This window comes from Muntiacus reevesi, chromosome 1, assembly GCF_963930625.1.
Source record: "Muntiacus reevesi chromosome 1, mMunRee1.1, whole genome shotgun sequence".
Taxonomy (NCBI): domain Eukaryota; kingdom Metazoa; phylum Chordata; class Mammalia; order Artiodactyla; family Cervidae; genus Muntiacus; species Muntiacus reevesi.
This window is the reverse complement of record NC_089249.1, coordinates 87,787,651-87,931,829: the sequence shown is the minus strand read 5'-3', so window position 1 is coordinate 87,931,829 and position 144,179 is coordinate 87,787,651.

Below are 144,179 nucleotides of genomic sequence, written 5' to 3'. Positions count from 1 at the left end.
TTGGTAGAATTCAGTTCCCTGCAGGGAGCTGGACTTAGGGCTGTCGAGGGGCAGGTGAGAACCAGGAGAGTGATGTCCCAGGAGTCAACGAGAGCAGGGGGTAGTGGTTGGCAGCATCAGAGGTTGGCATGGATTAGAGAATAGACATAGCACATCCTGGTGACTGCAGAGGCAGGTGCAGAGACAAAAGGGGGACAAAGCGCTATTGTTGGGGGCCGAAGAGTAAATGGAAGGTGAGGACCACTAGGTGCAGGTGTTTTATTTACAGAAAAGGCAGCGAGGCTTAAGGAGGCAAGAGCCGGGGCTTGGAGTGCTGACCCCACAGCTCACCAGCTGGGTGGTCTCTAGGCAAGCTACAACCTCTCTGAGCCCCATTCCTTCATGGCTACCCAGGCCCAGAGTAACAGGAGTAATAGCAGCCATCTCATAAGGATGTCATGAGACTTAGGTGAACTGTTGCAAGTAACAGCATGTTGAGAAGGAGCTCAGAACCTAACTTTCTGTTTCTGCTTCCTGGTCCTGTCAGTCTGTTCCCCCCAAATCATCTTTATCTTGTGGGACTTCCCCGGTGGTCCTGTGGCTAACACTGTGCATTCCCAATGGGGGCAGGTGTTTTCTTGGCTGTGCTGGGTCTTCATTGCAGCGCTTGAGTTTCTCATTGTGATGGCTTCTCTTGTTGCAAAGCCTGGACTCTAGAGTGTGGGCTCAGTAGCTGTGGCACACGGGCTTGGCTGGCATGTGGGATCTTCCCACACCAGTGGATTGAACCCAGGTCCACTGCATTGGCAGGCAGATTCCTACTGAATCACCAGGGAAGTCTGGGGACCCAGGTTTGATCCCTGGTCAGGGAACTAGATCCCACGTGTCACAGCTGAGAGTTCACATGCGGTAACCAAAGATCTCAAGTACCACAACTGAGGCTCAGTGCAGTGAAACAAAGAAATACTTCCTAAATAAAAACAAATAAAACAAAACTATCTTGTTCCCCAGCTCCAGTGCTCTCCCTGGAAAGCCCCATGCAGGTGGCTTCTTTTTATCTCCCCATCCCCAGTGAGCATTTCTCACACCCTGGAACATGCAAAGTTCCTTCAAACCTCAGGGCCTGTCTATGAGGAGTCTTCCCTGCTTGGAACTCTCTTCCCACCCACCCAGCCACCACCCAGCTGTCTCCTTCCCATCCACTCTTCAGGTAAGTGATGGCTTATCTACTCTCACCCTTTGGGGCTGTCCTGCCTCAAAAGACAGGGTTGTGCATTCATGCCTTCATCCTGAGGTCAGAAGCAGGGCTAAGAGGGGCGCATAACATCAATGACTCCCCAGGTGCACAGCTATTTGCATCTCCACAGTCTAAGGGGCTAAGAAAAACTAGGTCTCACCACTAGAAACTTGGTGGCATGCAGGTGCAGCTTTCAGGAGGACCGGAGAGTGGTGACGTGTGTGGATGGTACAGGCGCACGACACCTCAACGGGCTCACCCGGGAGCTCCAAACAGGCTCCCTTTAACCCCATGGCGGTTCTGGGCAGGAGTGTTTATAGATGACGCAGCTGTAGACATGCAAAGAGACTTGCCCCCAGGCTTGCAGCTGTGATGGGCAGGTGTGGGCTCAGCTCGCCTCCCCCACCCCACGCCCACAGGCCCTAATTCCACATTCATGCTCTCTGCCGCCCCCACCAGTCTGTCTGCTGCCGTTGATACGGGGCTTTGGCCGCTGGGGGCTTCCCCTGCGGGCTGTGGCGTGCCTGCGTGCTCACTCAGTCCTCTCCGACTGTAGGCGGCCCCATGGACTGTAGCCCCCCAGGCTCTTCTGTCCCTGGGATTTCTCAGGCAAGAATACTGGAGTGGGTTGCCTCCCTCAATCACGGTCTTCTGGTCTCCATGGCCTGTGCCGAGAGGGGTTGGAAAGATGGTGAGTTGCTGCAGGTCTCGGCTCAGCGCTCTTCTGGGAGGGGACAGAGGTCCCTGGAAGAAATCAGCCATGAGTCAGAGGACAGAGACAAACAGGTCCCTTCTGCAGTACTGGCTGCCTGGGCGTCAAAGTGATCCTGTGGTGACTAATTCTCGAAAGCTGACAACCTAAAATCTGAAGTCTTTTTGAAATGTAATGCCCAGCTAACAGTTTCATTAACCAAGGACACACTTCGCCCCCCACTCCCCACCCTACACACACGTGCATGGACTGTGGGACTGGCGTGTGCAGGGAAGCCTTATTGGTCCATGTTTCCCATACCACCTTGATGTCAAGGATCACCTGAAGGACTTGTTTCCACGACAAATTCCAACTTGGATCCCAGGCCAAACCACCAGCATCAAAATCCCTGAGGGAGAAGTTGGGGAAGCCGGATGTTTTATACAAGGTTTCCAAGACTTTTTTTTTTTTTAATCACCTGGAGATTTTGGAAACAACCTGGACCAATCCCTTCATTGAATAAGCCAAGATCTAGCCATTTAGAGAGGCCCCATGGCTGCCCATAGTCATTCAGCAAATTTTGAGCAGGGTGAACTGTGAATCCTTGGCACCAGGTCCTGCCAATAGACAGGAGGAAGGCTGGGAGGGGATCGCAGTTCTGAGTACCCGTGAGGGATTGAGGTCTGCACCAGACAATTCTGTGCTAAGAGTGAAGCAGGCCCCTGGTGCTGGGTTCTGTGCTGGGCGCTCTGTGTGGGCTGGCGTTCTGTCCTGACAGCAGTGCTCTGCTGGGACCTGCGACCTCCTCCTCTAAGGGACGAGGAAGCAGGCACACGGGCAGAGTGTTCCCTAGGGACCCATAGTTAGAAAGAAAGAGGCAGGGTCAAATTCCTGGGTCTGGGAAAACTCAGCACTGTATTAGCCCTCAGAGTCACTTGATCAGTCTTATTTCATCGAATTCTAACCAAAACCTTGTGACGTAAGCAGTTTCTCTTTGAAAGGTGAAGTCAGAGGTCCAGATGGTCAGGTGACCTGCTTGAGATCAGTCAGTAGTAAACCATGATGATGTCAGGATCCAGCCCAGTTGTCTTACAGCAAAGCTCACACTCTTCTCAGCACATGTAGCGTTTCGGAGGCTGCTCCTGGGGCTCTGACCTCCTCTCCTGACAGTCTCCCACCCTCACTGCCCCCGCTGCACCTTCACCCTCTCCCTGGAGGAGATCTCTATGTCACTGGGCCCTCTTTCACCCCTGTGCTGCCTGTTACTCCAAGTCTTCTGGTCCCTGCATCCTCTTCTGACCCTCATCTGCTCTGTGGTCCTAGAGCAAGGCTTGGCACACTTTCTGCAGAGGGCTGGATAGTGAACAGTCGGGTCATTGCCTACACTGTTAAAGCAACTTGACTCTGCCAACGTGGGGCGGAAGGAGCTACAGACAGTATGTGAATGGATGGATGAAGATCCGTACAAGTCTACGCTGTGGGCTGGAGTTTGCCCTCAAGAGTGCTGGGGCTGGGTGTCGTGGCAGATTCACATTTCTTTCTGCTCGATATGGAGCTAAAATATGTTTGCCTGAAAACAGCCCCCAAGTATCTGGCCATGGAGAGCCTCATGCCTGAAAAGTGATGAGAGTACCCAGGCCTCAAGGTTGTTGCTCACTCAATCATTCATTCACTCCCTCATTCATGGAATATTTTTTTTAACATAACTGCCATGCAGTATTCATGTGGAGCTGAACCTTGGCAAGACAGGTGGATAAGTCCCTGCCCTCCTAGGACATACAGCTAATAGAATTGGAGGCTCCCAATGTGAGGAATAGTGGTCAGATGTGTAGAGATGTGACTTGATCAAGAGCCAAGGATGACTTCCCAGAAGAAGCAACATTTAAGCTGAGACCTGAAGTATGGCTGGGAATTACCCAAGTGAAAGAAGGGGTTACTCAGGGTGAAATCGACACAGGGAAAGACGTCTCAAGAGACAGGCTTCTAAGGCCCCTTGTAGAGAATATGTGTGCGGCGGAGTTGACCCTCTGGGGGGATATGATTCTTTTAGACAGCAGGAACATCTGAGTTTCCCACAAGCAGATGGTCCTGACTGTTTTTCAGCCCATTCCATGGTCCAAATGGCACAGTCTATGCTGGCAGAAAGAAGGGGGTGCAGCTGATGATCCGTGTGAATTGGTGAGTTGACACAGATGTGGACACAACCATATGCCAAATTTCCATTGGTTTCTTCAGTTTAACCCCTGAGCTAAATCTCTCCCATCATTAAAAAAAAAAAAAAGTCCAGATCACAGACTCTGATAGAATATTATTTTTAAGGCAAATGCTTAAAAACTTGACATTTGTAAAGTAATCATTATTGAAAATATAAAATAATTTACTGCCTTTTTACAAAAAAAGAAGTTGAAAAACCTTGCCTAGTAATTCTCTGCTCCTGGGGTCCAAAAGATTCAACTTAGCTTTCTAAGGAATCTGAAAGAAATACCAACTACCGATATATGAGTAAGTTAAACTGATACTTGATTAAGTTGTTCAGTCATTCAGTCCTGTCTGACTCTTTGTGACCTCATAGAGGCAGCACGCCAGGCTTCCCTGTCCTTCAATATCTCCTGGGGTTTGCTCAAACTCATATCCATGGAGTCGATGATGCCATCCCACCATCACATTCTCTGTCACCCCCTTCTCCTCCTGAATTTGATTCAGATTCTGACTTTATTTTTGTTAATATGCTTCCCAGAACTTGTGTGGGCTTGTGTGTGTCTGTCCTATTGACCCAGCTCTGAGCCCAGAAGCTGTTGGATGGCATTTGTCACTTTATGTGAATAGCCTCTTTCCCACAGGACTGTAGCTGCCACATAACATAAGCTGTGTGCCCCAGGCAGGGGCTTCCTGCCTGTTTGAGGATGATGACAAAGTGCCTGGGGCTGTGCTGAGCACAGCGTAAATGAAGATATTACAGCACCGTCTCCTCCTTGTACGCATGCTCCAGGTTCCCTGCTGGTCATGTGGAATCACCTGTAAGGATGCCCTGGGCAAGTGTCTCCCCAGGCTGCTGGCTGCGCACATGATCCCTGGGCCCTGAAATGCACACTGGGGGAGCTGAAGAGACCGCTGAGGCCACGGTGTTCCAGCACACCACAGTCTCCGGGGAGGCCAAGCTTTACCAACCCAAAGAACGGCTCCGAGTCAGTCCCTGGAGCAGCTCGGTGTGGGCTTTCCAAGCAGTCTCACATCCAGCAGCTTTCAGGAAGGTCACTGCAACCTGGTAGTTTCTAGTGTGAGGGTGGGAGAAGGTGGGCGCTGAGGCAAAGGGGGGCCTGCCTGGGGTGGGGAAGGGGCACAGCCTGCAGCCTAGAATGACAGGGACCCCAGAGGAGAGACTCGCGGTCCTGATATGAGGAGAGAGGGAGCTTGCCTGGAAGGAGCAGAACCCCATCGTGGGGAATGGGGGACTCTGCGTTAGACCCCCAGCATCTCCTGTGGTTCTGTGGGCATGCCTGGTTTCCTGAGCTGAAAAGCATCTCGTTTTCAACACCAGGCAGCAGGTGGCCCAAGTCAGGGAGGCAGGTAGGAAGGGGCCTCCCAGCCCCCAGGCGTTTGTTTTCCCCCGGTTATGAGTTTCTAGAGTTCAGGAGCTTTCGTTCATGCCTTGTTTTCCAACTTAGCACAAAAGCTGGGCCAGAGCACACACCACACTCAGGATGGCAGATAGGTCCCGCCCCGAGGGCCAGTCCTCATCCCATGTAGTGGCTTTCCTGAGAGAGCCCGTAGGCTGCTTCTAGTTCTGCAGGAAAAAGGCTGTGCTGAGTTGCTGATGACTGTCACGGGTGGACCACTGCCTCACCGCCTCCACAACTCAGCTGTGTCTCTCTGCTCCCTGGACCCGTGTGTGCTGTGCGTCTTCTTTAAAGGTTGAATGAAATGGAATTCACTTAGAACTTCTCTCCTCTTAAGTGGCTAGGATATCCACGCTTCTTTTGATGGCTCTGCAGGTCAAAAGGAACAATTGCCTGTTGGGTGTCCACCATGCGCTGAGCAGTATGCTGCAGGCTGAGGATGCTCTGTGGGCCCTGGAATGGGGCGGGAGGGGGGGCGGATCAGAACTGAGGCCCCCCCTCTACCAGGACACCTCCCTGCTGGGGGAGTTGGAATTCTGCTCTAGGTCCGAAGCCTGCTTGCCAGTGGCTGAGCAGTAGCAGGAAAGCATCCTCAGCCAGAGGCCCCGGGCTGCCAGTCCTGATCAGGCTGCCAGTCCTGACCAGGCTGCCCCTTCTTCCCACTCTCTATTCCCTCTGGGGATGCTGGCAGCCTCTTGATTGGGCCAGAAAGCTCTTCTCTTCATGCCCGTGTATGCTGGCGGAGGACTTGAAGCACTTTCTAAAAATAAGCTGCTTGCCCCTGGGTCCTGCTGGGTTCTTGCAGTTCCAGAAGAAAGCAGATAAAGAATGCAGGTCTTCTGGCTTGAAATCTACCAGCCTGTCTCTCCTTCCCTCCCCTACACCAGGCCCTCACTAAGCCTGCTGGGCCAGTCTGGTTTTCCTGGCCCCAACACATGCATGCAAACCCTAGATAAGAATTTCCAGAGAACCTGACCAGCAAGAGTTTAATTACTACTCCCTTGGGTAAGTCGTGATGTGTGTTTCCTTGAGACTGGTTTCTAAGAACTGAGACTGTGCCACTTCATGTAACTTTTAACGATTAAATAAATGGTTCGAAACCCCAAGGGGAAAAAAAGTTAAAATTGCAAGTCACATAGATCTTTGAAGACCATCTTGTAAACAAAAGCAGGTGCTTTTTTGGTTTGGTTTCATTTTCTGTGCGTTGAGAAATGAAATGAATGAGCTGTTCACCTGTGGAGACGTGCTTCCCACACTGTTCACACATGTGCTGATACTGATGTCCTTGTTCGAGTGAACACACACACAACCACAACCACACATACCCCTCTCAACTTTTTTTCTGGTTGGCTTGTAAAGATTTGAATACCCCAAAACATGTGAGTCAGAAATACCCAAGCGTCAGCTGCTACATCTCATGAACGTATTTTTGTTTTTCCAGACCTCCTCCCATTACACTGAGTGTATGTCATGAGCACACTGAGTTACAAACTCGCAGGAACCCGAAAGCTTCCCCTGGTGTGTGTCCGGAGCTGTAGTTTTGGAGGCAGTGTGACGTGGCCGACAGGACACCACCTTCAGGATGTGGGTGATGAACTGCATGAGCTTGGGCAAAGACTAGATCTCTGGAGCCCAGCTTTCCTGATGAATGAAAACAGTGGCTATGAGGATGTCTTCTTTGTAGCGTTGTGTTTAGGATTAAATTTGTTGTTTAGTCACTAAGTGGTGTCCAACTCTTTTGCAACCCTGTGGACTGTAGCCTGTCAGTTTCCTCTCTCCCTGGGAGTTTTCTAGGCAAGAATGCTAGAGTGGTTTGCCATGCCCTCCTCCAGGGGATCTTCCTGACCCAGGGAGTGAACCCATATCTCCTGCATTGGCAGGTGAATTCTTTACCATTGAGCCACCAGGGAAGCTCTTAGGACTAAATTCAGTTCAGTTCAGTTCAGTCACTCAGTCGTGTCCGACTCTTTGTGATCCCATGAATCGCAGCACGCCAGGCCTCCCTGTCCATCATCAACTCCTGGAGTGTACTCAAACTCATGTCCATCAAGTCGGAGATGCCATCCAGCCATCTCATCCTCTGTCGTCCCCTTCTCCTCCTGTCCCCAATCCCTCCCAGCATCAGGGTGTTTTCCAGTGAGTCAACTCTTCGCATGAGGTGGCCAAAGTATTGGAGTTTCAGCTTCAGTGTCGGTCCTCCAGCATCAGTCCTTCCAATGAACACCCAGGACTGATCTCCTTTAGGATGGACTGGTTGGATCTCCTTGAAGTCCAAGGGACTCTCAAGAGTCTTCTCCAACACCACAGTTCAAAAGCATCAGTTCTTCAGTGCTCAGCTTTCTTCAGAGTCCAACTCTCGCATCCATACATGACCACTGGAAAAACCATAGCCTTGACTAGATGGACCTTTGTTGGCAAAGTAATGTCTCTGGTTTTTAATATGCTATCTAGGTTGGTCATATCTTTCCTTCCAAGGAGTAAGCGTCTTTTAATTTCATGGCTGCAATCACCATCTGCAGCGATTTCGGAGCCCCAAAAAATAGATGTACATAAACCAATGCCACTGACACGACCCAGAGGGTACTTGGTAAAGGGTAGACTCTTTCCTTCTGTAACCAGTAGGAGAATTCCATCCATTGTAGAGTAGGAAGGAACCTCAGAGGTCATGACCAACTCCCAACAGAGCAGCTCTGGTCCTCTTAGCACACCACCATGAGCACCAGCACCAAGTCCCAGCACCAAGTTCCCAGCCCAAGCCCTCAGGGAAGGACTGTGAGACCCAGTTGGATCGTGCATCCCAGGCTTGACCAGCCCTAGGGACAAGGAGGGCACTTACTTCTACAGGAGGGAGCCCATTTACTGTCAGACTTGTTAAGCACTTAGATAGCACTTCCTGAGAGATTGGACTAGAGCAGCCCAGGGATGGGTTGGGAGAGGGGCAGCTGTCTTGGGAGGGAAAAGGCCTATGGCGCTGCTGTGGATGCCTCATGTCTGTGCTCAGGATCAGGAAGGGGCCATGATCCGTCCACTGCCATCCTTCACTCGCTGCTGTGTGTTTCCAACAACGTCATTTGCAAGCGCAAACTGAGGTCATGGGATGTATGCTCCTTTCCCCTGGATTCTGTGAACTGGGCAGCATCGTGAATCAAAGCCACAGCCCCTGCCTCTTCATGTTGCTTCAGCAACTAAACAGACTCAACTCTGAACTTTGAGCACATACATTTCTAGAAATTCTAGTATCGGAAGCCTCAGATCTCAACTATGTAAGCGAAGTAGTAACTGGCATTAGTGTCACAAGTTTATGGTGACTTTAGGTCTCTATGTGATGGCCTAAGGGAAACCTCTCTAATCAGTGTGGGAGAAGAAAGAAGAAATGACACTTTGGTGCTGTCTATGGCTGGGGCTTGTCACTTTGAGAACACACATGAGTCATCTCGGAGAGCCTGTTTTAGCACAAGGTAGTCGTAGGGAGGCCATGTGATGTGGGAAAATTATGGGGTGTGGGTTCTAATCCAGGTTCATCTTTGAAAAGGCTGTGGGATCTTAGGGAAACCACTTATCGTCTCTGAGTCCTGCTTCCCCTATATGTAATGTGAGGGGTAGATAGAATGCCATCTAAGATATTTTCAGCTCTGACATTTCATCATTGTAATGCGAACACAAAACTCACAGATATGCAGGGCCTCATCTATATCTTCATCATCATCCTTCAGAGCCATTAGGACATTCTGCTAACAGGACGTCCTGGGCCAGTCGTTTCTCAGTGGCTACCTGACTGGTCCTTCTGAAATATACAGCAATGCCTTTTCCCCCTATTTAAAAATGTCCACTGTGAACCACTCACCACTTTTTCTTTTGTCCACAGTGTTGCATTTTTCTGTGTCTTCACATGCCTAGTGATTTCCTATTGTGCACTGGACTTTGTGAATGGTCATCTGTAGGGAGTCTGGATTTCCTTGGCCTCCTTGAAAGGGAACTGAGTTTCATTCTCGAAACAAAAGGAGACAGTGAGCTCTACCCCCCTGTGCTTGTGTCTGGCAGGCAGGACACCAACACGCCACAGCCTTGCTCGTCTCTCAGTCTCGCCCCTGTGTGATAGTTCTCTTCATCTGTCTCTCTGTGTGTCTCACAGATTCATTCAGTTTTGTTGTGGAGCATCTAAGACACAAAAATGCTCATGAGTTCACTCAATTTATAATAAATATTTCTGGTAGGAAAAAACCTAACCAAAATAAAAGCAAAAATGGCAAATATTGTATAATACTTGGTAAAATTGGCTTTTTGGTCAAAAATTAATAACATTTTAACAATCCTAGGCCATATTGATTTATATACATTTTGACCCAGCAAAGTCAAAGCTTGTAGAAATAAAGGCATATACATCTTCATAATGGCAAAATCTTTCATCAGTAATCAGTACAACTTGATATGAACAAAGTAGACAGATGAATAAATGAAACCTTTTCTGTTCAAATGCAGAAGGGAAAAATAGAAGAGATGGCAAAAATAATTCTGGTAGAATGAAAATAAGGAAAAATCAGAAACAATTTAACGGCAGAGTAGGTGGCACGAGTGGTAAAGAAGCTGCCTGCCAGTGCAAGAGATGCAAGAGACTCAGGTTTGACCCTGAGGTCAGGAAGCACCTCTGGATTAGGAAATGGCAACCCACTCCAGTATTCTTGACTGGATAATCCCATGGATAGAGGAGCCTGATGGTCTACAGTCCATGGGGTCACAGATTCGGACACGACTGAACACGTGTGCAAGATGATAGAAAAATTGACAAAGAAAATAACTTGGCTCAATAGAGTTTATGCTGGAAAATACTTTCTTAACAAAAAGTCATTAATGTTTACGTAATTCTGATTAAAAATAGTTCCAACTAAAATATCCCAGGTTGCAAATGATGGATTCAAGTGTCTGTGCACTGCCTCCCAGGGTCTTCTACTTCCCCAAATTTTTGTTCAAGGTGTCTTTTTGTCTGGAGAATGCCCTTCTGAGCAGCCAACTGACTCTTTACCCTTTGGCAGAGCCGAGTGTCACCACCTCCGTGAAGCCCTCCCTGCAACCAAAGCTCAGCTGACTCTTCCTCTCTATGCCCACCATCCTCTCTCCACCCTGCATAGAGCTTTGCTGGGTTGGGTTATGCACAAATACCTGTCTGGAGACTGTGAGCCCTTTGAAAATAATTGTGCTTCCACACACCTTGACATTGGTTCTGGATCCCCAGGATCCAGTGGAGTTTTTTGGTTCAGCATGTATTGTTGAATACTGAGTACACTTGTATGAAGCCTTGGTCTGGGCACAAGATGGAGAGAGAGATGCACAAAGATGATGAGACCCAGTCCCTGCCTCAGGGAGTATGCTGTCTGGAGGCAGATGGCAGAGATAAATAAGAGAAAGAGCAACAGTGGGGCCTTGACAGCCACCAGCCACTGTGCCTGGGGCAGGAGGGACACAGGCCCAGCTGAGAAAATCTAGGATTTCTTTCTTAAAAATACAGCGGGTATTTCCCCTGCATTATGACATGGAAATGGAAAAATTTCAGAAAAAGGAAGAAAACCACCCACACAATACATATAACTTTTTTCTACCCAGGATTTTTATTTTTTTATTTTTTATGTGTAACTGTTGGGGAATTTAAAAAAATTTTCTTGTTCTGAAATAAATATAAATTCATGGGAGGTTGAAAAAATAGAACAGAGAGGTCCCAAATACCCTTCAACCAGTTTCCCCAAATAATAATGTCCTACATAAATACAATATCAAACCCAGGAAATTGGCTTTGGTAAAATCCACAGACTTTATTTGGATTTCATCAGTTTCACATGTTATGATTATTTTGTTAACATAGGTTTGTTTATGTGGCCTAAATTTTATTTTTTCAATTTACTTGATTCGCAGGGTTTTTAAAAAAATATTTTTGCATCATCTTTATAACCATCATTTATAATGTCTGCATAAATGAACATCCACCCACCATAAGTAGCAGTTTGCCAAATTCTTCCTCCTCTTTTGAAATTTATATTACCTCCAGTTTCACTGTTATGAGCAGAACCATTCTGTATTTTATACTCTTTTTATACTATATGCATATGTCCTTATTCTTGTCCAAGAAGGAAAGAATTTCCTAAAGAATGGAGGCAAGGAATCACAAGGTGATAAATGCTTAGAAGTGAAGTGAAGTGAAATCACTCAGTCGTGTCCGACTCTTTATGACCACATGGACTGTAGCCTACCAGGATCCTCTGTCCATGGGATTTTCCAGGCAAGAATACTGGAGTGGGTTGCCATTTCCTTCTCCAGGGGATCTTCCCGACCCAGGGATCAAATTCGGGTCTCCCACACTGTAGGCAGACACTTTACTGTTTGAGCCACCAGGGAAGCCATGCTTAGGGGGCTACATTATACTTTTGTCTCAAGACACAGTGCTCAGTTGTGTCTGACTCTTCATGGCCCTATGGACTGTAGCCCACCAGGCTCCTCTGCTCGTGGGATTTTCCAGGTAAAAATACTGGAGTGGGTTGCCATTTCCTCCTCCAGGTGATCTCCTCGGCTCAGGGATCAAATCTGTTTCTCTTGCATTAGCAGGTGGATTCTTTACCCCTGAGCCACCTGGCAAGCACTTGTCTTAAGACAAGGATGATTTAAATATATTTTGGGTCGGGGTCTGATCAAATAGAGAGGGAGCAGCTGAAGACATAGGAGCGGAGGGTCTGATGACCACACAGAGTTGGGTGTGTCATAGATTAATTTCATCAAGGCCCCAGTTCTTAACCCATCCTGTAGTCGAGGCCATTTGCCATGCAACTCTGGAGGTCCTCCACTTCAAGCACAGTATTTCCTGCTCCACGTGGCAGAACTTCAGTCTGTAGGCTGAGGCAGCAGCGACAGAGCCGCAGCCCTGAGCCCAGCCCCCAGGAGCCTTGAGTGTGTCATTGAAGCGGTCTGGTTGTTTGGTATTTCTCAGTTTTGTAACAAGAGCTCCCTGATAGAGAGCGTCCATGATAGAGGTAGAAGGAAAGATGGGAGAGAGCGTTCAAGTCCAGGTAAGTCCAGGTATTCCAGAAAGAGCTGTGCAAATTTGGTACTGTGCTGCCCCAAACCCATTTCTCTTCTGCTCCAGGTGCTGGGTAAGCAGAGGCTGATGACCCATCCCAGATGAACCACTTGGCTTTGTACAAGGAATTCAGTTCTTCTTTTTTTTTTTTTCTTTTTAAATTTATTTATGTATTTGGCTGTTCCAGGCCTTGGTTGTGGCACATGGGATCTTTAGCTGTGGCATGTGGGATCTAGTTCCCTGACCAGGGATGGAACCCAGGCCCTCTGCTTTGGGAGCGCCGGAGTCTTAGCCACTAGACCACTAGGGAAGTCCCAGGAATCCAGTTCTTAAAGGTTCCCGTTTCAGCTGTCAGGGCTGAGAAGTCACAAGTAAAGAGAAGCTAGACTTTTGTTTGAGGAAGCATGAGACAGGACACTCTAAAGACCAGGGTTGCCATGGACAGTTACCCAGGCTGTACACTGCATGGGGACTGACTATGTCAGTGTAAGGTGCACATGAGAGCAATGAAGCCTGTATATGAATAGAGGAGGGACCCCCCCCCCCCACCCCTTCTTTCAAATTCAAGGACAAATATACAAGGTTAAAGTGCAGCTAGATCTTGAGTACCAAGAAGAGTTTCAGTGATGGGGGAAAAGAGCACACAGAACTAGTTACGGAATGTCCTCAGCATCAAGAAGCCAAGTGGTTTCTTTGCTGAGGCCCTTGGGATGAAATAAAAGCTAATTTTTCCCAGACTGGGCTCCCTGTGTTAAACAGCAACTTCTCACCCATCAACTATCCATGTTCCACATTATAATGTATAAATAACCCTTCAATAAAATTGAAAACAAACAAACTGATGTTTCACCCACAGAGGAAGTTGGTTTAATTTTGGTTAGCTGGGAGCTACGACAAGCTGCGTGTTCCATAGGTAACCGGATGGGAGAAAGTGAAAGGCAGGAGTTTCTCCTTACAGAAGAATTTCCTCTCTGAATGATGGAGTCATTCTTCATCTCCACACTCCACGGGTGAGGATTCCCATGATCAAAACTCTGAGGTCAGAGCCACAGAGAAAGCCACTTAAGGAGAGAGTCCCTGGTGGGTGGGCATGGGTAAGTCTTCCTTGAGTTGGTGTGAATCAGAGAGTCTAGGGGCTGGAAGGATCTCAGGGCTCAGGCAGACCACCTTTTCACACCACAAGTGAGGAGGAGGAGGCCCAGAGAGGTGAAGGGATCTGCCGAAGGTCACGCAGCTGTTGCACAGCACAGCTGGAATGAAACCCAGGGATTTTTGCTTGTCTTCCTTTGTCCTTTCCCTTCCCATCAAACCCCAGGAGCAGGCTGGATGGGCCAGGGGAGGGGCTTTAAATTAGTATCCCGAGCCAATTCCTCCTTGGGAAAACTGCTGGTGGAAGCGGTCTCCCACAGCCTGGTCAGTGCGAGGTGCAGCTGCCCTGCTCCGGCTGCCTCTTCCTGGAAGACCTCAGGTGCTCTGGGGACAGTCAGAGGCTGGTCACACCTCCCTGTGTCTTCCCCAAACCATGGTTAGGCTCCAGCTGGTGCGGAGTTGCAAGTCACAACCCCCTAATGTCGGTGCACACATTTTTGGACACATCTTTTGTATCAGGATCAATTATGTCTGCATGCATGCTCAGTCGCTTCAGTCATGTCTGACTCTGCGACCCCATGGGCTGTAGCCCGCCAGGCTCCTCTGCCCATGCGATTCTTCAGGCAAGAATACTGGAGTGGGTTGCCAAGCCTTTTTCCAGGGTATCTTCCCAACCTAGGGATCGAACCGCTGTCTCTTATATAAGTCTCTCGCGTTGGCAGGCGGATTCTTTACCATAAGTGACACCTGGGAAACTCCAACTGGGTTTAAACTTGCAGAATGCCATCAGAAAAGCTGCCTTTCTATGGGTGACCGAGAACAGAGTGGGCAGGGTTGGGGGGGCGATATGGGGAGGTGAAGACGGAGGCCCCCAGACGCACTCCAGACCATGAACGCAGAGAGCCCAGCCCCGCCCTGTCTCTATGCAGCTGTGCAGCTTTGGGCGGCTCCCTCCCCTCTCTGGGCCTTGGGTTCCCCATCTGTGACGCAACAGTGTGGACTATACGGTCGCCAAGGCCTCTTCCAGCCCTGCCAGACTTGTAGCCTTGAGCCATATCGAGACTCAGAGCAAGCATCCAGAGAAGCCTGCTCTGCAGACACTTCCTCTTGCTCCACCCTGCCCCTGCCTCTGCTTCCTCTCCTGGTGTTTGCTGTTTTCTTCTCTGTCTGGACACAGGGTTTGTTTGGCTCTGTTTCTCCTAAGAAACCATCTTTGCCTGGAGCACAGTGATGCACAGGGCGCCCGGCTGTCTCTCAGCTCTAGGTCACAGTCTTCTGAGGCCGGACAACCAGTGTGAAGGGGAAAGTCCTGGGTGGCTGCCAGGCAGAAGGAACATGCAGGGGCTGGCCCTGTCCCCAGAGTCACAGTGTTGTGACCCTTTCCTTCATCATTGTCCTCCTCCATCATCCCTGAGGGAGGAAAAAGCACTGGCCACAGCCGCCAAGGAGCAGACAGGATGATGGGACCACAGGGTGGACCCCAGGAAGGGGAACAGTAGATCTTGGGAGGTTTGGTTTCTTGAGATAGGATTGTATTGCTATAAGCTTTCCTCTTAGAACTGCTTTTGCTGCATCCCATAGGTTTGGGGTCATCAGGAGGCTTAGAAAATGAGTTTCTTTGCATTTCGATTCATGTGTTATCTGTGTTAAAAAAAAAAAAAAAAAGGGGCTTCCCCAGTGGCTCAGTGGTGGAGAATCCGCCTCCTGATGCAGTGGACACAGGTTCGATCCCTGGTCTGAGAAGATCCCACATGCTGCAGAGCAACTTAGCCCATGTGCCACAACTACTGAGCCCTAGAGCCTGTGCTCTGCAACAGCAGAAGCCATGAGAAGCTTCTCATCGCCATGAGAAGCCTGCACACCACAACCAGAAAGTAACCCCCCGCTGACCACTAGAGAGAAGCCCATGCAGCATCGAAGATCCAGCATAAAGAAATAAAATTTAAAAAAAAAAAAAAAAAAAAAAAGCCAGAGTCTGCACTGTGCTTCTCAGACTTGTCAATTCATTCAAAAAACATTCATTAGGGCTTCCCTGGTGGCTCAGTGATGAAGAATCCACCTACCAAAGCAGGGGACACAGGTTTGATCCCTAGTCTGGAGAGATTCCACATGCTGCGAAGCAGCTAAGCTCTTGGGTCACGACTATTGAACCTGTGCTCTAGAGCCGAACTACTGAGTTTGTGCACCCTAGAACCCGTGCTCCGCAGCAAGAGAAGCTTCTGCAATGAGGGGCCTGAGCAGCGCGGCTGGAGAGTAGCACTAGAGAAAAGCCCACACAGCAGTGAAGCCCGGGCATAGCCAAAAATTAATAAATAATAAATTTGAAAAAAACTTCATTAAGCACCCCAGTGCAGCAGGTGGTGGAGCTGATGAGACCTGTGGTGAAGTAGGCAGAAAATCATCCCACAAGGTAAAGAGGGCGCGGTGATGTTCTGAGCAGAGTGTTTGGGGCAAACAGTGAGAGGCCCCACCTGTCCCTCTAGGACGCGTGCTGGCCCTGTGTTCATCGTCATCCCCCTGAAGCACGTGCAGGGCCGTGGAGGACACTGAGGCCCAGTGAGGGTAAGTGACTTGCCCAAGATCACCCAACCCATATCTTCTGACCCCAAATCCAGGGCTGCCTCTGTTACCCCACAGTTGTAGATATGAAGTCATGAGTCACTTCCCTGCAGGGTTGCTTTAGAGAATCAGTTTTGCTTTGCTAAGCTTCTTTTGTTTCCACTTAATAATAATAAAAGTAGTTTCTTGCTTACTTTCTGTATAAAACTAACTGATCTCATGGGCTTGTATTATCCCTTAGGAAAATGAGATATTTGAAGATTTTCATCCTTGGTGCTGCATTGCGATGGATGATCATTTCCATGGACTTTAGACTTTGGAAAGAGCCATGGGCTTTAGACCACAGATGTCTGCCGGTGTTTGTAAGCTGTCAGCATGAGTCTGACCCGTATGGGTCCTTCCTCAGACTCCCAGATGTCATACTGACTTTGCTTCCCTTTTTGCCTTTTGGAAATAAGCTGCTTCCCCTCAAAACAGAAAGCTGGGTCACATAAAGCAAGGCAGGGAGGGGGGCTGCTTGGACCCTTTACCCTCTTCGGGATTCTTGAGAGCAAGTGAACACACTCAAATTGAACCCTAGGTTTGCTGTGTGACTCTGGCCCAGCCGTTTAACCACTCTGAGCATCACAAGTTTGTCTGTCTTACATATAAATCAATGGTACATCTCACAAAAGGATGCCAGGATGGCCAAAGTTGTTTGTCAACCATGACCTCTTTTATGAAGGGAGGGTGCATTCAGGCCTTTCTGGGGTATGTGGGTAAGGTGGCGGGAATATTGGAAAGAGATTGGACTTTGGAGTTAGAAGATCCGATTTCAAACCCTCCAAGGACCTCTCCAGAGCTCAGTGACCTAGAGCCATTCTCCAATGGCAAAGCCAGGTTAGCGCATCTCACTGCAGGCTTGTTGGGCGAGGCAAAGAGGCTGAGGCAGGGCCCAACCAGCGGTCTGGGACCGATGGACATTAGCCAGTGTCACAACCAAGGCTGGTTTCCCCTCCAAGAGCTGCAGTTCTTCAAGAGGACAGGGGCCTTGTGAGCTTCAGGCCATAAGATCCTGCCCAGACGAGGCAGGGAAGCTGGCAGTCCCTCCCTGCCTTGGCCTCCTCATGGGCTCTGTTCACAGACTTTGGTCCCCTGGCCAGCTGTCTGTGCTTTCAAATGCCTCTTACAAGGGCCTGAGCCCTTCCTGCTGGACTGGCAGCCACTGCTCCGTCTGGTCTGGGGCGGTGGGGGTGGGGTGGGGGGGGCAGCCCTCCAGCTTCACCTTCTCTAGGAAATGCAGGGGCTATTGGCTGGCACTGGCTCCCACACCGGGCCCCTCTTTTCTTACACCACACGACTCCTCCAACCAGGTCTGGTTCTCTTGTTTGGGGTCCCCTCCACCAAGTGGGCTCAGCCCAGCGTGAATAACCAGGAAAACAGTCTGATTCCTGACCTCTCGGAGGTCCCCCGTGGGAAGGCTGGCCAGGCTGCTCTTTGAGCTGAGGTGCTCAGCTGGAGGCGAACTCTGTTCTGCCCGCAGGACTCCCCAGCCCATGAGGACCCATTTGACTGTTGGAAATCAGCCGGCTATCTCCAGGTGGCCAGCGAGGGTGTGGCCGCTCCACAAATAAGGAAAACCGGGATAAGAGGCAGTGTTTGCCCCTGGGAAACAAGTTTGTGATAGTTTTGCGATAATCCTGATTAGTCTGCTCCCAAACCATTGTTTCATCCACAGCAGCTCGCCTCCATTTCTTCTAGAAATCAAAGACGGTGACTGTTCGCCTTTGCTTTGAAGTGTTACGTCTGTTTGCTTATTTGATTCAGGCAGATTGAGAACCATATAACTCTGCTTTTCATGTAAAGTCTTCTTCCTTTAAACTACAGTTCCATAGGAAACAAAGGTCTATGGAATAAAAAAGTATATATGCATTGAATATTGACTAAATGGAAAATATGTGTTCAGATTAGAAGGCAAGATACATAAGCTGTGTCAGTAATTATCGACTATAAGCCACCTGTTAACATGACCTAGGGTGGTAAATGCTGGATCAGTACTAAGTGTTTCTGGAAACTCCAATATCAAGTCTTCTAGGAGAAGGGCACTTTCCATATGGTGTGCTTTTCGTAAAAATAGTTAACCTATAGCCTGAACGGGACGGGCAGTTGGGGGAGAATGGATACATGTATATGTATGGCTGAGGCCCTTCCTGGTTCACCCAGAATTACCACAGCATTGTTTGTTAATTGGCTGTACCAGTAACTGAACCTGGGTCTCCTGTATTACTGGCAGACTCTTTACTGTCTGAGCCACCAGGGAAGACCAATACAACATAAAAAGTTAAATTTTAAAAAAAGAAAAAAAATGAACTTTCATAGTAAAAAAATTTTTTAAACTAGTTAACCTATAAAAATTGCATGAACATAATTAATGTTTTCCTTGCATGTATTTAAAAAATGATTTTTGGAGATCTGTAAGCATTTCACATATCACAGAGAATATAGTTGAGAAAAGCTGCCTAAATGAGTTCAACAGGGAATTCCCGGATGGTCCACTGGCTAAGACTCTGCATTCCCAATGTAGTGGGCCTGGGTTCTATCCCTGCTCAGGGAACTAGATCCTACATGCTGCAACTAAGCGCTCAAATGCCGCAACTAAAAAGATTCCGCGTGCCGCAAGGAAGATAGAAAATCCCACGTGGTGCAGAGACCTTAGTTAAACCCAGCACAGCCAAATAAATAAATATTTAAAAATAAATAAATGAGAGCACAAACAAAGACAGATTCTGTGGTTCCCAGGTACCAGGGCATAGATCCAACCCAGTGCATGTCAGCAGGATAAAGTCAGAAATGTCCAGCCTCTGCTCAGCTCTAGCAGACTTGAGCTCTGAAGTTCTACAACCCTGTTGAAGATGTCCTCTTCCACTAAGGGGCATTAAAAAGGCCAACAAGCAATACATTCAAACAGCTTCCCGTACCTCGGGTCTCTTTCTACAATTCAAAGGTGCAACTCAACCTTTTCTCTCTCCTCACCTTTTCATCTGAGCAGCATCAGAAGCCACACCTTCCTTCAGTCCAGTCGAGAACTGGACCAGACCCTCAAAGCCATCAGTCTATTTTGTACCCCAACACCATGGCCAACCACTGATTGAACACCTCAGTGATAAGGAACCCACTGTTTTGGGCAATTGTTTCATTTTCCATCACTCAACTAATTGGTCCTTATAGTGAGCTGAAATGGCCTCCCAGAGACTGTATCATTGGTTTCTGTTCCTTCCTAGTAGGTCACACAGTACTCACCTTCTTTCACACATTGCTATTCAGTCGCTCAGTCGTGTCTGACTCTTTGTGACCCAGTGGACTGCAACATGCCTGGCTTCCCTGTCCTTCACCATCTCCCAGAGCTTGCTCAAACTCATGTCCATCGAGTCAGTGATGCCATTCAACCGTCTCATCCTCTGTTGCCCCCTTCTCCCCTGCCTTCAATCTTTCCCAGCATCAGGCTCTTTTCCAATGAGTCAGCTCTTTGCATCATGTGGCCAGATTATTAGAACTTCAGCATCAACATCAGTCCTTCCAATGAATATTCAGGACTGACTTCCTTTAGGATGGACTGGTTGGATCTCCTTGCAGTCCAAGGGACTCTCAAGAGTCTGCTCCAACACCACAGTTCAAAAGCATCAATTCTTCAGCACTTAGTCTTCTTTATGGTTCAACTCTCATATCCATACATGACATAGCTTTGACTAGACTGACCTTTGTCAGCAAAGAAATGTCTCTGCATTTTAACATGCTGTCTAGGTTTGTCATAGTTTTTCTTCCAAGGAAAAAGTGTCTTTTCATTTCATGGCTGCAGTTACCATCTGCAGAGATTTTGGAGCCTAAGAAAATGAAGTCTGTCACTGTTCCCTTTGTTTCCCCTTCTATTTGCCTTGAAGCGATGGGACCGGATGCCGTGATCTTAGTTTTTTGAATGTTGAGCTTTAAGCCAGCTTTTTCACTCTCCTCGTTCACCTCCGTCAAGAGGCTCTTTAGTTCCTTTCACATGATTGCCTTTCAAATTTATGAGAACAAATCTCCAGACAAAACATCCCAGTTCCTTTGACTTTGGGAACACAATGGCTCTTAATCATTTGGAAATTTAGGGCCCTGCTCCAGAATGTCAGGAAAACTGTGGACCGTCCTCCTAGAAAACCGTGCACACACAAGTCTACATACATGGCTTCCCCTTCTGAGATCATCAGTGGATCCCTTAAGATGCATGGACATGAGACAGGAAGCTTGCACTGGCCCTCCAAAGCCAGCCGTCACCTAAGGTGGGAGGGAGCTCACAAGCAAACACTCTGAGGCTCCAGATGGACCTAGCTTGCTGGGCCACGTGCCAGGCCTCCTCTGCAGTCTGCATGGCGGTTGAGGGTAGCGCAGGTTATCCAAGGAAGGTTAACAGCTGCTTGGCGTTTCTCCTGAGGAGGGAGACGGATGAGTGCAGCAGCCTTGGTCTCTCCCTTGCATCACCTGAGCCTGCTTCAGGGAGGAAGAGGGGCTTGCTCTGCTTGCTGAATTGGGGCAGAATGAGCTGGGCTCCGGGCTTCCCAGGTGGCGCTAGTTGTAAAGAACCTTCCTGCCAGTGCAGGAGATGCAAGTAGACTTGGGTTTGATCCCTGGATCAGGAAGATCCCCTGGAGTAGGGAATGACAATCCACTCCAGTATTCTTGCCAAGAGAATCCCACGGACAGAGGAGCCTGGCGGGCTCTCGTCCATGGGGTCCTAAAGAGTTGGACACGACTGAAGCAGCTTAGCACACACTTATGCATGTCCACTTTATAACTGTGTTTTCAGGTACATTATTAACCTCTGTGGCTTGGGTTCTTTCTCTCGGAGTTCTTTTTAAAAATCTTTTCTTAATATATGTATTTTATTGAAGTATAGCGACTTACGTTTCAGGTGCCCAGCAAGGTAATTCTGTCATATGTATACACATATATTATCTTTCAGATTATTTTCCATTATAGGTTATTACAAGGCATCAGCTTAGTTCCCTGTACTATGCAGTAAACTTTTGCTGCTTGTTGTATATCTATATTTTAAAAATGACAAATCTAGCATTCTGTTCATACTAAGTCAAGCAAGTGGAATCAAAATGTCATAAACTTTTTAGTTAGCCAAAACTTCATAAGTTTTCTAAAACATATATATTATACATACTATTTATATATATTTATATGCATGCAAAAGCCTTTCTACTACACTTGATAAAGCCTTGAGAAAGAACATCAAAAAAGAAAAAAGAAAACGAGATGGAGAAATTGGAAGTTCTTTATTCTGATTATAAAATAACATATGTGAATATCTTTTATAAACTAAGGACTTACTTTAAAATGCTGTTCTTTTTTAATATTTATTTTTTATTTTTGGCTGTGCTGAGTCTTCGTTGCTGCGTCAGGGAGAGTGGGGGCCACTCTTTAGTTGCAGTGTATGGGCTTCTCAGTGAAGTGGCGTCTCTTGCTGCAGAGCATGGGTTCTAGAGTGCATTGGCTTCAGAAGTTGTTGCTCATGGGCTCCGTAGTTGAGGCACACAGGCTCAGCTGCCTCTTGGCGTGTGGGATCTTCCCAGACCAGGGATTGAACTGGTGTCCCTGGCACTCCAAGGCTCTTAACCACTGGACAACCAGGGAAGCCCTTAAAAGGCTGACTGTTATTGATCTTCCCAGTGGCAGAAGGAACCTTGTCCTGGAAAGATGAGGTCCCAGGGACCTCAGAAATTTCCTTTAGGTGGTGCTGGCACTATTCCCTCCCTTGAAGAGAAGGAGGGTCTCCTATTTCTAACCTCAGGTTGAGAACCACTGGTCTGAGGGATTTGCGTACACTGGGTGTACTGATGGGAAAGGACAGTCCAGGCAAGTGTGGGCCAATTTGGCATCTTTCCAGGAAGGGTTTGCCATGCCCTGGGGCTTAATTTCCCTTTACCCCCACTAATGGACTCGCTGGAGAGTGACGGATGGCTTAGCTGGAGGAGGGTGCTGGGAGCCGGCAACAGCCAGACAGGTCAGGTCTGTCTGTCAGGCAGGTTCTGTGCTGTCCAAGGCTGTTTCCCATTGGGAAAACTTCTCATCCCCCAGCAGCATCTCCCCCAGCCTGACTCTCCAGCTGGGGAGAGCAGGGAAGCTCACCAAGCAGCCTGAATTCAGAAGCAGAAGCCAACACGCCAAGGAAACCACAGCCCTGAGAAGTAAGGGGCAGCTGCAGCCTGGAACCCAGTCCTTCTCACCCCAAGTCCCCAAATCCTCCCCTGGCATCAGTGCCCTCTACCTCCTCCAGACACATCCTAGCTTCACACTGCAGCCTTCCCATCTCATCTTAAGAAAAAAGGTTCACTGTCTACCTGTGTTCACTTAATCTGTATAATGTTACTTAAATATGCACACATATGAAAACTAGACATTAACCACTAAATTATACAATCCTAAAACTAAAGTAAGTGTACAGGTTGAATGGCATCCAAAGAATACAACCAATAAGGTGTCAAATGGAATGGAATGGAGGATGTGGTTTTGCCAAAACTCAATTGCTCCGGTGGGACGATTGATGGCCATAGTTCAGGTTCTTTGGCACCTGGCTTGCCCTAAACTGCATGCCAGCCGCTCACCTCGGTGTAGTGGTGTCCCAGGGCCTTCACCCAGAACAAACACACTATTTCCATACTGCTTTTGCCTCCGTTCTTTATCCGTTTGTTTATGCCAGTTAAAGTACTGCTGCATATTGCTAAATTTGTCAAGGACAGCCTCCAAGTGTGGTCCTCAGTTCTCAGCGTCTTTGGAAGATTCAGAATACGCTTACACTTTAAATGAAAAAAACACATGTTAAGGTTCTCCATGCTAAGCTAGTGGGTCCCCTGAACTGCCTCCACTGATGTCCGTTTGGTGGTGGGGTTTTGAGGAAGGAGAAACGCCTTGGTGGGATGGCAGATGGGGACTATGCTCCACACTGCCCCCTCGTGGTGAGCCCCTTCTCCACACCTTGCCTACAGTCCTAGCCTTTCCAGCACCTTTCTAGAGGTGAGTCTCTGCCCGAGGGGATAAGAGGAGAGAGGATAACAGCAGCAGATGTTAAGGTGTTGGTTGCGCTGCGTGTCACAGGCTTGGAGGCTGGGATAACCTGGGTCATGATTAAGTCTGAGCTCTCTCTCTGCCAATCCCTGCTCCCTTGCTTCCTGCAGTCATTGTTGAGGGTAGGACGGTTACTGTTGAAAAGTGGCACAGTGTCTATCCTTGAGGAATGGTCTCAGACCCTGGGCAGGGATGGGGTACCTCCTGGAGTAGGTGATGGGCTGAAATGACTCTACAGGCAGAATCGGCAAGCAGTGCCAGCCCAGCAGGGGATGCGCGGCCTCCTGGTTTCCTCTGATCTCCTTCCGACCCCACCTGCCTGCACTTCCTACCTCTCAGGCATGCTGGAGATGGGCCATCTGCCACATGAGTCCCATCTCTGTCTTTTTCAAGCATTGGTGCAGGCCTTCATGCTGCCGCCAACATTCCCAGAGCTGCAGGAGACAGTTCTCCAACACCTGAGGGCTGGAATCCTGTCCTCTTCACTACCCTGTCCTCTTTCAAGAGGTCAGAGTCCTATGCATTGGTGCAACCTCCACTAAAATGCAGTGAAATCACACAGTTGTTGTTCAATTGCTAAGTCATGTCTGACTCTTTGCGACCCCATGGACTGCAGCACACAGGCTTCCCTATTCCTCACCATCTCCTGAAGTTTGCTCAAATTCATGTCCTTTGAGCCAGTGATGCCATCCAACCATCTCATCCTCTGTCACCCTCTTCTTCTTCTGCCTTCAATCTTTCCCAGCATCAGGCTCTTTTCCAATGAGTTGCCTCTTCACATCAGGTGGCCAAAGTATTAGAGCTTCAGCTTCATCATCAGTCCTTCCAAAGAGTATTCAGGGCTGATTTCCTTTAAGATTGACTGGTTTGATCTCCTTGCTGTCCAAAGGACTCTCAAGGGTCTTCTCCAACACCACCGTGTGAAAGCATCAATTCTTTGGTTCTCTGCCTTCCTTATGGTCCTGCTCGCACATCCATACATGACTCCTAGAAAAACCATAGCTTTGACTATACAGACCTTTATTGGCAAAGTGATGTCTCTGCTTTTAATACACTGTTTGTCATAGCTTTCCTGCCAAGAATGAATCATAGGCCAGCATTCAAATCCCAGTTCTGTCATTTACCAATTGAGCAAAATTTCCTAATGCCTGTGAGTCTTAGAGCTCTCACCTGTAAAATGGGAATGATAGTGCATTCACAGTCTTGTGTGAGAATTTAACTGGATAATGTCTAGAGTCATGGCCCTGTGCCAGTCACCCTGGCACTCGGTGACCTATGTCCCCTCTATGTCACAGCCAGGGCAGGTCACATCCTAGTGAGGTGACACTGTTGAAGGCCCATGGATGTTCAGAAGCCCCCACTCTGGGGCTCCCTAGCACTAAGTACCATACTGGTGGCTCCACGACCTGGCGCAATGGCCACCATCCATTGGCAGTACCGTTGGAGTCACTGAAGATGCAGTCAGTCTTCCCCAAACAAGGCAAGCCTGGGTTTTGCATTGTGATTTTCATTTTTCTCCCCCAGGGACATTCCCACGCTGTAAGCTGCTTGTACGAACTGCCTATTTGGCCCCAGTTGGGTAAGTGTTGTGCTCGGCCTGGAATTGTGGTGAAGCCAAAAGCTATTCTAAGATTCTCTTTAGCCTCACAGCTATTTCAGGCTCCAGTTTAGACGTTGGGAGAGAACTGGGCATGCTCTGCCCATGTCTCGGCCACAACTTCCACGATGGTCCTTTCATGCTGCTGACACCCTCAGATCCAAAATAGCCCCTGCCCGGAGGTGGTGACTGGAATGGGCTTGGATAGAGCTGGGACACTCATGCATCACGCAGCCCACAGCTGAAAAGAGAGGGTTCTGGGCCGGTTAGGTCTGGGAGTTGTGGTGAGCTCTGAAGAGACAGCCAGGGTTACATCCTTGCCCCCACAACCTAGTTTCTTGGGAGGGGGGACGTGGGGAGGGAGGGAGCAGTGGCTTCCAGTCCTGATCCCCTGAGTTCTCACTTTGTATCTCCTCCTGAGCAAGCATTTGTCCATCTCTGCCGCAAATATGCCTGCACACCTACTACGGTCCAGGATGGGGCTCCGGAGGTGCAATCATGAAGGAAATATACAAAATTCAACATGGAGCTTACATGTAACAGAAATTGCAATAACTTGTTCGCATTAGCCTTTAGAGTTTGCAAAGTACTTTTGTAATCCTTTTCGTTATATAAAATCCTAGCGAGTACTCTGTGCTAACACAATAGGTGTAGTTCTAACTTGGCCTGTACTCAATCCTTCTAGAGCACATTGTTGCTGCATGTGGGCTTTCACTAGTTGCGGGGAGCCGGATTACCCTTCCCTGTGTTGTCTTCTCTTGTCGCAGACCACCGGCTTAAGCGTGTAGGCTCAGGAGTTATGGTACATGGGCTTCTCGGACCAGGGGTTGAACCCCTGTCCCTTGCATTGGCAGGCAGATGCTTAACCACTAGACCACCAGGGAAACCCCACCTCCTCTGTATTCTTAGACCTTTAAGCCCACACATCTGCGCTTATCTCGTTGTTTGGGAGTATACCTGTCTTCTAATCGTTTGGGTCACTCCAGAGCACATTGCTGGCACCACTAGCTACTCGCCCAGTGATTAGTGATTATTAAAAGAATGGAGAACATCTAGAGGAGGGCATGGCAGCATACTCCAATATTCTTGCCTGGAGAATCCCATGGACAGAGGAGCCTGGTGGTTACAGTCCAAAGGGTTGCAAAGAGTCACACCACTGAAATGACTATGCATATAGCCGATTTTAGTTGCATGGACAGACTGAGTATTTATTATTTGATTTGAGCTGCCTTTTGATCTTTTCTACAGTTTGGGAAAAGAATATGACATCCATGTGGCCTACAGTATTCAACAAGTATTTGTGACTTCTGAATATTACTGTATGAAGGCATTTCTGAAGGCTTTGAGTGGCATTCTAATTCCTGGGCCACCTGAACTGAGCCCTCTAGTATGAGAAGACTGGGGCCTGAAGCAAGCTGGTGTGTGTGTGTTAGTAGTTCAGTCATGTCTGACTCTGTGGCCCTGTGGACTATAGACCACCAGGCTCCTCTGTCCATGGAATTCTCCAGGCAAGAATACTGGAGTGGGTAGCCATTCCCTTCTCCAGGGGATCTTCCCCACCCAGAGATCGAACCCAGGTCTCCTACATTGCAGGTGGGTTCTTTACCGTTTGAATCACAAGGGAAGCAAGCTGTTTCTAATCCTTATATTGCCCAACCATCAGAGAAACTCTGGGGCTGTCTAGGAGGGCATGGAAGGAGGTGGTTTAATTAATGCCTTGGCAAGACAACATGCATGTTCATGACTCTGGAGCTGGGTCCTTCTTCCGTGAAGCTGCTGCTGTCGGGGGAGGCCAGCCTGTGACAGTCAGCAGCCTGCCTGTCATTTGAGTGGCCCCTGAAATCAGCTCTTCAGGAAGAGTCCCACTGGGTCACAAAAGGACTGCCGAAACAGCTATATCAAACCCTCCTTAGCTTAGACCCTTCTGGCAAAGGGCAAATTGCGAAAAAAAAAAAATACACCCATGGATTCCTCAACACCCAAGGTCTGGCTGGGCAATCTTTCCTTAAATTTCTATTCCTCCTAACCCAATAAAAGCCTATTTTTGCCTGCAATTTCTACTTTAGATTGATCCTGGTCCAACTGGTGGCCTAGAGGCTAAATAAGGCAACCAATTCTTTTTTGGTCCAGAACGGGAATTAAAAAAAAAAAAAGGAACATTTTCGGGCATGGTAAGCATTTTCTAGCAGTCACAGTTCCCACCATCTCCTGTCACGTCACACAGCATGTGTCAGAAGCAGTGAAGTGGCCGGGAGCACGGAGTCACTGCTGGGTCTGAGCACTGGACCCACCCCTAACTAGCTCTGTACTTTTGCCTTTCTGTACTCCAGCCTCATCATCTATAAAATGGACATCATCATCATAATAATAATGGTAGCAGCAACAAATGGTACCTATTTCGTAGGGTTTTTTGGTTTGTTTTAATAAAAAAAATTTTTTTTTAATTTATTTTTGACTGCACTGGGTCTTGTTTGCTGCCTGCGGGCTTTCCCCAGTTGCAGCGAGCAGGGGCTACTCTCTGGTCGGTGCACGGGCTGCTTCACATGCCGGCTTTCCTTGGCGCAGAGCACCGGTTCTAGGCGGCGCACAGGCTCCGCTGCCCCATGACAAGTGGGATCCTCCTGGGCCAGGGATAGACCCTGTACCCCTCTCCGGCATTGGCGGGAAGACTCTGGACCACCGGACCACCAGGGAGGTCCCTCATAGGTCTGTTTTGAGGATTCAGTGAGTCGATACACCCAAGCATAGTGCCTGGCCTTGGAATTACGATGAATATTTCCTGGGCACCTACCAAAGGCCAGGTTTTTTTAGGGACTGGGTACAAGCAGGGGACAAAGCAGACTAATCTCTGCCCTTATGGCACTTAAAGTGGGAGGATGGGGGGCAGACAATAAACACAAGAGTAGATTATGCAGTAAACATAGAGACTAATAGTGTAGAGGAAGATAAAGCAGAGAAGGCAGTGGCAAATGCTGGAGATGCAACTCAGAAAGGATAGTCAGGGAAGTCTTCCTGAGAAGACAGCCCTCTAGAAAAGACTGGAGGGAAGTGAGGATTGAGCCACGTGGAGTTCTGAGGGGAAGAGTGTGCAGGCAGAGGGAACAGCAAACACAGAGGCTCAGAGGCAAGCCATCCTGTTTGATAAAATGTCAGCTACCTTTGTAACTATCTGCCTGGTCCTCTACGACATTTGAGTTTGCAAATAGCGATCAATTTTTGTTGATGGAGGCTGTAGAAATTGGTCTAGTGACTCCTCTATTGATTGGGGAAAGGCACATGGGTTGGAGAGAGAAGGTGGGCAATGCAAAGGAAAGTAAAAGAGTTATGTCCATCTCTTCTTTCTGAGGGCAGGTTCCTGAGGGCAGGGAACATCAACCCAGGCCTAGGTTTGATCACTGCCTCCTAATACTGTTAATAAATATATGTGCGCATATGTAAAGTGGCCCTGGGTGGCAGGGGCTGGCTCAGAATAAGGGAAAATGGCAGAGAGGGTAGGGTTGAAATGAATTGAAGACAGGAGGAAGTTTTGTTTTAGGGCCCCATGTTTCTAGTTGTGTTGATGACTCCGGGCCAATGGCTGGTAGCTTTAAAAGGAATTTTGTTTCCAGCTCATTAGAAACAGTCAGTTGGCTTAGCTGCCAGGCTAGTTCCTAATTTGATGCACATCTAAGCAGATTGGAGACATTTTCACCAGAGTTGCTATTTTAGCAGGCCACAATTTGTGTGCCCACCAGGAAACCAGGTTTAGTATGAAAATAGTCTTCGCTTGGCATCTTGTCTTCAGGATCCAGCAGTAGCTGACTTTCGATTGACGCTGCCTCTTATGTAGGAAACAAGGCCAGAAAACAACAACGAAAAAAGATAAGTGAGATGAGGAGAGAATGCTATTTGCAGACACAAGGAGAAGTAGGAGAACTCCGGTCAGCTGCCGTGTAAAATGAGGATAACAATACCTGCCTCACATGGTGCTGGCAGGATTCTATGCGATGTCCTACAGACACGCACATCGTAGGTGCTGGTGGTGATGCTCACTCAGTCATGTCCTACTCTTTGTAACCCCATGGGCTGTAGCCTGCCAGGTACCTCTGTCCATGGACTTTTCCAGGCAAGAATACTGGAGTGGGTTGCCAGTTCCTCTTTCAGGGGATTTTTCTGACACAGGGATCAAACCCACGACTCCCACAATAACAGGTGGATTCTTTACCACTGAGCCACCTTCAAAACCCTGAGCATCTTATATATTAAATGTCAGCTCCCTTCCTTCTCCTTCTGACCCGAGGAGAGAGCTCCCTGGAGATTAAATCTTCTCCCTTCATGAGATCAGGCTAGAGAAGAGGGGTTCCTTTATGAGAGAGGTAAAAGAGCAGAAACCCAGCAGAGAGCAGACAGGCAGGGCAGAACCCCAGTGCTGGGAGCTGCAGCTGACTACAGCCATCCGCACCCATCCTCATGACGCTCCCTGCCTATTGCCACCCCTTCCCCGAGTGTGGGTAGCATCTTGAAACTAGACACAGCTCAGCCTCAAAAGGTCAAGCTTGCAGCCACAGGTATGTAAACCACAAGTCACAGCCGGTAGGTGGACTGGTGTGAGGCCCGCTCTTGCTTTCTACCTTCTCAACTCTGCTTTTGTGTTTGAAAAAGAAGCCAGCACATGCGAGGCTCACCCATCCTGTAAAATTTTGATGACAAATATCAGAACCTCATGCAAGAAGAGGAATTCATTACTCCAAGAATCCTAAGACGTGTAGAACAACCAAACCATGAGGAGGGGGCAACTGTGGCTGGAATAACCTGACTCTATGTTTCCTTTGCCTATTTATCTCTGCCTTTCTCACTGCAGCTGCAGTCTGGCTTTCCAGAGACATGACCGGCAAGAACTTCCTCTGCAGAAGGGAGTCTGACCTCGACTTTCTCAGTCCTAGTTAGATTTCCAGGAAAGACATTCCTAGGTTCAGTAGGAGTCAGGGCCAGGCTATGGCTCAAGCAAACATCAGGGCATTCTTTTCTTACTAAAGATCATGCAGAGCAGACAGTTCTGTGGATGTCCACAACTCATATCTAATGTGTAGTCCTGGACTTTAGGTGTAATTTTAAAAGTCCAGGATTACACATTTCCAATTGTCAGTGGCCACCCTAGGAACTGATGTCGCTCTCGCCTTTTTAAAAAAAAATTATAGTCTTTTAAAAAATTTTTTAAATTGGATTATAATTGCTGATAAGGGATTAATCTCCAAAATATATACAAACAGCTCATGCAGCTCAATATTTAAAAAAAAAAAAAAAGCAAAAAAGCACCACAACACAGCCCAGTCAAAAAAGTGGGCAGAAAACCTCAATAGAAATTTCTCCAGTGAAGACATATAGATGGCCGACTGTCACCTCTTTAGCAGGGTACAATTCACATCCTTAGAGGGTGGGAGATAGACCTGGGCTGGGGGCTTCAGAGAGAAGGGGAGCATGGCCTGTCGGGATGCAGGCATCCTTCTCCTGCCTGTCGGGATGCAGGCATCGTCCCCCTGCCTCTCGGGATGCAGGCATCCTTCTCCTGGGGCACCCGTCTGCATCCCTGGCCTCCTCCCTTTCCCAGCATGCACTGCTCGTGTGGCTCACAGATTCTGCCTGCAGAGGGAGCAGGGGTGGGTTTTGGCTCAGAGTGCCTTTCCCACCTCTCCTTCCCCCTCTACCCTTGGGCCGTCGCTGTGTAAAAGCAGTTCTCAGAGGAGTAGACACTGATTCTGGCTCTCAGGGTGCAGGGGAGGTTACTGGAATGATTCTGAGGTCTCTCACATGATCCACGGCGGCTATGGAAAAGGCAGAAGCAGGACAGCGCTCAGACTCCACAGCGGGAGTTCCTACAGCTGGGCTGCGGCACCATCCGTAACCCAGCCCAGAACTGTGGTCTCTAACACCCCCGCCCCTCAGGCCCACAGGTCTCAGTCCCAGGAGGACTGACTGGCCTCCAGTTGTGGTCGGTTACATACCTCCATCAACCAGACGGGGATGTATGAGGCGTATTAAACAGCCGGAGCAGGGGCTTCCCTGGTGGTCCAGTGGCTAAGACTCCACACTTCCACTGCAGTGGGCATCGACTCAATCCTTGGTTTAGGAACTAAGATCCCACATCCCATGCGGCACAGCCAAAATTAATAAATAAAAAGAAATGAAATGCTCTTTAAAAAAAAACAAAACACCTCAAGTAGATCATTTTTTAAAAAATATTTTCTGATATGGACCATTTTAAAAGTCTTTATTGAATTTGTTACATTATTGCCTAGACTTATGCTTTGGCTGCAAGGCTTAGCTCCCCAACCAGAGATCGAACATGCACCCCCTGCATTGGAAGGCAAAGTCTTAAGCACTGGATAGCCAGAGAAGTCCCAGGAGCAGACCATTTTTTAACGTCCCCTCCAACAATGTTATTTTCAATAATAATCATGAAATATAGCTAATAATAATAATAATGCCACAAAAGAAACACAGGGAAAAAGAGTTTATTAAGGTTTGTATATATTGTTATACCAACTAAAAGTAAATAAGCAAGATACAAGGTAACTATTGTAGAACAATGAAGTAAAAATGTAATAATATGCTTTATTACATTATATATTTTTTGGAAAAAAGGAAAATATATTGATATTTGCATATTCATCTGTCACAGTAATGAGTAATAGCATTTCGGTTTTTGTTTTCAAGTTCTACTTTGTGCAATATTGTAGATAATTTAGTCAAAATAAATTTTTGCTTATTCATGTCCAATAGCCATTATGATAAAATATGTCTATTTCTTTGCTTATGGTTGACTGAACACTAATTTTTATTCACTTTAATTTTAAAATGTTTCTCTCATGTGAAGTAACATATAAATAAATAGGTAAAGTTTTAAATAGAAAAATTAATTTAGCAGAAATTCACAAAAGATCTCATTTTACATTAAATTCTAGAAATTGCAATACAGTTCATGTCTTTGTGTCTTAGGTATTGATTCTAGTAGCTTTCAAATATTGACATAACTGAAAAATTTCTAGTAAAGCAAAAAATTCATCAAACATTTAAATTATTTTTTAGTTCAAATTTCTGATGATTTTGTTCTCCAAAAATCAAAGTTCATATCTGAATGATTGCAAACAGTAGTAACATTATTTGACCCATTGCTTCAGTTTCTGGTGATACTAATCAGAGCATTCAACCACTCCCCTCTTGATCTCTACTATCAGTGTAAAACCAGCCTCTTCCTTCATTTCTCTTCACGTTCACAAAGGACAGAACTAAAGTAATGTAAGCTCTGTGTCTTCATTTTTGTAATCACTATGCTATTATTCCCTGTTTTGAATCTGCAGTTTAGATGCAGGAGTTCATAGAACTACAGAGGCTGGACGCATGACGTGAGCTTGAATGATTCCAAACTGTTAGGAATTTACTTGAAATAAACTTGTGTGGTTGAGTCTGTGTGTATTGGGGCGTGACTGTATAACGGGCAGTTCTCTGAACTAACTTCCATGTAGAATGCGAGTTATATAGGATAAGTAATAAAAATGTGCTAATCTGAAGCTTTACATGCACATAATGAAAACTCAGCAGTAATGCAGCAGTTGTTTAGAATTTAGATCAACAGAAGATTTTTTCAGGAAGGAGTACTGTATCACTGACATTTTTTTGGAATTACTGAGACATGGTGATAATAAAAAGCAGATTGACTTCTAGTTGCTTTTATTATTGTTTTTAAATTCTCTGCAGGCTCCCTTATTGCCTGCACCCGGGGCAGATTTCCCCTCTTGCCCAGCCTTCAGTACACCGCTGCATCCAACTATTGTGCTGGTGCTGGTGGGAGGGGGGCAGCTGGCGAGTAATATAGACAAAGACTTTCTGGGCCCACCCTTTGTTTTAGAGCTGTCCTCAGAGAAGGCCTTCCTTTTTGGCTCAGCTGGTAGAGAATCTGCCTGCAATGCGGGAGACCTAGGTTCGATCCCTGGGTTGGGAAGATCCCCTGGAAAAGGCTACCCACTCCGGTATTCTGGCCTGGAGAATTCCGTGGACTGTATAGTCCATGGGGTCACAAAGAGTTGAACACGACTGAGTGACCTTCACTTTCTTCTCTTTCAGAGAAGGGGGCACTGTTGTGACTCAGGCAGCTGCCCCACTTGCTGTCTATTGCATTCTCCCTCCTAGTTGCTTAGCGTTACAAACACACACACACACCCCACACACTATCTGACATGACCATATACAAGCACAGACGCAACTGGGCTACAAATAAAAGTTCCATCAGCTAATGTATCCAAGGTGGTGTCATGGAACCATTGTTCTCTGGGTCTAGATAGCAGAGTGATCTTCCTTCCTTCTCCAGTTATATTGGTAGCCCATATGATATTCATCAGACTATGGATTAATTATCAAATGAAGCCAATGGTTACACAGCTTATCTTCAAACTCTGTGTCGACACAATTTCTCCCATCTTCATGGTATTCCTTGGCCGGTCCCTGTGTATAGCTTTTTTCTTCTCTACATTGACTCTACATTATGCCCTCCAGGGATGAGTTCAAATGCTGACCACAGAGTGGGCATTACTGAGCCATAGAGTCCAACAGTGTGGATGGTTAGTTTTTTCTGATGGATGAGGGTAGGAGTGCAATGAGGGATGTCTCAGAGGTTCCCTACTTCCTCCCATACATCACAATTTCTATTGCCGGAATTCCACTTTTTCCTGATCATGTTATATCCACATATGAAACACAGTGAGTTTGTAAATGCAAGTGGACAAATAAGTCAATTCAATTTCTGAATTTGATTGTTAGTGATCTCAGGCCAGTAACTAGTGGGATCCTATTAAGACCTAGATTTTGAATTTAGCCTGTAGAGAAGACTTCCAGGACTGAGCTTGCTGAGCTTTTATCCCCAAAGCAACTCAACAGCAACCATCTGACCCTGTGCTCCTGGCCTTTCTCATCTCTTTCAAACTGCTTTATGGTGGCAGCTATTGGGTCCCTTCAAATCTTACCACCCATTAGTCCCAAGTGACCCCAAGAAAAGACATTTATTGATGTTTGTCACTATTTCACCAAGGTTGCTAATTTCTTATCTCTGAATACAGGGTAGAGTCTTACTGCCTTCGTTTCTACCTCAATACATTGACCCGTTACATTTTCCTTGAAGGTCTGGCATTTGCAACATACTCTCTAGAACCAATTTATGAACTAATTATTCTTTTTTGAAAACCTGACACTAACTGTAGTTGATTTCAGCAAAAAATAGAGGAAGACATTTATTGGAAGAATACCAGGGCATCTGTAAAGGGTGAATGCTGAGTAAATAACTCAGCTGTGAGAAGAGGGGAAATAAGGCCATATTGAAGCTCTCAGCATTGGGAGACTGTGGTCTTCCTTCTAGAACCTTATTATTAGCATGAATCAGCCTCAGAGAAAAGCAGGCCCAGTATTTCTCAGGGGAGGATTTGACACTGGTCTAGCTCAGAACTGGTGTCTGACTATGGCCAGGAGCAGGTTGTGCAGTATAGACAGGGCCTGCTGAGGAGTGGACACGGGGGGATACACCCTGTGTATCAGGGGCAGCTCCTGTGAGATGGCGGCCTCCCCAATAAATGACCACTGCAATTTTAGGGATAAAAGTTGTATCTGTGCTTCCTCCTGCATTACTACCAGTCCTGCCATGTTCCCATTCTCTATACATACTAGGGCCAATTAAATCATGCTGGCTGACTGATGGAAACATGACATTAACTAAAAACGAGAGACCACAGAGAAGGTTCAAGACCAAGCTGGCCACTGGACAGGGAGGTAATAGGTGAGTTGGTAAAGAAGACAAGGAAATAAGGAGTCTAGTCTGAGATCCAGAAAAGAAGAGAGAATTCAGAAGAAAAGCATTGATCTGCGTAACTCCAAGGGGCTTCCCAGGTGGCACTGGTGGTAAAGAACCTCCTGCCAATGCAGGAGATGTAGGAGAAGTGGATTCAATCCCTGGGTCGGGAAGATCCCCTGGAGGAGGGCATGGCAGATCACACCAGTATTATTGCCTGGAGATTCCCATGGACAGAGGAGCCTGGTGGGCTAAGGTCCATAAGGTCACAAAGGGTCAGACACGACTGAAGCAACTTGGTACATATGCACGTGTAGCTCCAAGGCCTTTCCTGGCATCCTTAGCTCTCAGAGAACACTCTCTTTTCTCAATCTGAGCTCCTATTGTCTGTACTGCTCATTTGACCTTGAGCATGGTAACCTGCAATTCTTTGTAAATTTCTACATGTAAGCTCCATCTCTTAAACCACACCTCCAGATCCCCAAGGATATAATACATGTCTTACGTTTTTTTTTTTTTGCATCTCGGCTATCAGGTCTGTTGCTCCCTCACACACTAACTATGTGGTGACTCTCTTTTGCTGATGATAATTATGATAAGCTGTCCAGAGAGGCTCACCATAGGCATGAGTGTGAGAAAGAAGTTAGCAAGTTGCCCTTCTTAATTATATCTTTTGATTAAAAAATTAACTTAGCAGCATTGCAATGACCATATATAAAATTGATATTCTTTTCAGAACAAGATTTAAATAATTCCATAAGCAGCGTTTGGTTCCTTTTTCAGTTACCATTCATAGTTGTCATCAATGCTTAATCAATTGCTGGTTCTCTTTCGAGCTCAAGCAGATTGCATATTTCTAATTCTAAATGAGATTGTATCTCTAAAAAATCTAGCAAGCTGCTTTCCATATAGTCGACACTCAATAAATAGTAACTAAAATATTGTAGTTATAAAAATAGCCCACCTTGAATCATTTTTATGCCAAAACTTTCATGTAAGTCTCTTCGTAGTTTTTTGTCGTCTTGATTCTTAAAACCATCTTACAACCATTTCAGGAAACATACATTCCTCCTAGTGGGTCCAAAGGGTTAAAGTAGGGGGATCTAGTCACCAGAATTCCCCTGTGGAAGTATGTTTCCTGACCCTTCTCCCCACCTCTTCGCTTCACTCCTTGGAGAATCAGTAAGAATTATTTATGTTTTCTCCATGTGGGAAAGCATGTTGAGATCATTAGTGTTGTCTTTTCTCCCTTTATTTTTCCAAACAAGAAACACTTAAAAGTATATATTTATGTCTTACTGGAGAAAAGGCTTTTTTTTTGTTTGTTTGTTTTTGTCTCTTCCTTAATGTCCCCTGATAGCTCAGTTGGTAAAGAATCCACCTGCAATGCAGGAGACCCTGGTTCAGTTCCTGGGTTGGGAAGATGCCCTGGAGAAGGGATAGGCTTCCCACTGCAGTATTCTTGGGCTTCCCTTTTGGCTCAGCTGGTAAAGAATCTGCCAGCAATGCGGGAGACCTGGGTTCAATCTCTGGGATGGGAAGATCCCCTGGAGAAGGGAAAGGCTACCCACTCCAATATTCTGGCCTGGAGAATTCAAAGAGTCTCAAAGAGTTGGACACGACTGAGTGACTTTCACTTTACTGTCAGGTAAAAGCAAAACCTGACAGAGGAAAATCACACTGCAGATACCATCAAAATAGTCTCAATTATGTTGCTAACACAGCTCTGAGTCTCACTTTCCCTAGATTTCTTTCTTTGAAATTTGTTCTCCTTAGAATAGTTTGGGCAGTTGAGAGTGGTTGACAGCCTGCCTTTTTATAAAGATAGTCCATGTTCAAGACAAAGAATAAGGAAGCTCAAACTCAGAAGCCGTGTCTGGGTTTGAACAGCACGTTATATTCCTGGTTGTGTTCTCTCTGTGTGCCTTTGTTTTCTGTCTGTGTGTGGAGATAATAAGTTTCTGGCTTTGGGTTTATCAAGAATTGAAAGAACATGTGGTATATAGTAAGTACTCAGTAAATCCTAGCTCTCATTATTTTCACTGGGCATCTAAGTATTGGATACTCACTATGTGCCAACCACTGTGTGTGCGTTTGTGTGTGTGTACATGTAGTGTATCTACAGATCCACATGCACGATGTAATACTTGTTTGTTGTGAAAGTGAAGATGTTGGTCACTCAGTCGTGTCTGACTCTTTGCGACCCCATGGACTGTAGCCCACCAGGCTCCTCTGTTCATGGGATTCTCCAGGAAAGAATACTGGAGTGGGTTGCCACTCTCTTCTCCATGGGATCTTCCCAACCCAGGGACTGAACCCAGGTCTCATGCATTGCAGGCAAATTCTTTACTGTCTGAGCCACCGGGGAAGCCCTGTTTATTGTGAATCTACCCCAATTTTCACCAAAGTAGGTACTTAGGCTATTTTATTCACTTCTGGCTCTTTGCACCTGGAGCAATGCCTGGGCGACCCCCAAGTATTATATGAGTAAATAAGGGAATCTGTAAATATATACACACATAAGTACACACACACATTTACCCATGCACACATAAACAATTACACACACACACACACATACACTTACAATTAGGATATAAAGTGTTTTCTTTCCAGGAATCTTGATACTTGCCCAGAGGACATGGTAAGCTGGCAAATAAAAGACTGTTAGAGATTTGGTGAGCACAGTCCTATGTCAGGAAATATTTTAGTATACAAATTCTGAGGTTTCAAGAGAAGAGGTTAACACAGCAATCTGAAGGAATCCAAGAAGAGGGAGCGGGAAGTTGTCCCGAATGAGGTGAAGATAAAGGGGAAGAGAGCTAGAGGAAGTCATAGAGGAGCCTGGGAATCTGGACCATCCCAGTGCCAAACTGACTGGGTGGGTCTCATCGCCCCTGACTCCCGCCCCTAGGGGAGGCTGCCATGGAATCCCATGGGGCTTCTGCAGGGCAGGTTTGTACTCTTTCCAGGGCTCCCTCTTCCTATCCAAAAATTGCTTTTCTATTTAGGTCAGTTTGCTCAGTCTCCCAGAGCTCTGGGGATGCCGTTAGCTGACAAGTCCTGGACATTTTAAGACCTTCACTGAGTCACTGCTTAAGAACTTTTCCTGCAAAGAATTCTGAGACTCCCTTGACTAAGGCAACAGGCTCCAGCATCACAGCCATAGCAATAGGCTCTCTAACGGCAGCTGATTTCGAGGTCATACAGGGCTGAGCACATGGTGGAACGTCTCAGTTATTCCTGACAGGGGACTGATTTGGTGTAGACCTTTATCCACGTGTTCTTCTTCTGGGAGATCCAAGCTGCTGTGACCTCAGTTGGAGGTCTCCATGGTTCTGCTCGACTTCTCCTGGAACTTCTCAGGCCCATCCTCTTCTCCATCCCAGTGTCCCTGGAGACAGTCCAGACAGACATGAGTGCTCAGGCTAAAGAATGTGAGGAGCTGGTGTGGATCACTTCCTGTGCTAAATGCTCTCTGGAGAAATAGCAGAGATTCATGTAAAATGCAGTTCAGCAATTGCGCACTAAGCCATAGGTCCTTAATAACGTTAGTCCTCCTCATCTGGGAATTTTTGAGGCTTAGTGAGACTCTGCATAATTCCATTAGTTTGTCATGGATGATGTAGAAAGAGAGCCCTTTATCCACTTGTACTAAACTTAGTTAGCAGCAAGCTTCCATACAGCAATAATTAATGAGCATATTACAAATGGTTTTATCTAGTTAAAAAGGGTGGACTTTCAAAATGAGTTCATTCATTTGAGCCTTCTTCATCCATTAAAAATATATAGCGAGAACTTACTAAGTGAAAGGCTGTTAGGCAAGTGGGGAATAGGGAGATAATTAGGAAGGAATGAATATTGATTTTGTTGCACATAATGTTAGGGACTTTCCCAATCTTTGCATTTAACGTTTGCAACAACTCTGTGAAGTAGTTGTGGCTACCACTGGTACTTGGCTCCTCTTATTCATTCATAGCTGCCTCCTTTTAGTAACATAAGCTTCCCCATCTTGAATTTTAGCAGTGTATGTGACCTCCTAGCTATTCCTGAATTGGATAATGGGACAACAATCAGGTACGCAGGGCTGGTAAACATTTCCAAGCTTCCCTTACAGTTAGGTGTGATCATGTGATTAAATTCTATTCAGTAGGTTTTGAACAAAATTGATATGTACAACTTTGGGTAAGGTCACTGTTAAGGGAGCTATTTCCTCTCTGCTCACCTTCCTGGGCCCTGGAAATGGATGTGGTTGTAGGGCTGGGGAGTGAGCTTTAGCTCATCTGGGCAACATTGGAGCCAGGTAACAAAAAGGACCCAGGTCTCTGGCTGGGCTCAGAGACCAATGTCCTACCTGTCCTCAACCACCTGCCCACCTATGGACATTACATGAAAGGTCAATAAACTTCTACTTATTTGCCTTTTCCTATTTGGAGAGTCAGTTCTAATATAGTGGAAAAGAAATCTATTCTAATGGTGAAAAATGAATGTAGGCAAATTTTCTAAAATCACCAAGGTGACAGGTAATATGACAGAACTGAGGTTCAAGGACTTCCCTGGTAGTCCAGGGTCTAGGACTTCATACTCCCAATACAGAGGGTCTGGGTTTGATCCCTGGTCAGGGAACTAGACCCCATATGCTGCCAACAAGAGCCCGCATGCCACAACTAAGACCCAGGGCAGCCAAATAATAAATAAATATTAAAAAAAAAAAAAAAGAACCCAGGTTCAGACTCAGGCCTGATTTTGTTCTGCTCTCCCATACTCTTATTTCCAAAATAAGCAGAGAGACATAACTGTGAAATCCCTGGACTCCTCAAGAAAAGTTGTACTGCAGAGATTTAAGCTTCTGGTCTTAACAAAAAGCTTGACAGAAAAGGGGAAACTCTAGCATTCGCTGAATGCTTGCTACGTGGCAGTCAGATGGATGTGCATTTTACATATGATATTGCAGTAAAGACACAGATGTTGGTCTCAAAATATGCACAACCTAAGATGGTGTGTACTTAAATGACAAGAATTTCCACAAGGAGAAAGAGAGAGAGAACAGAAGAGTGCTCTCTCCTCACTTAGGAGAGGAGGTATCCGGCTGGTGGGATCAGGAACAACCTCAAGGAGCTGGTGGCACTGGAGTTGCTTCCTGCAGAGTAGGTAGTATGTATTTGGGGGAAAGGGTGTTGCAAGTAGAAAAGGCAGGGTGAACAAGGGAGAAGGCGCAGGAAAGCACCAGAGGCGGCCCCTCAGCTTGGCCAGATGGAAGCTCCAGGAAGGTAGCAGTGACGGTGGGCCAGGTCAGACTGGGGAGGGCGTCCAGGGGCAGGCCAAAGAGCTCAGACGTCACATGCAGGGGTGGCGGGGCACCTTGAGAGTCCCGAATAAGATGCTGGAAAAATCAAAGATTCAGGGTCAGCGAACATTGACTTAAGCCATTGCTTGGTCCCAGGCATGGATGGAGACAGACCTGTCTGTAATGTGGAAGACGCCGCAGAGGAGGACAGATGGGAAACCGAGGCAGGGAGGCAGGCTAGGAGGCTAATGAGGGAGACAGTAGCCATGGGAGAGGAGGGTCGGGATGGGTATAAGAGAGAGAGTTGTGCAGCAGGACTGACGGGGCTTGGCAGCTGATTGGAGATAAGGGAGAGAGAGAAACCCAAGATAATCTGGAGGTCTGTCTTCATCTAGAAACTTAGAAAATTAAAGGTAAATTCTGACCAGTTTTTAAAAATTAACATGACATAGTCGTTCACAGTAGTTCTACAACGAGCTAAGAAGGCCTTCCTTTTCTGAGGAACATGCTGCAATCAGATAAGCAAAAGAGGCATGGTCACAGCATACGGCATTTCTCTGAAGCTGAATGCGTTGATGGAGAATTGAGGTTAGTGAACCTTCAAATCTACACTTTGAAGACCTGACTTCATGCTTTGCCTGGCAACTGTCATGGCTGAAATGACCATGAGCAGTGTTACTGAAGCTCTGGGGTTCATTTTTTTTTTTTCTTTAACCATGAGATAACTTTTAAATCTGTAAATTTTTTCTAAAGTTTGAAAATACCTTGAGGAATCTTAGGAATCTTAGTAATCAGTGAGTGGACTATCTGTATATCCATGACAATTCCAAGCTTCAAACACACTGTCTCAGCCCCCTCGCTTCTCAGCGTGGGTTGAGATGTTAATATTTTCCTTAAATCTGACTTCCTCTTTCTTCTCCTTTCTCTCTCATATCTTTAGTCATCTCCTATCACAGGACACATGCAAGTATCTGGGAAGTACTCAACTCTGACTAAATCAAAATCAGCGTCAAAGGCAAGTGTTTAACTTATCATGGTCAAACACAAACTCACGTATGAAGTGTTTTAGGCTCAAAGAAGTCAAATATTCTGCAGTCCTGAGACATCTAAATAGTTTCCCATTCTGATGAATATTTTTATGTTGCATTTTGCTACCACAAGCCAAGTGGGTTATACTTTTTGAGAGTTGATTTATCACTAAGAAACCAAATTGAGAAACTGAAAGAAAACATTTGGAATCTATGTATTTTTTTTTTAATCCACCCCTTGGACCTAGAGATTATCATAGTGAAGTGAGTCAGACAGAAAAAGACAAATATCATATACTATCACTTATATGTGAACTCTAAAAATGATACAAATGAACTTATTTATGAAACAGAAACAGAGTTACAGACAGAGAAAACAAATTTATGGTTACCAAAGGAGAAAGGTGGGAGAGAGGGATACATTAGGAGTTAGGGATTAACATACACACACTACTATTTATAAGGCTTCCCAGGTGGCTCAGTGGTGAAGAACCTGCTTGCCAAGCAGGAGACATGGGTTCAATCCTTGGGTCAGGAAGATCTCTAAAAGGACATGGCAACCCACTCCAGTGTTCTTGCCTGGAAATCCCGTGGACAGAGGAGTCTGGTGGGCTACAGTCCATGGGGTCGCAAAGAGCTGGACCTGACTTAGCAACAAAATAGCGGCAGCAACACTGCTACTTATAAAATGCATAATTAATGAGGACCTACTGCATAGCACAGGGAACTCTAATCAATATTCTGTAATAATCTATATGGGTAAAGGATCTGAAAGAGAATGGATATGTTTGTGTGTATTACTGAATCCCTTTGCTGTACGCCTTTTGCTGAATCTCTTTGCTGAAACTAACACAGCTCCAATATATAATAAAAAATAAATTAAAATAATCTATCCTGGAAAAAGAAGCTAGATGTCAATTTTCAATGGGGTGGGGGATGGTCTCTTGGAGTTGCCATAAAGCTAATCCCATACACTTCATCTCTTTGTTCTTGAACAGATTCTCTGGTGTCCAGGTCTTCCTATTCAGGTCAGGAAGCTCATTCAGCGGTAGTACAACATCCTCCAAAGGCAACTTGTCTTCTCACCAAGCTTTGCCAATCAAATCAGAGGCCCTCCCATCTCTCTTTACCTCACCATACACTCTCCTGAGCTGCGATTTTTCAGGTTGACACCGGACTTGCCACAGTACCTGCCTCTATGGAGCTTATTCTGGTTTGTGTCCACTCTCTCACTTTCCCCACTGCCCTAGGTCTTAGTCCCTGCATCTAAGCTGTGGTCAGTCTGGAGCTGGGGACTCAGCTTTGCTTAGTGAGGACTCCCAGATGTCAGCTCCTCTATGAAGGGAGGAGGTAGTGTGGGCACTTGCAAAAGAAGCAATCGGTGTCTTTTCTTGGGCCTCATTATTCATCCTACAACCACTATTTTACATCAGCCCTGTTCTTCAAGGCACAAAGCTGAATTCAAAAGGGACTCACCTTCCAACATCTCATAGTCTATGGAGATACAGACAGAAACAGAAGATTACAACGTGATGCGGAGGCAAGGAGGTAGAGACAGGCCCAGGAATGATGGGGGCAGGGCAGCAACAAGGGCCAGCTGATCCCTGATGGCCAATGGAAGGAGCCACCATGCTTTCCTCCAGCTCACACCAGGAGTGTGTCCAAGTCTTCATCCTCCCCACAGTGCTCAAGACTACTGTGAACATCTTCTATTTTCAATTCAGTTTTTATTTCCATCAAAATGTTCAAATTCTGAAATGTTTCAAGCTTGTACCAAAATGCTGAGAATAATATCCTAGCAGCTCAAGGGTGGTTTTGTGTGACAGTTGGGAGCACAGGCTCTAGAGCTGAGTGCCTGCGATCAGTCCCAGCTCTGCCTCCTACCTACGGGTGACAGAAGAGAGTTCTCTGACACAGTGACAGTCACAGCCAGCTCGTCAGACTGCTGTGAGGTTAAGGGGATTCACCCTTGTAATGCCCTAGAGCAGAACCCAGCAAACAGCCGGATAAACGTGTTCGCTTTCATGGTTTCTAGCAGGCGTAACAGTAGATGTAGTTTTTGTCATCAAGTTGGCTGCATCTGAATCCCAGCCTGCTCCGTCATCTGGTAATGGTGTGATCCTGAGTAAGTTTTTCACTTCCTGTGCTTCAGTTTCTTTATCTGAAAGAATATAGATAGTACTCAAGCAACCTCATAGGATTTTTTTTTTCCCCATAGGATTGTTTTAAGGAAATAAATGAAGTAAGACCTGGAAGTTCCCTACAATGGTTCTGGCACATCATAATTCCCACAAATACTATCTACTTATTACTACAGAACAGAAACTTGTCATTTACATTTTATAGACCACTCATGGCAGCCAGTGATCTATTGAAAGGCAAATGAGGGCAAGGGAACAAAGGCAATACAATGGAGCAAAGATAGTTTTCTTTTTTTCTTTTTATTTTTTTTTAATTTTTTTTTTCAGTGGGTTTTGTCTGGCTCTGAAGCAATTGGACAACCACGTGCCAAAGGATGAATCTAGCACAGACCCTATACCTTTCACAAAAATTAGTTCACAGTGAATCACAGACCGAAACACAAAGTACAAAACTGTAAAACTCCTAGAAGGTAACATAGGAGAAAACCTGGATCACCTTGGGTATGGTAATGCTTTCTTAGACATAACACCCAAGACATGATCAGTGAAAGAAATTATTGACAAGTTGGACTTCATTAAACTTAAAAACTTCTCTATGGGACTTCTTTGGTGCTACAGTAGATAAGAATTCACCTGCCAGTTCAGGGGACATGAATTCAATCCCTGGTCTAAGAATTCACATGCCACAGAACAGCTTTATGCCACAACTACTGAAACCCATGTGCCTACAGCCTGTGCTTCACAACAAGAGAAGCCGCCACAATGAGAAGCCTGTGCCCCAAAACAAAGAGTAGCCCCCACTTACCACAACTAAAGAAAGTTTTCTCTCAGCAGCAAAGACCCAGCACAACCAAAAAGAAATTAAAATTTTAAAATAAATAAAAATTTTTAATTAAAAAAAACCCCAAACTCTGTGAAAGACAATATCAAAAAGTTTAGAGGATGGGAAGACAAGCCATAGACTGGGAGAAAACGTTTATGAAAGACACAACTGATGGATAAAGGATGCTAGCCATAATATACAAAGAACTCTTAAAACTCAACAATAACAAAACAATCTGATTTTACAAACAAGTCAAAGACTTTAACTGACACTGCTTCAGAGAAGATATACAGAGGACAAATAAGTATATGAACAGATGCTCTATGTCATGTCATCAGGGAAATGCCAATTAAAACAATGGGGTACCACTAAATATGTATTAGAATGGCCAAAATCCAGAACATTGCCAGTGCCAAATGCTGGTGAAGATGTGTTTCAGCACCAGAAATTGCTGGTGGAAATGCAAAATAGCACAGCAACTTTGGGAGATAGTTGTCAGTTTCTTATAAAACTAAACCTACTGTTACCCTACAATCCTGCACTCCTTGGTATTTACTCAAGGAGTTAAAAATCTATGTCCACATGAAAGCTCCATATGAATGTTTACAGAAGCTTTACTCATGATTGCCAAAATCATGAACCAAGCAACTAAGACATTGTTCAGTAAGTGGATGGATAAATAAACTGTGATACACTATTTACAATAGATAGGACATGGAAGCAACCTACATGTCCACTGGCAGATGAATGGATAAGGAAGTTGTGGTACATATACCCAATGGAATATTACTCAGCTATAATGAGTACAGTCAGTTCTAATGAGGTGGATGAAACCCATTATACAGACTGAGGTAAGTCAGAAAGAGAAAGACAAATACTGTAATATTAATGCATATATATGGAATTTAGAAAGATGGAAATGATGATCCTATATGTGGGTCGACAAAGGAGACACAGATATAAAGAACAGAGTTTTTCACTCAGTGGGAGAAGGCAAGGGTAGGATGATTTGAGAGAAGAGCTTTGAAACCTGTACATTACCATATGTAAAACAGATGATCAGTGCAAGTTCCATGCATGAAGCAGAGCATCCAAAGCCAGTGCTCCGGGACAATCCAGAGGGATGGGGTGGGACAGATGTGGGAGGGGGCTTCAGGATGGAGGACACATGTATGCCTGTGGCCAATTCATGTTGCTGTATGGCAAAAACTATCACAATACTGTAAGGTAATTATCCTCCAATTAAAATTCATGAATTAATTAAAAATAAAAACATAATTGCTGAGGGAACTGTAACTTTCACTTTGGGAACTTACAGCTATATTTTTAAACAACAGTGTGAATGAATACCTGTTTTAAACTGATTTAGATAAAATGCTTCAGGACATGAGGAAAAGGTATTATACCATTTGCTTTTTCAAAAATGTTATACCGTTAAAGTAATTTGGAACCTAAAACAAGCATGTTAACTGAATCCAAGAATAGTATGTTTTCCTTTCATATAACTAAGATGAAAACTGGGAAGCCATCATTTGACTGTCAGAATTGTACAATTTTATTCACTGATACTATTAACTGAATGAACTGAGTTCTCCATTTCAATTTGGCCATGTAGGATTTCATGTTTATATTTTTTTCTACTTGTATTTTTTTTAAAATCATGGTTTTTAAAAGTTAACACATTTTGATGTTATTTAAGACACTGAATTTAATAATGATAAAATTGTATTAGCCAAAATAGAATCCTTAAATCTTTGAAGTCACTTATGATTATGGTATGTCCTCAATTCAGAATTGCTAAGGAAAAACTCCATGCAAAACAATTTTATTCACTCAGATATCAAGGTTATTATTAAAAATAAAATGCTATTTATCTCCATGCTGGGGAAAAAAATAAACTGTGATACATCCAGACAATAGAATATTATTCATCACTAGAAAGAGCCATCAAGCCATGAAAAGACATAAAGGAAACTTACACGCATATTACTAAGTGAAAGAAGCCAATCTGAAAATGCTGCACCCTGTATGATTCCAACTCTACAACATTCTGGAAAAGGCAAAACTAGGGAGACTATAAAAAGATCAGTGGTTGCCAAGCGTGGGAGGAGGAAGATATGAATAGACAGAGCACAGAGGGTTTTTAGAACAGTGAAAATACTCTGATATTATAATGGTGGATACATGTCATTATACATTTTTCCAAACCCATAGAATGTACAACACCATGAGTGGTAGACGATGGGTTCAGTGTATGTTCATCTTTGATAACAAAGGTACCATTTTGGTGAGTGATGTTGATAATGGGGGAGGTTATGTATGTGTATTACGTATGCAGGTGTATGAAAATTCTGTAGCTCCCTCTCAATTTTGTGGTAAATCTAAAACTGCTCCAAAAATTGAAATCTTTTTTATTTTTTAATGTGGAGCATTTTAAAGTCTTTATTGAATTTGTTACAACACTGTTTCTGTTTTATGTTCTGATTTTTTGATCAAGAGGCATGTGGATCTTAGCTCCATGACCAAGGATTGAATCTGCACTCCCTGCATTGGAAGGTGAAGTCTTAACCACTAGACCGCCCAGGGAAGTCCCTATAAAATCTTTTTAGAAACTATAAATTAGTTCCTGTTACTTTTCTGTGCAAAACCCTCTGTTGGTTTCCCATCACATTCAGAATAATACCCACATTCCAGACTGTGATATGTCAGACCCTCAAGATAACGCTCGCTAGCTTCCTGTCCCTACTTCTTCCCCTTGTTCTTGTCCTAAAATAAAAGTGTAAAGTGAAAGTCACTCAGCAGTGTCCAACTCTTTGCGACCCCATGGACTATGTACAGTCCATGGAATTCTCTAGGCCAGAATATTGAAGTGGGTATCCCTTCCCTTCTCCAGACGATCTTCCCGACCCAGGGATTGAACCGGAGTCCCCTGCATTGCAGGTGGATTCTTTACCAGCTGAGTCATAATGGAAAGAATACTGGAGTGGGTAGACTATCCCTTCTCCAGTAGATCTTCCCGACCTAGAAACCAAACTGGGATCTCCTGCCTACCAACTGAGCTATCAGGGAAGCCCTTGTCCTACTGGACTTATTGTGCTTTTGAACTTGATACCACATCCCGCCTCAGGGCCTTTGCATCTAACATTCCTTCTGCCCAGAGGCTGCTTGCCCTGCATTCCCTTGTTTCACTCAGGTCTCTGCTCTGAGATTACATGTATCAAGAGGTCCTCCCTGAATCTCAAAAGAACTCTTTCACCCCTTACCTGCTTCCAACCAATCAGAATCGATGCTGTCCATAGCTCTAGAGCAGGTCTTTCTGTTGTTGGATCTTTGTGAGGTCTTGGGGGCCAGGGAAAGGGGCTGGTGTGACCAGGATGGGCAAGAGGAACAATGCAGGGCCACTTAGAGTAGCAGCTATTTGCCTGTTGATAGAGATTTCTTTCCATATTTTAATCAGGAGGGCAGCATGGGTCCATTCCACTCTATCACCAGGGCCTAGAGCCATGGCAGGCAGATATTAAGCTCTTGAGAAATGTTGGTTTAATTAAGTAAACAAAGAAACATGGAACAACAAGAGCAACACTTTGGAGTTAGGAAGTCCAAACAGCTTGAGGCATGAGGGAGGAAGGTGGAGAGGTGTTCCTGGATGCTGGATTTGGTGGAAGCCAGGTAAGTGAAGAAGGACCAGTTTCCAGCCCTTTGGCAGCCACTTCTCATCCACTGCAGGAAAGTGGGGGCTGCTCTTGTGTCGTCCCCTGCTGATGACTTTGCTGGAGGGGTTGGCCTACTGATTTGGGGACCTGGTCCAGCTCCAAAATCCAGTCTTCCCTCCATGTGGGTGGCACAGAGTGAAAGAGGGGGAGGGACAGTGCTCCCTGACCTGCCCTGTCTCTGGTGCCCGCACTACCACCCAAGGCTCTGAAGGCGCTCCAGGGATACTCACGGCGTTTCAGGGTGTCACTGGGCCCCATGCTCAGAAGGACTCTACACTTAGTTTAATACTCTGCTAATGCCATTTGGAAATTTTAATGATTTTTGAACAAGGGATCTTGTTCAAAATGTCATTTTGCACTGGGCCCTGCAAATTATATGGGCTTCCCTGGTAGCTCTGCTGGTAAAGAGTCCACCTGCAGTGCAGGAGACCCCAGTTTGACTCCTGGTTTGGGAAGATTCCCTGGAGAAGGGGATACCCACTCCAGTATTCTTGGGCTTCCCTGGTGGCTCAGACGGTAAAGAATCTGCCTGCAATACAGGAGACCTGGGTTCAAATCCTGGGTTGGGAAGATCCCCTGGAGGAGGGTGTGGCAACCCACTCCAGTATTCCTGCCTAGAGAATCGCCATGGACAGAGGAGCCTGGCGGGCTAGGAGTTGCAAAGGGCTTGCAAAGAGTCAGACATGACTGAGCAGCTAGGCACAGCACAGCTGCAAATTATGTAGCTGGACCTGAGAATATCATTCCTGTAAAACAAGAAAACAGCTCACCCAAGTCCAGCCCCACCCTCAAAGAGACTAAGTCTTCTCACTGTGAGAGGAAACCGCAGAGCCCTGGGCCTGCCTGCAAAGCAAAGTGAAGCCCATCACCCAGCATCATACCCTTGGGCAGTCACACAAAATTAGAAGTTTTAAAGAACTGGTGAGCTTCTCGTTTTCTTCCCCCCAAGAAGAAAGTTCAGCATCAGGATTTACGATTCTCTGGTATAAAGAGTCTGTAGAGAGCTCTAGGCGTACAGAGTACATGGAGAATGAATGCTCCCCATGCAAGTGCACCCATACACACCTCAAGGGCTTTGGTTTTATTCGTTGGTTTGTTGCTGATGGGATAGAGACATCTTGACAACTGAATTCTAGCTTCTCAGGCTTCGTGTGCTTGCTAAGTTGCTTCAGTCATGTCTGACTCCGTGCCACCCTATGGACTGTCGCCCACCAGCTGTCCATGGGATCTCCAGGCAAAAACATTGCAGTGAGTTGCCATTTCCTTCTCCAGGGGAATCTTCCAAACCCAGAGATCAAACCCACATCTCTTAGGTCTCCTGCATTGGCAGGCGGGCTCTTTACCACTAGCGCCACCTGGGAAGCCCAAGGAGTTTCCTCATAGACTCAGTGTTGCCCCATAAAACTTTCAGGAGAGAGACAGGAGAAGACCGAGCTTGAGGCTGTGGCTACATGGAGCTCCAGGTCGTTCAAGTTCAGGTGTTTGCTTTTTTTTTCAGGGATTTGAGGCCTCCAGAGGCCAGATCCGTTTTTCATTTACCTGGGTACATCTGCCACCTGGCACAGTGCCTTAAATATAGCCTGGCTCAATCAGTGTTCATTTTAACCAGTGAATTAAAGCCACTGGCCCATTCAGCAGCTGTGCCCTGAGCCCTTGCTATGTGGTAGGGATAGTACTAGGGTATGGGGGGCTTCAGCTGTGAGGCATATGAGTCTCCTTTGGGCTGCAGTCTGTGCATCTGGCTCTCTTACTTGATCTCAAACTCAACATGCCCAAAGGTGAGCTCACCGGCCTGGGCCAAACCTGGTCCCCAACTCTAGTTCACCACTAAGTGGACAGTGGCATTATGTAGAGCAGCAACTGGCCACCCCAGACCCAAACTGCCTGAGTGTAGGTACTGGCCAAGCCCTTTGGTTGAATGTGTCACTCTCCTCTTAATTTCCTCAGGGAGTTGTGAGGATTGAGTCAGCTGATGCATGTAGAATCATACATGCTGTGACCACCTATTATGATCACCTGTACAGGTACTCAGGTTTCCCTGGTAGCTCAGACAGTAAAGAATCTGCCTGCAATGCAGGAGACCTGGGTTCAATCCCTGGGTTGGGAAGATCCCTGGAGAAGGGAATGGCAACCCATTACAGTATTATTGCCTGGAGAATTCCATGCACAGAGCCTGGTGGGCTAGAGTGTATGGAGTTGAAAAGATTCAGACACGACTGAGCAACTAACACACACACACATACAAGTACTCAAGCTAGAAAACCAGGCTTGACACCTCCTCCTCCAACCTATATCCCTATGTCCTGTTAAATCCCTTCTCAGTGGCTGAGGAATCCATTTGGGTCTTTCTCTGTTTGCCAGCAAAGTCCTGGTCTACTTTGTCAACTGGACCATCTGTCAGTTGGACTACTACAATTGTCTACAGCTGATCTTTGCACCAACACTCTTGTCTTTTCTGTTCTTCATGCTACAGCTAGACTGATCTTTATACTACAGCTAGACTGATCTTTATACTACAGCTAGACTGATCTTTCCAAACACGATCTGCTCATGTCTCCCTGCCTACACAATCCTCAGGGTTTTCAGCCTCTACTCACACCACTTTCCCCTGTGCTCTCTGCTTCACCAACAGGGGCACCGCTGACACTTTGAACCAGATCATTCTTTGTGGCAGGGGACTGTCTTATGCATCACAGGATATTTAGCAGCATCTCTGACTTCTGGCTACTAAATGCCAGGAGAAACCCTCCTCCTAAGTTGTGACAAAAAGTATATTTCCAGACATAGCCAAATGTCCCCTGCAGAAGCAAAATCACCCTGTTAAAAATCTTTGATGTAAAGTGCTGTTTTGTCACCCGAAACGAGGGAACAGGCTGCTCCTTCTGCTTAGAGTTCTCTCTGGGTCTTGCACTTCTTCCTAGTTAACCACTTCTTGACCTCAGAATTTTCATTCCATCATCACTTCCCCAGGAGAAGCTTCTCTGACACCCCTGCCTCCCTGGTCCCCCATCATAAATTCATCTAATGTTGGGTATTTTCCAGTGTGGAACATGTTACAAGGCAATCAAAAGATGGTGCTAGTGGTAAAGAATCTGCCTGCTGGTACAAAAGATGCAAGAGATGTGGGTTCGATCCCTGGGTCAGGAAGATTCCCCTGGAGCAGGAAATGGCAACCCACTCCAGTATTCTTGCCTGGATAATTTCATGGACAGAGGAGTCTGGTGGGCTACAATCCATGGGGCTGTAGCAAGTCAGACTGAGTGACTAAGAACACACACACAAAGCAAATGGTTGTTTTACAATCCACATAGTTGTAATTTTGCTGTTACTTGTATGCTTATTCGACTGATATTTGTCTCATCCAACAGACTGTAAACTCCACGAGGGCAGGGATTGGACTTGCTTCCAGCATCTTGTAATCCTAGGATACATCGTATGGCCATGACTGACACACAGTTGGTGGTCTATCAGTATTTAATGAATCAATAAATGCATGAATATACAGCCCCTACCCTCATGGAGTTGCTTTCTAGGGAGGAGATAGGCAAATCAACAAGTAAATTCACAACAAAGTTCAGTGATAAAGTAAGTCTTCACGTGGGCACACAGTCTTAGGGAGGCCAGAGATGCTCCTGGAGGAGGTGGTATCCCAGATCCTGTCAGGAGACTGGAAAGGTATTTAGGACTGAACTAAATGAGGGACAGAAGAGAAAACATGGGGAACGTAGGGGGTGCCAGGTGGAAGGATCAGCTTGAGAAGACTCAGAAGTGAGGCCACAAGCTTTTCAAGTTCTGCTTCTTCTCTAACCTTCCTGCCCCCTTCTAACTCCTGTTAAGTCTCTGCATAGATGACCCCCATTAGAAGCAGGTGGGAATGGAGACAGGATGAACCCCTGCTGGCTCTCAAGTAGAGGGACCAACCACCCTATGTGCTCAGGACTGTCTTGAATTTAGCATTAAAATTCCCACATCCTAGGAAACCCCTGTTCCCTAAACAAATCAGACAGCTGGTCACCCTGCCTGGCATTTGCCCATGGTCATCCATTCCCCCGGAAAGAGCAATATGGCATCTGACCACCTGGGAATAATCTCTGGGTTTGAGTCTGGCTCCGTTCCTCACCATCGCTATAATTCTGGGGAAGTTGTGTCTTCCTCTCCTACTCAGGCCCCCCTGCCTCATACATCTGGTGCAAGGGCCTAATGAGAGGATGTCTCTGAATAAGCTTTGTAGGCTTTGAAGTATGAGGAATTTTTATGATCATTCCTCTCTGGATCATTCAGGTCTGAAAGTGCTGGAAATCCCTGCAGGGCCCTACTCAGGACTCAGGGAGGCTGCTCACTCACTCCGCCCTGAACCATCTGCCTGCCAGGTGGCCCCTGCCCAGGCCCGTCTGTTTGGACGGCTGCCCCCTGGACTTCTGGTCTGGCCACCTCGTCTCCAGCTTGCACCTCCTTTTCCTTTCACTGGGGAAACAAACACGTTTAGAGTTAGAGGAATAAAACCACTCTATAAAACACTGGTCTGTAGGAGAAAAGCTTCGCATTGCTTTAGAGAGCGTGCAAACCACAGAGCATGGCTCCTCAAATGCTTCTCCAAGTGAAACACGCAGGAGGCACTGAAGCCAAAGAGGCAAGCACATTGGGCGGGCCCTCATTGTAAAAGCAGGAGCCTGCATCCCCTCCTCTAATCGCTTCCTGGAAACTGTCCTTTTCTCCTACAGCTCAGGGCTGTTTACTCTGGTTTACCTCCCGCCTGGGTGGTTCACATCCACATGGCCCACACAGAGGCTGCATGTGACCTGTGACCCTGACCGCCTCCCAGATACCCAGGCTATGAAATGAATTCTGAGCTGGCCAGGCCAGCTCTGTGGTTCTGGGGCTTCCAGGAGGGCTAAGTGGGCTTGACAGTAGCTCATAAGGCCTTGGGATAGGCTTGCCAGAGAAAACATGGGATGCACAAATAGTACTCAGGTCCTACTTACACTAAAAATTTTGTGTTGTTTCTCTGAGATTCATCCTTTTTTTTTAATGTGAACCATTTTTTCTTAAGTCTTTATTGAATTTGTCACAATGTCATTTCTGTTTTATGTTTTGGTTTTTTGGGCCACGAGGTATGTGGGATCTTAACCCCCCAACCAGGGATCAAACCCCCACCTCCTGCTTTGGAAGGTGAAGTCTTAACCACTGGATCACCAGGGAAGTCCCTGAAATTCAACTTGAACTGGGCTTCCTACATTTTTGTTCACTAAATCTGTGAAACCCACCTTGGGAGGTCATTTTTCCACCTTGGCAGCCTATTTTCACTTCCTGGTGGGACTGGCCCATGCTTTTCCTTTCTCGCTGAGATTTCTGGGTTCAGTCTTATTCTTGTCCCCTGCTGATGGGTCATGAAGTTCCCAGGCAGGTCAGGTGGGTTTTCAAGTGACTTGATCTAAAGTCTATACCTACTGAATGGATGAGAGAGTTGATGTGAGATGAGAAGGCAACCAAACCAGGGCATCTCACAAGACTGTGAAGAGAACACTTGTAGACACAGAAACTATGACTACAGTTGGCTTAAGTGAGTGAAATAGGTGTGGGAAGATCTTTGGCTGGGTAGCTATCTGTTGCTGAGGTGCTGGAAGTGAAAGGGTTAGACCTCGCCCCTTCTATAGCATGTCATTTAGCTTTGGAGTTTTGGCTACTGGGAAGAGCAGGGTGTCATGTGTCTATTTGTATCCAGGAATGTGCAAGGGCCCTGGAAGAAAATGTGTTGGGGGTGCAATCTCTTTTTTTGGACTTTCAAAATACTAGGCCTTTGTGCGATAGAGGAAGTAGGCTGGGCTGAGGCCAGAGAGTAGGGAAGATAATGGGGCTGGAGGTGTAGGGTGGTGGGACTCTTCAGAAAACACTCGCAAAGGAAGGAGTTGGGAAGAAATGGGATTAATGAAGGATTGATAGTTCTAGACATGGTGTAGCTGATTTGTTGTTTAGTTGTTTAGTCACTAAATCATTTCTGACCCTTTGTGACCCCACGGACTGTAGCCTGCCAGGCTCCTCTGACACTGGGACTTTTCAGGCAAGAAAAGAATGCTGGAGTGAGTTGCCTTTTCCTTCTCCAATGTGTAGCTGATAGTGGAGCCCATTTTGATCCTGGTCCAACTTGGGAGAATTGGAGGGTGAGGGAAGAGTGTGAACTAAAGGAGCTGAGCTGTTAAGAGTTAGGGCCCAGGCAGTTTTTCTGTAGGGAATGTTGTGGGGATCGTCTCTCATTCTCTGAGGAACGCTGAGACTGGACAAGTTGGCACAATCGTTGAGGGCAACTAAAGAGATAGCAAGCTGGGTGATGGGAACAGCTGGAGTGGTGACTCAGTCAGCCTTTATCTTGGAGATTGGCCAGCACCTTGGCACACTCTGATACACCTGCAGGTTGGAGGCAACTGAGGTGGAGATGGCAGTTCAGAGCTCCGAGGTCCTCAGGACTCTATTCCATGATGGCCAAGTTTCTTCTCTTCCAGCAGGTGGCAGCAGGTGAGTAAGGAGAAGCACCAGGTTGATTTGAGGGGCACAGGTAGGGAGGGAGGGATGCGTGTGTGCCAACTGGGGGAGGACAAACTGGGTAAATAACCATACTTTCCAATTTGGCAGTTGGGGGGTCCCAGTTAGCGTAATTCAGTTATTAAAGAAATGAAACCTGACTGGATATTCAAGGGTGAGTGAGATCAGGCCCTTCTCCTTCAGGAGAAACATATTTGGAAGGAGCTGTCCATTTGGATACAAGCTGACATCAGATTAAACTTTCTTGATTAAACTTCTTTCAAAGGAAAGGGCTTTTTCAACCTTGTTATGTGTTATCTTTCAGGAACATTCAACTGGTAAAGAATGAGGAAAAGGGAGGGTTAGGCCTATGTTTAAAGGGTTCCCCTTTCTCTGAGTGGGTGCAGCTACCTCTGAGTTCTAGAAAGTGGAAGGCAGGCTGGATTTCAGGCCCCTGAAGCTTCCTCAGGTTTGTGTCTCAGTGTAACCTTGTTATTCAGTCATTAAGTCATGTCCGACTCTGCGACCCCATGAACTGCAACACACCTGGCTCTTCTGTCCTCCACTATCTGCGGGAGTTTGCTCACATTGATGTCCATTGAGTCAGTGATGCTATCTAACCATCTCTTCCTCTGCTGCCCCCTTCTCCTTTTGCCTTCAATTTTTCTGAGAATCAGGGTCTTTTCCAATAAGTTGGCTCTTCACATTAGCTTCAGCATCAGTCCTTCGAAAGTATTCAGGACTCATTGATTTGATCTCCCTGCAGTCTAAGGGGCCCTCAAGAGTCTTCTCCAAAACCACAGTTCAAAAGCATCAATTCTTCAGTGCTCAGCCTTCCTTATGGTTCAGCTCTCACATTTATACATGACTAGTGGAAAAACCATAGCTTTTACTATAGACATTTGTCAGCAAAGTGATATTTCTGGTTTTTAATATGCTATCTAACTTTGTCATTGGAGAAGGCAATGGCATCCCACTCCAGTACTCTTGCCTGGAAAGTCCCATGGACAGAGGAGCCTGGTAGGCTGCAGTCCATGGGGTCGCTAAGAGTCGGACATGACTGAGCGACTTCACTTTTACTTTTCACTTTCATGTATTGGAGGAGGAAATGTCAGACCATTCCAGTGTTCCTGCCTGGAGAATCCCAGGGACGGTGGAGCCTGGTGGGCTGCCATCTATGGGATCGCACAGAGTTGGTCATGACTGAAGTGACTTAGCAGCAGTAGCAACAGCAGCTTTGTCATAGCTTTTCTTCCAAGGAACATCTTTTAAATTTATGGCTACATTCAATGTCTGCAATGATTTTGGAGCCCAAGAAAATAAAATTTGTCACTGTTTCCACTTTTCCCCCATCTATTGGCCATGAAGTGATGGGACCAGATGCCATGATCTTAGTTTTTTGAATGTTGAGTTTTAAGCCAGCTTTTTTACTCTCTTCTTTCACATTTATCAAGATGCTCTTTAGTTCCTCTTTACTTTCTGCCATTAGAGTGGTATCATCTGCATATCTGAGTTTATTGATATTTCTTCTGGCAATCTTGATTTCAGTTTACAATTCATCCAGCCCAATACTAGATGATGTACTCTACATAGAAGTTAAATAAGCAGGTGACAATATACAGCCTTGACATACTCCCTTTCCAAATTTGAACCAGTCAGTTGTTCTTTGTCCCATTCTAACTATTTCTTCTTGACCCACAAACAGGTTTCTCAGGAGACAGGTAAGGTAGTCTGGTACTCTTTAAAAGAGTACTCTTTAAAAATTCTCTTTTAAGAATTTTCCACAATTTGTTGTGATATACACAATAAAAGGCTTTAGCATAGTCAATGTAGCATAAGTAGATATTTTTCTGGAACACCTTTGCTTTCTCCATGATCCAATGAATGTTGGCAATTTGATCTCTGGTTCCTCTGCCTTTTTAAAATTCAGCTTATACATCTGGAAATTCTTGGTTCATGTACTGCTGAAGCCTAACTTGAAGGATTTTGAGCATTACTTTGCCAGCATGTGAAATGAGTGCAATTGTATGATAGTTTGGACAACATTTGTCATTGCTCTTCTTTGAGATTAGAATTAAAACTGACCTTTTCAGTCCTGTGGTCACTGCTGAGTTTTCCAAATTTACTGACATATTGAGTGGAGCACTTTAACAGCATCATCTCTCAGGATTTGAAATAGCTAGGCTGGAATTTCATCATCTCCACTAGCTTTATTCGTAGTAATGCTTCCTCAGGCCCACTTGACTTCACACTCCAGAACATCTGGTTCTAGGTGAGTGACCACACTGTCATGGTTATCCAGGTGGTTAAGACCTTTTTAGTATAGTTCTGTTAATTCTGCCACCTCTTCTTAATCTCTTCTGTTTCTTTCAGGTCCTTGCCATTTCTGCCCTTTATTAAGCTCATCTTTGCATAAAATGTTCCCTTGGTATCTCTATCTTGAAGAGATCTCTAGTCTTTCCCATTCTATTGTTTCCCTCTATTTCTTTGCATTGATCACTTAGGAAGGCTTTCTTATCTCTCCTTGCTATTCTTTGGAACTATGCTTTCAGTTGGGGTGTATCTTCCCCTTTCTCCTTTGCCTTTTGCTTCTCTTCTTTTCTCAGCTATTGGTAAGGCCTCTTCAGACAACCACTTTGCCTTCTTGCGTTTCTTTTTCTTTGAGATGGTTTTGGTCATTGCCTCCTGTACAATGTTATAAACCTACGTCCATAGTTCTTCAGGCACTCTATCAGATCTAACTGAGCCTATTATTCACCTCCACTGTATAATCATAAGAGATTTGACTTAGGTCATACCTGAATGGCCTAATGGCTTTCCTTACTTTTTTCAACTTAAGTCTGAATTTGGCAAAAAGGAGCTCCTGATCTGAGCCACAGTTAGCTCCAGGTCTTGTTTTTGCTGACTGTATAGATCTTCTCCATCTTTGACTGCAAAGAACATAATCAATCTGATTTTGGTATTGACCATCTGGTGATGTCCATGTGTAGAGTTATCTCTCGGGTGGTTGGCAAAGGGTGTTTGCTTTGACTAGTGTGTTCTCTTGAAAAAACACGGTTAGCCTTTGCTCTGCTTCATTTTGTACTCCAAGGCCAAACTTGTCTGTTACTCCAGGTATCTCTTGACTTCTTACTTTTGCATTCCAGTGCTCTATGATGAGAAGGACATCTTTTTTGGTGTTAGTGCTAGAAGGTCTTGTAGATCTTCACAGAACTGGTCAACTTCAGCTTCTTTGGCATCAGTGGTTGGGGCATAGATTTGGATTACTGTGATATTGAATGATTTGCCTTGGAAACGAATTGAGATCATTTTTGAAGTTGCCCCCAAGTATTGCATTTCAGACTCTGTGTTGACTATGAGGACTATTCCATTTCTTCTAAGGGATTCTTGTCCACAGTAGTAAATATACTGGTCATCAGAATTAAATTCACCGATTCTCATCCATTTTATTTCACTAATTCCTAACACATCGATGTTCAATCTTGCCGTCTCCTGCTTGACCACGTCCAATTTACGTTGATTCATAGATCTAACATTCCAGGTTCCTATGCAATATTTTTCTTTCCATCAACAGATTTTTCTTTAACTATCAGACACATCCACAACTAAGCATCGTTTCCCCTTTGACCCAGCTGCTTCATTCTTTCTGGAGCTGTTAGTAATTGCCCTCTGTTCTTCCCCATATCATATCAGATACCTTCCGACCTGGGGGTGGGGCTCATCTTCCAGCATCATATCTTTTTGCCTTTTCATACTCTTCATGAGGTTCTCCAGGCAGGAATACTGGAGTGGGTTGCCAGTCCCTCCTCCAGCGGACCACGTTTGGTCAGAACTCTTTACTATGATGCGTCCATCTTGGGTGGCCCTGCACTGCTTGGCTCATAGCTTCATTGCATTTGTGTAAGCCCCTTCACCATGACAAGGCTGTTATCCATGAAGAGACAGTGCAACCTTACATTCTAATAAAGGATGTTCTAGAACAGGGGTCCCCAACCTCCAAGATCTAATGCCTGATGATCTGAAGTGGAGCTGATGTAATAATAACAGAAATAAAGGGCACAATACGTGTAATGTGCTTGAATCATTCCAAAACCATCCCTGCCCCCACCCTAGGTCTGTGGAAAATCTGTCTTCCACAAAAGCATGCCTGGTGTCAAAAGATTGGGGACCTCTGTTCTAGAACATAAGCCACATTGCCCTATCACGGCATCACTGTAGTAATATAATCAGTGAAAAATGACTGTGTACCAGGTGCTACTCTAAGCACTTTACATATTTACTTGGAACCTTTTGTTCCTTACAGCAGCAACTTCAGGGGAGGAAACAGAGTAACTTCAGGTGAGGAAACAGAGGTGGAAGCTGATTGCTCACTTACACACTTGCTGTCCTGCTAGACATGGAAAGTTCTGTAGGGAAATTCAGTCAAGGCAAGGAGAAAATAAGAGAGAAAGTGAAGCCGAACCACAAGCAAAATTGGCAACAAAACCCTTGGCATGAAGTTCTATTTACTAGAGAGAAGCCACATGCGTAGTTAGCGCTTAGCTTTTCTGCAGTCAGTGGGGAGAGGAAAATCAACATCATCTTAAGAATCTGAGTATCTCTAAGGTATAAAGTTCAAGTACTGGGGAGAAGCACAACTATTTGTGGAACTAAGATAAAAGGAAATTGTCTCCCGCCGGTCTTTGAAGAGCTACTTATCCAAGGTCTCACAGCTGCTCAGCCAGAATTTAAACCACATGGTTTCAGAAACCACATTCTCAGACACAGCCCCCCTCTGCCTCTGGAGCTGGACCTGGCGCTCCGAATAAATGCTTCTCAAATGGATAAGTGACCAACCAGTGCTTTCAGATTCAGCAGTGTCTGGAGCAGTGGGATAGCAGCTCAATGTTTTGGTGTCCATTCTCACATAAGAACTGATTATAAATTAATTGTCCATGCCTCAGAGATGGCCTGTGTTAATAATAACCTTAACATACTCCTGAAGACCAAAGCAAACTAACTTCTAAATGCATTCGCTCAACCTAGAGGGGTGGGATGGGGTGGGATGGGGTGGGAGGGAGAAAGGCTCAAAGGGGAGGGGATATATGTATATTTACAGCTGATTCATGCTGTTCTACAGAGGAAACCAACACAACATTGTAAAGCAATTATCCTCCAATTAAAAATAAATTTTAAAAAGATATTTTGAAATAGGAATATCACCAATTTTAGGTACTAAATTCCATTGAATATTTTTTAAAAAATTAAAAATAAGTAAGTGCATTCGCTCAAAGAAGCAGTACAAATGGCTATTGTGTGTCTTCCTTTACTGCTGCAGAACCTAAGAATTTGCTTGGAATCAACCTGATATGAATGGAATTTCACTTACTCATAGGAGTTTCGCAAAAACTCACATTCTCTCTCCCGCCTCTCTCTTCTGCCCTCCTTCCCCTACAAGGCTTAGATGGGCACGAGGCTGGAAATCAGATACTAGGCTGCTCTGATAGATGGAGAGAGGGAGTATTATTACAAGTATAAAAAGCTACTTATAAAATTCTTACAGCAATTGAAAAAAGAAATGGAAATATTAACAGCTAAATCCCAGTTCAGCTTACACTTGATTAAATAAAAAATCCTTCAAACATGATAATCATTCAAAGAGGCCCTTACTCAGCATAGTTGAGCAGAATCAAATCCATGGCCAGTGAGAAAGAGGCAGATGGCCTCAAATTCATAAAAATCCCCAAAGCTCCACAATCAGGCCTATATTTTCCCCAAACAGTGTCTAAAAATCTGTGTAGCACCTCCTACACTGAATGCCTGAAACTAATACATATTGAGAATCTGCTACACTCTGGCACCATTTTGGGTTCTTTTTATACACATTCCCAATATCAACATCAACCCTGGGATTTAGGTTGGGCAGATTATTATTATCCCTGCTTTATAGTTAAGAACACAGGCTTAGAGAGAGAAAGGAACTTGCTGTGGGTTATAAGGGACGAGGGGCCTTCTGGAGTACAGCAAGGAGCCCAGAATTTAAACTCAGGTCTTCTGCACTCTGCTCTAACTGACCTCTAATCTCCACTGAAGACATGAACCCCTACCCACTGGAAGGTCAGAGAACTATGAAGGGAAAAGGGATGCCAGGTACCAACTGAGCCCAGCTCCACATCTTCCAATGGACTCACTTTTCCTGCTGATGAGCTTGACGAAAGGTAAGATCTTCAGGCCAGGGACTTTGCTGGTGGTCCAGTGACTAAGACGTTGTGCTCCCAATGCTGGGGGCCCAGGTTTGATCCCTGGTCAGGGAAGTGAGATCCCACATGCTGCAGCTAAGTTCTAGGGTAACCAAACAAATGAAAAAAAGAAACTTCAGGCCAAGTCTTTGCGATCTACTCTGTGGCGTGCCATCACAGCACTCTCCACTGAGGCTTCCCAGGCCATGCTTTGCAGTCTTCCCTCTCCTGTTGTCATGGCTGAGCCCCCTTTGACAGCACTGATGCATTAGCATGCCCACTCCCAGCCTGCAGATATGGGGGCCCGAGACGTAGAGGCTACTGCACAGAGGCACACTCATGCTCCAACAAGCTCTGCCGCTTCTCTCACAACACCTGTGTGCCAGGGAAGCTTCCTGATCCCTCCTGGGGTTCCTGTGAAGGTCAAAAAAGATGAAAATGTACAGATAGCTCCTACTAATCTTCTTAACATGATAGTTTTCGTGATCCTTAACCTTTCATTCATTTATTGAGTCATTCATCCATTTCTTTGGCAGTTTTTGTTGAGTACCTGCTATGTGCCAAACACTGTTCTCAGCATGCAGCCATGGGCAAAATAGACAAAAATCTGTGCCCCTAAAGAGTTTACATGCTAGGGTAGAAATAGATAAAATGAAAACAGAGACAATAAAAAATGGCAGCGTATAATCAATATAATGAAGAAAAATTGGGTGATGTGATAGAGAATGGTTGATCCTGGAAGGCCTCTCTGAAAAGGTGACATTTAGGCTGAATTCTGGAGGAGGAGAGGAGTCAGTTAAGCCATAAGCCTGGATAAGAGCCTGTCAGCCTTAGAAACTTCAGCACTGGGATGAGGGTGGGAGGGCCCTTAGACTCTCTCAGAGCTGTTGAAAGATCTGTGTGGCAAGAGTTGAGGAAACGAGGACAAGGGGTTCAGGAGAAAGCGTGGGAGAAAGAAGCAGAAGCCACATCTTACCACCCTTGGAAGCCATGGTAAGGTATTTCTGCAGCCTGAAGAAAGGCAGGGAGCTACCATGTGGATACACTCGGAAAGAGAGAGCCAACAGTAGAGGCATCAAGTATGTGGTGGGTGCACATACGTGTGCACTTGTGTGAAACATCTAGAAATATACCCTCAAAACACAGAAATCAACAACTATCAGAACTTCAGAGAGAAATGGATAAACCAACAGTTGGAGATTTTAACACATCCCCCTCGGAAACTAATAGAATACATAAAAATCGTAAAATCCACAGATATAGAAGATTTAAAACTACAATAAACAAATAAATACACTGCACATACTTTTTTTTTAGTGGACAAATTATTTTTGATTATACATGGAAAAAACTGGCTTAAAGCTCAACATTCAAAATACATGTCACCTGGTCCCATCACTTCGTGACAAACAGTTGGGGAAAAAGTGGAAGCAGTGACAGATTATATTTTCATGGGCTCCAAAATCACTGCAGATGGTGATTGCAGCCATGAAATTAAAAGACACTTGCTCCTTGGAAGGAAAGTTATGACAAAACTAGACAGCATATTAAATAACAGAGACATTGCTTTGCCAACAAAGGTCCATATAGTCAAAGCTATGGTTTTTCCAGTAGTCATGTATGAATGTGAGAGTTGGACCATAAAGAAAGTTGAGTGCCAAAGAACTGATGCTTTTGAATTGTGGTGCTGGAGAAGATTCTTGAGAGTCTCTTGAACTGCAAGGAGATAAAATCAGCCCATCTTCAAGGAAATCAACCCTGAATATTCTTTGGAAGGACTGATACTGAAGCTGAAGCTCCAATACTTTGGCCACCTGATGCAAAGAGTTGACCCATTGGAAAAGACCCTGATGCTGAGAAAAAATGAAGGCAAAAAGAGAAGAGGGCAGCAGAGGATGAGATGGTTAGATGGCATCACCAATTCAATGGACATGAACCCGAGCAAACTCTGGGAGGTAGTGAAGGACAGGGAAGCCTAATGTGCTACAGTCCACAGGGTTGCATACGCCTATGCAACTAAAACTTGGATATGCCTTAACAACTAAACCACAACACACAAGGAGCATTTCTAAAAGTGCCCGTGTACTGAGTCAGTAAAGAAGCTTCAATAAACCAAAAAGAATCAGCATCATTCAGACTATATTCATCCAAAATATGAAAAAAAAAATAGAAATAAAGAAAAGAACATTCATTTGGGATCACTTGGGTTAAAAACTAACTTATAAGAGAAATAAAACAACCGAATGACAATGAAAACACAGTGGAACTTGAAAGTGTGTGGTTTAAAATACATTTTTCAGGATGCAAGAGAGTTTGAAAACTAGTGAGCTAAGTCATCAGCTCAAAAAATTGGAAAAAAGCAACAAAGCAAGGCTAAAAGAAATAAAATAGTAGGAAACCATAAAAACCAGAGCAGAAATCAATGAAATAGTGTGACAACCACAACAGTGGAAATTAGAATAGTCAAACTAAAACCTATTCTTTCAAAAGACTAACGAGATAGGGTTTTGTCAAGATAGATCAAGGGGAATAATGTAATGTAATGTAATGTGTGTACTCAGTCGTGTCTGACTCTGTGTGACCCTGTGGACTGTAGCTGCCAGGCTCCTCTGTCCATGGAATTTTCCAGGCAAAAATACTGGAGTGGGTTGCCACGCCTACTCCAGGGGATCTTCCTGATTCAGGAATCAAACCCTCATCTCTTGTGTTTCCTGCATTGGCAGGCAAATTCTTTACCATTGTTCCACCAAAAAGACAATATACAAATAAACGTAATACTGAAAAATAAATATAGATATAACAAAAAATGTAAAGTGCAGCTATGGACTGAATGTTTGAGGTTCCTCTCCCCCTCAAATCCATATATTGAAGTGATAATACCCAAATGATGGTATTTGGAGGCGGGTCTTTGGGAGGTAATTATGTTTAGGTGATATCATGAGGATAGATGCCATATGGGATTAGGGGCCTTGTAAGAAGACTTGGACTTCCCTAGTGGTTCAGACAGTAAAACGTCTGCCTACAATGTGGGAGACCTGGGTTTGATCCCTGGGTTGGGAAGATTCCCTGGAGAAGGCAATGGCAACCCACTCCAGTATTCTTGCCTGGAAAATCCCAGGGACAGAGGAGCCTGGTAGGCAACAGTCCGTGGGGTCGCAAAGAGTTGGACACGACTGAGCGACTTCACTTTCACTTTCTATGAAGAGTTCGGGATGTTCCAGGTGGCTCTGTGGTAAAGAATCAGCCTGCCAATGCCGAAGATGAGGGTTCATAATCCCTGGGTCTGGAATATCCCCTGGAGGAAGACACTGCAACCCACTCCAGTATTCTTGCCTGGAGAAACCCATGGAGAGAGGAGTCTGGCGGACTACATACAGTCCATGGGGTTGCAGAGTCTGATGTGTCTTAGCGATTAAACAACAAGAGTTGGAGACACCAGAGCTCACTCACACCCTCTCCGTCTCCGTGCACACGCTGAGGAAAGTCTACATGAGCACACAGTGAGAAGGCAGCTGTCTACAAGTCAGGAAGACAGCTCTCACCAAGAACCCGATCTGCCGGCACCTTGACCTTGGACTTCCCAACCTCCAGAGCTGTGAGACAACGGCTACTGTTTATGCCACCCAGTCTGTAGTATTTTTCTTGAGCAGCTCAAGCCCATGAAAATAAGTACATTATGAAAACTCTATATGAAGAAATTTGAAAATCAAAATGAATAGAAAATATTTCTAGAAAAATATAAAATAAAAATTGATAGAGAAATTGAAATTTCAATAGACCAATAAGCACTCATTAAAATGAAACTGTAATTAAAGATTTCTATTAAAAGTCCCCAAGCCCAGGTAGTTTTCATATGAATTTTACCAAATTCCCAAGAACAGATATTTCCTGTGTTAGAGAAGTTCTAGACAATAGAAGAAGAATGAAAACTGCTCTACTGTGAGGCTTGTGTAAGCTCGCTTCCCAAATCAGATAAGAATAGATCAAGAAAATAAAAATAGGACTATTTCACCTTGAACATAGATGTGCAATGGGCTTCCCCAGTGGCTTAGCAGTAAAGAATCTACCTGCAGTGGAGGCAACACAGGTGATGCGGGTCCAATTCCTGGGTCATGAAGATCACCTGGAGAAGGAAATGGCAATCCACTTCAGCATTCTTGCCTGGACAATCCCATGGACAGAGGAGCCTGTTAGGTTATAGTTCATGAGGTCACAAAGAGTGAGACACGACTGAGCAACTGAGCACACATGCATAGATGTGTAAATCCTAAACAAAATATTAAACAAAATTAGAAAAGAAGTACATCAAAATCATAATAATCATCAAATATGATTTATCTTAGGATGCAAGAATGGTTCAGTGTTAAAAAAAAAACTCTGCCAGTGTAATTTTCCGTATTAAGAAGAAAGTAATTTGATTAACTCAATGACACAGAGGAAATATTTGGTAAAACTTATCATTTGTTTATGTTAGAAAGAACTCTTAGAAAGTACAAAGAGAAAAGAATTTCCTTAACTTGGTGAAGTCTGTGTACTCAAACCTTAATAGTATTCATGCATGCATGCATACATGCTAAGTCACTCCAGTCATACATGACTCTATGTGACTCTATGGGCTATAGCCTACCAGGCTCCTCTGTCCATGGGATTCTCCAGGCAAGAATACTGGGGTTGGTTGCCATGCCCTCCTCCAGGGTATCTTCCTGACCCAGGGATCAAACTCACATTTCTTATGTCTCCTGCATTGGCAGGCAGGTTCTTTAGCACTAGCACCACCTGAAAAGCACCAATATTATTCCTACCAAGAATAAATATTAGCATAAAGTGTTAATAATATATCTGAGTAACTTCAGCTGTATTTCCTTTAAGATCAGGAATAAGACAAGATGCCAGCTCATGCCATTATTTAACATAGAACTGGAGGCCTTTACTACACTTTAAGGAAAGAAAAAGAAATAACAAGTATAGATTGGAAGGAAAGAAACGAAACTGTCATTCTTCATAGATAATTTGGCTTCCTATAGAGAAAAGCAACAAAATTAACAAATATTAAACCTGATAAGAGAGTTCAGCAAGGCTGTCAGATATAAGATCACCTCATAAAAATCAGTAGCACTTATGGCTATAATCAGAATTTTTTTTTTAATATTGACAAGGTAGCCATGTGGTATAGGAGCAGGGAAGTTCCTTGTTCAGACATATATTTAAAGGGTGGCCTGAAACAAAGCGATAATTTTATCCTCTGATCCTGGGGTCAGACCAACCCACAGGCAAAGAAGTATGGATACCAAGCGGGCAGAGAGATGGAGTAGAAGCTGGAGAAACTGTGACATCAAGAGAGAACTTTTTTTTTTTTTTTAAGAGAAAACTTTTAAGATGGGAGAGATACAAGGGAATGTTAGTCTAACAGGAATGATTCCGTAAAGGAATTAATGATGGTGAAGGAAGAGAAGGATCCAAGACAAGAGGGAATGGGATCCACAGCCCAGATGGTGGGACTGGTCTCATCTGATAGAAGAGACACATCTTTAGGTCTAATGCAAGGAAGAAGAAGAGCATGTTGACCCCTGGATATCAAAAAACTTGGTCGTAGAGAGAGGACAGACTTCTATTTGCCCAATAAAGCATGAAGCCAAGTCATCAGCTGAAAGAGGGGATGAGGAAGGGCTGGGGAGAAGATATGGGAGTTTTGAGGGCAGAAAACTAGGCATGAAATAGTCCTAAGCCATATGATACAAAACCCAGACTGGTTTTGTAACCCCAGAGCCTAGAGCTGGTAAGTGCTCAGAAAGAGTATGTTGAGTGACTGACAGAATGGGGAAAGGTACAAACAATGGGGTCCCAGAGGGCTCAGTGTGGAGACCTGGGCTGGGCCGGGAGTTTAGGTAGAGAGCTTGGGCCTGGAAAATCAAAGATCAATCACTAGATATGGGAGTGAGAGACCTAGTATATCAATCTGGCTCTACCACATTCCCACTGTGGGTTCCTGAGAACTTCTTTCTGGGCTTCAGTTTTTCTCCTCTGGAAAACAAAACTAATGGTGCCTGCTGCCTTCACCTCCCAGAGCTGATGTGAAGATTGTGTAGTTTACTTTTTACTTGCCACCTGCTGTCAGATCCTTTCTCACCCTTTCCTGCCCTGTCTCTGCCCTGGGAGGCTCATCCCAATGAAATGCAATTCCCAGTTCTTTGCCCTCTGGCTTTTCTTGGGGCTCAACCAGTGGGAGGCATCAGCCGTGGAGGAGAAGCTGAGATCAGAGCATTTAACGCCCTCAATCCCTCCTGGCCTTGCAGGGCCTGTATAGTCACAGCTCCTATTAAGCAACTCCACATTCCTGACTCCAGTTCTCATGGGCTCAGATAACACCCTTCCCTCTTCTTGCCCCTCTAGGCCTAAGAGTGGTGATAGCCCCTCCTGCTTCTGGTCCTGGGGTGTTTTCTGACCCTGCCCAGACCCCTGTAAATGGTCCTTTTATTAAGCTCTTATCAGACTCTTTTGAGGGTGCCATTCATTCCTGCCAGGCCTTGAACACAAGCGCCAAGGACAGAAAGGTCATCCAGGTGCCAAACGAAAATGAGAGGGGTGGAGGCGGGGAGGATGCGCAGAGGAAATAAGAATAAACAAGGGCCATCTGTAAAATTGACCCTGATCTAACCAGAGAAGGATAATTCTGCTATTTCCCCATGGCCTTGGTGCTGCCTCCCCCTTGAACTGGGGAGAATGTTCTGTTCTTTAGGCACAGAAAGAGATCAGATTAATACTGAAGTGTAAGGAGTTTGCAGAAACCAAGCCGCCATGGTCCCACCCAACAGAGGGGCCAAGGAACAGGTAAAGACAGCTCTGCCCTTGGGCTCAGAGTGTTCTTGGAAGCCACTGACCTATAACAAAGGTACTCAGGTTTCTACCAGAAAAAAATGGGCTTGCCAAAAATAGGCCAACAAACAAATCATTGATAAGGGCAAAAAAAAATCATTGCTGAGACTAGTCATTCATTACATAAGTAGATCTCCAAGACAAGCTTCTCTAGATGCTGCTCTCTCATGTTTATTCAGAGTGAATTTAAGGCTGTGGGTGCCAGATCAGGGAGGAGAGGATAGCTTTAGGGTCCCAGCTTTGTCCTGTGAAGGACAAACCTCTTTATCTCTGCTGTCTCTCACTCCTTCGTTTGCAAAGTGAAGAGCTTGAGGGCCATTTGGTCAACGTCACTCTTTTCCCTTTGGTTCTTTTTCCAACTTCACCCAAATAAACCCACTGTGCCAGGCCTGACAACCCACACGCTTGTGGTCATGATGTCTGTTCATCATCACTATTATGTCTCCTATTTCTACATCCAGTGGGACCAGCAGATCCAGCATGCAGGGCTCTTGACAAGAGCACTGAATCCCTTTATCTCTCTCCCTTTGCAGTCAGCCAGGTCCCAACAGACACCTTGGGAGCAGGGCCCATGAACTGGAATTGAGTGGACCTGAGTTACTCAAACTTAACTCCTTGCCTCAGCCTCATTGTCCTCGTCAATAAAAGCAGAGTCTAGAACAGCTACCCCCAGGCTTCTGCTGAAGTGCCTCACAAGATGTCTAGCACAGAAGACAATCAAGGAAAGGGAGCACCTTCTTTCCTTCATTTTGAGATCCTCCTGCTGCCTGCTATGTGTCCCAGGCTTTCTCTCTGAATGAACCTTTGTAATGAGCACATGGAATGCGCTCTCACTGGACATTGTCTGGACTTCCCTGTTCCCCTCTTAGAGGATGGTCCCTGAACCTAGGGTAGGCTACTACCTCACCCTGGCTCAAGCTTCTTTCTTCCTTTTCTCTTCCTACTTCCAGCTTAAACCTGAGTAATAATACCTACTTTCAGCTTAAACCTGAGTAATAATAATAATAATACCTTTGAGCCCCCAAATTCCTTATTTCTTTATTCATATCAGATAATGAAACTATTTTGAGATCTGTGAGATGTCTGCAAATGGTCTGTATTCACCAATGGCAGAGGGTAGAATGCTTGACATCCTTTCAACTACTTATTATTTTATTTTTTAGATTTTTTGGCCATGCAACAGAGCATATGGGATCTTAGTTCCCCAACAAGGGATCAAACCAACATGCCCTGCATTGGAAGTACTGAGTTTTAACCACTGGACTGCCCAGAAAGTCCCTCCTTTCAATGATTTATATATGACATTTAAAGATGCAGTATTATTCTTCTTATATTTGACCTAAAATTAATGATGAAGAAAAGAAAAAATATAATAATAAAATTAATGATGAGCTATAATAATCCTTCCTTGATTATCTATTAAAGAATCATTTTATTGAACTATATAGAATATTTGTATTTGTTCAAGATTTGGATAGCTCAGGTCTCCCTAAAAAGTTATTCAAGGATGTTTGACATGTTTTCATTTGATAACATTTCCCAACAGTAAATGGAGACTAAAAATCACACCATAGTCCAACATCTGGTTAAAACTATAATTCAAAAAAAATACATGCACCCCTATCTCATAGCAGCACTATTTACAGTAACCAAGACATGGAAACAAACTAAATGTCTATCAACAGATGAATGGATAAAGAAGACGTGACATATATACACAATGGATCACTATCAGTCATAGAATAATGCCTTTTGCAGCAACATGGATGGACCAAGAGATTATCATACTAAGTGAAGTAATTCAGAGAGAGAAAGACATACCATATGTTATCACTAAAATATGTGGAATCTAAAATATGACACAAATGAACTTATCTATGAAACAGAAATTGACTCACAGATGTAGAGAACAGACTTGAAGTTGCCAGGGTAATGGGGGGATGGGGGAGGGATTGGTTGGGAACTTGAGATTAGCAGACAAACCATTATACATAGGGTGGATAAACAAGGACCTATAGTATACTACAGGGAACTTATTCAATATCCTGTTATAAATCATAATGGAAAAGAATATGTAAAAGAATATGTGTGTGTATATAAACACATGTATGAATCACTTTGCTCTAAAGCAGAAATTAACACAAAATTGTAAATCAACTATACTTCAATAAAATAAATTTTAAAAAAATCATACCATAACCCAATATTAGAGTTAGTTTATAGTGAGGGCCTTTGGGGAGAGAGATTGTGAGAGGGAGAGGGACAGTGTGAGGAGTAGCATTCCACTCTCATTTCTCATTTTGTACCATTTAAATGAGCTAACCTTACATTTGTATTACTCTCATTTATAAGCATGTTAGTAGAGGCTGGGAGTACCTCAGTGATATTTTGATTATCTGCTTTGTTTCCTGTATTTAAAAAGATTGCAAATTTGTGTACATTATATATTAAACTGTTTATAACACAGACTATGATATATATAGTATATATTATATATACCATTTGAATAGTTTATAAAGGGATAATAAGCAATAAGATGCATATATCTGGTGAGTGCTAACATCTCTACATACCCATTAAACTATTACCACAATCAAGATAATGAACATATCTATGCCCCCCACAAATATCCTTATGACCCTTTGTTATGCCTTTGTTATCCCACCCGGCCTCATCCATCCCCAAGAAACATTGATCTGCTTTCTGTCACATTATTTTGCATTTCTAGAATTTTCTACGAGTGTAAGCACACAATATATAGCTTTTGTCTGGCTTCTTTCACTCAGCATACTTATTTAAAGATTTACTCATGTTGGACATATCAATAGCTTATTCCTTTTTATTGCCAAAGAGTATAGGAATATACCAAATTTCTTTCCAGTTTGGGATTATTACAGGCTGTTTCAGATAGAGCCTGTGAGCATTCGTGTACAAGACTTTGCATAGACTTTCTTTACAGCAAATACCTAGTAGTGGAATGGCTGAATCAGATAGTATATGTATGTTTAACTCTTTAATAAACTACCAAAGTGTGTTCTAAAATGATTGTACTATTTCCCATTCTCACCAGCAATATGTGAAGGTCCCAAATGCTCCATGTCTTTGCCACACATGGTATGGTCAGACTTTTCATTGTAAATATTCTGAGAGGTATGTATTGGTATTTCATTGTTTTAACATTCAGAAAACTAAGATCATGGCATCTGGTCCCATCACTTCATGGCAAATAGGTGAGGAAACAGTGGAAACAGTGACAGACTTTATTTTTTGGGCTCCAAAGTCACTGCAAATGGTGACTGCAGCCATGAAATTAAAAAGATGCTTGCCCCTTGGAAGAAAAGTTATGACCAACCTAGACAGCATATTAAAAACCAGAGACATTACTTTGCCAACAAAGGTCCATCTAGTCAAAGCTATGACATACAATAGTCATGTATGGATGTGAGAGTTGGACTATAAAGAAAGCTGAGCACCGAAGAGTTGATGCTTTTGAACTATGATGTTGGAGAAGACTCTTGAGAATCCCTTGGACTGCAAAGAGACCCAACCAGTCCATCCTAAAGGAAGTCAGTCCTGAATATTCATTGGAAGGACTGATGCTGAAGCTGAAACTCCAATACTTTGGCCACCTGATGTGAAGAACTGACTCATTTGAGAAGACCCTGATGCTGGGAAAGATTGAGGGCAGGAGGAGAAGGGGATGACAGAGGATGAGATGGCTGGATGGCATCACTGACTCAATGAACATGAGTTTGAGTAAACTCCGGGAGTTGGTGATGGACAGGGAGGCCTGGCGTGCTGTAGTCCATGGGGCCGCAACAAAGAGTCAGACATGACTGAGCGACTGAATTGAACTGAACTGAACTGTGACTGGTTTTGAGGATCTTTTCACATGCTCATCTGTCATTTCATTTTTAGAACCTATCTTTTAAAAAATATTTATTTATTCATTTGATTGTGTCAGGTCTTGGCACACAGTGTACAGGCCTAGCTGTTCTGTGTGGGATCTTAGTTCCCTGACTAGGGATTGAACCTGCATACCTTGCATTGCAAGGTGATTCTTAAACACTGGACCACCAGTTAAGTCCCCATATGTCTTTACTTGATAAAGTATCTGTTCAGATCTTTTGCCCATTTTTTAAAAACTTAGTTGTTTGTTCTCTTATTTTTTAGTTTTAGAGTCCCTTATATATTCCAATGTAAGTCTTTTATCAGATATGTAATTTCTAAATGTTTTCTCCAAGTCTGTGACTTATCCTTTTATTCTCTTAGTAGTGTCTTTTGAAGAAGCGAAAGTTAAGATCAGCTTATAATTTTGATGAAGTCAATTTACCAATTGGACTTACTTTGGTGCTATATCTAAGAAATCTTTGACCCAGTGTCACAAAGATCTTCTCCTATTTTTTTTTCTGTAAATTTCATAGTTCTAGGTTTAGATTTAGAGTTTTTAGTTTAGATAATTTAGACCTTTTAAATCATTTAGGTCTTGAGTTAATTTTAGCATTAAGTTCTGTATATTGTGTGAGGTATGGATTGACATTTTTTGTTGTTGTTATACAGATATTCAATTATTTCAACACCATTTTAGAAAAGATATGCTTTCTTCACTGTTCGTCTTTGCATTTTTTTTCAACAACAAGAAAATACAGCTTTATTATTAGAATTAACAGCAATTTTATTTTTTTAATTAATTAATTTTAATTGGAGGTTAATTAATTTACAATATTGTAGTGAGTTTTGCCATACATTGTTGAAAATCAACTGACCATATATATGTGGTTTTATTTCTGAACACTCTATTGGGGTTCCATTGGCCTATGTGTATGTCTTAATGTGAATACAATATTGTCTTGAAGATTGTAGCTTTACAATAAATTTTGAAGTCAGGAATGTAAGCCCTCCAACTTTATTCCCATCTTCTCAAAAGTGTTTTTGTTCTTTGTATTTTCATATAGACTTTATAAACAGCTTGCTAAATTTTTTTACAAAAAAGTTTAATGAGATTTTGGTTGAGATTATGTTAAAACTATAGATCAATTTAAGGAGAATTGACATATTAACAATATTGAATCTTTCAGTCCAAGAGCCTGGTATATCTTTCAATTTATTTAAGTCTTCTTTAATTTCTCTTACCAGCACTTGTGGTTTTCAGAGTATAAGTATTGCACATACATTATAAAATTTATCCCTAAGTACTGTATATTTTTATGCTATTATAAATTCTATTGTTTTTTCAGTTCTATTTTAATTGCCTGTTACAAATATATAAAAATGCAGTTGACTTTTATATATTGACATTATACTCTGCAAACTTGTTAGGCTTATTTATTATTTACAGTAGCATTTTTGTAGAGTGTATAGGATTTACAGCATAGACTATTATGTTGTCTATTAATAAATCTGGCTTTACTTCTTCTTTTCCAGTCTGTATGAATTTTACTTCTTTTTCTTGCCTTATTGCACTGTCTAGAACCTCCAATATCATGTTACACAGAGGGAGTGAGAGTGAATATCCCTGTCATTTTTACAGACTTAAGGAGAAAAATATTCACCATTAAAATATAATATTAGCTATAAGGTTTTTAAAATAGATGTTCTTTACATAATCTCCTTTATATATATGGATAACAAACTTTTATTATGAGTGAATATTGAATTTTGTTTCATGCTTTTTCCATGTCTATTGAGATAATCATGTGGTTTTAATTTTTTTAATCTCTGTAATGTGGTCAATTTTCCACAGTTTATTGTGATTCACACAGTCGAAGGCTTTGGCGTAGTCAATAAAGCGGAAATAGATGTTTTTCTGGAACTCTCTTGCTTTTTCCATGATCCAGAGGATTTTGGCAATTTGGTCTCTGGTTCCTCTACCTTTTCTAAAACCAGTTTGAACATCTGGAATTTCACGGTTCACGTATTGTTGAAGCCTGGTGGAGAATTTTGAGCATTACTTTACTAGCGTGTGGGATGAGTGCAATTGTGCAGTAGTTTGAGCATTCTTTGGGATTACCTTTCTCAGGGATTGGAATGAAAACGGACCATTCCCAGTCCTGTGGCCACTGCTGAGTTTTCCAAATTTGTTGGCATATTGAGTGCAGCACTTTCACAGCATCATCTTTCAGGATTTGAAATAGCTCAACTGGAATTCCATCACATCCACTAGCTTTGTTCATAGTGATGCTTTCTAAGGCCCACTTGACTTCACATTCCAGGATATCTGGCTCTAGGTGAGTGATCACACCATTGTGATTATCTGGGTCATGAAGATCTTTTTTGTACAGTTCTTCTGTGTATTCTTGCCACCTCTTCTTAATATCTTCTGCTTCTGTTAGGTCCATACCATTTCTGTCCTTTATTGAGCTCATTTTTGCATGAAATTTTCCCTTGGTATCTCTAATTTTATTGAAGAGATCTCTAGTCTTTCCCATTCTGTTGTTTTCCTCTATTTCTTTGCATTGATCGCTGAGGAAGGCTTTCTTATCTCTCCTGGCTATTCTTTGGAAGTCTGCATTCAAATAGGAATATCTTTCCTTTTCTCCTTTGCTTTTTGCTTCTCTTCTTTCTACAGCTATTTGTAAGGCCTCCTCAGACAACCATTTCGCCTTTTTGCATTTCTTTTCCATGGGGATGGTCTTAATCCCTGTCTCCTGAACAATGTCACAAACCTCTGTCCATAGTTTATCAGGCTTTCTGTCTATCAGATCTAGTCCCTTAAATCTATTTTTCACTTCCACTGTGTATTCCATAAGGGGTTTGATTTAGGTCATACCTGAATGGTCTAGTGGTTATCCCTACTCTCTTCAGTTTACGTCTGAATTTGGCAATAAGGAGTTCATGATCTGAGCCACAGTCAGCTCCAGGTCTTGTTTTTGCTAACTGTATAGAACTTCTACATCTTTGGCTGCAAAGAATATAATCAATCTGATTTCGGTGTTGGCCATCTGGTGATGTCCATGTGTAGAGCCTTCTCTTGTGTTGTTGGAAGAGGGTGTTTGTATTGACCAATGCGTTCTCTTGGCAAAACTCTATTAGCCTTTGCCCTGCTTCATTCCGTACTCCAAGGCCAAATTTGCCTGTTACTCCAGGTGTTTCTTGACTTCCTACTTTTGCATTCCAGTCCGCTATGATGAAAAGGACATCTTTTTTGGGTGTTAGTTCTAAAAGGTCTTGTAGGTCCTCATAGAACCGTTCAACTTCAGTTTCTTCAGCATTACTGGTTGGGGCATAGGCTTGGATTACTGTGATATTGAATGGTTTGCCTTGGAAATGAACAGAGATCATTCTGTCGTTTTTGAGATTGCATCCAAGTACTGCATTTTGGACTCTTTTGTTGACTATGATGGCCACTCCATTTCTTCTAAGGACTGTGTGGATCACAATAAACTGTGGAAAATTCTGAAGGAGATGAGAATACCAGACCACCTGACCTGCCTCTTGAGAAACCTGTATGCAGGTCAGGAAGCAACAGTTAGAACTGGACAAGGAACAACAGACTGGCTCCAAATAGGAAAAGGAGTACATCAAGGCTGTACATTGTTACCCTGCTTATTTAACTTATATGCAGAGTACATCATGAGAAACGCTGGTCTGGAAGAAGCACAAGCTGGAATCAAGATTGCCAGGAGAAATATCAATAACCCCAGATATGCAGATGACACTACCCTTGTGGCAGAAAGTGAAGAGGAACTAAAAAGCCTCTTGATGAAAGTGAAGGAGGAGAGCGAAAAGGTTGGCTTAAAGCTCAACATTCATAAAACTAAGATCATGGCATCTGGTCCCATCACTTCATGGGAAATAGATGGGTAGACAATGGAAACAGTGTCAGACTTTATTTTCTGGGCTCCAAAGTCACTGCAGCTGGTGGCTGCAGCCATGACATTAAAAGATGCTTACTCCTTGGAAGGAAAGTTATGATCAACCTGGATAGCATATGAAAAAGCAGAGACATTACTTTGCCAAAAAAGGTCCATCTGGTCAAGGCTATGGTTTTTCCAGTAGTCATGTATGGATGTGAGAGTTGGACTGTGAAGAAAGTTGAGTGCCGAAAAATTGATGCTTTTGAACTGTGGTGTTGGAGAAGACTCTTGAGAGTCCCTTGGACTGTGAGGAAATCCAACCAGTCCATTCATCTTATCTCCATGAAGGAGATAAGTCCTGGGTGTTCATTGGAAGGACTGATGCTGAAGCTGAAACTCCAATACTTTGGCCACCTCATGAGAAGAGTTGACTCATTGGAAAAGACCCTGACGCTGGGAGGGATTGGGGGCAGGAGGAGGAGGGGGTGACAGAGGATGAGATGGCTGGATGGCATCACCGACTCGATAGGCATAAGTTTGAGTAAACTCCGGGAGTTGGTGATGGACAGGGAGGCCTGGCATGCTGCGATTCATGAGGTCGCAAAGAGTCAGACACAACTGAGCGACTGAACTGAATGTGGTCAATTACATGATTGATTTTTGAAAGTTACGCCAACTTTGCTTTTGTGGGACAAACCCCACTTGGTCATGAAGCATCATTTTTTTTTATATATTGTTGGACCTGATTTGCTAAAACTTTAGCACATTGAGTTTATGTTATGAAGGATATTATTCTTTAGTTTTCTTTTATTATTATGTTCACTTATTTTTAGCTAGGTTTGATATAATCTGTGTCGTGCCCATTCCCCTTTATGGATGAAAGCAAAGGACAAGAGTTAAAATCTCTGAGAGATTTGAGTGTGTCACTGACACCCACAAAACTTTAGTACTCAGGATGTTTATCCTAATGTTTTATGTCACTTTATCCATAAAATTATACAAATAAAGAAAAAGAAGGAAATTGACCAAAATTTTAATAGTAGCTTCTCCTGAGATCTCCAGACATCTGAAGAAGTCCTTTAATAGGAAAGAGAGACATAAAAATAAACAAATAGAAAATGGGACTTTCAGAGAAAATAGCTGGAGAAATGAAAAAGGATAAAGAAGTTCAAATTATTAGAACAATTGTTATTCTCATAGTGATTTGAGAACATATTTCAGCCAGAAGACAGCATCAAATAAGAAAAAGACAATAAGGGAACAAGAAAGAGATCATGGAAAATAAAAAAATAAAATATGATTATAACAAGGTAAATGATCTTAATCTTATAAAGAGGTACATTAGTCTTCTAGGGCTTTCATAACAGAGTATCTCCAAGTGAGTGACTTAAACACCAGAAATTTATTTCTCACAGTGCTGGTGGCTGTAAGTCCAAAACTGAGGTGTCAGAAGGTCTGGTTTCTAGTGAATACTCTCTCCTAGTTTTGCAGACGGCCATCTTCTTACTGTGTTCTCACATGGCCTTTATTTCTGGGAGTATGTCCTCCTGGCACCACTTCCTCTTCTTATAGGGACACCAGTCCTGTTGGATTAGTGTCCCACTCTTAGGACCTCATTTAATCTTAATTACCTTCTGAAAGGCCTTATCTCCAAATACAGTCACCTCAAGGATTAGGGCTTCAGCATGAATTTTGGGGGAGCACAATTCAGTCCCTAACAACAAGGAACTGAAAAAGACTATCTATGTTCAATGGAAAAGAAATAAAAGTATGCATATACGTATAAGGAACTTAGTATTTGAGAAACTTCAGATACTGACACCTATATTGGAGCATCTAGATAGGAAAATGTGGAACTAGAGACTTAAATTCTCATCTAGGAAAGCAGAAAGTCACAGGATACTACTCTGAGTTTAGAGATAGGGATAGAAGCAAAAGACATAGCTAGAATAAACAGCTGGAAGAGTTGAAAATGGTTATCCCTAGGAAGCAGCAATAGAAGTTCATTTCATTGTTGACTGTCTCCTTACCATTTTAGCCATGTCTGTGTAATTAATACACATGGTTTCCCAGGTATTTGGGATTCTCTGGTGGTTCAGACAGTAAAGAAACTGCCTGCAATGAAGGAGGCCTGGGTTTAACTCCTGGGGCAGGAGGATCCCCTAGAGGAGGAAATGGCAACCCATGCCATATTCTTCCTGGAAAATCCCACGGATAGAGGAGTCTGGTGGGCCACCATGGGGTCACAAAGAGTCGGACGTGACTGAGTGACTGAACACATATGATATATTTAATAAAATCTTAGCGAAAAAAAAAAAGAATTAAATAAAACAAATGTGTGGCCTCTCCATTTGTTCTGTTCTTTTTCCCTTCCAGTTATACCCTTCATCAATATTTCTAAATATAGGGGTTGTTTTGGAAACACAGGCCTGGGAGTTACAGGCTCAGCTCTCACTCAATGTGTCCAATTTCCTCTTTTATCCCTTTCTGGTTTTATCTTTGCACATGTTTATTTCAACAGTCAGAGTGTAGGTTGCTTTGAAGACCTATCTATGGCTCATCTCCAATGCCTTGAACAATAACCTGGCACATGTAGATGTTCAGGGAATACTTACTTTATAAACACAGATCTCATTATCCCTTTTGAGAGCAGTGCTTATCAGCATCTCATCATCAGTTGTCTCCCAGCCCTTGGAACCAGTGCAGAGAGAGTCTCATCAGGGTCATTTTAAGGCAAAACGCCCATTTTGCATTTTAGATTTCCACTATCTGTTACAGAAAGTGATACCAGAAATTGCTGTGGGAAATGCCTTAAGGAACCCTCTCCCCCTTTACTTAAGCATTAAGTTTTCAACCTTATATGTATCTTCTGCTTCACTCATTCATTTATAAATTTGTTCTTAGCGGATTTTATTATGTGTAAAGTTCTATATAAGTGCATAATTTTGCAAATAATGACCCTATCCTCAAGGAAATTATAAATTACCCTCAAATGTGGAAGTCAGGGTTGTTAGATAAATACAAAATTCATACCATAAAAACTCAAGAGAGCTGAGTAATATTCCAATGTGTATGTATTTATATACCACATTATGAAATAAATGTTACAGGTATAAAATGTACACTGTGAGGAATATAGTCAATTACTATGTAATGTCTTTGTATGGTGACATAGCATAACTGGGCTTCCCAGGTGGCGCTAGTGGTAAAGAATCTGCCTAACAATGCAGCGGACTTAAAAGACATGGGTTCAATTCCTGGGTCGGAAAGATCCCCTGGAGGAGGGCATAGCAACCCACTCTAGTGTTCTTGCCTGGAGAATCCCCATGGACAGAGGAGCCTGGTGAGCTACAATCCATGGGGTTGTGGAGAGTCAGACACGACTGAAGTGACTTAGCACACATGCATAGCTTAACTAGAGTTATCATGATGATCATTGTGAAATATGTAGAAATATCAAATCACTATGTTATGTGCTGGGAAGTAACACAACTTTGTAGATCAATTATAGTTCAAAAACAAACTCATAGAAAAAGAGATCAGATTTGTGGTTACTAAAGGTAAGGGTAGGGGAAGGGAAGATTGGATGAAGGTTGTAGAAAGGTACAAACTTTCAGTTTTAATATAAATGAGCTCTAGGGATATAGAATACAACATGATAATATAATTAATACTGCTTTAACTTATATATGAAAGTTAATAGAGGAAATACTGAGTTCTCATCACAAGGAGAAGGGTTTTTTTCTATTTGATTTTTTATCGATATGAAATGATCAGTGTTCACTAAACTCACTGTGGTAATCATTTCATGATGTAAGTCAAATCATTATGTTGTACACCAAAACTTATAGTGCTGCATGTCAATTATGTCTCAATAAAATTGAAGAAGGTCTTCCTGGGTGACGCAGCAGTAAAGAATCTGCTTTCAATGCCAGAGACAACAGTTTAATCCCTGAGTCATGAAGATCCCCTGGAGAAGGAAATGGCAACCCACTCCAGTATTCTTGCCTGGAAAATCCCATGGACAGAGGAGCCTGGCAGCCTATGCAATCCATGGGGTCGCAAAGAGTTAGACAAGACTTAGTGACTAAACCAGCACCACCAAAGCTGAAGAAAACCTCAAAGAGTATACATACACATATGCCTCTGCCTTGATAAAATTCATGGGTTTGTTGAAAACTAAGCCAGAACTTAAATTTGTTGTCAGATAAATCATAACCCCTCTTTGCTTAACGCTGCTATCTCAGGGATTTTTTTCCTGCATTTCTGACTTATGCTAACTTGACAGCAGTTCCTGGACCTCTAGCTCTAAGTTCTCTGCCAGATCCAAACTCCTTTACATAGTTAACAATCTGAGAAATATGTTCTGTTCATTCCTTTCAGAAAGGAATCCTGTGTGAAGGCCAGCAGGCCTTTGGGGGAGAAGATGGTCATTCTCTGTACAATCTGTTTGGCATAAAATAGGTCCTGAAGCACTTGGCTTTGGAACAGGATTTCCTGTGACTTCTGCCACTGGGAGTGCTCCCGTGCCTGGCTTCCCAACATTCAGACCCCCAGGTTCTCAGGCTATTTATAGAGTCTCCCAGGGACCACCTCAGGATGGTGGGGGGAAGAACAAGCAGTGAGTTAATGATCTGCTCAGAATCCTCTCTATGGGCTTAGGCTAACTCTGAGTACTTTGCTATTCAAAAGATACTTATTGAGAACTTAGACCTTTAGGAAACTCCATAGCTGACCTTTCCTTCTGCTCATTTCCCAAGACATTGACTCTGCTATCGAAAATCTAGCTTCAGGTAGACATATTAAACACATAAATAGAATGCATTGCATTCCAAGAAATAATTTGAATAAACACCAGATTCTGAAGAAACTTGCAAGAGAGAATGAGTGATCCTATTTTGGAAGGCCAGGAAAGCAGGAGTGATCAGGTCTGTTCAGGGTTTTGAAAGAAGGGTCTTAAATGAAATTTGTCAAATACTTAAAGTGCAAGAAGATTCTAAACACAAGAACAACCTGTAAAAGTGAAGATGATTGTGATCACAAGGCGTTTAAAGGAATATCTATTGTGTGTCTACCACCAGATCTACATACATACCTGCATCTATACCCATTTTATCTTCTAATCTCTTTTTAAGCTGGAGTAAATATCCCTTAGGGAAACTAATATCTTTCTGACACTGAGATTTTCTTGATTAACATGGTATACATTTACACCCATTTGGATCTTCTTTATTGTCATTTAGAAAAATTAAAATTTTTTTCACAAAGATCTTACATATGTTTGGATACCTTCTGCTGTGGGTGGTTATTGTTGTTACTACTATAGATATTTACTTATTGTATTGTATAAAAATACAATAGACTTTTGTATATTGCTCTTCTATCCAACTACCATTTAAATTTTCTTCATTCCAGTAATAAGAAATTATTTTCAATTGTCCACAGAAACAATCATATTGTCTGCAAATAATGACCAATTTGGTCTTTATACCTTATTTTTATTATTCTTGTATTGTTTCACTAATTATGGCCTATGATACAATAGTGAATTCATATGGTATGATCAGGCATCTTTGTCTTATTCCTGATTTTAAAGTGTTCCATTCATTCTCTCCAGGGTTTCCCTGGTAGCTCAGCTGGTAAAGAATCCACCTGCAGTGGAGAATCCACCAGTGCAGGAGACCCAGTTTCAATCTCTGAATTGGGAAGATCCCCTGGAGGAGAGACCATGGCAACCCACTCCAGTATTCTTGCCTGGAGAATCCCCATGAACAGAAGCGCCTGGCAGGCTCAAGTCCACAGGGTGGCAAAGAGTCGGACATGACTGAGCGACTAAGCCCAGCCCAGCACAGCATTCATTACCTCCCACCTCCATAGCTCCCTCCACTGACACTGACCTTGCCCAGGCCACCAATGACCTCTACATTGCTAACTTCAAAAGACACTTTAAAATGATAGTTGTTTGACCTCAGTTGCATTGACATCATTAATCATATCTATTCCTGAAACATTTTCTTCTTTGACTCTCCAATACCACATTCTCCTTTCGTACCTCTGACTCAGGTATTCTTTACTTAATATCTATCTGTCCTCCAAATGTTGACATTCTCCTGGGCTTCATCCTGTGTCTCTTCTTTACTCTTCACTTCTATTAATTGAGGTCATCCATTTCATGTTTCTATATGCCATCTGTTGCACACACACACACACAAACACACACCTGCCAACTTGACATTCTGCTTAGGTATAACAAAGGCAGCTCAAACGTAATACGTTCAAGATTAAACTCTTTATCTTTTCTATGCTAATATAATCTTCCTGTAGTCCTCCCATCTCTGTAAATAGCACTTTCAACCACTCAGTTACTCAAAACAGAAAATCCAAGAGTTATCTTTTCTCCACCCTCTCTTTCATCCCTGAAATCCAATCTATTACCAGGTGTTATTTATTGTAAATTCTAGAAGTATTCCCTTGTTTCTTCATGTCATTTTAGTCTAAGCTACTATCCTTTCTTTTCTGACCTATAGAATATATAGCCTTCTAACTAACTGATGTTCTTAAACATTGGTTCCTTTACAATCCTCGGACAACACAGTTAAAGAAACACTCCAGAAATATAGACCAGATCATATTACTCGGTAGTGTACCTTCAGTGACCTTTCACTGAACTATGAGAAAAATCCAAAACCTCAGGATGGCCTTGAAGAATCTGAACACTATGACTTTTTTTCCCTCTCCATCTTCATTCTGTGCTACCGCTCTCTCATTCATGGACCCCTAGCCACCTGGACCTTTTTATAGTTTTCTGAGAGGCCCAGTTTTCCCACCTAGTATCTTTGTACTGATAAACTCCAAGAGGGCAGGGACCATGTCTTTCTTCTTCTCAGTTGTACACCCAAGGATGTGTAAATAGTCAATAAATATTTGCTACATAAGTGAATAAATGAATGAATGACTTTTTTTTAGTTAGAATGTCCTTTCCTCATTTATTATCCCTCATTTCTTATCTTTTAGGTCTCATCACTTTAATTCCTTGAAAATATCTTCAGCTGCCTGTCCCTCACCTCACCCCTCCCTTCTTGAAGCAACAGCCCTCACTGTCTGGCTATAGGGGTAGGTCCTGAGCCTGGCTGGACCAGCTTCACAGTTTCCCATTCCTCTGGTCCTTCAGAGTCTTCTCAGATTTTCCTATCTGGTTTGATAAAGAAGGCAACAGAACCGCTTGATTGTGAATCACTGTCTCTGATGTGTGGAGAGAGTTGGTCTGGAATGGGATAGGGTGAGGCCAACTCAGAAAGACATGGGGAAGAGGATCAAAGAGAGAGTCCAGATGGTGTGCCAGTCTCTGGATCTCATCAGCCCCCTTGAAGCCTTCTCCAAGCCTGGATTGTCAGCTCTTCCTTGCTTCTATGAGCTACCCCAATATTTTCTCAACCAACAGCTCCTTTCTGCATGCATGTGAGCTCAGTCACTTCAGTCAAGTTTGACTCTTTGAGACCCTGTGAACTATAACCCGCCAGGCTCCTCTGTTCTCCAGGCAAGAATATTGGAGCAAGTGGCCAATGCCCTTCTCCAGGGGATCTTTCCTCCCCAGGGATCAAACCTGAGTCTTCTGCATCTACTGCATTGCAGGCAGATTCTTTACCCACTGAGCAACCTGGGAACCCTCCCTTCTTTAAACTAATTCAAATTGGGTGTCTATTATTTGTGATTGAAAGATTCTGGAATACTACACATTCTTTGACCTCTCAATCTGTATTTAGTCCTTTTGTTATACTTCTTAAAACACCCAGTGCTTTTCCTTCAGAACACTTACCAGAATTTCTAAGTATGTATTTATTTGTATATTTGTTTAATGTCTGACTCCCCATACATAGATGATAGAAACCATTTTTATTTTTCTACTTTTTTATCCAGCACACAGTGTAGTGTTTTACCCATAGCAAGCACTCAATAATATTCGTTGAATGAATGACTGAATAAATGACTTTACGATTGAGTCGATAAATATGAAGGGGGACCAGAAAGAGAAGAAGCTTAAGATAACTCCACAGTGTCGGGCTTCACCGAGAGAGTGGAGGATGATATTACTGATTTATACTGAGAGCACATGAGAAGGAATCAACATAGGGATAAAGAACATGAATTAAGTTTGGGGCATGAGTTTGGGGCCCCCCAGCACCCACGGTTCAGTGGAGCTTTCCAGCAAACAGGGGTTATCTGCCTTCAACTTAGGAGAGGGGGCAGGTTGGAGATCTGACTTGGGAGGCCTTCGGTAATAGGGAGCATTGGAATTTTGGGGGGCAGATGAGATCTTCCTAGCAGCATGAACTGTGGGAGAGATCTGACAACTGAGGAGAGGGCCTGAGGAAAAACCACCCTTCATGCTAGCCTAAATCTAGAGCTGTCCAGTGGCCCTCAGGTTCTGGTTGATTCCTTGCTTCTAGCTGGGCCACAAGAGCTACTGGCCAAGAAGTTTAGCTGAGGTTTTAGGGAATCTCTGGGGAAAAGGAGGCATGAAGCTGAGTCTAACATCCTTGACCTCTTAGGCAGTTCAGTGACTTCTAGAGCCAGGCAAGTCTCCCCACGTACACATAGCCTCTATCTATCTACTCTGAACTCTGATCCTCCTCCCAGAACTGTCTTATGGTATCTGACACGTGCCAGAAACTTTGAAAATTTTCCATATGGGATCTCACTTAACCTTTAACTATCTCAGGTATAAACTATTATATCCATTTTGCAGAAGTATCAGGGGATGAGAAGGTAAAAATCTTGCCCTCGATCTGACATTCTGGACATACTCAGGCCAAAACTCCCATACCACAATCTTCCCACCTTCCAGGCTTCCTCTTCATCCAGGTTTATACCATACCGAGTGGGAGAGCAGATAGGTCCACAGGAGCTGTGGGAACAAAAGGTCCAGAGGGCAAAGCCTGAATATTAACCAATTGCCAGCACTTGCCAAACCCATTTCTTGGAGGAGAGTGAGGGTAAGGTCTACAGACCCATCTCATGCAGGAATCTCTCTCTTGGTGCTCCCTTTTGGTCTGCATGATGATGCCCAGTGGCCCTTGCTTCAGGGCTGGTCCCCTGACTGGCTTGCCTTTTCGTAAGTTTACCAGCTTCTCTTTGACCACTGGCAGAGTAGTGGCACCTCAAGGAGTCTCCTTGATTTCCCCTGGAAGGTCCTGGCAAACACAGACATGGCACTCTGAGCTGAGCTGCACTCCAGATTCTTCTCCTAATTCTGGGAGTAGGATTTTTTCATCTGGAGAAGTAAAATGTCTGGAAATACAAAAGCAACAGACCAAAAAAAAAAAAAAGAAAGAAAAAAGAAAAAGAAAGAAAAATCCCCTTAAAATAAAAAACAAATTTTTGGAAAAGTGACCATGTCTTCAAGCACTTTTTGGATATCATTGCTGATCTAAAGCCATTTTTATTATTTTGGGTCCATAAAACATATTGTAACTCGGTTTGCTCCAAAAGCTATCACATCTGACGTATTTGGAGACAAGCAGGCCTGTGGAAAAATGGAAAAAGTACAGAAGAGGAGAGAGGATTTCTATATTTCTCTTTGAATTTTCTAAGAAAACAAAAGTTTTTCCAGAAAAAAAAACTTCCCTCAGATTTTATTGTGACCCAAATCTAATTGTGATCCAGAAAAATATACTCACAAAAGCCATCTCTCCAGGGCAATACAAGTCTTATATTTCCACATTGGAGAGAATATTATTTATCCACATGCCTTCTTTTTTATTGCTCTTTTGGTCTATTTTTAATACTAAAACATGTACTTTTATGTTCTAGTTGACATTTAGTACCATTCAGTCCCTAAACCGAACATGAAATTTGTGATTTAAAAATGTGTTTGTTGACAAGTTATGTCTTTTTGGAAATTAATTGAGTTATATAAGCAGAATCTCTCATTTTCACATGCCTTCATCTGCTTCTAAAGGGTTCATCAGGCCAAGGTTGCCATGCAGGATAGGAAGGTGGGGGAAGGGGTAGTGGCAGCTCACAGTCTGTCTGGGACAACCATACCCAAACCAATGCATCTTGTAGAAATGGAGACAGTTGAGTCCTGAACAAGAGTCATAATCTAAGTTTCTAGCTAAGACACACATATAGCTATATCTCCCAGGAAATTCTTATACCTGTTGTATAGATGTATAATTCAACACCATTTCGTAGGCTTCCTCTGTGTGTGTGCTCAGTCCTTCAGCCATGTCTGACTCTTTGAGGCCCCACAGACTGTAATATACCAGGCTACTCTGTCCATGGAATTCTCCAGACAAGAATACTGGAGTGGGTAGCCATTTCCTTCTCCAGGGGATCTTCCTGACCCAGGGATCGAACCCACATCTCTCGCACTGGCAGGCAGATTCTTTACCACTGCACCACCTAGGCTTCTTCCATGCCAGGAATCCAACAAAAGGATGGAGTTATAAAGGTGAATGAGCCACAGTGCTCTCCCTGGAAGATCTCACAGGCCAGTGGGAGAAATCAACATGCAAATCAGCAATGGGTGAGGTGTACATAGGAGGCTCCACTTGCACTTCCCCTATGGAGATAGGATGGTGGGGGAAACATAAAAGGGTGTGGTGGAGCACCAGGGAAGACTTCCTGGAGGTGGAAGACTTCCTGAGCTGTGTCCTATTGGACCAAAAGGAATTAGCTAAGCAGAGTGGGAGAAGGGCAGTCAAGGTAGAGGGTGCAACATGTGGGAAAAGAGAGATAAATAAAAGAAAAAAGGAGCATTTGGCATTTTACTGGAGCTAGAAATAGACAGTATGACTTGAGAGATCAAAGAAAGAAAGGAAAGAGTAGAGATGAGGCTGGCCAGGAAGGTAATTGGCTCATGATGAAGGGATTGGGTTGCTGGGTTTTATCCTATAAATCAACAGTCAGCAAATGTTTTCTGGAAAGAGACAAGTAATCCGTATCTTACATTTTGTGAGTCATGTAGTCACTGTCACAACTACTCAGCTCTCCTACTGCAGCATAAAACCAGCCAGAGACAATATGGAAATGAATGAACATGGCTATGTTCCAATAAAACTTTATTTACAAAAATCGGCAGTGGCTTGGATTGGCTTGTGGACTGATGTTTGTTGAACCTTGCTGTAAATCATAATCACCCATAACTGGGTGACTGACTCATCCCGGTTTGCCCAGGACTTCAACTTTATCACTGAAGGCTGCGTAACCTGGTAGATTTCTCAATCTCCCCAGGCCTGCCTAGGTAAACAGAATAGTTTGTCATCCTACCTCATAAGATTGTTTAAAAATACAGAATCCTGATGGAACTCCTGACTTGAATCAAAATCTACCAAGGCGACTTTCCTGGTGGTCCAGTGGCTAAGACTCCATGTTACCAATGCAGGGGGCACCAGTTCAATTCCTGGTCAGGGAACTAGAGCCCACATACTACAACCAAGAGTTCATGTGCCACAACTAAAGATCTTGCATGCCACAATGAAGATAGAGGATCCCTCATGCCGCAACTAAGATGCAGTGCAATCGAAAGAATGAATAAGTAAATTAAAAAAAAAATCTACTGGGGTTCAGGGAGCTACAGGAGATGGGGCACCATCTATAGGGAAGATATCAGATGGTTTGCTCTCAAGGCAGGAATATGTACCCAAATACCCCTGTCCCAGATGACAGGAGAACATGATCATACTGACCCTAGATTCAGCCCAGTAGGAGTACCTGGCTTGATGCTGGACATTAACTGGTTTACACAAATGATTTTTCTCTTAAGTAATCACTGCCCACTAAAGATAGGGGATGATCCACAGAATCCAACTGACATGACCTCTGAGTGGACCACTCAGAGTAGGAACCAGAAGAGCAACCTCATTCTGAGACCAAGGCTCCCCAGACCAAGGAGGGCCTCACCATTTGTCTAGAGCAGCCACACCCAGATCAATGTTCCTTCCAGAAGTGCAGAGGGGAGTGAGTCCTGGGCTGGAGTCACAATCTAACTTTCCAGTGAAGGAACGCATACAGATACAGAAAATAAGCAGACAGGAAGGTAAACTTTTGGGCCTAGATGTCAATCTTTGGAAATTTTTAATGGTCAGCCCTTATCAGCAACAGTTCTGAAGAGCCAGGTCTGAAGTTTTCCTTTCTGAAGCAACAGGTGTTTTACTTCTCTTAGAAATGGCAACTGTTTGGCTTGGACAAACAAAGGTTTTGCACTAAAAGAACTAAGAGTGTTCTCTTTACTTTCCTTAATCAGTTCTATTCTAATTTAACTTTGGAGCCATGCAGGAATTTTCCACTTAATTACAAATAGTGCTTCCTATCTTCTGGATTGCTCATTTCCAAAATAGCTGGGTCTTGTGCTAGAAGGTCAATATATGAAAACCCACGCTCACAGTAGAGATAATCTGAATTACATAAAAATTCCTAATGTTTAAAATAGGTAGTCCTTTGTACATTGTAGAGTTTGTTTATGAACCATTAAGCCCATTAGCTCTTTGGCCAGCATTCAATAGCAATTGCCAAAGGAAGAGCAATCAGAAATAAAAATAAAATCTGTTTTACACAAATGGGGAAATAAGTAGCCTTGTAGTTAAGCAGAGCTTAGTAATAAAAAGAAATGGCTTTTGAGTCTAAGCGTCTCATTTGGAAGCCTTGATTTGCTTCTCACTAGCTTTGTGAGTTTGGGCATGTTAATTCATCTCCCTGTACCTCAGTTTCCTCATCTGTGAGCTAGAAATACTAATAACAGTTTCCCCATAGAACTGTTGTGAAGAAAAAATAAGGAAACATAAGTAAGGGCTTCCCTGTTGACTCAGTGGTAAAGAATCCGCCTGCAATGCAGGAAATGTTGGTTTGATCCCTGGGGCAAGAAGATCCTCTGGAGAAGAAAACAGTAACCTGCTCCAGTACTCTTGCCTGGGAAATCCCATGGACAGAGGAGCCTGGTCGGCTCCAGGCCATGGGGTCAAAAAAGAGTCGGACTTGACTTAGCAACTAAACAACAGCAACATAAATAAAGGGCTTACATATAAGTAATAAATGTAATATCCAGTCAATTCAGTTCAGTCACTCAATCCTGTCCAACTCTTTGTGACCCCATGGACTGCAGCACCCAGGCCTCCCTGTCCATCACCAACTCCCAGAGTTTACTCAAACTCATGTCCATTGAGTCAGTGATGCCATCCAGCCATCTCATCCTCTGTCGTTCCCTTCCCTTACTGCCTTCAATCTTTCCTTGCATCAGGGTCTTTTCAAATGAATCAGTACTTCACATTAGGTGGCCAAAGTACTGGAGTTTCAGCTTCAGCATCAGTCCTTCCAATGAATATTCAGGACTGATTTCCTTTAGGATGGACTGGTTGGATCTCCTTGCTGTCCAAGGGACTCTCAATAGTCTTCTCCAACACCACAGTTCAAAAGCATCAACTCTTCGGTGCTGAGATTTCTTAATAGTCCAACTCTCACATCCATATATGACTACTGGAAAAACCATAGCTTTGACTAGATGGATCTTTGTTGGCAAAGTAATGTCTCTGCTTTTTAACATGCTTTCTAGGTTGATCATAGCTTTTCTTCCAAGGAGCAAGTTTCTTTTAATTTCATGGCTGCAGTCACCATCTGCAGTGATTTTGGGGCCCCAAAAGATAAAGTCTCTCACTGTTTACATTGTTTCCTCATCTATTTGCCATGACGTGATGGGACTGATGCCATGATCTTAGTTTTCTGAATGTTAAGTTTTAAGCCAACATTTTCGCTCTCCTCTTTCACTTTCATCAAGAGGCTCTTCAGTTCCTCTTCTCTTTCTGCCATAAGGGTGGTGTCATCTGCATACCTGAGGTTATTGACATTTCTTCCAGCAATCTTGATTCCAGCTTGTGCTTCTTCCAGACCAGCATTTCTCATGATGCACTCTGCATACAAGTTAAATAAGCAGGGTGACAATATACAGCCTTGACGTACTCCTTTCCCGATTTGGAACCGGTCTGTTGTTCCATGTCCAGTTCTAACTGTTGCTTCCTGACCTGCATACAGATTTCTCAGGAGGCAAGTCAGGTGGTCTGGTATTCCCATCTCTTGAAGAATTATCAACAGTTTGTTGTGATCCACACAGTCAAAGGCTTTGGCATAGTCAATAAAGCAGAAGTAGGTGTTCTTCCAGAACTCTCTTGCTTTTTCGATGATCCAATGGATGTTGGCAATTTTATCTTTGGTTCTTCTGCCTTTTCTAAACTTAGAACTTCACTGTGAATGTTAAATTCATGGTTCACATACTGTTGAAGCCTGTCTTGGAGAATTTTGAGTTTTACTTCGCTAGCATGTGAGATGAGCGCAATTGTGTGATAGTTTGAGAATTTTTTGGCATTGTCTTTCTTTGGTATTGGAATGAAAACTGACCTTTTCCAGGCCTGTGGCCACTGCTGAGTTTTCCAAATTTGCTGACATATTGATTGCAGCACTTTCACAGCATCATTTTTTAGGATTTGAAATAGCTCAACTGGAATTCTATCAGATCCACTAGCTTTGTTCATAGTGATGCTTCCTAAGGTCCATTTGACTTCGCATTCCAGGGTGTCTAGCTCTAGGTGAGTGATCACACCATCATGATTATCTGGGTCATGAGGATCTTTTTTGTGTAGTTCTTCTGTGTATTCTTGCCACTTCTTAATATCTTCTGCTTCTGTTAGGTCCATACCATTTCTGTCCTTTATTGTGCCCATCTTTGTATAAAAAGTTCCCTTGGTAACTCTAATTTCCTTGAAGAGATCCCTAGTCTTTCCCATTCTATTATTTTCCTCTATTTCTTTGCATTAATCACTGGGGAAGTCTTTCTTATCTCTCCTTGCTATTCTTTGCAACTCTGCATTCAAGTGGGCATATCTTTCCTTTTCTCCTTTGCCTTTTGCTTCTCTTCTTTTCATAGCTGTTTGTAAGGCCTCCTCAGACAACCATTTTGCCTTCTTGCATTTCTTTTTCTTGGAGATGGTCTTGATCCCTGCCTTCTGTACAATGTCACAAACCTCCGTCCATAGTTCTTCAGGCACTCTGTCTATCAGATATAACCCCTTGAGAGACAAGCACAGTGGTGGGTTGCCCCAGGGTGAATGGCTCAGCTTCCTGAAGTCTGTCACAAGGAGCAGCTACAGCTCAAAGGCTAGGGGCCCACCCTGAACAGTCTGTTTTAGTTGAGAATAGGTAGCAGGTCGATGCTTGTTCCCTGGAGCTTGAATTAACATCTGAGACTCGTGCCTTGTCTCTCCTGGACATACAGTGTGAAAGGTTTAAGTCTGCTAGTTCCAAAGCTGGAGCCAAGACCAACCTTGTTTTTACTGTTTCACAGGCTGTTCAGTGCTCTTTCATGCAAGTAAGGAGCTCAAGATCATGTCCTTTTAAAGCCTGAGTCCGAGATCCCAATTCGACAGAATCCTGCCTTTCTCCGGAGCCCCTCAGCTGTGGCTGTCTTGGGTGTTCCAGAGCCTGCAGTTGCATATTCTCTCTCATGCAGAGGATGAAACCCAGGTACATCACTTGCTTACATACTTGAGCCTCCTTCTGGGAGCCATTCCATCTGCAATTGGCTGAATAGTTGTTCTTATGGTATTTTGCAGACACTTTGCTTGTTGTGAGCAAGTCACCCACACACATTGGAGTAAGAGCCCTAGCCAACAACTCCCCAAACAAGGTAGGGGAAGTCTTCAGTCCTTGAGGCAAGACTGTCCAGCAGTACTGTTGGACTCCCTGTGTTTCCGGGTCCTGCCACCAGAAAGCAGATAGCTATAGTGGTTCTTCTGCAGTAGGAATACAGGGGAAAGTATCCTTCAAGCCCAGAACTGAGAACCAGCAGTATTGTCGCACAGTAGCTGTGAGCAGAACGTATGGATTACTTACCAGAGGCTGCAAATCTTGGGCTATCTCACTAATTACCATCACGTCTTGGACAGTGATTCGTACACTGGTGAGTTCAGCTCTTTGGGAGGATAGGGGTTATTATTCCCACTAGGCAAGTCATTTTATCTCTATGGGCCCATGTTTTCACATTAGGGAAATGAAGGCAGTAATTTCTAAAGTCTTTCTGTTAGTTACTAATTCTTTACCTTATGCAGAAAAACCAAAAAAGAAGGGAGGTCAGGGCTATATAGGTATAAAAATGTCATTCTCCAGGACTCCCCCTCTGAAAAGCAGCAATGTGTTAAGAGGCTATGAACACAGAGATGAAGCATCTATTTGATGATAAACAGCGAAACAGGGTAGACTACATACTGTCTAGCCAGAAAACACATATCTATAATAGTTTCTCAGGACATTTAAGAGTCAGCTCAAAAGCCATGCTATTAGACATTATTGGGACGCATGTGCTCTAAACTCACTCTTTCTTCTAAAAGGAGAGCATCTGGTAAGTTCTAAACCTACTTCACTGGCATTTTTATGGTGTTGAATGCCAATGTATCAGTAAATGTAATAATGTATGGACTTCATTTTCAGCATCAAAGAGGACACAGGTTGGTGCAGTAAAAAAAATGGGAGGAACTCTGGGAGGAAAGACTATGTCATCTCCCAAGGTATAAACCTAAGGGACAGGCATGCCGGCATACCAGATAGTACTCTAAGTCATGGCGACTTTCAAAATGAAACTCTACAACTACAAATTATACTCATGAAGAAACTAATAGGCGTGTTGCTGCTGGTATTAATTTATACCAGGTATTATTGAGCACCTACGACCTTCCAGGTTCTCTCCTACACACCAGTGAGACAGAAATGTTTTTAAAACCCTTTTAAAGGGGCCCACAAGCTCACAGAGTATAGTTTATGGAGATGCCATCAAGTACACAATTCCAATATAGTTTCAGTAATTCTGAGATTGAAGTGTGCACAGGTTGCTATGGAAAACCCGTGAGAAGCCCCTAACTAGATTGGGAGGGGTCAGAGAAAGCTCCCCAGTTGAGGTAATAACTGAGCTGAGTTCTAAGGGATGTATAGAAGTATTGTAAGAAGTACAGGGGGACTTCCCTGGTGGTCCCGTGGTTAAGAATCCGCTTGCCAATGCAGAGGACATGGGTTTGATCTCTGGTCCAGTAAGGTCCCACATGTCATAGGTCCCACAACTACTGAAGCCTGCATGCCCTAGAGCCTGTGCTCCATGATAAGGGAAGCCATTGCAATGAGAAGACTGCACTCTGCAAAAAAGAATAGCCTCCACTTGCAGCAACTAGAGAAAGCTCTTAGGTAGCAGTGAAGATGCAGGGCAGCCAAATAAAAAACTGAATAAAAAAATTTTTTTAATGTTTAAAGAGGGATTTTCCAGATGATCCAGTGGCTAAGACTCCTCGCTCCCTAGGCAAAGGGCCCAGGTTCGAACCCTGGTCAGGGAACTAGATTCCATATGCTGCAACTAAGAGTTCACATGCCACAACTAAAGATCCTGTGTGCCACAGTAGAGACTGAAGATCCCATGTCCCTCAACTAAGACTCCGTGCAATGAAATAAACAAATAAAAATAAGTATTTTTTAAAAGGTTTAAAGATGTATAGGTAAGAAGGACATTCTTTTCTGAAGAAATAGAATGTCTGTCAGAGAGCAGAGTGGTGCCTTGGAACAATGTAGCATTTCTCTAAACTAGATTTAAATTACAACATAAAGGAATCTGGGGAGCGGAGAGGAAGACAGAGGTCCAGGTCATGTTGGGCCTTATATGAGGAGAGCCTTGAACAAGGATCGTGTTAATGAGCTTGGATGTTATTCTGCAGACTAACAGGGCATCATAGACAAGTTTGAATCAAGGGGTTGCTATGGTCTAAATTATATTTTAAATCTGTGGCATTGTGTAGGGTGGATTTTGTATTCAGTGATAAAAGTAAAAAAGAGATGAGAAATAAAATAGGGATTAGCAAGAGGATGAAGTAGGGGCTGTGAATTTGAATTATGTTAAAAGCTATTGATAGAATGATTCTGCTATGGATTCAATATAGAAGATAAGCAAATGGCCTAACTCTAATGGTAATTTCGGAAGTGGAAGACAGAAGGGTAGATGAGCCATCCCATGTGGTGTAGGTGGGGTAAGATGAAAAGATGATGGAGGACTAGCTAAAAGGCAGACCAAGAGGGGAGTGGAAAAGAAGCAGCCAGAGAAGTAGGAAAACAAACACCAAAAAATAGAAGAGAGAGTTACCAAAAAATCAAGAAAGGCAAGAGTTTCAAGTGGGAAGCCAACAGTGTCTTAGTATTAGACATAGCAGTAAAAGGGCAGTTATTGATCTAGTCAGGAATAGCATCAATGAATGGTAAGGACATAGCCAGATTGCAGTGGGCTGAGGGGTGGGTTGGAGGTGAGGAAGTAGAGATAGTTCATGGGTGGCTTTCTCAAGAGGCTCAGCCATGAGGAAAAGAACAGATTTTTAAAAATGCCAGAGAGTGGAAGGAGAGTTTTTTTTTTTGTTTTTTTTTAACGAATTTTAAAAACCTTTTAAAAAATTTAAACCACTGCAATATCTGAAAGCATTTATATGGAGAGGAGAGAGGCTGAGCCTCAGAGAGGGGAGAGGTTAAAGATAGAGACTGGATATGAGGGAACCCTCTTCAACAATGACCATGCTGCCCCTCAAATGGGCACTAATAGAGCAGATCCACTGTCAGGGATGCTAGAGAAAGGGCTTTTCCATTGATCAGCCCAGATGAGCCCAATGATACCTTCTAACCTGTAGATTATGACCAACCTAGATAGCATATTAAAAAGCAGGGACATTTCTTTGCCAAAAAAGGTCCATCTGGTCAAGGCTATGGTTTTTCCAGTGGTCATGTATGGATGTGAGAGTTGGACTGTGAAGAAAGCTGAGCGCCGAAGAGTTGATGCTTTTGAACTGTGGTGTTGGAGAAGACTCTTGAGAGTCCCTTGAACTGCAAGGAGATCCAACCAGTCCATCCTAAAGGAGATCAGTCCTGGGTGTTCATTGGAAGGACTGATGCTGAAGCTGAAACTCCAATACTTTGGCCACCTCATGCAAAGAGTTGACTCATTGGAAAAGACCCTGATGCTGGGAGAGATTGGGGGCAGGAGGAGAAGGGGGTGACAGAGGATGAGATGGCTGGATGGCATCACCAACTCGATGGGCATGGGTTTGAGTAAACTCCGGGAGTTGGTGAGGACAGGGAGGCCTGGCGTGCTGTGATTCATGGGGTCGCAAAGAGTTAGACACGACTGAGCGACTGAACTGAACTGAACTGAACTGAATCTGTAGATGCCTCAGTGTGACAGTGATTTATTGATCTGTTTGTATTTATATTGCTGCACACTGACCTAGGTGGGACATTCAGATAAACTGAAGCCACATCACAGACAGAGTCAGTCAGTTCTGCAGTCAGACCACTTGGCCCCCTTGGCCACTCCCAGTGCCCTAAGATTCGGAGGTCACAATGAATTAATTCACGATAGGGGTGATTATCAGGCCAGTCATCTCCTCAACAACCTTCCCACATCTACCTTGGGGAAAAAAATCACGCAACGCCGCGCTTCTCTCCAACTTCTAAAGCAGTATTTGGCTTCAAAGTCTACTTATTTAAATTCAACTCAACTCCATTCAGTTAGTCAAACAATTGAGTCTATACTGCTTGCCAAGGTTGTGGGATAACAGCAACAGGCTCCCTGTCCGCAGAAATGCAGTCCTTCCTCAATCATGCATCTTTCCTGTGAATTGGAGATGAATAGAAAAGAAATTAGTATGACAATCAGGGGAGTGTTTTTGAAGTATGTTTACAAAGCCCTTGGATTCTAAGGAGGCGCTCCCTAACCAAGGAAATGGATGGAAGGAGTAGAAGCATGGGCTCCATAGTTCCCCATTTCAGCTTCAACTCAAGCAGCTCCACTTTCTTTTTCTTTACTTATTTTTAATTGAAGCTAAGTTATCCTTCAATTAAATTATAATATCTAATTAAATTATAATTAATACAATTATATTATAAATAGATTATAATTTTATAATTAAATAAAATATAATTAAATTATATTACAATTGAATTATAATACTGTGTAGGTTTCTGCCATACATCACCATGGATCAGCCATAGGTATACACATGTCCCGTCCCTCTTGATCCTCTCCCAGCCCCCCACCCCATCCCACCCTTAGGTTGTCACAGCCTCGGTTTGAGTTCCCTGAGTAATACAGCAAATTCCCACTGGCTATCTATTTTACATATACTAGTGTATACATTTCCATGCTACTCTCTCCATTCGTTCCCCCCCCCTTCTTATCGTGCCCCCCACCCCCATGTCCATAAGTCTGCTCTCCACATCCACCTCTCCATTGCTGCCCTGCAAATAGGTTCATCAGTACCGTATTTCTTGATTTCATAAATATGGGTTAATATACAATATTTGCTGTTCTCTTTCTGACTTACTTCTGACTCACAGTCTGAATAATAGGCTCTAGGAAGCAACTCCACTTTCATTGCTTTATATATTCAGGTTGTCAAAGATTTTTGTTTGAACCAGAGTTTCAATGCTAAGAGAAGCTGAAAAACTGCACTAAAGTCATACTTGCTAATCAAAATCAAGGAAGGCATAACTCTTAATACTAAGAATTACCAGAAAGGCAGATTAAAAGCATTGAATAAAGAGGTCCCTTTGTTCTTTCAAAACTCCGTTGATGTATTAATTCATCTGAAACACAAACATATAGCAGCAGCTTATGGTGTTAACCAGTTCCATGTTGGGCCCTGGGGAAATAGAGGTAAAGAAAACCTGGTCTTTGCCCTTAAAATTTCATAATCCAGTAATGGAGACAGCCAGGGGAACGCTTGCTGTCTGGGATGGTAAGTGTCACAATCAAGCTGTGGATTAAGGGTGCTGGGGAGACAAAGGAAGCAAGAATGAACTTTGTCTGAGAAGTAGGAGGAGAAGATTTGTCAGGAAAAGCTTCACAAGAGGCCTGTTTGACCTGAGTCCTAAAGGCCTTACAGCGGTTTGCCGGGAGAGGGAGGAGGATGGGTGTGCAGCTAGTCCTATGCGGGAGCCCCAGAGGCAGTGAGGCAAAAGGCAGGAGAAGATGAGCAGACTGGTGCTCAGTAAATGTGTGCGGATGAGCTGAGTGCGCAATCTTGGCGGCTCTCTCCTCCTGGGCCTCCCAGAGGCCCTAGGTCCTCTGGAGCCCTTGGCGTCAGTCGCAGACTTCAGCGCCGTGTCCTTCCGAGCACTGCCACCTAGCGGTCAGGCTCAATGTCCGCGTTTCCCTGGAGAGTTTTGAATCTGGGTGCAGACTAGGAGTCCTCTTGATCTTTTCACTGAGGAAACAGTGGGCCTAAAACAGCCGTAAGTGACTCCTCTGGGAGCACGAGGTTTGTGAGACCCAGGGATGGAATACAGCCCAGCTCTTGTGACTCCAGGACCAGCCTGGGTGTGATATGGTTTGCTCACAGCCACACTCTGGCTCTGGCAGGCTTAGGCTGAAAGTCAAGTGAAACCCAAGCTGGTAACTGGCCTCTGGGAGTGTGCTTAAAAGCCTCATCTCAGGCTTTGGTGGGATGGGGACACTTTAAGAGAGAAGGAACGTGGCAGTAAGTAGTTTAACTGGAGAGAAAAGAAGATATATTCTCTACATACCCACTGGTCCAGCCTTCCGATCTCTATTAGCAATGAGAAAAAGTTAGCTAGTGATGTTCTGGATGGATAGAGACTATAAACGTCAGGCACTGAAAGCCAGAATGTCCAAGAGAGACAGGGAGAGGGCTCTGCAGCCAAGTCCTTCCTGAGGAATCGATGAGGGTGGAGGAACCCCAGAGCCACAGGCAAAGGAGTCTAGTTCAGGGACAGGCCTAGAGGCCTCTGCAAACATCAGTCAGCTGCTGAATGTCCAAAAAAGTGCATTCAAGTGGGATTCTCTGTTTAAGCCAACCATTTTCATGCATTGTGTTTCAGAAGCCAATCTGGAGTTGCGAAACCCATTAATGTCCCAACCTGTAGTGTGATAAAGCCATGCAGTTCACTTTTTTGATTAAACCTCCTTTGTCACTGTGCATATGTGTGGTCATACTGCAGGTGCCTGCCTGTATTTTATATTTTATAAATATAGCTGATATGTATATGCTTATTTTATACCCAGAAGCTAATGCAGAATGGATTTTTAAAACTTTACAATAAAAATCATAGAAACAATAAGGCTAATTGACATAGTCAAAAGAAAATAGGAACTAGATAATTAAGAAGGTGGGAGGAGAAATTGATGTATTAAACAACAATGGTTTCAGGCAGAGGACTACAAACCTGAACCTAAGCTTTGGTCTGAGCATCCCATCAGCTTGGGAGAGAAGAGAATTGCCACTTATGAGCTCTGAATGAGCACCAGGCATCTCATACATTATTACATAACATACTATCAGATAGGTATCTTGATCTTCATTTTGTAGAGAAGAAAACTAAAGCTCATGGGGTTATGTGACTTTCATGCATACAGTCATTCTATGATATAAGAAATGGGAGATCCCTAAATTTTTCCACTGGCACTGTAACCTGTTAATCTGTTTACTTCCAAAACCCTGAACTGTCTCCACTCCCTCTTGCTTTTTTTCCCCAAGCATCCTCAGAATGAAGCCTTCTGGCACAGGAGAGAAAATTTTCTGGCTGGGGGTAGGATGAGCTGGGCTTGCTCATAGCTCATGAGAAAGTCCTGGCCAAGGTGGGCTCACAAGATACTCCCCTCCCAACTCCCAATCGGAACACTCCTTCAGTTGTTTCTGAACGTCCAGTAATTGAGGCTGAGCAGCGTGGCCAGGGATCAAAGCCCTGGAACTTCTACTTGCGCCCATCAAACTGAGTTCATAGAGGGAGGGAGGGAAGTGAGGTGGAGAGGCTGGGGGCTGCTTCTGATTAGCCTATGTCTTCTGCCAAAGTGAGATGTCCTCTCTTTCTCTGCGGACGATTAAATGGTTCTCATGAACCTGCCATCTGGACTCAACAAATGTGAAGTGGCTTGCTGTCTCTCCACCCTACCCCATCCTGGCCAGGCCAGAGAGATTTAGAAAACCTAGCCCTTCCCCACTTCCCACCCTCCTGGCATGGCTTCTGCTAACCCAGTCCTCCAGCCATCCTCCTCTCAATGGAGAAAGCCAGCCCAGGAACTGACCCTCTCAGTGGTCCTGAAAAGGGCCAGGGAGCCAACCTTGTCACTGGGTTGGGCCTTGGGACAGGGACTTATGGCCCCAAAGAAGGAAGTGGCATCAACTTCCCAATCACTCCCAGGGATGAAGCTCTTGGAGAAGCAAAGCCCTGACTCAGTCACAGCTTGCTAACAACCTCATGCCTTGCTGTGGCTGTTACTGTTCTTGTGTTTTTGAGTGAATTGACATATGAGTGGGCCAGCAGTGGGTAATGCCAACAGAAACAGGTTCAGACAGCGTCACCAAGTGGGGAAGGAATGTCTGACTTCCTTGTCCTGTCTTCCCTGACCTCATCATCCTCACTTAGTCACCTATAGCCTCAAATCCATGTATTAGCAAACATATACTTTATTTACCTCCTGTTTACCCAGCACTGTGCTAGGCTCAAACCCTGATATGACCTATCTCTTGGCTAAGCAGGAGAAGCAACCAGGTAAGCAGTAAGATGACTGTTAGGATTATAGAGAAGGGACCTTGAGAAACCAGGGTGACGGTATAAGAAAGACCTCTGAGACAGATCTCAAAGGGTTCAAGGGAGCTTTTTGAGCTTGGGAGACAGCTAAGTGCATGAAAAGAAAATAGCTAACAACTGTAGTATGCTTTGTTTCATACAATGCTTCCTCCTAAGTTATCTCTTTTGATCCTCAAGACAACTCTTTTAAGTTGGGAAGGAAGACATTATAGTCTTGGCCCACAGCAGATAACTCAACAATATTTTCCAAGTGCATCAATCTCCCTGTTTTATATGAGGAAAAAGGTTCCAGACAGAATAATAGACTGCAGAGCAGGAAGCACGGAGCCAGAGTTCAAATCCAGGTCTCTGACTTTGAATTCTGGGTGTTTCCCACCACATCTGGGTGGTTTTCAGTATGGGTCACAGACCCTCATAAGTTCTCTGTGAGGATTTTCAAATGTTGTGTTTATTTTGTCCATAGTTTAATGAATTAACATAGACATATTCTGGGTCACCATGCTGACTCTTTGTAGACAAGTACACACAGGATTTTGGTGCCCACATCTGTTTGTATTTACATACAAATCAGAGGCACCATCGATTGGAGAGGAAGAAGTACAACTGTCTTTATTTGCAGATAGCGTGGTTATCTATGTAGGGTATCTGATGGAATTCACCAAAAAAGCCACTAAAATTAGTCAACAAGTTTATCAAGGGTGTAAGATGTAAGATCAACTTTAAAAAGTCAATTGTATATCATAACGAATAACCCAAACTGAAACTTTTTAAAATACCACTTACAAGATAACAAAAAGAAATAAGAAATATTTATGGATAAAACTGATAAATCCTGAACTTTGAATACTAAAAATCATTGCCGAGAGAAATTAAAGAAGACCTAAATAAATGCATACAGATATTGTATTTATAGATCAGAAATTCAATATTGCAAATGTATCAATTTTCTCCAAGTTAATCTGTAGATTCAAAGCCAGCCTAACCAAAATTCCAGTAGGCCATTTTATAGAAATTGACAAGATTCTAAAATTTATTTGGAAGTGCAAAGAGTCTGGAATAGCTAAAATTTTGAAAAAGAAGAAAAAAGTTGGAGGACTAGAACTACCTGAATTTTAGATTTTTTTTTTTTTAATTTTTTTTTTTTTTTAGGGGGAAGGAAAAGAGCGCAAGGGCTCCCGCGAGCGATTTTTTTTTTTTTTAAATTGGTTCCACAGCATGTGGGATCTTAGTTCCCTAACCATAGAAACATGGAATCTTAACCACTGGACCACCAGGAATGTCCTCCCAAATTTATCTTAAAACTTACAGTAATCAAGACAGAATGATATTGGTGTCAAGACAGACAAATAGATCAATGGAAAGAATAGAGGACCCAGAAATAGACCCACATACATAGGTTAATTGTGTTTCAGCAAATATGGAAAAGAACTTAGTAGAGAAAGGATAGTCTTTTCAACAGCTGACACTGAAATAATTGGTATCTATGTTAGAAAAATGAACATTGATTCATACCTAACACCATGTACAAAATTAATTCAAATGGATATAAATCTATAAAATATTTAGAAGTTTTACAGAAGGAAACAGTAGAAAATCATAATCTTGGATTAGACAAAGATTTCTTAGCTACAACACAAAAATAAAAGAAATAATTGACCGATTGGGCTTTATCAATTATTAAGAATTTGCTCTTTTAAGAGAATGAAAGACAAACCACAGATTGGGAGGAAGTATCTGCAAAACATACTTGATCTAGAATATAAGAAACACTCTCAAAACTCAACAATAAGAAAACAACAACAAATAGGAAAAAAAATGGACAAAACATTTGAATAGCCACAATACAAATGGCACATGAATACATACTTTTTACTCATCATTAGAGAAATGCAATTTAAAACCATAATGTGATATCACTGCTCTCCTATTAGAATGGCTAAAATTTGAAAGTCTGACCATACAATGTGTTGGTGAGAATCTGGAGGAACTAGAACTCATATACTGCTGGTTGGAATGTAAAACATTACAACTTTGGTAAACAATTTGGCATATTCCTAAAGTTTTAAATACATGCCCACATATGATCCAGCCATTATGCCCCCAGGTATTTACCCAAGAGAAATGAAAGCATATGTTCATACAAAGACATGTGTACCAATGTTCTTTGCAGCACTATTTGTGATAGCTCCAAACTGTAAATAAAAATACTCATTAACAGGTGAATGGATAAGCAAATAGCAAATGGTGATATACAACTCACCAATAAAAAGGCATGAACTATGGATGCACACGAAATGAATGAATCTCAATATAATTACACTGAATAAAAGAAGCCAGGTGAATAAAATAGTATATACTGTAAGCTTTCATTTATATAAAATTCTAGGAAATGCAAATTAATGTATAGCAACAGAGAGTAGATCAATGGTTGCTTTTGTTGAACAAGAAGAGGGTAGTGTGGGATGGAGGAATTACAAAGAGTGCAAGACTTTTACAGGTAATAGATATGTTCATTTTCTTAATCACAGTGATGGGATATGTCAAAAATTGTCAAATTTTACACTTTCAGTATATGCACCTTTTGTATGTCAGTTGTAATCTGTTTAACAAAACTTAAATGTAAACTCTTTTATCTTCTTTGTTTAAATGTCTTATCACCCTTATTTTTATTGTCTGTAAATAGAGTACAATTTTTTACTGAAATATAGCTGATTTACAATATTATATTAGTTCCAAATACACCAGAGTGATTTGATATTTTTATATTTATACTCCATTTAAAGTTATTATAAAATATTGGCTATGTTACCTGTGCTGTGCATTACAACTTTGTATCTTATTTATTTTATACCTAGTAGTTTGTACCTTTTAATCTCCTTCCCAAATTTTGCTCCTCATCCAACTCCTCTCCCCAAACAAGTCCAGGCAACAGTAGTTTGTTCTCTGCTTCTGTGAGTCTGTTTCTGTTTTGTTATATTCATTCATTTGTCACATACAAGTGAAAACATACTGTATTTATCTTTCTCTGTCTAGCTTATTTCACTAAGTATAATACCCTCCAGGTTGACCTATGTTGTTGCAAATGGCAAATTTTCTTTCTTTTTAATAGCTGAGTAATATTCCAGTGTGTGTGTGTGTGTGTGTGTGTGTGTGTGTGTGTGTTTGTGTATTATACACCACATCTTCTTTATCCATTCATCTGTTGATGGACTTAGTTTGCTTCCACATCTTGGCTATTGTAAATAATGCTGTAATGAACACTGGGTTTCATGTATCTTTATGAATTAATGTTTTTCTTTTCTTCAGAGATATACTCAGGAGTGAAATTACTGGATTATATGGTAATTTTGGTTTCTTCAGAGCATTCTTTGTAGTGAAAATAACTACCATATAAACTAAATTCTTATTTCCAGTCAAACTGGTTGTCAATCCAGTTGAATGTGTGGTATAATGTAGCACATGGGATGCCTGTCTGATTAGTGGTTTACTGGGGGAAGGAAATGCGTGACCTGGCATTCTCCAGACCAGCACTTCTCCAAATTTACTGAGCTTCTGAACTGCTTTAGACTTGGGCTGCTCAGCACAGAAGCCACTGCCACATGTGCCCATTTAAGTTAAAATTAATTATGATTAAACTAAAAATTTAAGCTAGTTCAGAAGTCAAGTTAGCCTTCACAGCCGCTTGGGACCTATGGCTCCTGTATTGGACAGTGAAGACAGAAAACATTTCCATCATTGCAGAACGTTCTGTTGGACGCTGCTGTTCTGGAGACTCGCTTTTCAAATGCGTGGTCAGTGGAAAAACATTACGTTATCCTGAAGTTTTTTAGAAATGCATACTCTCCCCTCCCAGGGGCTTCTATGCTCATGAAAGTTTGCAAAGTCCTTGTCCAGGCAGCCTAGAAACAGCTACAGGAAGGATTTTGAGGTATAGGGGGATTTAATGTTGCATATCAGGATAAGAGACATAGTGTTTACTCTGAGCTGCTATCACGAAGTTAAACACTTAGGGAAAGGAAAATGAGCTTTCATGAATCCAAGCTGGATCCTGGAAAAAAGCTAGAATACTATGGGGATAGTTGCAGAACACAACCAGACAGTGAGATTTAATCATAGGTGACCAGTCACTTAGCTAAGGTCAGGAGGAGGAGTGGTGGAATCAGGTGTGGTGGTGGATACACCACAATTCCATTTTCACAGGCAAGGATGGGGCGGGCCAGGGCCCCAGAACACAAACTGGGGCTGTCATCACTGTTTGAACACCTGCCTACCTGCCTGCCCCTGGTTCTTTTTCTTCCAATTACAGTGTTCTCAAATCTCAAAGCTAGAGGTCCTTTACTGGCAACTATTACCTCATTATCACTCAAACATCATAAATATATTAAGATTTCTACAGGTTTCCTGCATTTGTTCCTCTATATGTCAGAAAGAGCCTCTGTCCATCTCAAAGAGAACTGTGGAAGAAACTTGGTCTTCCTCTTTGCAGGAATAGTAAGTTTCTGACTATTGACCCTGACTGTGACAGGTCCTGTTCTAGGTAATATTCTAAAAGTCTGACTCAGAAGGGCAGAGACATGCACTCTTAGGACTTGAACATTCTGCATAAATGCTTAAAGTCCAGTATGCACACTCTTCCCCCGTGGTTCAAGTGGTAAAGAATCCACCTGCAATGCAGGAGATGCGGGTTCAATCTCTGGGTCAGGAAGATCCCCTGGAGGAGGAAATGTCAACCCACTCCAGTATTCTTGCCTGGGAAATCCCATAGACGGAGGAGCCTAGTAGGCTGCAGTTCATGGAGTTGTAAAGAGTCAGACACACCTGAGCTACTAAACAACAACAAATGCATAATCTTACCCTTCCTTGCTTGTTTCAAATGTAACCCTGAATAAATGGACCAGTTATCATTTCACATTTGTTGAAATGCAGCCGTACATTTAAAACCCACAGTACTGTACCTCTGCCTTCTTGGGCTTCCTCATTTCCATGTTATGCTGTTAAACATTATTTGCCCCCTGGGACAGCTTTTGCCACACTTATGTTCTACTTTATCTCTCTAACTAACCGCCCCTTTCACCTCCGTGCCCCACCCAGCCCTGAAGAGTGACTGATTTTTTGTTTCAGATCACTTTCCTAGGCGGCTCTGACCTAGGTAACTTTCAGCTCCCTTTGCTAATTTCTCTCAGTCCTGCTGGGTAAACTCCTTGGTGGTTGGTGTGTGTAACTTGTCTACAGTTGATGTGCTTTGCACATTTTCTTGACATTTGTTTGTTCTTGCTTTAAAATCATTACAAAGGTGTTATATAAAACCAGATCTGACCTTGCTCTCCAGGGAAGTGCCTTCAGCACCCCATTCCCTTCACTGGAGCTGTTTCTGGGTGTTTATATCATCATGCTTCATTTGTGATCTCCCAGCCAGTGGTGGAGTCCATGTGACCACATTATCATCCAAAGCAATCTGAACTGGCTTTAGAGTAGAAATGGTGTGGCAGGCTGAGCAAAATCCTTCACCCAGGTTCCAAATCCTTTACTAAAGACCTGGCCTCACTCGGATTTTCTCTTCTGCTGAGTCTCTTGAACTCACTCCTTTCCATAAATCCTTTGTCACTTCATCCTTTCCAGATATTGATGGATTTTCACTGTTAACATCTGTTTTATGACCATGACGATCCAATTTACTGGCCAGTAATTTCCACAATTAGCTTTCTTTTTTGAATGTTAACACCATATTTATGGCCTCATCTCATTCTCTGCCCTTAATTTTCAACTCTCTTTTTAGTTCTCCAATAATTTTTAAACTCTTTGCATTTTAACCCAGGATGGTGATGCTCAGGCCTCCATTCTTGGTGACAGATTTGAGCATTAACAGAGGTGTGTCTTAACCTGAATTTGGAGCTATTAAAATTTTTTTGCCAATTAATTGTCCAGGATTTTCTATAAAAATCACTGAGATAAAAAGAGAAAATAATTTAAACAGTGATATTAATAGTAACTCTACTTATTCAAAAGCCACTTATGTAGTCACTCAGGTATCTAGAATTATAGCAAAAAAAAGAGCAAAAAACATATAAAAATCTAAAATGAAAATCAGAAAGAGTCAGAAAAACCACTACAAAGCCAAAATAAATATCATTAAGTCCACATATCGAATGATGCCAATTTTCATCACTTTTTGCATTCCTACGAATTATCTAGTAGTTTTCCTGCATGCTCCATGGACAGTGTGCATGTGTGTGCATGTATGCTCAGTCATCTCCAACTGTTTGCAACTCCATGGACTATAGCTTGCCAGGCTCCTCTGTCCATGGAATTTTCCAGGCTAGAATACTGGAGTGGGTTGCCATTTCCTCCTCCAGGGGATCTTCCCGACCCAGGGATCAAACCCATGTCTCTTGCATCTCCATCATTGGCAGGTAGATTCTTTACCACTGAGCCATCTGGGGACAGTGGTTCCATGGACAAGAAGATATGTTATCTCTCAATTTCTTAGGCATCTTCTCTAGCAGCACTCTGGTACCAGGTAACTACTTTGGCGTTCTCCAGACCTGCCTACTACAAGGACCTGCTATCTGAAGGCTCAGCACTATATGATTTTCAGTGAGAGAGAAGTAAATCTCAGATCAGAACACCATTCAGCACAACCCATGTTGTAAAGTCATAGCCCACATAGCTGATAGCACTTTTTCTAACTCCTGAAATTGCCTTCTCCCTCTCTCCACTTGAAGAATTCTATTTACCACCTGCAATCCTTTGACTTCAAGTGACATCATAACAAATGAGCAAGGGACTTGCCTGGTCCAATGACTAAGACTCTGCACTCCCAATGTAGGGGACCCAGGTTCTATCCCTGGTCAGGGAACTAGATCCTATGTGCTGCAACTAAAGATCTCACATGCCACAATTAAAGATCCTGCATGCCACAATGAAGATTGAAGGTCTTGCCTGCCACAACTAAGACCCAGGGCAGCCAAATTTAAAAAAAAAAAAAAAAAGAAGAAGAAGAAAAACAAATGAGCAAGTCAGAATGGGCGGGAGTCGGGTAGGGAGGTGGAGGCAGTTAGGGTTGGTAATGAAGGTTACTGTTAAGTAGTCACTATAATAACAACAAAAAGTGATAGCTGTCAGGGAAGAGATAGAAAATCTAAAAAGTAAACCAAATCCCAAACCTCTGGAGGCTTAGAAGTTTTGGAGTCATTTAGTATAGGGGCAGGAGAAGGCAATGGCAAACCACTCCAGTACTCTTGCCTGGAAAATCCCATGGACGGAGGAGCCTGGTGGGCTATAGTCCATGGGGTTGCGAAGAGTCCAACATGACTGAGTGACTTCACTTTCGCTTTTCACTTTCATACACTGGAGAAGGAAATGGCAATCCACTCCAGTATTCTTGCCTGGAGAATCCCAGGGACAGAGGAACCTAGGGGGCTGCCTTCTATGGGGTTGCATAGAGTCAGACACGACTGCAGTGACTTAGCAGCAGCAGCAACAGCAGTATAGGGCAAATAATTCCATATAACTTTAACTTTTTGTGTGTGTGTGTAATGCTATTTAGGAACAAGGCAACAAATAATATTTCTAGTGATGACCTTGATTCAGAAAGAAGAGTTATATTGGGTTCAGCACTACATTGGAAGAAGTAAGGAAGTGTGTCATTGGTTTTAAATTAAGAGATAATAGATATACAAAGAGTTGGACACAACTGAGTGACATCAAAGCTCTTCAATAGATATGCATCATTCAAAACTCAAAAGGTACAAAAGATACACAGTGAAAAGTAAGTCTCCACCTACCTCTCTCGCCTAATCTCCAAGTCATCCTCTGTGGATACAGCCACTGTAACCATTCACTTTTGAACTTCTCCATAGACGTTCTAAATGCCTTTAGCAAAGGCATTACAAATCATTTTTAAAATTTTGGATTCTAATAAGTAACCTCCAATGATTTGGAAAATTCATTTAGATGGAACTGGTTAATTCCCAATGGTTCAGAGTGAATTAGGCATCACTGAGTGTGAATTTAGTTTTTTAATTTTTTAGATTATTGAGTCAAGAAAGCGTCATTGTCAACCTCAAAGAGACTGTAGGAGAGACCTGGTTTTGCTCTTTGAAGACTTGAAAGTTTCTGATAATTACCACTGATTTCTGTGGTAAAGATTGTTTTCTCAATGAGCTCTATTTTCTCAAGTTTTTGTTAATTCTACCACGTGCAGATGCAGGATGGCTGGGGTAAATGCAGAGCTTTAGGGTCAGGGTGAGATGTAAAGAAGATTGAAACTTCTGCCCATGAGATGCTTAGAACTTAATTTTTAAAAAGGTAAGGCATGCACAAAATGCTGTAATGTAAGGTAAAATATTTGCTGTGTGAAAATTTAGAATGCTCTGACAAGAGAGCCTGCTTACTTGGAGCTGGAAGACTCCAGGAAAGTGTCATAAAAGAAGTAGCACTTGAGATAACCCTGGAAAGAAAAGTAGGACAAGATGGATGAAGGCAGAGAACAACCTAGGGAGAAGAAAAAGCATGAACAAACTTTAGAATGGAAAACCATTAATGGAATGATTATTTAGTGTCCATTTACTTTCTTTCCTGAAACACTTTGACCCTGATATTAGAGCTCTCAGATATTAGAGCTATGACTGGACACAGGTCTGCAGACCCAAGAGATGCTTTGGCATAGGGAGCAGCGATCATGTTCAATCAGGATTTGTTTGCAAGAGAAGCCAATAGTCTCCTCTACCCTGACTCCAGCAAGTCTGCTCTTGGCACCTCTTTGCTGGCCTCGTGTGCCTAAGCCATGAGTCTAGTTACAACTCCTTCTTTTCCTGGAACCACTCCTCATTTCTGTGGTAGTACTTGGAGGAATATGCCCAGAGCGTTCCCAGAACGCTAGGCCATCTGCTCACTCTGGCTTGGATTGGTTCACTGGCTGCCTCACTTTCCTGAAGCAGAGTCCCTGAAGTAGCACCGAGAGCCAGAGGAAGGGGACCAATGCCAGAAGGTAAACTTTCCTGGAAATGGGTTTGCATTTTTCTGACATGGTCTCTTCCACACTTTCCCAGAGGTAGGAATGGCCTGAGACCATGTGTTTGACATTTCCCTCTGGCAGAGACCCGCAAGAGCACTCATGTACAAAACAAATTTAATGAGAGAGCCAGACAAATTCTTTTGTTTTAGGCGAGAGGGGTGCTTTCATAGGTGTTGGGTTCTTTATTCTCTGTATTCAGCCCACCACTCTCAAACCACAAAGAAAAAAGGCATTTGCCTTACCAGAACACAAAGGTTTGTTTGAAGTGTTTTCTTTGTTTTTAAAATCCTAGAAATACACATTTATAGACCTCCAGAAGAGAACTCCAGGGTCACCTAGTTCAAATCTATGCAGAAGTCCCCAGGGACCGGGACATGCTGTCAGATTTGAAGACCCATGAGGACAGACAAGTGCCTTATTTACTATACTGTATTCCCAGTAGATGTTCTGTTAATAAGTGTTGAATAAGTGTTCAGTCTCTTTTGCGTGCTTCCAGGGACAGAGATTTCTGTCTCTTCTCATTCTTTTTCATAGGGAAAATGTTTTGAAACTGATAAATTGATTTATTTTTTGTTTCAATCACACATAATCATGTTTTTTTTTTTTTTTTACAACTACCTTTACAGTTTGAGTGAGAGGACAGGACCAAACGCTACCTTGAATAGGAGGATAATAAGAAACAGTATAACTCTCTATTGGACAGACATGAAAAATGAAAATTAAAGAAAAATATAAAAACAACAACAAAATGTGTGATCTAGGTTAGGGGCAGGAGTATAGAGGAAGAAAATGTTGCATATCAATTTTTAATTGTTTTTTAAAATTAGACATAATTGACATATAAAAGGTGTACATATTAAAGGTGTACAATGTGTTGATTTGATATATTTATATCAATTTTTGAATCAGTATGTCAATTTTTACAATAAATCCTACTGGGATTTTGTTTCCTATGGTTTGAATATCACAGACCAATTTGGGATGAACTGATATCTTCAAAATATTGTGTCTTTTGTTCCACGAACCTGATATATCTCTTCATTTATTCAGGTCTTTAATTTTGCTCAGCAACGTTTTGTAGTTTTCAGTTTACAGATCTGCACATTTTTTGTCAGATTTATTCCTAAATGTTTCATATTTTGATGCTATTATAAATGGTATTTTAATTATAATTTGATTTTTGTTTATAGTATGTGTGTGCATGCTAAGTCACATGCTAAGTGTCCCACTTTGTGCGACCCTATGGGCTATAGCCCTCCAGGCTCCTCTGTCCATTGGATTCTCCAGGCAAGAATACTGGAGTGGGTTGCCAAGGTCTTTTCTCCAGGGGATCTTCCCAGCCCAGAGATCAAACCCACATCTCTTATGTCTCTTGCATTGGCAGATGGTTCTTTACCACTAGCACCACCTAGGAAGCCCATTTGTAGTATACAGAAATACAAATAATTTTTGTAAATTAACTGTATCCTGAAAGTTTGCTAAACTCAGGTATATTTTCCAGTAGCTTTTTTTTTTTTGGTACAGATTCTTTAGAATTTTATACATGAATGATCATATAATTAGGGAATAAAGGCAGTTTTATACTTGTCTTTATAGCTCTATGACTTTTAATTCCATTTCCTTCTCTGTGCACTGGCTAGGATCCCCAGTGCAATGCTGAAAAGAAGAGCTAAGAGTGGACATTCTTACCTTTTTCCCAGCTCCCGGAGAGAAGCATTCAATATTTCACCGTTAAGTATGATGTTCTACTGTAGACTTTTGTAGATGTCCCTTAGCAAGGTGAGTATGTTCTCTCCATTTATAGTTTGCTGGGAGTTTTAATCATAGATGGATGCTAAGTTTTTTTCAAATGAATCCTCTGTATCTGTTCAGATAAAAATAGGAATTTGTCTTAGTATGCTAATATGCTGAATTACCCCTCTCCAGTATTCTTGCCTGGAGAATCCCACAGACAGAGGAGCCTGGTGGGCTACAGTCCGTAAGGTTGGGAAGAGTCAGATATGACTGAAGCACTGGGCATGCATGCACACATACTGAATCACACTGATGGAATTTCGAATTAAAGCAATCCTGCAATCCTGAGATAAACCCCACATAGTTATGTTATCATGTTTATAAACTGTTGCTAAAATTTTATTAAGAATTTTCCATTTGCATCCATGAGGGATAGCGGTATGTTATTTAATGTCTTTCACCGATTTTGTATTAGAGTACTACTGGCCTTAAATTAATAATATGAGTTAGGAAGCTCTCTCTCTTCTTTTATTTTCTGAAAGAGTTTGGATAGAATTGGTATTATTTCTGCCTTAATTTTTGGATGTAATTCACTACTAAAGCCTTCTGGGCCTGTAGGGTATGTGTGTGTGTGTGTGTGTGTGTGTGTGTGTGTGTGTGTGCGCGTGTGTCTTCTGACAGCTTTTAATATTTTGTTTTACCTTTGGCTAGTTTGGAATGGTCTTCCTTATAGTTATCCTGCTTTACTGAATTTTTCCATATCTGGATGTTGATGAGTTCTATCAATTTTGGGAATTCTCAGCTATCTTCTCTTCAAATATTTCTTCCACCTCTTTGTCCCTCTCTTTCTATTTGTCTCTCTGCCTTCCTCTACCCCTTCCCTTTTTACAACTTTAACTACATGTTTTTATACAATTTGATATTATTTCCCTGGCTTTGTTCTTCTTATCTACTCTTTTCTTTGTCTTTAGACCTTGTAGCTTCCATAAAACATACTTATAATAGTCTTTAAAGGTTGATACCAAGGACTTCCCTAATGGTCCAGTGGTTAAGATTCTGCACTCCCAATGCAGGGGGCCTGAGTTTGACCCCTGGTCAAGGAACTAGATCCCACTTGCTGCAACTAAGATCCTCCACATAGGATCATATAAGCTGTATGGTGCAGCCCACTCCCACCAAAAAAAAAAAAAAGAGAGAGAGAGAGACAGAGAGACTTAAAGAAAGTATTACAAGAGTGGAATGGAAGGATTGTAATGGAGGTCCCCAATGGAGAAGACCCAGGAGGAAAGAGTGGGAAGAAGTGAGCTGAGTGTGTGAATAGATGACCTGAGAGAGATACATTTAGGAAGCAACTAAAATCAGGGGGAAAGAGCAAAAAAGGGGACTGGGCTTCCCTGGTGGTTCAGTGGTAAAGAACCCGCCTGCCAGGACAGGAGATATCAGTTCCACCCCCAATCCAGGAAGATCCCACATGTAATGGAGAATGAGGAGCCTGGGCAATGAGAAACCTGTGCATTGCAACTAGAGGGTAGCCCCTGCTCATTGCAACTAGAGAAAAGCCTACACAGCAATGAAGACCCAGCACACCCCAAAATAAATAAATAATTTAAATAAAATAAAATGACCTGCAATTTCTTAAAAAAGAAGAATGAAAGAAAAGGGGTCCAAAAGTGTTAAGATGGAATTAACCAAAGAGTCGGACATGACAGGCAACTTTCACTTTCACTTTCTTTTCATTTTCAACCATCTTTAGGATTTTGAAAGGAACTTTGGTATTTCTTAGGGTCTTGATATCATAAAGGAGACCAGATGAGTACAGGAAAAAGTCAAATATTAATGGAATTTATTTATTTATTTATCAAACTTAAGTTGATCCGTGTTCAGGTCAAGGTAGTCCATCATTGTTTAACAAAAATTAAATAATGTGAAAACAATAGAGTTCTCACTGCAAATTGAATGCTGATGAGTGACTCTGGAACTTCAGGATTTGAGAAGGCAGTTGAAGCTCTCCAACATCTATCCACGCTAGTAAAGTAATGCTCAAAATTCTCCAAGCTAGGCTTCAGCAATATGTGAACCATGAGTTTCCAAATGTCCAAGCTGGTTTTAGGAAAGGCAGAGGAACCAGAGATCAAATTGCCAACATCTGTTGGATCATCAGAAAAGCAAGAGAGTTCCAGAAAAGCATCTATTTCTGCTTTATTGACTATGCCAAGGCCTTTGACCATGTGGATCACAATAAACTGTGGAAAATTCTGAAAGACATGGAAATACCAGACCACTTGACCTGCCTCTTGAGAAACCTGTATGCAGGTCAGGAAGCAACAGTTAGACCTAGACATGGAACAAGAGACTGGTTCCAAATAGGAAAAGTAGTATGACAAGGCTGTATATTGTCACCCTGCTTATTTAACTTATATGCAGAGTACATCATGAGAAACGCTGGGCTGGAGGAAGCACAAGCTGGAATCAAGATTGTGGGGAGAAATATCAATAACCTCAGATATGGAGATGACACCACCCTTATGGCAGAAAGTGAAGAGGAACTGAAGAGCCTCTTGATGAAAGTGAAAGAGGAGAGTGGAAGAGTTGGTTTAAAGCTCAACATTCAGAAAACTAAGATCATCCGGTCCCATCACTTCATGGCAAATAGATGGGGAAACAGTGGCTGGCTTTATTTTGGGGGGCTCCAAAGTCACTGCAAAATGGTGACTGCAGCCATGACATTAAAAGATGCTTGTTCCTTGGAAGGAAAGTTATGACCAACCTAGACAGATTATTAAAAAGCAGAGATATTATTTTTCCAGCAAAGGTCTATCTAGTCAAAGCTATGATTTTTCCAATTGTCATGTTATGGATGTTGAGAGTTGGACTATAAAGAAAGCTGAGCACCAAAGATTTGATGCTTTTGAACTGTGGTGTTGGAGAAGACTCTTGAGAGTCCCTTGGACAGCAAGGAGATCCAACCAGTCCATTCTAAAGGAAATCAGTCCTGAATATTCATTGGAGGGACTGATGCTGAAGTTGAAACTCCAATACTTTGGCCACCTGATGCGACGAACTGACCCATTTGAAAAGACCCTGATGCTGGGAAAGATTGAAGGTGGGAGGTGAAGGGGATGACAGAGGATGAGATGGTTGGATGGCATCACTGACTCAATCGACACGAGTTTGAGTAAACTCCGGGAGGTAGTGATGGACAGGGAGACCTGGTATGCTGCAGTCCATAGGGTCACAAAGTCAGACAAGACTGAGCGACTGAACTGAACTGTGGGTCCTAGAAGCTATTGTGATGGTGACTTAGTCACTAAGTTGTGTCTGACTCTTGCGACCCCATGGGAGTAGCCCTCCAGGCTCCTATGTCCATGGGATTTCCCAGGCAAGAGTACTGGAGCAGATCGCCATTTCCTTCTCCAGGGGATCTTCTCCACCCAGGGACTGAACCATGTCTTCTGTATTGCAGGCAGTCTCCTAATTTGCAGGCAGATTCTTTACTGACTGAGTCGTCAGGGCAGCCCCCTGTAAACTATAGATATCTACAGAAGTCTTACTAAAAACAGCCTAGGATTACAATGGCCATTTGAAGGAACATTCCAATTAGGTAAGATCACTTAAGAAGTGCATTTAAAAATAAAAATTTCCAAATTAAATAAACAGAATGGGATACATATTTTATTGGTATACATAAACTTCTAAAAGGCTTCAAAATCCCAAAATAGCTTCATTAAATATTCATTGCAAAAGCATAATGAAAATTTTGACTCAGATTATAAACAAAAGCCCACCTTTTGGCCTTACAGACACTCCCATGTCTACCCCCATGTGGACTCTCCCAGATGACACCAAGCAAGACCCTGTGGTGGTCCTGGGCACAAAGCCTTTTTGTTTCTACCTTTTCTTTGATTATAGGAAATAGCCTTCATTCAGCCTCCATGACCTTTCCTGAGTTCCAACAGGCAGATTCCAACAGTTGCTAATCAGGGAAGGGAGGGGATGTGAGACCAGGAAGAAGTAACCAGTCAAGAGAAACAATGGTGCAGCCTCAGGGCAAGGCCCTGGTTCCCCATCAATGGACACACAACAATAACTTTGGGCTATTTTGCAGATACTGAAATCCCCTCCAGGTGGGAGAAGTTAATGATTCATGATGGCCTGCTGCCCACAAGCATGTGAATTTCAGACCAATTGGAATCTGAAGGTTGATGTTGCTGACTCCTACTTATCTCACCACGAACCCATCGAAGAATATCTTTGAGCTGATCATGCCCTCTTTGAACCATCACCATAAAACTCACTATCCTCTCCAAGTGAGGGCACATAGTTTTTGAGGCAGGAGCCCACTGTGTCCCCCTTTGCCTGGCAAAGTAATAAAGCTATCCTTTTCTACTTCACCCAAAACTCTGTCTCCAAGATTTGCTTCAGCACCAGTGTACGGAGAAGCTGAGCTTTCAGCATCACAGAGTTGGTGGGACGCTGAGGTATTTTCTGGTAAGCTAATGACTATGTTATTCCCTTGCATAATCAAGAGGAAATCAAAATTAATTTTTTTTAAAGTCTTGCCAAATTCTGCAAATATCAGAGCTCTGCTCTCCAGTTTACCTCAGAGCCTGCAGATGAGATCCTGAGAGAGTTTGCAGAAGTCAGTGAAGTGTGAGAATTCTTAACAGAGTTGACTCTCCTAAATCATCTCAAATATGTAGAGAGGAAAATTAAATTTCACATTGTCCCTTTCTTTCCAAATCCAGGCCCATTGGTTATTGACCCTTTTTCTTCTAGCTATTGCCTTCTTTCTTGTATCATTTTGTATTCTAAGAGATTGGCTTGGCTTTCTGCCTGCCTGGGACATGTAGGCTGTCAGATCTTTCTTTTGGCTTTTCTTTGGGAGTGACTCTGGATATTTGCACCTTCCCTGGGGACACCTCTTGAATCCAAGAGGTTGTTCAACATTGCCAGAATATTTGCTATTTGTCCCAGATGAAACCTGACAAGATATTTTAAAAGATTTAATAATTCTATGATTAGAATTATTATGAAATGTTGTCATTTTGGAAGCTGACATTGATAGTGTGATAGAAAAAAATTAGGCCACCTATCCTAAGCTAAATATACTCAGAGGGAAAGAAAAACTTTCTAAAGCTCTTACAAAAGGATTTATGGTGGATCAACTTATGATGTCATTTAAGTTGCAACCCAGGTCTTTGAGCCATTAAAAGCAACTGTCTTTATCATATAAATCTTTGCAAAACCAGAAATGCAGTTCCCCAGTTCAAAATTTACCTATTCCTTCTACCAACCCCCCAAATCTCTCTTTTTTATTTTAAAAGGCTTGCAAATGTTGGCCTTGGGAAACCAAAGTCCTTCTTTTGGGAATTTGTATTCCTTTCCTTGTACCTTTGAGGTATATTCAAGAGCACTAATACATTGGGTTAAAATTGAACAAGTGCATATATGAGTTAAAATATAATAGAAATTTGCATCTTCCCTGGTGGCTCAGATGGTAAAGAAACCGCCTGCAATGCAGGAGACCCAGATTCAATCCCTGGGTCGGGAAGATCCCCTGGAGGAGGGAATGGCACCCCACTCCAGTATTCTTGCCCGGAGAATTCCATGGACAGAGGAGCCTGGTGTACAGTCCATGGGGTTGCAAAGAGTCAGACACAGCTGAGTTACTAACTCTTTCACTTTCATAATAGAAACAAGTGCTTTCCAAGTTCATGTTATCTAGGGTTAATCTTTAGTACATTAAAGTTAGTTTAATGTTGTTGGCTTAATTAAAACAGGCATTTTTTTTTAGAGTTATCAACATTGAATATAAGGCAAATATACAACTTTTATACTACTTGGATTTACTAATCAAATAAAATGCAAAATCTGTCAACAAGAAAAGTACCTTGGTATGAAAAAATTTTCATGTCATCTAAATCTAACTGTTGAAAATGAGCAGATGTAAGTGGGATAAAGGTTTTTAAGTGATTTTTTAAAAAACAATAATTGTTTTATGATATGTATACTTAAAAATACTCACCGAAATCTCTTTGGTGACTTCCACTTTAAGAGTTTTGCTAAGCTAAATTAAATGATAGAAGTTCATTGAATATGTAGATCATTTCTGAATAAGATAAAATGCTGAAACTCTAATTTTTGAACATAGGTTTATCTAGCTTTGGCTTCCTTTTGCAGAGGAATTAAAGATATTTGGGTATATCAACAAACATGTATTATGTAATTTCCTATAAAAGAGCATATGTTTCTAAAAATTATAAAGAAAGTACTTATAAATTTGCAAGCAACAGAATGCTATTACAAAAGACAGTTCACAAATGCTTACTTCTTAACTTTCACTAGAAATTAAGGCCTTCTAGAGTACGTCAAGGCTGTACATTGTCACCCTGCTTATTTAACTTATATGCAGAGTACATCATGAGAAACACTGGGCTGGAAGAAGCACACGCTGGAATCAAGATTGCCGGGAGAAATATCAATAACCTCAGATATGCAGATGACACCACCCTTATGGCAGAAAGTGAAGAGGTACTAAAAAGCCTCTTGATGAAAGTGAAAGCGGAGAGTGAAAATGTTGGCTTAAAGCTCAACATTCAGAAAACTAAGATCATGGTATCTGGTCCCATCACTTCATGGGAAATAGATGGGGAAACAGTGGAAGCAGTGTCAGACTTTATTTTCTGGGACTCCAAGATCACTGCAGTTGGTGATTGCAGCCATGAAATTAAAAGACGCTTACTCGTTGGAAGGAAAGTTATGACCAATCTAGATAGCATATTGAAAAGCAGAGACATTACTTTGCCAACAAGGGTCCTTCTAGTCAAGGCTATGGTTTTTCCAGTGGTCATGTATGGATGTGAGAATTGGACTGTGAAGAAAGCTGAGGACCGAAGAATTGATTCTTTTAAACTGTGGTGTTGGAGAAGACTCTTGAGAGTCCCTTGGACTGCGAGGAGATCCAACCAGTCCATCCTAAAGGAGACCAGTCCTGGGTATTCATTAGAAGAACTGATGCTGAAGCGGAAACTCCAATACTTTGACCACCTCATGCGAAGAGTTGACTCATTGGAAAAGACCCTGATGCTGGGAGGGATTGGGGACAGGAAGGGAAGGGGACGACAGAAGATGAGATGGCTGGATGGCATCACCGACTCGATGGACATGAATTTGAGTAAACTCCAGGAGTTGCTGATGGACAGAGAGGCCTGGCGTGCTGGGATTCATGGGGTTTCAAAGAGTCGGACATGACTGAGCGACTGAACTGAACTGAACTGAACTCCTGTATGGTAGGCAGATTCTTTACCAACTGAGCTACAAGGAGAGCCCATGTATGATCCTACTTGACCAAGTGGTTAAAAACACCAATACAGTATATTAACGCATATACATGGATTCTAGAAAGACAGTAACAATGATCTTATATGCAAGGCAGCAAAAGAGACAGATGTAAAGAACAGACTTTTGGACTATGTGGGAGAAGGTGAGAGAGGGATGATTTGAGAGAATAGCATTGAAACATGTATATTACCATATGTAAAATAGATGACCAGTGCAAGTTTGATGCATGAAGCTGAGCACTCAAAGCCAGTGCTCTGGGACAATCCAGAGGGATGGGGTAGGGAGGGAGGTGGGAGGGGGGTTCAGGATGCGGGAACACATGTGCACCCGTGGCTGATTATTGTTGATGTTTGGCAAAAACCACCACAGTATTGTAATAAATCTCCAATTAAAACTAATTAATTAAAAAAAAACCTTTCTGATATTTTTAAAACAAACCCCTCTTCCTCAAAATCAAATTTTAAATGAAGTCTTTTTCACCTCAAATTAAATTTGAAATATTCCAGGGAAGCCCTGGAATATTTCAAAAGATTTGTTCTTTCTCCTTATAAAAAGGAAGACATTAATTAGGCTAATTTGATAGGTTAAGTTACATGGGAACTAAGGACTAATACAAAGCCTTCTTTATGTTATGTTTGTATAGGTATATGTTACGTGTTTCAGAAATTATGTAGTTCCTGGAAATCTGATATGTCCTGGTATAATATTAGCAGTCATAATTCCAGTTATCTTAAAGTATTATGTACCAGAGAAATGATCACATTTTGACTTCCCTGGTGATCCAGTGGTTGAGAGTCTGCCTGCCTGTTCAGGGGACATGGGTTCAACCCCTGGTCCAGAAAGATTCCACATGCTGCGGGACAACTAAGCCTGTGTATCACAACTGCTGAGCCCGTGCTCCACCAGTAGAGAAGCTACCATAATGAGAAGCCTGTGCACTGCAATTGGAGTACCCCCACTTGCTAGAGAAAGACTGTGTGCCGCAACAAAGACCCAACACAGCCAAAAATAATAAAACAAGAATAAATGAAGCCAACTTTATTTTTTTAAAAAGAAATAAACACAAATTCCCTTGTCAATTGCATTATAATAAAATCTCAGCAGATCTTTAATAATGGGCATTTTTAAGTCTTTTGCCATCCATAGACAGTTATTGTTTTATTCAGATGCTTTTACAAAAATGTTCCTGCAAAAGTACTTCATTCTCAAGGAGATTCATGGAAAGGACTTTTGACAGATACAGGTTTCTGATTAGATCATAAAACTTGCCTCGGTAACAAATTATAGAGCTCTAAAGGAAAAGTTGATGGCTTCATAAAATTGCTAACAAAAGATTAAAGTCAACAAAAATTAATAACATGGGACTAAATAAATTGAGGAGGATGATTATTTCTGTTTGAAACATTATTTTAAGGAAACCATTTCTCTCAAGTTATTTATAACATACAATTTTCATAAAAATATATTTTTGCAAACAAGAATGAAATATTTAATTTTTCTCCCTACCTGATCCCTCCAGAATTTGGAGACTTAACTATTCTTTTTATGGCAATATAATTAGTTATTTGCATAAATTCCATGAGAAACTGTTCTTATAAAAGGACACAATTGGAAACTTTTGGCTATGTCTGGAATGTCATATTTGTAAGAGATATCATAGACTCAGATACAATCAGACAATTTTAAGGAAATGCTTGAACTTTGACTTGGCTTCCTAGCCTTGAGAATTTCTTAAGAAGTTCAATCAGAGGTTCCATGTAAAAAGTTTCAGCCAAGTAGTCTTAAAAGTAACTTATGTAGTCAATCACTATTCTTGCTGCATTTGTGTAAATAATTAGGTCAAGCTTAATGCAAACAAATTAGTTGTATTGTGATTATCCTTAGAAAACTATTTGGGATAATTAGGGAGAAAAATATGTTTGCACTTTTGTAGAGGTTATTTTCTAGTCCTATTAAATGTCTTTGAGGTTTAGCGTATAAATGTATTTAAACTAGACTGGATCCTGAGTTCTTCTAAGTTTTTGCAAATATCTGGCTATTATTCTCAAAACTAATGCTTCCAATTTTCCCCCACTTTTCTAATTTGGAATCAGCAAGAACAACGACTGCCCTTAAATCTCCTTGTGAGGGACTATTACCAGGTCTTCTTCAGTTCCCAGTGGCAGCAAAACTTCAGGGATTCAAGCCTTGGGAATACATTCACAGCTTAAGAAGATTCCACTTGACTTGTGGTCCTCTACAAATGCTGGAGACCTCCAAATCAAATTGATTAGGAAGAACAGTAGTTCATATCAACATAAACTGCTTTTTCCCAAGATGCCAGATCAAGACTGTTATGCCCAATGTCCGAATCCCCGAGCGGGAAGAGAGAAGGCTTCCAAGACAATGCAACTCGCAAAAAAGGGAAGTTTATTACTGACTCGAGCCAGGGCCTTCTGCCTCACCCATCACAGTGGTGCAGGGTCAGAAAAGCCCTGAGCCCAAGCTGTTACACAAATTTATAAGATATGCATAAGCAATTAGTAGCCGGCTTAAGCGGATTGGTTACATGTTTGCAAAGCAATTCTATTGGTACAGACTTTCGCGGGCTTTTTCAAACCTGGGCGTTCACGGGCTTTTCAGCTCTCCCTTTGTTTCTTACTGGGCGCATATTGATTGGCTGGCTCCAGGTTACCTGATGGGGGTAGGGAATCTTACCATTTCAGGGAAAGCTAAAACTTAGGTCCAGGCTGCCTGTCATGGTATTAACCCTGGCAGCCTCACAAAGACTTCATACTTTAATTAAACATAAACCCCTTTCTTTTCTTTCTTTTAGTCTGGCATTGGCCTGCAATGATAATTCTATCACCCATATCTCCCAGACCATTGCCAAGACAGCCAGATTTGTCATCTCTGATTTGTCCATTAACAGTGCCACTCTAATGCGAATGGCTTGTGCCCTGACAAGGTTTGTTTTTGGCTGTGCTGGTTATCAATCTTCTTGGGTCAATCAATATCTAGATAGCTGGCAATGAGTTAGGCAATACCTCTTAGGTTATCTAACTGTACCGCTGCCGACAAACAGACTGAGATGCCTCACTGGTTGACTTCCCTGAATTTACAATGTCAAGTTAAAAAGAAATTACCAGGAGGCATTCACGATTTAGGATTATTTCCTTTGGCAGGACCTTACTTCCCTGATTAGGAGTAAATATGAGGCTATGTTCAGGAACCTCTCTTTAGCTCTTGAAAATATTGCAGAATCTGCTACAAAAGCAATAGGGGTCCAACAAAAATCCTTAGACTCTCTGGCCAAAGTTTAAGCTGCATAAGAAGGTGTTTGTACTATAACCAACAGTACTTGTTGCACCTGGATTAACACCTCTGGAGAAGTTAAAACTCATTCACATTAGATCACCAAGCAAGCCACTTGGCTTTAAAAGGTGACTCCTTCAGGAGAGTCATTCTTTGACTTATTTGATTTTGACTGGTTTAGATCTTAGTGTTGTAGCCATGCATTCCAGGAAACAAACTCACTCAGAAGGACAATGCAGATAGTGGAGTGTAGTTTATTACACCAGCAGGCCCAACATAGAGTCTCCTCTTAGCCAAGGACCCCAACCAGTTTTTGTGAAAAACTTATATACCCTAAGTGTACATGCCCAAACCCACTTCCCCAAATTCCCTGAAACTAGTCTGAACAAAGGAAAAGAAAGATACAATCAAAGTTAACCCGTGATTCATATGCCTTATGCCTAGGTAGTTAACAGTGGATAAATATCAATAGGCCTGTGGCCACACCCCAATAAGCATAATAGAATGTATGATTCTATTCAGTTACACAGATAATTAGGGTATTCTTTTAGGCTACTGAGAGTCTAGGTACAAGCCCTGGGGCTCTTCACTTCAGGGATCTGGTTTTCCAGTTGGTGTGTCGTTTCCATAGACACTGGGCATATGACTCAAAGTCCACAGTCTGGCCCAAGATGGAGTCCTGCTTTCAAGATGGAGCCTGTTCTGTCTATTTCCTTCTTCATTAGTATGCATGGGTCCAAAGTACACTCCAAACATTGGGAATTATCCAAATTTCCCAATCATAATTTCCCTCATGCATCATATTCCTCAAAAACTTTAAATGCATGTTCATAGCCACCAACTGCCAAGCAAATGATCTCCTGAAGACTGGAATATGAGAAAAGGAACAAAGTGAATATTTGACTTAAAAATTATGAGCCCAAAGACCTGACCTGTGAATGTGTTAGAGATTAAGCAAAAAAAAAAAAAAAAAAAAAAAAGCCCTTAACTATGAATAACACACAAATGATGAAAAAAAGCTGTAAGAATTATAGAGAAGTAGGTGAAAGTGGTGCTAATGCCTTAAATTTTGATCCAATCTCTAAGTTAAGTTGAGAACATGATCAAAAGAGGGAAACTATTAAAAAAGAGACAACAGGTCCAAGATAGAGCCACTCTTGGTAGGTCCAATGCCAGCAAACCAAGAATTAATACCTAATCTAATAAGTTCAACTAGGAAGTTTCAACTTCCCTAAGAATGTGACCTTCAATCAGTCACTCTGGAATATCCTACGTAGCACTCGGAAATCTGCTGATGGACTGTTTTGACTCTTTGAGACCCCATGGACTGTAGCCTGAGAGGCTCCTCTGTCCATGGGATTCTCCAGGCAAGAATATTGGAGTGGGTTGCCATTTCCTTCTCCAGGGGATCTTCCCAACCCAGGGATTGAACCTGGCTCTCCCACATTGTAGGCTTTACATTGTAGGCTTTACCGCTTTACTGTCTGAGCTACCAGGGAAGTCTCCCTAGGAGGGCAGCCTTGCCTAAAACAATATATTCTTTGCTAATAACTTCCTTTTGTAAGCTCATTCTTTGCCTTTAGAAAACTTTTATTTCCTGCACCTCGACAGAACTTCTCTCTACTTACTAGGTGGGATGCTGCCTGATTCATGAGTTGCTCAGTAAAGCTAACCAGCTTTTTAAAATTTACCCAGTTGATTTTTTTTTTAACAGAGTCTGAGGAAAGCACAAAGTCTAGAGAAAGAAAGGACAAAAGCCACCTCTACCTCTGCATTCCCAGCACTCAGCCTCCTGGGGAGATGGATGCAATAGACATTAGGATTCTCAGGCTCACTCCCTCGTTTGGATTCCATGCTCATCAAATCACTTTCTGATAATAATTTGGCTTTCCATGTAGACTTTCCAACAGAGGAGAGATTCTGCTAAGATGATATTTGATTTTTATTCTTAACTGAGAATGAGGCAGGAGATAGATGGGCCCCTGGGGCAAACAGTTGGAGTTTGTTCTCTGTGGACAGATACTCTAAAACGGATAGCAGGACAATTGAGGGAGGAGGCTGGGCCCTGCCCAGATAGAAGTTAAGAGACCACATATTTCCCAGTCTTGAAGTCAGGAGACCTCCTCAACTATACAAGAGCAGAAAGGCTCCTTGGAGGTCAAAAGGGGAGTGATGCTAAGAGATCCTAACTACGCATAGGCTTTGTCGGTGGAATCCATCTTGGCTAAGAGATGTGTGCTCTCACAGGGGAGCATCCTGACATATATCAAATATGGACTCTGAACCAGGCAAACCAAAATGATTGGCCAAAGAGAACTTGGAAGAAATGCCCCATAAAAGAGATTCAAACTGGCACAAGGATGCAGCTCTCTCTCTCTCTGAGTCTGTCCATGTGCCCTGTGTCCACATGTACTGTACTCTTTTTCCCTCCTAAAACATACTTTCACTACTCTCACTATACTTTGTGGGAATTCTTCTTCTGCAAAGACAAAGAGCCAGGGCTTTGTCACTGCCCACTGGTCTAGTGGCTGGGGTTTGGTGCTCTCACCATGGTGACCCAACCTCAATCCCTGGCTATGAACCGAAGTCCCACTTCAAGCTGCTGCAGGCTGAAACCACTTGAGATCAGGAATATATACATAAGCATCTGCTTTTATGTGGGTTGTTTGACATCAGTCTCCCTAAGTCAAATCACCTTTGTGTGAACCCAAAAGCTTTAGTTTTGAACCTTGCAAAGTTGAGAAGCAGACCTGGATTATGGTTATCACAGCAAAACATAGCAAGTCTCTTCAGCTACATTTTGGATCTTCACTCTAACTTGAACACCCATGAGTACTTTAACCTAGGAAGAGATTAAATAATTAATATAGCCATGTCTGTGCCTCTGTGTTAAATTTCACTGTGTGATAATAACTTATAAAAATTAATAACTCTTAATTATATTTTCTATGGCAGGGTACTTAGAACTAAGTAATTATTCCACCTACAAATGAAATAAATGCCAGCAACAGCTGGGATCTTCAAAGTTGTTACTTCTATATTTCTAGACTTTTTAAAAAGCAGCTTTCCTCTCTCTTTCCGTAGTCTCCTTACTTCCCTTTTGGTCTTCCTCTCTCAATTATAGTGAACACTCCCACAACAATAAATGCCTTTAAACTCTGATGCAAATGATTAGATTTGGCTCTGAAGGGTTAAACTGAAGTGAAAGTCATAGATTTCCTGTTATGAACATGTGGAAGTTTTCCTCCACAAGGTCTTTAGCTGGTATCTTTAAACACTCAGGAAAGCAATGCAGATATTGTGTAAACTGAAATGCAACTCTTGAATGGGTCAATTAGCCTGCACAGAAGAGTAACTCTGAAATTTATAAACAAAACTATAGCTATAGAAACTTTAAAACTTTAACTATAGAAACTTAAAAAAAAAGCTATTTGATTCAACATATGCTGAGAACTTTGCTTTGGGGTCAGATGGTGGGTCAGCGCTGCTTGTTCACACCTTGTCTGTGAAAGGACCCCTTCACCCTCTACCATGTGGCTGACTGGTGCTCTGTGGTCATGATCTACTGTCCAGCAGACTCAATGCTTGGAAAAGCCTCTCTTGGCCTGACAAGAAGCTCAGCCTGGGAGGTTAACCTGGGGGCTGACCAAGAGCAAAACAGAAAAATCATAATCAGATCCAGCTGGAACAAATAACCTCTATTTTGGGAAAATAATGTTATGTCATCATGACACATGTCTAACTCTTGTGTTTCCAACTGAACAGGCCAGATATGTGAGCAGTAACTCTAGCCAGACTCAGCTTTTCTGCTGAAAGACAGATTTATTTGTGTTCATGGTCTTGCTCTTCAGGTGTGCCTTGTATTAAGCAGCTGCATTATCAAGAATTTCAAGCACTGGAAATTTAGGGAAGCTGTTTCTCTGACATAAAAAGAGATCAGAGTCAGAAGTCATTTTTAAGTGATTAATGATGGGTTTAATGGCAGTAGCCTCTCTTGCACCTTTAGAAACAATGCTCCATCCTAAGGAGGGAGGGACAAGCCTTTCAGTAGGGAACCACTTGGTACCCTAAGCAAATGAGGCATTTCTATAGTCTTGGTCTGAGGAAACATGAGAGGAAAGAAAGAGAAGAGCTGGGAGGCTACCAGAACAAAGAGAAGAGCAGTGAGCTATAGTGTCATGAAGTAAGTCACCCTACCAGGAGCCAGGCACAATACCCAGCTTACAGTAGTGATGCTGAAAGCTCAACTTCTCTGTATGCTGGTATCAAATCAACTCTTAGAGACAGAGTTTTGGGTGAAGTAGAAGAGACTATCTTTATTACTTTGCAAGCAAAGCAGGCCACAGTGAATCAATGCCCTCAAAACCATGTGTTCCCATGGGGAAAATGGTAAGAAGTTTTATAGTAATTGTTCAAAGAGGGCCTGGTCAGCTCATGGACATTCTTCTGATGGGTTGCTGGAGAGCTAAGTAGGAGTCAGCATCATCAACCTTCATGTCCTGGTCTTGGTTCTACATGCCTGTGGGCAGCATACCATTCAGTTCAGTTCAGTCACTCAATCGTGTCCGACTTTTTGTGACCTCATGGACTGCAGCATGCCAGGCTTCCCTGTCCATCACCAACTCCCGGAGCTTGCTCAAACTCATGTCCATTGAGCTGGTGATGCCATCCAACCATCTCATCTTCTGTCATCCCCTTCTCCTCCTGCCTTCAATCTTTCCCAGCATGAGGGTCTTTCCAATGAGTCAGTTTTTTGCATCAAGTGGCCAAAGTATTAGAGTTTCACTTTAGCATCAGCCTTTCCAATGAATATTCAGGTTGATTTCCTTTAGGATTGACTGGTTTGATCTCCTTGCAGTCCAAGTGACTCTGAAGCATTTTCTCTAACACCATAGTTCAAAAGCATCAATTCTTCGGTGCTCAGATTTCTTTATAGTCCAACTCTCACATCCATACATGACTACTGGAAAAACCATAGCTTTGACTAGATGGACCTTTGTTGGCATAGTAATGTCTCTGCTTTTTAATATGCTGTCTCTGTTTAGGTTTTAGTCATAGCTTTTGTTCCAAGGAGCAAGCGTCTTTTAATTTCATGGCTGCAGTCACCATCTGCAGTGATTTTGGAGCCCCCCAAAATAAAGTCTATCACTGTTTCCATTGTTTCCCCATTATTTGCCATGAAGTGATGGGACCCGATGCCATGATCTTAGTTTTCTGAATGTTGCATTTTAAGCCAGCTTTTTCACTCTCCTTTTTCACTTTCATCAAGAGTCTCTTTAGTTCTCCACTTTCTGCCATAAAGGTGGTGTCATCTGTGTATCGAGGCTATTGATATTTCTCCCGGCGATCTTGATTCCAGCTTGTGCTTCACCCAGCCCGGCGTTTCGCGGGATGTACTCTGCATATGACCCCCCTGGTGGCTCAGATGGTAAAGCATCTGCCTACAATGTGGGAGACCCAGGCTTGATCTGTGTCAGGAAGATCCTCTGGAAAAAGAAATAGCAACTCACTCCAGTACTCTTGCTTGGAAAATCCCCTGGACAAAGGAGCGTGGTAGGCTACAGTCCATGGGGTCGCAAAGAGTCAGACATGACTGAGCGACTTTGCTTTCACTCTGCATATAAGTTAAATAATCAGGGTGATGTACTCCTTTCCCAATTTGGAACCAGTCTGTTGTTCCATGTCCAGTTCTAGCTGTTGCTTTTTAACCTGCATACAGATTTCTCAGGAGGCAGGTCAGGTGGTCTGGTATTCCCATCTAAGAATTTTCCACAGTTTGTTGTGATCCATATAGTCAAAGGCTTTGGCATAGTCAATAAAACAGAAGTATATGATTTCTGGAACTCTCTTGCTTTTTTGATGATCCATCGGATGTTGGCAATAAGCATACGACTGTTAATCGTCAACTTCTCCCACCTGGAAGGGGTTTCAGTATGTCCAAAATATGTCAGAGATATTGTGTATATCTTTGGTGGGGGAAACAGGACTTTGCCCCAAGGCTGTTCTTGACTGTTTGTTCCTCCCTGGTCTCATATCCCCTTCTTTCCCTAATTAACAACTGCTTAAATCTGCCTAGGGATTCTCAAGTATCTCAGTATCAGGTATACAAATCTGAGTATCAGTACCAGGGATACTCAGGGATATAAACAACCTCAGGTATGCAGATGATACCACTCTAAAGGCAGAAAGGAAGAGGAACTAAAGAGCTTCTTAGTATGGATGAAAGAAGAGAGTGAAAAAGCTGGCTTAAAATTCAACACCAAAAAAAGTAAGATCATGGCATCTAGTCCCATCACTTCATGGCACGTAGAACGGGGAAAAGTGGAAGCTGTGACAAATCTTATTTTCTAGGGCTCCAAAATCACTGGATGATGATTGCAGCCATGACATTAAAAGATGCTTGCTCCTTGGAAGGAAAGCTATGACAAAACTGAAAGTGAAAGGGTTAGTCACTCAGTTGTGTCCAACTCTTTGCGACCCATGGGCTGTTGTCCACCAGGTTCCTCTGTCCATGAAGTTCTCTAGGCAAGAATACTGGAGTGGGTTGCCATTTCCTTCTCCAGGGAATCTTCCCAACCCAGGGACTGAATGCATGGCAAGCAGATTTCTTACCATCTGAGCCACCAGGGAAGCTATGATAAACATAGACAGCATATTAAATAGCAGAGACATCACTTTGCCAACAAATGTCCATATAGTCAAAGCTATGATTTTTCCAGTAGTCACGTACGGATGTGAGAATTGGACCATAAGAAGTCTGAGCACCGAAGAACTGATGCTTTCAAATAATGTTGGAGAAGACTTGAGAGTCCCTTGGACTGCAAGGAGATCAAACCAGTCAATCCTAAAGGAAATCAATCTTGAATATTCATTGGAAGGACTGTTGCTGAAGCTGAAGTTCCAATACTTTGGCCACCTGATGCGAAGAGCTGACTCATTGGCAAAGATCCTGATGCTGGGAAAGACTGAAGGCCAAAGGAGAATGGAGTGGCAGAGATGGTTAGATAGCATCACCAACTCAATGGACATGAATTTGAGCAAACTCTGGGAGATAGTGAAGGACAGAGGAGCTTGGCATGCTGCAGTCCATGGAGCTGCAGGGAGTCAGACATAACTTAGTGACTGAACAACAACAAATTGTGCTTTTCTCATAGGTTGTTGTAAAGCTCAAGCCAATTAATAAGTGTACTACACTTAAGTAGTGCCAGATAAATAGTATTATATAAGCATTTGCTGTTATTGGAATACTTAAGCTGTTGTTGTTGTTGCTATTTAGTTGCTTAGTTGGGTCAGACTCTTTGCAAACGCATGGACTGTAGCCCGCCGGGCTCCACTATCCATGGGATTTCCTAGGCAAAAATACTGGGGTGGGGATATCCTCTTCCAAGAATACTTGTAAGTACTTGCTACTTTCGCTTTCCTGACAGCTCACTTGGTAAAGAATCCTAGGTTAGGAAGATCTACTGCAGAAGGGATAGGCCAACCATTCCTGTACTCTTGGGCTTCCCTCATGGCTCAGCTGTACAGAATCTGCCTGCAATGCAAGAGACCAGGGTTCAATCCCTGGTTTGGGAAGATCCCCTAGAGAAGGGAATGGCTACCCACTCCAATATTCTGGCTTGAAGAATTCCATGGACTGTATAGTCCGTGGGATGGGAAAGAGTCAGACGTGACTGAAGGAATTTCACTTTCACTTCTAAATGTTTTACATATGTTGACTTACCTAATCCTCATAAAAACCTTATGAGGTAGGTTCTGCTATGATATAGGTTTTATGGATGAGGAAACCAGGCACAGAGAGCTTAGGTAACCTGTCTAACCTTGTCATATAACTAGTAAGTGGTGGGGCCTCTTCTGGAGTCTGTGACCTCAACTCATGCTATAGAGTAATGTTCTTTCAAATGGGGCACATAGTTTTGTTCACCACAGGGCTTAGCATTTACCATTGTATATATATTCCTCTTCTACCTCATCATACCTCATTCTTCAGCTTATTTTCCTGTCAGTTGGCATTTGAATTTGAGACCCTAATCTAGCAGAATGGATATGCTGCATTGCTGATGGACAATCCTCCATGTGGGGCACTTTTCCTAACAATAGCCAAGCAGAAAACAAATTGTGTCTATCAAGGGCCTACTCTAGGGTGGGTAGTCTGTGCTAGTGAAGTGTGGCCCCAAAAGCAGCAGTATCAGATCACCTGAAACTTATTAGAAATGCAAATTTGGGGGGCCCATGCCATGTTTACTGAGTCAGAAACTCAGGTGTAGAAATTCCAGCAATCAATGATTCACCAAGTCCCTCTACTGATTTTGATGCAAGCTGAAATTTGAGAATCAAAGCCTTAGAAGGTCATAGTCTTTTATGCAAAATACAGAAGCTAAGACTTCAACGGTGAGGGATAACCATGTCAGCTCCTACAGAGTTGGCCAAGAGAAAGATGTAGAAAAATCACAGAAATACTCCAGTGGAAGGACTAGCTGGGGACAACATAGCTTTCCAGTGAAGCCATCAGGAAGAAATAGTAGCATATTGTGTGCTTAGGCAATTAATTAATGACACTTTTTGTTTATTGTCCTATAAATTACATGCTTCCCACAGGATGAACCAATTAACATTTGGAGACCCACTGCTCAAAACTATGATCGTAATTCTAAGGGAGCATTTGTTTTCTGGCAATAGATGGACAAAAGGTCCGGCTGTGTGCAGAGGCCAGTATAAAGGAGAACACATATCCACATAACTTCCTGTGGCAGTGTGCCTACATCAAGGTCCTCCAAAAGTTGTTGCAGGAAATTACAATCTGTCAGGACTGTGGTTATAACTGACAGAAACCCAACTCAAACTAGCTGAAGCAAAACAGGAAAAACATTTAAAAAATAATACTGACCACATTGAGGTTCAGAAGTTGAATGTTTTGGAATCAAAATATGCAATAAACCAGAGGTAATTTTCTGTGGGTCAATAACACCTAGTCAGAAGAATCTAATTACTGATTCTAACTTCCTAATAATTGAGTCAACCCTAATTAAACCCCCAATGACTTGACTGGGTCATCGGAGGAAATAATTCAATGAGCGATAAGGCCAGTTTGTGAGAGCATGGCCTCACAGGAGAATGTCCAGAAAGACCAAGCCCTGCTGGAGGGCGGTAGAAATAGAGGAAATTTAATGCAAATCTGAGGCCTGAACACAGACCATGCTCTTGCTCTTTGGTGCAACACATAGTCTATTTGGATTGCACCATGACTCAACCCTACTTCCCTAATTATCCTAGGATGGACACTGGGGGATCTTGCAGCTGATCTATTGTCTGGGAAGAGCCATTAGCATGGCACCTGCAGTCAGCAAATTCATATGCAGGAAAAGAATGCCCAAACCTTGAAAGCATCTTGCCCTGGAATTATGGCAAATAGAATGAGGGAGGGTACGCCACTTCCTTCTCTTGGATGAGTACCACCCAATAAATAAGTGAATCTCCTCCTCTTTTTTTAGTTTGTGGCTTAAAGAATGTTTATTTGAAACTTATGAGTAGGCCATAGGGCATTTGGCTAAGATGATCCAATTGCTCTTCAGCAATTCCATGTTGAGTTTTTACTTTATCCTGAGGACAGTGGGAAACACAGAATGATTTTAAGAAGAATGACATAATCAGATGTGAGTTTTTGAAAAATCAATCATGGTTGATATATGGAGGCTAGAAAGATTATAGTGTTCAAGGCAATAGTAGATACTGGCCCGGAAACAGTCTTACACTATCTTTAACAGATTCTGCTCCTCTTGTAAAATACCAGGTTGATAAATCAACACCCACAATTTGTTAAAGAGTAAACTTGCATGAAACTTGTTCGAAATGTCAGACAAGCTAGTAATCTACAGAAGACTGTCCATTTTAAAAAAGTATAATAGATGATGCTTTGGTTTCAGAGAGTTAGATTCAAACCTGTGGAGTTAAACCTATTGGAAAGAATCAGAACCCAGTTAATACAAACTTTGACTAGTTTTAGAGGAAAAATTTGTTCTGATCATTTAATATTTTAAGTAAGTAACCTGTATAAAAAAATGTCCATGAGTCAAGGCAAAAAAATGTCCATGAGTCAAGTCCTAGAATTTTAGAGCTGAGAGAAACAGGACATTTGGGCATAGACTTGTATCTGTATTTTTAGGGCCTCTTTCAAACAAAACTGTGCTGTGGACCATGACTCTAAAAGATTCTCATTTATGGTTACAAAACCAGACTTCTGGCTTCTTACAAGTATTTATTGCATGTATGTTAAGTCACTTTATTCATGTGTGACTCTGTGTGACCCTATGAACTACAGCCTGCCAAGTTCCTCTGTCTATGGGATTCTCTAAGCAAGAATACTGGAGTAGGTTTCCATACCCACCTCCAGGGCATCTTCCTGACCCAGAGACTGAACCCACATCTCTTAGGTCTCCTGCATTGGCAGGCAGGTTCTTTACCACTAGTGCCCCCTGGGAAGCCCATTTATCACACCCAGATATTCTGGAGGTAATAAGCTTAAAATGAGATTTAAATTTGATCAATTCATGGGCCATAGAAGGGAAGCAATGTAACTTGTTTTCCTTTATGAGCCAGCACGTCCAGGTAGAGCTTGCGGTTCGTTTTCCTTTGACTTTCTAACATGCTCGTCAAATCAGGAGCTTCCCCAAAAAGGAAGACAAGGCTGGACCCAGTTTATCAACAGATCTTCTGTAGTAGGAAAAAGGGGATGAGTCTCATCTAAGCAGGTGGAAATCAAATAATTAAGCAATGAGAAGATCATGGTATGCTCTGCAAATATTGGACATTTTTATAAAGAAGGTATGTGTCAGTCAATTCAGCTGCTCAGTCATATTTAACTCATTGCGACCCCACGGATTCCAGCATGGCAGGCTTCCTTGTCCTTCACTATCTCCCAGAGTTTGCTCAAACTCATGTCCATTGAGTTGGTGATGCCATCCAGCCATCTCATCCTCTGTTATCCCCTGCTCCTCCTGCCTTCAATTTTTCCCAGCATCAGGGACTTTTCCAATGAGTCAGCTCTTTGCATCAGGTGACCAAGGTATTAGAGTTTCAGCTTCAGCATCAGTCCTTCCAAGGAATATTCCAAGGAATATTCAGGGTTTATTTCCTTTAGAATTGACTGATTTGATCTCCTTGCTGTCCAAGGGACTCTTAACAGTCTTCTCAGCACCACAGATGGTATGTGTAGGGAACTTCTTTAGGAAGGGGGCTACTCTTCTAGCAATACCAAAGCCAGCTGCCGTGATGGGCAAAGCAGCCCACTACATTCTTTGTATGTCAGAACCTTCTTGGGTTGAGATCTTGGCCCCAATTAAGCCAGTTCTGAGCTTTTCAAATATTTCTAAATCAAGTCCTTCAGAAATGTGCCGTAAAATTTTGTTCTTGCTGTTACCTCTCGATGTTAGCTTTAGGCATTTCCAGACCTTTCTGTCCAGCTGAGTCCTCTAGAGGAGACTTGTACAATTCTGCCTTTTGTTTCTATTTGTAAAAAGTCCTTGCTTCTTCTAGGACATCTGTGTCTCCTCCCTACTTGAGGAGAAAACTCTTGCCCTCCACCCACACTCAGGGATATAAGGGATAGGTTCACAGCAGGACAACTGGTTTAGCCATGCAACTCAGAATTGCTAGGTACACAAACTAAACTTAGACCAGGGAGATACAAAATGTGCTCTCATGTTTGGCATTGTATAAGCTTCTATTATCACAGAATTTAGAATTTAGATTCTTGCGGTATGGCATAAGCCACAAAGAAGTGGAGAACTAAAAATCAAAACCAACTTGGCCTGTTTGAGGTGACCACATGACACTCTATCAGCCTAGTGAGGAGTGGCCAGCAGGGTTCTGCAGAGATGAGCTCACACATGGTCTCACCTAGTGGCATGCATGCAAATGCTGCTCTCACTGATGCTAAATTGGATATATATTTATATCAAAACCAAGAACCTTCAAATAGATCATCCACATGACACGCCTGTGACTTCCTATCCTGGAATATGAGATGGTTTCCTTTCAATAATTTATGAGCAACACAAATTTTTAGTTTGCTTTCCCAAGTGAATTGCAACAACTCATGATGGGAAAGATTCCACCAAAAAGAGAAAAACATCCCCAGTCACAATTAAAAGAGATGTATATCATTTTGGCTGGAGAGAAATAGCATTCCAAGCCTGAAACACAAGAGCCTGCCAACTCTCAATGGGAAGGGGGATTAATGTGATCCAGTAAGGCCTAAGCAGAGAACAATTTACTAATTCTGAGCTGTTGTCAGACTTATAAAAAATTGGTGTGGAAGAGTAAGAGCTAAATTGGGAATGCTCTTGGAGATGTTTCCTGAGGCCAGCACTATCATGCTGAAGATGGTGAGACTCATCCTGACATAAGAATTCAAGATTACTGAGGATTGACATAACCAGTCCCTATTCGACTTGGCAAATGGGCACAGTAAGTAGACAGTAGGAAGTGCACACAAAATTTTGGTCAAATCTTATCAAAGTTCAGTTGGATGATATATGCTATGTTTTGTTGACAAAGGACAGTCTACATTAAGGACCAAGCAAATATGTGCTAACCGAAACCCTTCCCTCAGAAGGGGAAAGCAATTTGAGTATTCACTGATGGATGAATGGATACACAAAATGTGGTATATGTGTACTATGGAATATTATTCAGCCTTAAAAAGGAAGGAAATTCTGGTATAAAAACACGTTCTTTCCTCTTCCACCAGGTGAGGACACAGTGAAAAGACCACTATCTATAAACCAGGAAATGGGCTCTCACCAGACATGGAATCTGCTGGCACCTTGACCTTGGATTTCCCAGCCTCCAGAACTGTGAGAAATAAATGCTTTTTAGTTAATTCAGCCCACCCAATCTATGATATTTTTTATTATAGCAGCCTGAATGGATTAAGACATGGGAGTTGTTATTTGATGGATAAAAATTTCCATTTTGTAAGATGAAAAGTGTCCTGGAGCAATGTAAATATACATAACACTATCTAAGTCTATACTTAGGGTAAAATGGTAAATTTTATGTGTATTTTATCTCAATTAAAGATTTTTTAAACATATGAAACTGCATATTTTATATTGGTGCAGTTTATTGCATAACAGTCATACCTCAATAAAAATGTCTTAAGGAAAAAAAAAGAAAAGCAACTACTCCAGTTCAGTTCAGTTGCTCAGTCATGTCCGACTCTTTGTGACCCCATGGACTGCAGCACACCAGGCTTCCCTGTCCATCACCAATTCCTGGAGATTACTCAAACTCATGTCCATTGAGTCAGTGATGCCCTCCAACCATCTCATCCTCTGTTGTCCCTTTCTCCTCCTGCCTTCAAACTTTCCCAGCATGAGGATCTCTTGCAATGAGTTAGTTATTTGCCAAAGAAGGCGGCTAAAGTATTGGAGCTTCAGCTTCAGCATCACTCCTTCCAATGAACATTCAGGGTTGATTTCCTTTAGGACTGACTGGTTTGATCTCCTTACAGCCCAAGGGACTCTCAAGAGTCTTCTCCAGCACCACAGTTCAAAAGCAGGTGGGGTCAACAGGGATGAGGTCATTGTCTTCATGGTCAGAGGAGGCTGCAGTGCAGGTCTACATGGGATAACTGTACTAAATGGATGTGAGTAGATTCATGAAGTAAACTTTGTGAAGTAGTCAACACTAGCATTCTGTTGTCCGTAACATCTTTCTGTTCATGAGTCCATGTCTAATGATTCCGTGATTCAAGTCCTTACTTTCTCTTATTTATATTTTTTGAGTAACTCCCTAAATTGCTTTCCCACCTAAAAAGTCATGTCAGTGGGTTTGGTGAACAGTGCCTTTAAAAGTACAATTTCAGTAGAAAAGTAGGATATAAATAATGCCATAACAATCATCACTAACACTTATTGGGCTATGTTCTTAGTTATCTCTTCACTTAACCCTAACAAGAATCCTGTAAAACTACATACATTTTAGAGATTAAATCTGGTGTTCAGAGTGGTTGAACAGTTCATCCAAAATCCCCAGCTATATTGCCGGACAGGATCTTGGCAAAGGGAGAATTTCATTCAGATATTCAAATGAAAGATTCTGTAATGAGTGGACCACTTCCAGGGGTGTGTGGGCCAGGTTAAGGAAACCAAGAAGTGTCATGTCACACAAAGTCTAATAAAAATGAAAAGCCATTCCTATATGAGAAGAGATCATGGAGATGACAGACGGGTGAAAAATCAGATGGTTATAGGATTGAGATCATATGACAATGTGAGTTAAGGGGGACAAAGTATGAGAGAGGTTGAAAAAGGGAAAACTAGGAAAGCAGGAGGAGACAGGAATGGGTGTGATAAAGAGCACAAGGGGAGTTAGCACTGGAGACAAGAAACAACACGTCTTCCTGGCAGACAGGAGAGCAGATTGGGAGAGCAATGAAGGGGGTCCTCTGAATTTAGAGTAGATGGTGAGGATATCAGCTAGGAGGAAGGAGCCTGGGTGCCACAGGACCAGAGAAGAGCTGACACAACAGCTGTTGGGGTGATCTGAAGCAACCTCAATTGGAGATGGAAAAACAATTGGTACATGGTTCTATGGGAGATTCAAATGACTGTGGAACCCAAAATCTGCAACATATTCAGTCAGCATTGTCACAGAGCAAACATAACATCAATTCTTTTATTGATTTCATCTTTTCTTTAAGAAAATGCTCTAGGGACTTCCCTGGTAGTCCAGTGGCTAAGACTCCATGCTCCCAATGTGGTTTGATCCCTGGTCTGTGAACTAGATCCCACATCTACAACTAAGAGTTTGAATGCCTCAACTAAGACCTGGCACAGCCAAATAAAGAAGTAAATTTTTTTTCAAAGAAAATGCTCTAAATAATAAAATTGAAATGGTAAAAAAGGAATCTAAGAGATACTACTGAAATTACGGCTACTAGCAATCTGTATTAGTTATTATATATATATATATATACATATACACACACACATATACATATGTGTGTGTATCTACCTATAGAGAGAAGTTTTATATATATATATATATGTATATACACACACATATATATATATGTATATGCACACATATATATATATGTGGAAAATTGTATATTACAGGTGGATTTATTATGAGGAATTGGAGGCTGAGAAGTCCTAGGATCTATCATCTGCACTCTGGAGGATCAGGAAAGTCAGTGGTGTAATTCAGCCTGAGTCTGAGGACCTGAGAACCAGGGGAGCTGACTGTATAAATCCAAGACTGATGGCAGAAGATGAAATAAGATGTACCAGCTCAGCAGTTAGGCTGGAAAGGGGGGGGTGCAAATTTTTCCTTTGTCTCCTTTTGTTCTATTCAGGCTTTCAGTGGATTGGACATGCCCACCTTAGGGAGGGTAGTCAACTGAATCATAGATTCAAATGCTAATCAATCTCATCCAGAAACTCCATCATAGATACAAACAGAAACAATGTTTAATATGGCACGCCATAGCCCTCTCAAATTGACACAAAAAATTAACCATCAGAAGTCCACCCCAGTCAACTTGGCACACCATACATCTCCTTAAAGAAAACCACAAATCTGCAAATTGAGACAATAATAGGTCATAATTTCACTCAACATGATACAACTAACCTGCATACAACTGAAAACACACTAATTCCTTCTCTCCAGAAAAGGAGGTAAGGTCCTTGAGTGATATTTACTCTTCTCAGTATGCTATAAAATAAATACAATGATGTAAAATTAACACAATGATGTAAAATTAACAATAGTTAAATACAATGATATAAAGTCAATACATCTTCTGCTATATGATAAAGGAATAAGAGAGGAAAGAAAACAAAGACTATCTACCTACCTATCAATCTATCTAATGGATTTTGGTTCCAGCCTATTAATAGTGATGTTCTTGGCTAGAACACGAGGCACTCATCCCAGGCAGCACTTACTCATAGAGAGCCCCAAATTCGCTCCACCCCTCAGGCTGATGCTGTGGCTGGGCCAGCCCTTGTGGTTCTTATCATCACTGGATATGTTTCAATGAGAATTTATCAGGGAACTTTGAAGAACAAAATTTATTATTCACAGGCCCTAAAGGGTAGATGGCATGCCTGATGGCCACACGGAGTTCAAGGGTAGAGAGAAAGCAGCACAGATTTCGAGCTCTGCCTTTTATTAGAATCTGAGGGTGGAGTACCGAAGGTTTTTCAAGTTCACTCTGCAATAGTGAATTAGTGTATTAATGAATTTTAAAGCAAAAGAGTGGGAATTGGGGCATGAGAAGAGAGAAGCAGGGTCACTCAAGACGTCAGGTTACTCAGGCTTTCTAAAAGGGGAACTTACTGGGCAGAGACAGCCTGGTTCCTTAGTTGCTTTGCTAGGAGCCGTGTCATACAGCTGGTAATAGGTTTATTCAAGATGAATGTCTTCAAAAAGAATACACTGGCAATCAAAAGCTTGATGTCAGGTACTACTATATATTGATCTGTATCTATATATCTGTATATTTCTGTATCTATCTATCTATCTATCTATGTCAGTAATGTAGAATTCCACTCCCCAAGGCCAATCTGACATACTCTGAGGTAGCACAGTACAGATATATTGCTGGCCTTGCCAGCTGAAAGTAAACTGCTTCTGGTGGGCTTTATGTACAGGCGTGGAGAAAGAGGTGTTTGCTAGATCTATAGCTACATATCAGGTAAAGGGGGATCTGTAATTTGCTCAAGCAACGAAACCATTTATTGCTGTAAATAAACATGCCTCCTAGAACTGTGTTTTGCTCTGTCCCACAAGTTTTGGCGTACTGTATTTCCATTTTAGTTTTTCTCATGATATCTTTGATTTCCCTTTTGACTTCTTTAACTCATTGGTTGTGTTGGAGCATACTGTCTAATTCCATATATTTGTGGATATTCCAGGTTCCCCCATGTTATTGATATCACTAGTTTCATATCACTGTGGTCAGAAAAGATGCTTTGTATGATTTCAATCTTCTTAAATTTGTTGACTTGCATTGTGACCCAACATATGATCTATGCTGAAGAATATTCTATGTGAACTGGACAATATGTATTCTAGTGCTGTTGGATGGAATGTTCCATATATGTCTGTTAAGTGCCTTTGATTTCAAGTATAGTGTAAGTCCAATACTTCCTAATTGACTCTGTCTGGATGATTTATTCATTGTTGAAAGTGGGGTATTGGCCGCCTACTAATATTGTATTGTTATCTATTTTCCCCCCACATCTTTTAATATTTGCTGAATGTATTTAGATGCTCCAATATTGGGTTCATGTATATTTATAATTGTTATGTTCTCTTGGTATTGATCCCTTTATCATCATATTAAGACTTTGTCTCTTGTTATAGCTTTTGAGTTAAAGTCTATGTTGTCTAAGTAAAGCTATGCTTTCTCAACTTTAGTTTCAATTTGCATGATATATTTTTTCTATTTCTTCACATTCAGTATATGTATCCTTAAAGGTGAAGTGAATCTCTAGTACGTAACATACAGTTGGATCTTATTTTAATCTATTCAGCAACTCTAAGTCTTTTGATTGGAGAATTTAATCCATTTGTATTTAAAGTTCCAATTGATGCATTAGCACTTACTATTGCCTTGTAGTTATTTTCTGAGTATTTTGCAGATCATATATTCCTTTTTTCTTCTCTTGATGTTTTTGTTTGTAATTTGTTGATATTCTATAGTGATATGTTGTGACTCCTTATTAATTGTTTTTAATGTATCTACTATAGGTTTTTGCTTTGTAGTTACCATGCATAAAACATCTTATAGTATACAAGCAGTCTATCATGAGCTAATAACAACTTATCTTTGATCACATACAAAAGCTCAAGATTTTTACTATCCTCCACATATTTTGTTTTTAATGTCACAATTTATATCTTTTTAAAGTGTATATTTGTTTACAAGTTATTATATCCATAGTCATTTTTAATAGTTACAGTCTTTTATCTTTATACTAGATTTATAAGTAATTTACACAGTACCATTATGATATAGTATTCTAAATGTGACTGTATTTACCTTTACCAGTAAGTTTTATAGTTTCATATGTTTTTATGTTACTAATTAGCGTCCTTTTATTTCAACTTGAAGAGCTCCCTTTATCATTTCTTGTAAGTCAGGTCTACTGGTGGTGATTTCTTTAGCTTTTATTTGCATAAGAATATCTTTCTCTCTCCTTCAGTTCTAAAGAACAACTTTGCCAGGTAACATATTCTTGGTTGACAGGTTTTCTCCCCCACCCAGCACTTTGCACTTTGTTTCATTCCCTACCCCCACAGGTTTGGGAAGTTTTCAGCCATTATTTCTTTGAATAAGTGTTCTGCTCCAACCCCCTTTTCTCTTTCTGTGCTCTCATAAGGCATATATTTGTCCACATGATGGTGCTTTATTAAGTCCCTTAAGGTATATTCACTGTTTTTCATTCTTTTTCTATTTGCTTCTCTTGTTTTGGGTTATATCCCAAAATTTTGTTGACCTTTTGCTGAGTTCACCAATCCTTTCTTCTGCTTGAACTAGTTTGATATTGAACCTACCTATTGAATTTTTATGTTCAGTTATGGTATTTTATGGTAAAGCATCTGCCCTCAATGTGGGAGACCTGGGTTCGATTGCTGGGTTGGGAAGATCCCCTGGAGAAGGAAATGGCAACCCACTCCAGTACTCTTGCCTAGAAAATTCCATGGATGGAAGAGGCTGGTGTGCTACAGTCCATGGGATCACAAAGAGTTGGACATGACTGAGCAACTTCACTTCACTTTCATGGTATTTTTCAGTTCTATGATTTCTGTTAAATATTTTCTATCCCTTTGTTGAAAATATCACTTTGTTTATACATTGTTCTCCTGACTTTGGTGAGTATTTTATGACCATTAATTAAAATCTTATAATGAACAAATTAACAAAATTTAAAAGTGAAATTGATAAACCTGTCATCAAACTAGATTTTAACACACCCCTCTCAAATATTATAGAACATATATGCCAAAAGAATATAGTACTGTAGGTGATTTGAACACAATTCATGAACTTGATCTAATATATGGATCATATATAAACTCTGCTTTTCAAGACTGGAGAATCATCTTTTTCCTCAACATTCACAAACACTGATTATAAATATGTAAAGCAAACTACAATAAATTTTAAAATGGGTACATAGAAAATAAAACTCTGGCAAGAGTATAATTTGCTAAGAGTCAGTACAAAAAGTTTTAAAATCTTTATATCTGAAAATTTAAAAACACTCTTCTAAGTAAATCATGGGTCAAAGAACAAATTGTATTGGATATTAAATTAATTACATATAAATAATATTAAAAATAATGTATATCAAAACTTGCAGCATGCAATTAACAGAACTTTGAGGGTAATTTACAGCCTTTAATGTTTATCTTGGAAAAGAAGAAAATTGAAATATAATGAGATTGAGAAAATAGAAAAAAACAAGGGAATAAACACAGAGAGAAAAAAGATAATGATGAGTATAAATCAATGAAATAGAAAAGAAAGATATAAGAGAGATCATCATGAAAGCCAAAAATTAAGTCTTTGAAAAGGCTAATCAAATTGCTAAACCTTTGTTAATATTAATAAGGAAGAAAAATGAAAGGTAAAATTAAACAATATTTTATATGGTAGTGATTAAAAGGAAGAGATACTACAGACTTTATACCAATAAACTTTAAAATGCAGATGAAATGGGCATATTTCTAGAACTTAAAACTGACACTGGAAGAAATAGAAAACCTTAATGGTCCTACCTATATAAAATAAATTGAAGAAATATTTAAAACCCTTTCAATAATAAAAACTAGCTGTACAAGTGAATTCTACCAAATTTTCAGGGGACATATTCCAATCTTACAGACTTTCTTAGAAGGCAGAAGAAAAAGAAACATTCCCCCAGTAAATTCTACAAGGCAAGAATAATCTTAATGCCAAAACCAGACAAGGACAGTAAAAGAGGTCAAATAATAGGAAAAAACCACTCATGAATTTACACACAAATATACTAAATAAAGTTAAACACATCTGTTTTCTAAAAAGAGAATATAGGGGATTGACTGCAAAGGACATGAGGGAATTTTATGGTGACAGAAAAGATCTACATGTTCATAGTAGTAATGGCTAATGACTTCATATGTTTGTTCAAGTTCATTGACTGTATACCATTGACTATACACCTTAATAGGTGGATTTGGTTTTACGTAAATTATGCCTCAGTAGCCTTTTTAAAAGAGAGATTTTATGGAATTTCACACTCATGATAATTTTTTTGTAAATTACATGAATAAAAGAAAACATTCTTCCTCTAATAAAGATTATCTACCACAAGTATACATCAAACATCATTCTTAATAAAAAATATTAAAAGTGTTACCTTTAAAATTCAAAAGAAGACAAAGATAGCCACTATTAAGATTTCTATTCAATATCATACTAGAAATTCTTGGCAACATGGTAAGGTAACAAAGACCACTAGAGGCATAAGAATAGGAAGAAGAAAGAAACAAAACTAATATTTCCAGATATATGTTTGTCTATACTGAAAATCTCAAGCAATAGAGCTAGAAATAATAATAGAATTTGGCAATGTGACTGACTAAATAAGCAAGAAAAAAGATAAACTTGCATTTTGTGCCATCAACAATCAAAACCACTTTTAGAAGGAAATAAGTTGGAATAACAATAAAAAATGAAGTATTTAAGAATAAATTTAACAAAAAATGTGCAAGACACTTGTAGAAATTTAAAAGTTCTCATTAGAAGAAAGGAGATGAAAAAAAAAAAAAAGAAAGGAGATGAATGGAGAAATTTTCTTTGCCTATGAATGAAGGATTCAATATAGTAAATATGTCAAGTATCTCCAAGTTAGTTGATTGATTCTATGCAGTTTCAATCACAATTCCAAATGGTTTAGAATGCAATAAACTTATTCTAAAAATGTATCCTTAAGGGCAAAGCTATGAGAAAGAAACTTGCCCTACCAGTTACCAAGACTTTTTATAAAGCTACAGGAATAAACAAACAGATAAATTGATTACCAGATAAAAATAGAATAGGCTTACACATACAGGGAGCTTTTATATAGGTAGCACTGCAAATCAGTAGGGGAAGAAAGGACCATTCAACAAATGGTACTGGGGTTGATTGCCCATATAGATGAAAATGTTATACTGGATCCTTAACCTACTCCATACATAAAGTCAACTCTAGATGTGTAATAAAATGAAATCTGCAAGGCTTTAAAAATGCAAAGTAAAATACGGTGAATGTCTTTCTGACCTTAGGATAAAAAGCCTTAAACAAGACAAAATGCAATAACCATAAAAGAAAAGATTACATTAAAATTAAAATTTTCTCTTCATCAAAAGACAATAAAAGAAAGTGAAAACACAAACCACACACTGTGATAGCAGAGAATGATACTACTACTTTGAAAAATAATTGGACTCTTCTGACTAGCTGACACCCTGTGGTTTAGCAATTGCACTCTTGCTTTCATACACTCGGCAACCAGTATAAGAACATTCATAGGGGCGCTATGCATAAGAGTAAAAACCTGACAATTACCCAATTGTCCTGTTGCAGTTATCCTCTGCTGTGTAACAATCAGCCTCAAAGGTTAGTCACTTTAAATGACAACAACATGAGCCTGCAACCTTAGTAGGGCTTAGAGGAAACAGCTTAATCTCTCTCCACCAAGAGTCAGCTAGGGCAGCTGGAAGAGTAGGAGCTGGAATCATTTGCAGGTGCACTTACATGTCTGGTGGTGGATGTTTGCTGCTCCATTTCATCTATGGGAGACTTTTCTATTGACACGTTGCCTTCCTGAAAACATTGTAGCTGGGTTCCAAATAGGGAGGAAGATGTGAAAAGAGAGAGGGAAAGGTGGGGGGAGGAAAGAAGAGAGAGGAAGGGGAAGGCAGAGAAACGTAGAAGAGAGGAAGGGAAGAGAGAGAATTATATAATAAACACTTTTGACCTAGCTTCAGGAATCATACAGCAGTATCAGGACTTCCCTGCTGGCCGGGTGGCTAAAACTCTGTGCTCCCAACACGGGGAGACCTGGTTTGATTCCTTGTCAGGGAGCTAGATCCCATATGCTGCAACTAAGAGTTCACATACCACGACTAAGGCCTGGTACAGCCAAATAATAAGTAAATATTAAAAAGAATCATACAGACCAAATTTGCTGCATTCATCAAATATATTCATCAAAAGCAAGTTATTAAAGTCAGCCCCTATGCAAGAGAAGAATTAGCTTTTGATAGATAAAATATTTCAACAATTAAATATTATCTATAACAGTGAATATAAATGAACTGTAGCTACCTGCCACACTATGAATGAATTCTTGAAATATAATTTAAGCTGGTGTGGGGGTGGGAAGCCATCCCAGAAGATTACATTAAGTGTAATATTATGTTTGTATGTGTTTAGTCGCTTCAGTCATGTCGGACTGTTTGTGATCCCATGAACTGCAGCCTGCCAGGCTCTTCTGTCTGTGAGATTCTCCAGACAAGAATATTGGAGTAGGTTGCCATGCCCTTCTCCAGAGGATCTTCCCAACCCAGGAATCAAACCCACATCTCCTGCATCTCCTTCACTGGCAGACAGATTCTTTACCAATAGTGCCAACTGGGAAGCCCATTAGGTTCAGAAAGCCCAAAGTCAAATAAAAATAAATAATACATAGTTTAGGCATATATTTACATAATTGACAAAACTACTATTTAAAGAAAAAATTATATAAAATTCAAAGTCGTCTTTTATCTATGTGGGCAAGAGGAAGAGGCAGAAGGATGAAATGGGAAGAGCAAATAGGAAGCTATCTTGCTGAAGAGTTCTGGATTTTATATTGGTCGGTGGTTGTTCACATGCTCATTATATTACTATACACTATTATATGTATATATATCTGTTTATAGCCTGCACATTTTTGATAAATACTTTTTTGAATGGACCAAGTATTCTATTAAACACAATAGAGGGGGCACTTCAAAAATGAATGAAGAAATGAAAGGCTGAGATGGGATAGGTATCTACTCAACTTAAATTTTTGTCTTGAATGTTAAAAGAATTTTGCAGATGTGGCTGTTAAAATCTTGAGGAAAATCATGTGTAGGAGACATGACAGTAAGTTATTTATTTATAGCTAAACAAATATCCTGAGTTTTTAGAAGCTAAGAAAAGTAGACTTAAAAAAAGAATTGAAATTAACTTATTACTGCTTTCTGTCACAAATTTCTAACAGATGACATGTTGGCATTCAGAAGAGTCATGTGCTCACCAGGAGCTTCATGGGTTACTGACAAAAGCAATTTCCTGTTTTTATTGGACAACTGAACTTGGAACATGACTAGGGTAGGCATGAATATAGTGTAACATGATTTTAGCAAGGCTTTTGAGTCTTGTCTGTTCAGAGAGCTATGGGTTCAAAGCAGTAGAATGTTGGGGGTATGTGACTGGTTAAACAGGCCAAAGGATATTGATCATTATCAGCCCAAGTTGAGGTACAGTGAGCTCTGTGTTTGGCCCACTTGTCTTTTCATGCAAACGTAAAATGTGGAAGAAGAGCTGATGCATTCAGTGCCAGAACTAAGATTGAGGAAGACCTGGACAAGATAGGAGAAACACAGATTCAAAACAAAGCCCTCAGTTTAGGTTGAAAACGTACATGGAAAAACACAGTTTTGAGGAACAGCTGAATTAGCAGCCAATGTCTGAAAAAGGGATGGAAAGTGGCAGAGACAAGAGGTACTTACTCCAAGTTCAACATGAGGAAATGGTCTGCTAGCGCGGTCCAAAGAGCTGTAAGACTCCCACTCTCTTTTGCTGATGGTTAGAATAAAGGGCATGGCAACCCACTCTAGTGTTCTTGCCTGGAGTATTCCACGGACAGAGGAGTCTAGTGGGCTACTGACCATGGGATAGCAAAGAATCGGACATGACTGAGCAACTTACACACACACAGAATGCAACAGGAGTTTGGGCCCAATTTTGGGCAACATATTTTAAAA